Here is a 144179-nt window from a genome sequence, read left to right on the forward strand (position 1 = left end):
ATTTAAAAAAATATCAAATACTTTTATTTTATTAATTTTTTCTGCCCGGGGTACTCCAGTACCCCGTGGTAGGAATAATTTCATTCCCAGAGTGGTAGGGTTTAAGAGTTAAGCTGGTCACTTAGAGTTACATCGAGCACATCAATAGAAGTGTTGTTGGGGAGATTGCTTCTGAGACTAGATTGTCATTTCGATAGTTTTTAGACGTAATCAGACATGATTCGGTCTTTTAAACATTACATTTGACTAAGTTATTCTTACCTCAAAAGGAAACCCTCTCGAGGTAACCATCTATTATCTGTCTCCAAGTCCGCCGAGGTGTTAGAGTTTTTGTATTCTTGGGGGTTTATTAAACAAAAAACTATCACGGACTGTACTGTCATCCGCGTAACAGTGATTGGTGCATCTGACAAAAAGTCATTGATGTGCAACAAAGAACAAAGTCGGAGACAACCAAACCCTGTAGCCTGTAGGACGACAACATTAAGTGAGTGTGAGGAAGAGGTTAACCATCGGCAAACGTCTTAATCGATCTTTCTCTCAAAAAGTCGGCAATCCACGCACACAAGGATGCAGGAAGTCCGTAAGAAGGCAGTTTGTTGACAAGTCCTTGGTGCCGAACCCTGTCAAAGGCCTTGGAAATGTACAGTGCAACCGTGTGGGTCTCACCATAACGTTCCAGGCACCCCAACATACGTCACGCATGTAAGAAGATCACCGCACGAGCAGTTCCGCTGGAATTCGTATTTGCAGTCGTTAATAATTTGTTCTTCTCGAGGTATGTGAGCAGTTTGTCATTGATCACACGTTCCATCACCTTGGATAGAATAGATGTGATCGCTATGGGCCAGTAGTTGGCCTGATTGGAGCGGTCACCCTTCTTTGAAATAGGATAAATGACTTTTTTTCCATCCAGAGGGTACAGAGCCAGATTTCATGGATATTTTAAAAAGCTTCGTCAAAATAGAGCTATTTCTGCAGATCACCTCTGCAACACCAGGCAGGTATTCCATCAAGCTAGTTTTACCAAGTGCCCGTAAGACCTAGATTACCTCCCGATGCCAGATCCTCAGCTTTTTCATACAGAAATCGCAGTGAAGAACCAACAGCGAGACAGCACCCGATCATAGAGTGTCGAATTATCCGCAAAAAATTTACCTAATAAGTTGACCTTTTCAGTGGCGATGTTTGCTAGGGTGCCGTCAGGTCAGGTAAGAGGTAGACTGGATTTGCAGAAATTGTAACCTCAATAGGTGAGCTAGCAAGCGACCAAAACGCTCTGCTGCCTTGCGGGCAGGCAGCCAGCTTTTTGCCAATCTGCAGGTCGTGCTAGAATTTTTACCTTTTCTTTTCCTTTGCTATATACCAAATACAAGTATTATCATCGATGCTCTAAGGATAAAATCTAATTTTTAAAAGGGTATTTGAAATAACGCACATGACATAGAACATGATTTAAAAAATATTTAATAAAATCAGAGAATTTGATCAAACCCATATATTCAGAATTTGGAATTCCGCAAGGAACACTACTGTGTCTAATTATATTTTATTGAGAAATGAAAACAATGTGTAAACAATCCTGCATTCTTTACAAGAATAAATTGATACCTAGAAAATTTTATTGACTTCTACTAAAATTTATAAACCTTTTATAAATTTCATGTGACAATCCTCCTCTAAAACACAAGCATATTCTAAATTAGAAAAGTTAGTTTTCCCATTATCTGATAATATAAAGTTTACGCGATGAAAATAATATGTTATATTATTCAACCTACGTAAGAACAACGGAACTCGATTGTTTAGAAGATAGGTAATTCTAACTTTTGCACGAATTAAAAATAATTTATTTATTGTTATTAAGTTTAATTTGTAGAACTCCATTTTATTTTTTTATTTTTTATATATACAATAATATTATTATTGGGTTTATAAAAACAGTTTATTTTTAAACAAGTTCTGCTGTGTAATTATTATTACGCGTGACAGCTGTTTCACCCTCTGAAGGCATTATCAAACTGTGGGTAGCCCACTTACAGACGATACATTTATATTATTTCTAGGTAGGTATTTTAATTTCATTTACTGATTTCTTAATTGATTTCTAAGTAAAATATTAAAAATTATTAATGGTTATTACCCCAGCAAAGTTTCCCCAATTAGTGTAATGTTTAAATTTGACTGAATGTCTTTATGTTAGTTATTCCCAAACGATGACTCATAGGGTTATTTTAATAGCATAATTAAGTACTTCATAGTGCACTCATATTTGCATTAGGTTTGAAGATATCTAGTAGGGGTGAACGAATTATATTTGTTTGTTCATTAATTAGAATAGCTTTCGGATTATTAGAGTTTTTGTTAAAATTTAAATTAAAATTTAAATTTAAATTAAAATTTAAATTTAAACATTACACTAATTGGGGAAACTTTGCTGGGGTAATAACCATTAATAATTTTTAATATTTTACTTAGAAATCAATTAAGAAATCAGTAAATGAAATTAAAATACCTACCTAGAAATAATATAAATGTATCGTCTGTAAGTGGGCTACCCACAGTTTGATAATGCCTTCAGAGGGCGAAACAGCTGTCACGCGTAATAATAATTACACAGCAGAACTTGTTTAAAAATAAACTGTTTTTATAAACCCAATAATAATATTATTGTATATATAAAAAATAAAAAAATAAAAATAATTTATTATAAACCATGTCAATAGATACGTACTATTGGCTAGTTGTGTATATCTTTTGGTGACAATGTTGAAAAAATTTTAGATGAATCTTTTAGTAAATATGTGCAGATTTAATTATTTGATAATGTTAACTGGAACTTTGGCGAAATTTTTTACAGGCCGAAAACAGCTTGAAATATAAAATTTATGGGAAAAAATTTTTGCTCTGCCATCATGCTGGGCGTTTAAAGTGTGGTTCAAAATGGCGGGGATCATACATAATTTTTCCCTCTTAAGCAAGACTCAAGATTTTAAGTCTTGCACACATTTCAAAGGTGTCGCGATGTTCTTTATCTTTGAAATTTTTTCTTCATTTTAACCAATGTTGATTTTTGGTAAGTTTTTACTGCTGTCTATAGTAGCTATCCATGGTACAAATAGCTTTTGTAACACATGTCACAGCATAACCAGTCCTACTTCTCACTCGGAAAAAACCTCTCGCAAGAGTTCTCCAAACTATGGCTGTGCTACATTCAGATGATTTGAGGATATTGAGCATTTTTTGGAAATTGTTTACCAAAACATCAACTAATCACAGCCAATGGAACCCAGTCAGCGCTCCACATTGAGCAAATCAATGCTTTTGAAAAAGTTTCGTAACAATTAAAAAAAATTTAATTCAGTTTAATTAAAAATAATAATAATAACAAACCCGTAAAAACTGTTATTTTTACTAACCTCTCGGGCTAATTTGTTCAAATTGTTTTTGCGAACAAACAGATTTTTCCCCGTAGAGTCAGTTTGTTCGCTTTAAGGTTTGGGGTTCGTATGGTATCATAGAAATCGTTGTATCTCCCTTTTATCGTAGTGAGAAATATGAACCTAATAGTGATAGAAAGAAACAAACCCGATTTATATTCAAATCCAGAAGTTAACCACAGAAGAATTAAAATGTACCTACCTCTATTGATCCAGTTCCTACCGCAATTTGAAAAAAAAGATTTGGTTTTATTCATTATTTTTATATGGAACGCCGAAATGTTAGGTGGCATTTTTCTAGTTCTAAGAGCGGATAAATAGCCCCAAAAAAGTCAGGTTTTATACCCTATAAAGTATAACAACTGACAAATTGTGACACGGCGTTCTCACCTCAAAGATTATGGTCAAGAATTAAACTTATAATAAAAAAACGTGCACTAACCTAATAGAGATTCCTTTAGACAATAGTAAGTGGTTTTTTTAACAAAGTTTTTTTTTTCTACATAAAAGAAAATTACATTTTCACTTATTTAAGTAGAAATAGTTAACACATTACACATAAATACATTACATAAAAAAATTATTCACTTTCAGTGTTTTGTTGATTGAGCATAAAAGCGAGCAGATTTTTTGGACAGAAAATTGATAGAAATTTAAAAATTCCTAAAACTACCGTTTTTAATCCTAAATAATTAATTTAACCCAGGACCTTCGCCTTGTGGTGCCCCGGCATTTTTTAGTTTTCGGACACATTCACAAATATTTCATTTATTTAGATTTATTTTTCGAAACGGAAATACACACAAAATTCTCTGATTTTTTTACTTCGTCTTCTGGAAATATATCAGTCAAAGAGCCAAGGAGGTGGAGGACATAAATAAATAAAAAATGTGTTCCAAAATTATTAAACACAAACAAGATATTGAAAAACTTTTTGTGATGCTTGAAAATAAAAATGCCGGCAAGTATATAATAGGCTGCGCGTATTTCCCGCCCTCCTCTGCTTCATAGCAATATATGAATCATGTTGAAGATGTGGAAACTTTAAGATTTAATTATCCTAGCGCCAAACTTACCGTCATTGGTGACTACAACTTACCAAATGTATCTTGGAACCACGAGGCCCTGAATTATCTGCAAATCCTAGTGAGATGAAGATACTTATCAATCCCACAATTAAATGCTGTCGCTAACGTAAATAACCGTGTTTTGATTTAGTTTTCTGCAGTACTTCTGCTACGGTATGTAAATCTTTAGAAAAGCTATTACCTGTATGCGCCTATCATCCTCCTTTGGATATAATTATCTCCAATGTTAACAACAATGTTCGTAAAAGTGTCAAGTCATGTTATAACTTCGTTAAAGAAAATCTTCAATAATTTCAGATTATTTCAATTCAAAGTATTGATCGTTTTTGGAAAACATAGATTTTAATAAACAATGTAAATAAATTTTATGATATTCTAAAGGATGCAAATTTTGTGCCCCTCCGACAAAGTATATTTTTTTGATTTTCCAAACTAGTTTAGTCCTGAATTGATCACTTTAACATACAATAAAAAAATGCTCATTAAAATTACAAGCAATCCAGACTGTCAAGTGATTATAATGAATTTCAATTGTTAAGAAAGGAGTTTTGTAAAATATAGAAAATGTTTTATAAAAATAACATTGATAAAATTGAAAATGATATTCATGTAAATGTAAAACAATTTTGGAACTGCACTAATTCTCAAAAAAATACTAATTCGGGTATTCCAACTTCTGTGAATTTCAATGGAAAAGTTGAAAAGGATGTAATGCAGAAAATATTTTAATTTTATTCCCTGATTATTTTAAGTCTGTCTATGAAAAGGATATACCTAATAACGAAATTCCAAAATTCTCATCGAATCTCAGTCTAAACATATCTGAAATAAACATTGAAATTAATGAAATTAAAAAGCAAGTAAATTTGTTAGATGCTAGAAAAAGTGTTGGACCTGACAACATTCTACCTGTGTTAATTAAAGAATTTCTAAACAGCCTATCTGTTCCTCTTTTTCTAATTTTCAACCAATCTTTAAGGACGGGATGTTTCCCTAATATATGGAAACGTAGTTTTCTTGCACCTATCTTTAAAAAGGGAGACAAAATGTATGTTACAAATTACAGACCAATATGTATCCAATCATCGATACCTAAACTTTTTGTAAAAATAGTACGCGATAAAATAACTACAAAGATAAAAAATATAACACCCTTCCAACAAGGTTTCTGTTCAAATAAATCTACATTAAGTTATTTAATATTTTACGAAAATTTTAAATCTAAATCCTTAGCAAACAGATGCCAGGTAGACTCAGTATACACTGACTTCAGCAAGGCATTTGACAAGGTATGTCACAAAATATTAATCAATAAATTAGCTAAACTTGGAATTAAGGGTAATTTACTAAATTGGTTTGCTAGTTATTTGTTTAAAAAAAGTCTTTGTGTGAGAATAAATAGCAAAAATTCATAAGAATTTCTGGCGACAAGTGGAGTGCTGCAAGACTCTCATCTAGGGCCCATTTTGTTTATAGTATTCATAAACGACATTGTTGATGTATTTACTGACATAGACGTTCTTCTGTTTGCCGATTACATAAAACTATTCAAAGAGATTAACAACATTAATGATTGTATTACACTTTAAACTAACTTGAGATATCTTTTTGAATGGTGCTCAATCAACAAATTAGCATGAAACATAAATAAATGTCAGTTCATTCATTTTTCCAAAATAAATAATCCTAAATTTTTTCAGTATTCATTAAATGATGAATATTTAAATTGTGTTGGAAAAATTATTGATTAGACATTATGTTCGACAATAAACTCACCTTTGCATGTCATATTAATAATATTATCAACAAGGTCCCAAAGACTCTTAGCTTTGTTTTGAGAGCTGCAAAAGATTTCAATAATTTAGGAACATTTATTATTTTATATAAAACTCTTGTCAGATGCTAATTTAAGTATAACTCTAAGTTATGGTCTCCATTTTTCAATATTTATTCAGATTACATTGAAAAGATTCAACGGAAATTTCTTAGGTTAAAAAACTATAAATTGCATATTTCTATACAAAACATTGATTACAATCACCTCCTGGATAAAATTTTCTCCATTGAAACTTTCAGAAAGAAGAATAAGCACTGATTTAATACTGTTAATAAGAATACTACATTGTGAAATTGACTGTCCCGAATTACTTCAATTTATCAATATCCATTTTCCCAAAAAATCATACCGACATTTCTGACCTTTTTACTTCAATAACACCAGGACACTAGCTTACCAAAAATCTCCCATTCCGAGACTTCACAGTCTCGGAAACAAATATTCTGATCTGGGTGATATATTTCATCTTAAAACTGATCAGTATAAATGTTGTATATTCTATCACTTTTATTCTTCTGGACACAAATAGACCCATTGGCTTCTACTACTTTGTTTGGTTGAATCTTTTTAAATTCAATTATATGCGTGAGGATTCTTGGTTCCTGTTCACATTTTTAACTTTGACTTTAGTTCTGTTTTTCTTGTTACCTTTTTTGTCATTATTCTGTTGTGTTTTTCATTTTTCATGTGTATTTTGTTCTCTGTTTTTTTTGCAACCTTATTTGTCATTATCTTTACAATTTTCTTTACTGTATCAATTTTTGAGTGTTTACTTTGATTCAAATAGCTTGTAATTTTTTTAAGAAAAGTCCACTAGGGATATATATAAATAAATAAATATGCCAGAGGCCTTAGGTGTTAAATAAAAATATCTATAAAACTTTTGATGAAAATTGAGTAGGTACTGCAAATTAAACTTAAGAACAATAAATAAATTGACTCTCTGTTTAGTGTTAACAGCACTTTCACGCTAATTTTCCTTTCTTGTTAATTACATATACTAAATTTCCAAACGCCTCTACCCCAACTCATAACAGCGTGTTTAAAAATTAAATCAGAACGATTGTACGTCACGAATGCCGAAGTAAACCTTTAAAGAAAAACCTCACCCACTTTCGTTACCCTATCATCAACAGTGATTAATTGAGCTACATATTTTAACCTTATTTTGAGCTCAGTTTTAAACAGTAAAACCGTTTCACCTAGATTGCGTGCGCTTAACTATATTTACCGCGTATTACATTTCTAGACCCTGTATTGCCTAGCTTTTGACATCGTTATTACATGATTGAAAACACCGCGCTGTATGTCTTTGTCTGCCAAACATTAAGAAGCAGTTCTGAATCGGGTATTTCGGAAATTCTCAGACAAAAGATTTATCTCTAGTAAACTAATTCTCTGAATAAGCATTTTTGGTTGGAAATATGTGAGATTCGTCCTGGTGGTTTTCCATGTTCAAGAGTAGGCAGTAGAGTTTAAAATTTGTTCCACAACTTCTAAAATCCGAAATATGGTGCTTTCACTTTTTTTTTAATTCTCGAAAAAAGTTACGGTATTTTTGTTTTCTTTTTACGTCGACTAATAAATTATCTACAACCACTTAAAAGGCCCCGTTTTCATTTTGCCATTTTTCGATTTTAGTTTTTTATTTGTTAATACGGCGGCGCTGCCATTAGCGTTTCTATGTTATAATGATGTTGTAATCAGTTGGAACTTTTTCGGAATTAAAATATTTAAATTACATATTTTTAGTGATGATAGGTAATTTTTTCGAAATTGATTTAGCTAAATCAATTGTTTGAATGGCTTTTCTTCGACATACATATTTTTGGAAGTCTCAATTCTTAGGCTGACTTTGCACTCATAATTAAAATTTACGATTTACGTAAGTTTTTGATAAGTTACTCACACAAGCGTTTACATATGCATCCATTTATCGTAATTAATGATCTCGGAAGTTGTTCGTAAGTTTAACTTACGTAAGTGCTCACAGCGACCACTATACCAGTAATTTTATTTACGGTAAGATGGATTCCTGTAAACAACAATTTGACGTTGTCGAATTTTCGCGATTTTGTCAATATAGACGAAAAAGCCCAAATAAAGTGCTGAAATATGAGTTAGCTTGAGAGAAACAATTCTCATCGCGGTTGTGTTCCTTTTACGGCAGAATTGAATGCAGCAACCGACTTCAAATACGTAATGTTATAAACAGAAACGTTAAGATTAGGAAGAATTGAACCGATAATTAAAAAGAATGATGTTTATTTATAGAAAGCTTTTACCACCTAAAAAATAAAAAATATATCTTCGCTTTATTTAATCAGAAAATTTTATTTTCGTTTACATTCGTTTTCGTAGTGCTTATTTGAGTTATATCAAGTGTTATATTTCACACAGTTTTCGGGAGTTGTTAATGTGTTTATTCACTTTTAGTTGATGCAGTAAAAATACTAGTTTTTATATGATAAAAACCCTACGAAAAGCTGTCTATAATTTTTGACATCTCGCATTGGCGCGTTTTGGTAGCAATTCTTACGGTTAGCGTCTCATCTGATTTCATAAGCTGTGAGAAGTCTGTAAGTTTGCTCACGCGGTTAGACCTATCAAAAACTTATGTCTCTTACGACTTCTGTAACTTGCTATAAATTGGTAGAGACTTACATTGGTACTCACTTTTCCAGGAAACTAATATTTTTCTAATTTCTTCAATTAGTTCTTCAAAATATAAAATGGAAATGAAACCATCGAATTCAATCATTAATATTTATTAAATACACCAAAATTACATTTTGTTTTACAATATTAACATTATTATGAAAAAACTTTTCTAAATAGATTAAATTTTAAAATTGTTGCTCACAATCTTCAACATTACGTATTTGGGTTTTGTGTTATTACAATGTGATATTTGATATAATAATTCTATTTTAAGTCTCTTACATCGATTAAAAGTTTTCTATTTTGGTAGAATATTTTCTTATGAATATTATAATTATTTGTCTTTTTGCAAGATAAAACTAAATTTAATATTCTATGTGTGTTCATGTTACGTTGACAGCTTTTAAAAACACTTTTGTCTTATCACATATTCTATGAATAAACCAACAACTTATAAAGTTTGTTTAAAACAATTTTATGTTTATACATTAGCACGAGGTTGGTATTAATATTTTGACTGTGTTTCCTTGTACTTTTTGGGCTATATATAACCCGGCGTCTATATGCAAATTATAACATTATTGCTACCTTTATTAGGTGCATAAATACGTGACTCTTTCGTAGTTACAAAGAGAAATATTGATTTTTTTCAGTTGGTCTCAAATGTGCTCAAAATTTTCTAACTCCAATTAACAAAACTTTTTTTTTTCATTGTATTATTGAGATAAAAACTGAAATGACATAGGAAAGAAATACTTAGTACGCGTTTTATTCGCACGAGTGATCAAAATCACAATACTGAAAACAGGAAACACATTATGTAATTTATCTAGAAAGGCTAGCAATATATCAAGCAGATTGATTTAATGTATTATGGAAAATATGTTTGTCATAAGCATATTGTGTAATTATACCACTCCGTTTGTACGTTGACAAACTACCACTAACCGTAGTGGCGCACATGCCCCGTGGCACGGGAATATAAATATGTTTCATTCCCAACTTGAAGCAGAAGATTCATTGCCAGAAGCTGTAGTAGTTGGTTAGTTAGTTAGTTAGTTCCCTCACAAGGTTGGTTGGAGTGGCAACTGGTAACATCATTTGAGATGAACGGTTCTGCTTGATTTATCCATTAACAATTAACTCTTCAGGTTAATTTGTTCTGTTTTGGGAACAAACAGATAATACCCATTTAATCAATTTGTTCGTTTTTCAGAACAGCTCATATATGGTCTTATAGAAATATTTGCTCCCTCGCTACACCGCCTTAGTTAGAAATATAAACTAAACGGTGTTAGAAAGAGATAACACAAAGCTTTATATTCAAATATAAAAATCAAGCACAGAATAATTTAAATTATATTAAAACACAAATAACTTTGTTTACATCACTTTAATATATGAAACCTCTACATGTTTCATGCCCAAAGTTCACCTCATCAGGAGTAAGTATATAATAAAGTCAAAAATTAAATATAGATTAAAATTGAACAGAGGAAGGAGTGGGAAGGGGTAAGAGTGGGCGGAGTTTTTCAGAATTAGGAATTACAATATTGTTAGACGGGAATTCCACTATTCAATTGTAATGTTTGTTTATTTTTTTACTTTAGAATATACGAGTACTTACTCCTGATGAGGTGAACTTTGTTCATGAAACATGTAGAGGTTATATATCTTAAAAGTTGATGTAAACAAAGTTATTTGTGTTTTAATATAATAAATAATGTCATCACAAAGTAATAAGCTTTCAGAAGAAATTTTCTTAGAAAAATTAATAATTTAAATGTACACCCTTATGATATCAAAGGTTCCGATAGCAATTAAGAAAAAGTGTGAAATTTTGAACCAATTATTTTTGTATGAAATTCCAAAACATCACGTGACACTTATGTTTGTAATACATTTTTATAATAAAACATGCATTATTTTGTCATTTTCAGTAATTTTACATTAGTTTTTAGACGAAAAAATATATAGTAAGACATTTTAAAAAAAAATATGTACGTTTTCAATATTATAATATTTCAAAAATTAAAAAAATTAAAAATTAAGGTGTATTTTAACACATTTCAAAAATGGTTTTTAATTTTTAATTTATTGTTATTAAGTATATTTATATAAGTATATTTGTATATTTAATATATTTTTGTATGAAATTCCAAAACATCACGTGACACTTATGTTTGTAATACATTTTTATAATAAAACATGCATTATTTTGTCATTTTCAGTAATTTTACATTAGTTTTTAGACGAAAAAATATATAGTAAGACATTTAAAAAAAAAATATGTATGTTTTCAATATTATAATATTTCAAAAATTAAAAAAATTAAAAATTAAGGTGTATTTTAACACATTTCAAAAATGGTTTTTAATTTTTAATTTATTGTTATTAAGTATAATTTGTAACAGCTGTCACGCGTAATAATAATTACACAGCAGAATTTTTTTTAAATAAACTGTTTTTATAAACCCAATAACAATATTATTGAATATATAAAAAATAAAAATTATTTTTTTATGTCCAAAAATATTCAATTTATTTGGAATTTATTGAGAAGCAGAAATACACATAAATTCTCTTACTTTACAACGTCTTTAATAAATATAACGTTTAATATGCCTGAGAGGTTAATGATAGCAGTTTAATAGAACCATTAAACTTCTATCATTAACCCTTCAGGCATAGTAATCCTTCAATATACCTGAAGGGTTAGTGACAGTAGTTTAATAGACCTATTAAACTGCTATAATTAACACTTCAGGCGTATAAATCTTTCAATATGATCGAAGGGTTAATGATAGCAGTTTAATAGAACCATTAAACTCCTATCATTAACCCTTCATGACAGTAGTTTAATAGAACCATTAAACTGCTATCATTAACCCTTCAGGAATATTAACCCTTTAATATGCCTCAATGATAGCATTTTAATAGAACCACTGCATGAAATAATATGCTCAATATTTCTATATTTACTAATCCAATATAACAATACAATTAAATCAACAAACTGGCAAGACTAAGAAGATGACATTTTAAAACTATCGCCAACTATTCACCATAATAAAACTACTAGAATCCGTCTGAAACAATAGTCGAAGAATCTAGATACAAATAATGATGGATGATAATTAGTTTTCGATATTTTCTTTCAGTTTGCCTACTGTTATTCCAACTCATATTATTTCAACAAACATTCGTATAAATTGGGAATTAAACATTGTGTACGCCCCTTGCACAATGTATAATCTAAAATAATATTATCCAATTTTTTTTATAAATTACTATTAATTATCACAGTCGTAAGGTATTTTCAGTTTATCTTCTCACATAATAATTCTTCATCTTCACGCAGAGTATGGTAGCCACCAGATAGAAATAAAACAACATTTAATACAACACTGTATGATGGTTAACTTCTATTTGGTTTCTTCATATAAATACATTAGCTACCTGTTTGCGAACATTAATTATCCACTTTTACACGAGATATTTCAAATGCTCTTAAAGCGATGCACCACGTCGTATAACATTTCCAATCGGACCGCTAACAATAACAGTCCTTATGTAGATGGCGATAATGTTTAAATTCCCGCTTAGCCGCCTGTCATGACTTGTGCAAGAAAAAAACATTGCCAAAAGTGTTTTATTTTACTATGCGAAGTTCAGGAAAATATTTAAATGTTTTAAGATAATTTTCTAAAGATCTGAAATCTTCACATTATACAATAAAACAATAGCCAAAAAAGTGTTTTTTAAGTGGGAGATTTTGAAATATAAAGCAGTTTTTAGGCCTGATACTTTCTAGGCTTATAAAAATGCTCATTTTAACGGCCAAGATCTGTTCTACTCGTAGTGTTTAATTAAAGTATTTAAAATATTTCTAAGCGTACAAACGTTCAAACCAAAAACACATGATTTTGCATTACTTCGTACTTCGTAGTGCTTCACCTTAACATATTTTTTTCAAGCCTATAATTTACATAATTAAATATAACTATTATACTTTTACATGAATTCACTTATTTTACATTTTCGAAATTATTTCACATTAATTAACATTTTTAAACCTAAAATTGATGTAAAACGCTCTCCAGAGTTGATATTAATATTACAACGACAAATTACCCATCATAAGTAACCCTATTTAAATTAAAGCTTACTATAAAATCTCCAATCATGATAACAAGCACTTTCTTAACCGTGTTAGATGGTGTGGAGACCTTAATTCAATATAAAAAAATGGGTGTGTCAAGCCTACGCAAGACAGAAGTGAAACTTCTAGTATTCTTCTCTCTCTCTCTTTTCATTTCATTCTCTCTTTTTTTCTGTCTATTGACATATTTATAAGTAGCATGTGATAAAAAAAATTAAAAGTTATAAAAAAAGAAAAAAAAAATTAGTTAAAGCGGGGATCGAACCTCGGTTCTTCACGACCACAGTCGTGCGCTCTGCCTGTAGACAGCGAAGATGAGTTAGGAGAGTGAGTTAAACTAGGTATATAATATTAGCTAGGCTCCTATAGCGAAATGATCCCGTTTTTTCGTCACGGTCATGAGTCGGTTTTACTCCGGTCCTCGAAATTGCATGACGCGCGTAAAGAAGTTTCACTTCAAAAAATTCCTGCAAAGTTATGGATGTAATTACGATCTTTTTCAAGCGCGTATGTAATGATTATTTTTATCAACGTCGCATACACCTTGCTAATGTTTTCAGTATTATTAGGGCTTTTTTATACTAATTTTCATATATTTATTGGCAGGTAGAGTAGAAATTAATATTGTTTAGCGTTTGCCAACGACCATACCATGTTGAACACACCGGTTCTCGTCCGATCACCGAAGTTAAGCAACATTGGGCGCGGTCAGTACTTGGATGGGTGACCGCTTGGGAACACCGCGTGCCGTTGGCCCATTTTTTATGGTAATTTCATGTTTTTTTTTATTTTTTTATCGTTACTATCATTAATAATATCATAAAATTCTTTAACTTTTCAAGTATGCTACAGGCCTAAAATATTACTTAGTGGATTGATATTATGGTCAACCATTGAAAAAAAAAATTCCTGCAAAGTTATGGATGTAATTACGATCTTTTTCAAGCGCGTATGTAATGATTATTTTTATCAACGTCGCACACACCTTGCTAATGTTTTCAGTATTATTAGGGCTTTTTTATACTAATTTTCATATATTTATTGGCAGGTAGAATAGAAATTAATATTGTTTAGCGTTTGCCAACGACCATACCATGTTGAACACACCGGTTCTCGTCCGATCACCGAAGTTAAGCAACATTGGGCGCGGTCAGTACTTGGATGGGTGACCGCTTGGGAACACCGCGTGCCGTTGGCCCATTTTTTATGGTAATTTCATGTTTTTTTTTATTTTTTTATCGTTACTATCATTAATAATATCATAAAATTCTTTAACTTTTCAAGTATGCTACAGGCCTAAAATATTACTTAGTGGATTGATATTATGGTCAACCATTGAAAAAAAAAATTCCTGCAAAGTTATGGATGTAATTACGATCTTTTTCAAGCGCGTATGTAATGATTATTTTTATCAACGTCGCACACACCTTGCTAATGTTTTCAGTATTATTAGGGCTTTTTTATACTAATTTTCATATATTTATTGGCAGGTAGAATAGAAATTAATATTGTTTAGCGTTTGCCAACGACCATACCATGTTGAACACACCGGTTCTCGTCCGATCACCGAAGTTAAGCAACATTGGGCGCGGTCAGTACTTGGATGGGTGACCGCTTGGGAACACCGCGTGCCGTTGGCCCATTTTTTATGGTAATTTCATGTTTTTTTTTATTTTTTTATCGTTACTATCATTAATAATATCATAAAATTCTTTAACTTTTCAAGTATGCTACAGGCCTAAAATATTACTTAGTGGATTGATATTATGGTCAACCATTGAAAAAAAAAATTCCTGCAAAGTTATGGATGTAATTACGATCTTTTTCAAGCGCGTATGTAATGATTATTTTTATCAACGTCGCACACACCTTGCTAATGTTTTCAGTATTATTAGGGCTTTTTTATACTAATTTTCATATATTTATTGGCAGGTAGAATAGAAATTAATATTGTTTAGCGTTTGCCAACGACCATACCATGTTGAACACACCGGTTCTCGTCCGATCACCGAAGTTAAGCAACATTGGGCGCGGTCAGTACTTGGATGGGTGACCGCTTGGGAACACCGCGTGCCGTTGGCCCATTTTTTATGGTAATTTTATGTTTTTTTTTATTTTTTTATCGTTAACATCATAAAAAATTTTATATCATTCTTTAACTTTTCAAGTATGCTACAGGCCTAAAATATTACTTAGTGGATTGATATTATGGTCAACCATTGAAAAAAAAAAAGGCGTTAAAAACAAAAAAATAATGTGCGATGGCCGAGAATCGAACTCGGATCAACTGCTTGGAAAGCAACTACGCTGACCATTACACCACCAACGCCAGTTGTCGAGATGAGCTAAGAAGCATTTATATTTTACTTCAAAACTTTGACTAGATCAAATGAACTTTAATCGGTCCCGCATTTTCGTTTCGGTCATGAGTTGGTTTTACTCCGGTACTCGAAATTGCATGACGCGGGTAAAGAAGTTTCACTTCAAAAAAGGCGTTAAAAACAAAAAAATAATGTGCGATGGCCGAGAATCGAACTCGGATCAACTGCTTGGAAAGCAACTACGCTGACCATTACACCACCAACGCCAGTTGTCGAGATGAGCTAAGAAGCATTTATATTTTACTTCAAAACTTTGACTAGATCAAATGAACTTTAATCGGTCCCGCATTTTCGTTTCGGTCATGAGTTGGTTTTACTCCGGTACTCGAAATTGCATGACGCGGGTAAAGAAGTTTCACTTCAATAACATTTTGAAAGAATTTAGCTAAAGTAATAATGTCACTTCATTTTCCGAAAAGCCTTTTGATTGATAATACCTACAAATCAAGATCTCTTTCTCCTTCTCCTTATCCAGGCAACGCGAAGATTAAGTACTCGATAGAAAAAATAGAGATCTCCTTAATGGTGATTGTTTTTAGTTACATTTTTAGAAATATAAAGTTCACAAAATGTCTACGAAGGCTGTTTTTTATTGTGATTCGTACGAAAAGGTTTTGTTTATCATTTATATTATAGCCACCGGCAGTGGATATGGGAAAATAGATAGAGTGAAATTGTAAATAAAGTCTGGAAAAAACGGGCCTCTTAACGTTTGACAGCGTTTCACATTAAATGGAAACGGCTTGAATACGTTAACGGAGCTGTTATGCGAGGGAAAGGTAGATATCTTTTTTGCAAATTTATAGTCATTTCCAACTCCCCATTACTTGTTCCAGTGCGTAGCCCATTTCCTGAGCGCTTAGACTTACTGCTATTCTCGTTACTTCAGCACTGAAGTTAGACGTCTGGTTCGGTGTAATGAATTGTTGCATAGATCACAAGGAGCCGCACATCGATCAGGCCTTATTGATATGTATTATTGATGCTTAAGATTGCTTAACTTTACGTTATGTCTTTTCATCGAAGCAGTGCTAGAGAAATGTAGGTTAAATTAGTCGTGTTAATTTATATCTTTGTTCTCTAAACGATTTTTTTTTCAGCGCTATTCCATTGTTGACAATGTGTTTTGTTCATTATACCAACAGAATAGTTCCCAGGAACATGGTGTCTGGAGGTAAAGTGCAGTAACTTTGATGATTATCTCATTGATGGTAGAAGTAAAAAATAAACTTTTTTTAAATTTCATTTTTCCCATAGAAAATATTTTTCAATACCAACAATTCAATTGATTAAAATAAAAACTACCACTCAACGTTGAAATTTCTAAAGCTTGTTTTTATTTATGTTATAATATATTGCAAAATAAAAACAATAAGATGAATAATATTCCCAATAAGTTTAACTAACTCTTTTCGAAAAATCCAACATTATACTTGAAGGAAATTATTTTTACATTATAATACGATTATAAAAGGAAATTCAATGAAAAAGTATTGACAACGTTATTTCTGAGTAGTACAAAACTCAGTTTGATTGTAAGTAAAATATATATGCTGAGAAAAAACTGTTTTAAATAAAATCAATATAATAAATAATAAAATCTCTCCAGTTTGATCATTCGTTAGTTTAACTAATCTATATTTTTGGCTTCTTTTTAATTTTTTGGGCTTAATTTAACGTATCTAGGTTGAATTGTGCAAACGGTGTAATACTTTTGTATATTATCAGGTACTCGTAATTCAAACTATAATATTATCTTCTAGCTATGATTAGTGTTACCTGAAAACCTGAAGATTAATCAAATAAACAACTACATGCTCGTAAAGATTCCTGAATTTTTTTTTCTAACCAACTGCTGATATGATTTAAAGTTGATTAAAACAGTAATGCATTTGCAACTACCATGTAACTAATTATTTGTGATATTCATGCCACTTGCTTTTCAAATAAGCCATTTTCTCCGCTTTAATACCATAATTATTAGCATTATAAAAATTCTTGTCACATAAAAATTATGCCGCTTATTATTTGTGTTCCTTCAAATAAACATAACACTAAAAATAATTAAGCACTAATAATTTCCTTAAAGGTACTTAGATATTTCCATTCTCATGTACGAACCTTTGTAGCGTAAATAATTATAAGCAAAAGACTTACGGGCCACAGACAGTTGCGCACGGCTACGTTTCACTCGCGACTTTAGCTTCGCTCACTATTAGCTGCCATACATATCCACAAATACCGGCTACGCATGGCTTCGTGGATATGTGACGTCAGAGACACGCGCGTGGGTCGCAGCCGATGTGCCGGCCAAGCGGAGCTTGCGGAACCCACGGCGGCCACGGCTGCCACGGCGGTCACCGCGGCCACGGCGGTCACTGCGGCCACGGCAGGCATGCTTCTCCCCCCCCCGCAATGTGTCAATGTCAAATATATTGTATCAAACCACGTAGCTTACGTTTAAATCGTGGCCGTGGACTTCGTGCGCAGCTGTCTGTGACCCGCCATTCTATTTAACCTGGCTATGTTATGCTCGGATCGGCATCCCGGAATGGCAATAAGTTCACTCCGTTTTGACCTCGGGGTGAAGCTCCGTCATCTCAATAGTACAGACCGGGGCCTTGTGAATTTTAATTAACTTTCAGGAGTCATTTCCGCTGGTTTGCAAAGTGGCCGTACTGCATGGGGCGCGTGTTGACCGCGTGGAACTCCTTCTCAGCAAGAATTGCTGTTGGTTAGCGCACTGTTGATTCAGTTGCAGCTGCTGTTTCTTCTTGTGCGCCTTAGCACAGCTGCAGAACAGCAGCTCCTTCATGCCTTTCCTGAAGTTCCTCGAGAGGAAGGCGTAAAGGAAAGGGTTGATGCCGGAGTTGAAGTAGGTGACGAGGAATGTGAGTGGCGTGAAGAGCGCGCTGAAGTCGCTGCCGCCCTGGTAGCTCGGGGACCAGTACTGCCACATCTTGCGCGCGTGGAAGGGCAGGTTGCACAGCGCAAAGGTCAGCACCACGATGATCAGCATGCGGATGACCCCGCGGCGCGCGCGAAGCACGTTCTGCGACAGGTGGCTGAGCTGACGGCCTCTCGAGCGGCTACGGCGTGTACGCCACGTACTCACCACGGCGGGCACGGGGGCTGGCACTACCGCGGGCACAGTCACCTTGGGAAATAAGAATCACAGACGTATTACTAATATTCTGTACATAAAAACAATAGCGAAAAACTTCTCTTATCTCTGACAAAATCATGGGTTGTATTTTTCACATTTCCGGGTGAACATTTTTATTTATTTTGCTGAACGTTAATATGATTTCGAAGTTTTACGGAGAGCGAAAAGAGATTAAATAAGTGAGTTATCAGTTGTGGAGGCAATAGCTTTATTTATAAAATGGCGCATTTTCCGAATGACTGATGTCATTTCGGTGGACAGGGAATGATGGATAGCGAGATGAGAATTGTTGTTTTGTTTGAAAAACGTGTATATTGCTGTGACGAATGTGGTGTCACCTGTACGTTCAATCCGATTGTTATTTTTTTCATTCAAAATATATCAAGTTCCGTGGTTTGAAAATCCTGGAAAATTATTTAATGAATTTGTGTTCCCAAAGATTTTTTTTGTTAAAATCTTACTGCTTAACAATCCCGGTGAGTTATAAATCTCATTTTGGCAAGGGAGGAGTTTTTTTTATTAGTAAGAGGTATTTCAAGAGAAATCAATTACAAACTTATTTTTAAACCCGTATGCAATAGTGTTAGCAAAAATGAGTTCTATCCGAATATCACATTACAAATTGTTTGAATTAAATTTCCACCACTGTCAAACACTCTGTACTTTGCTTCCATTACTCGCTTAATTACTTAGACCTTGACTAATTATTGTGTATGGTGGGTGATTAATGCTGAAATCGGGAACATGAGGTCCAAAAGGGGACACTGAATTAATTACGTGAAATGGACTCAAAAATCTTTGCATTTTGCATGACACATAATGTTATCCTCGGGAGCTACAAATCAAACGACTAATGGCTTCTATAAATTTGCTTTCTGACTAAGTAAGGTTTATAGAAGTAAGTGGTTGGAGTATTATTTTTAAGGCTCAAAGGCTGAAAGGGGTATCGCGTGCTTTTTTAAATAACGTTCCTTGTTTCTATTGAATTTACATTATTTTAAATCTGTCTTTTACCTCGGGACGAATCACATTTAGGAAAGTAAATTCTGATCAAAACCTTGTATTGTAGTACCGCCCAGCATAAAATTTGCTTTCTTTTCCTAAACACGCTCATCAAAGAACATAAATATATATTATTAAAATAAATACCGGAAAGTCCAATTATATCCAATTTTCCAATTATGTCCTAAGTTCTGTATCTAAATTTCGCTAATAAACGATTAGTTAATGTTAATTAAGTGTTAATTCCAAGTATGATACTTTGTATTATCTCTATACATAGTTAGTAATAACATAGGTAGATCATTGCAGAAATGTATTTTATATTTTTACAGCGCCTTTGAGGTAGTTTTGCACAAAAACGGCGCTATACAAACCATCCAACTATTATTATTATTCTAGGTACACTCACTTTGGATAATATACGAGTTCAAAGAAATTCGCACAGAACTATTTTTCAGAAAGCCATACCTTACCACTTTCCTGAAAAGGCTCCCACGAATGCATAGACACTAACATCTGAGATTAACTTGCTCTAGAAAAAACTGACCAAATAAAATTTCTAGGAATCATAATAGATAATAATTTCAAATTGACACATCATATTAAACACAGCACAAACAAACTCCTCAAAACAATACATATTTTCCTGAACATAAACATATTTACACTAAAACAAATTAAAACAATATATTATGCACTTTACCAATCCATTATAGAATACGGTATAATTGCTTGGGGAGGAGCAACAAACTCAGCTATGGTCATATGGAAATTACACAGAAATCTGTCACAAAGATAATACATAAAAACATAGAATGACTGACAGTGACCAAATACTCAACATATTTGACGTACTAGGTATCCGCCAAATATACATAAAAATACTACCAAAGTACATTTTTGAGCAAAAAACTAAATTTCAACAAACACGAACTAGCACTAATATACCAATTAAACGAGCGTAGATACAAAACATAAAAAAAACTCCGTTAATAAGCACAAGCTTTGGACAAAGACACAAAAAATACCAGCAATAAAAGCATTTGAAAATCTCCTGACACAAAAAATTAGGAAGAAAAAAACTGTTCGCGAACACCAACAAAACTAAGAAATGGATTAAAGAACATAAAAGCACATGCATAATAAAAAAAAATCTAAGAGAATTAAAAAAATTATCTACATAGTACATTTATCATACACAACCGCGGTATAGATAGCGCCCTACGTGGTAGCGTCCTCGCGTCTTCTAACCGCTTTGTGTTTTTTTTTGTGTTTTCAAGGGAAATGAGGCAACATACCTTTGAAATTATTTTTAAAATCAGTCAATCAACATTTTAGATAAACTAAATAACCATTAATCAGAAATTTATAGTAATGTGATTAGAGTGCAGTGTGTTAATATTGAATAATCGAAAATTCTGCTAAAAAATATTCGAAATTCGCTGAACTTAAACTTGGGACAAGGATCGGTAACTGTAGGTACGTCAGATGTTTTCAACGGAATTCTCGGAAACTCTAAAAGCCCTAACAAGTGTTTCGCTAAGCCCAGGGTAATTTATTATCCCGACCATCGCTTTTTATTTCGGGCACAATGCACCACTAATACAATCACCAGGAACAAGATTACATGGATATGAATGATGGACTCGCCTAACGTCACAGCGGTGCTGCCAAGGTCTTTTATCTATGCAAGGATACTGTGTCAGCGCTTAATTAACAGCAGACACGTACCTGGACGGATAATGAACCTCGTGCTGGCACTGTTGGTGGACGCGGTGGACTCTCTCGCTGCAGCAGCTGGTCCAGTTTCTTCACCACATAGGATTCTTGCTGCAGAGTCTCCATGTTCTATTTTCGTGTCACTTGTTATACTTCATTTTATTTAACTTAATTTCACTTTATTTTTGTAATATTTATATTTTTTGTAATACCTGCATCAACTGTAATGCGCCCCTGAGGTGATATCTCACAAAAGCGGCGCTGTACAAATTATCCAATAAATAAATAACCGGACTAATAATTACAAACATATTTTTTAGTTTTTAAAACTACACCATATATTTTTATTTCTTTGATGTGATACTACAAATATAGAAAAGGTTCCCCACCCCCGATCTAGATCAATATCTAGGATCTAGAAATTTACGTTTGATGTACATATTAACGATGTTAAGAGTAAATCAATGAAAATCCTGGGAGTCATTCACAGAATATCAAAGCCAATCAAAAACCCCTATTCAAATGGTAACCTTATTCAATTCATTAGTCAGAAGTTAATTATAATATGGGAGTGTTATATGGAACCCACATTACATGAAATATGTAAATTCTATTGAATCTGTACAACAAAATTCCTATTATCTTTCAAATGTAGATTAAACGCCTTACTCCAATCTTATGAAGAAGGATTACGATACTTTAATTTTCTTACATTAGAAAAAGAAGACAATTTACTTAATATGTTTCTACAAAAATATTCACAGCTTGAAACTACTCATTTTCTAATTAATATTCACATTAAAGTTCCTAGTAACTTTACTTGAGGAGTTATAAAACATTTCATCTTGAGTTATTTAATAACAAAATCGCTGATTTCAATCCAATGTCTCAAATTTCTAGATTGTATAATACCGTATAATATGACGATATAGACATCAATATTTTAGAAACTAGTGGAAAAAAGTTTTAAAACCTCGCCGAATTTAAGAATAAAAACGAAAACAAAAATGATTTAGAAAACATGTGCTAGTTTTATTATCTACAAGCTAAAAACTGTGTACTTGCTTTATTACTGTTTATTTTATTTCTCTCTTTCTTTTCTCTGTACTGTGTACTTGCAGTGTTTTGTATTTTATTTTTCTAATTATGATTTGTTATTTTGCTGTGAAAACTTTTAACAGGAATGTTGATATATATTATGCACATTTCAATGGAAATCTAGTTACTATAGTAATTGTTAACACTGTAAATGTTCCAAAAAATAAATAAATACTAATACTTTGTAAACATGAGACGTTACATAATCTTTAAATGAGAATAAATCATTGTGGGTTATTTTTCACTATCTACATGACTGACTTGGAAACTCGAGTAGTATTAAAATGAAAACGCGTCTGTTTGCCGAAGAATCCGTTCATTAACGGGTTTCGTTAGTGGTTATGTTTATAAAGAGAATTTGTAAGTGGAGGTAGTGAAACATAACATGGCAGCAATTATATGAATTCTATTTAAGGTTAAACGTGACGTTCGTTATAATCTGCGTGTTCATAGATGTCGTTAAATTAATTATTTAAAAAAAAAATGGGTGTGTCAAGCCTACGCAAGACAGAAGTGAAACTTCTAGTATTCTTCTCTCTCTCTCTTTTCATTTCATTCTCTCTTTTTTTCTGTCTATTGACATATTTATAAGTAGCATGTGATAAAAAAAATTAAAAGTTATAAAAAAAGAAAAAAAAAATTAGTTAAAGCGGGGATCGAACCTCGGTTCTTCACGACCACAGTCGTGCGCTCTGCCTGTAGACAGCGAAGATGAGTTAGGAGAGTGAGTTAAACTAGGTATATAATATTAGCTAGGCTCCTATAGCGAAATGATCCCGTTTTTTCGTCACGGTCATGAGTCGGTTTTACTCCGGTCCTCGAAATTGCATGACGCGCGTAAAGAAGTTTCACTTCAAAAAATTCCTGCAAAGTTATGGATGTAATTACGATCTTTTTCAAGCGCGTATGTAATGATTATTTTTATCAACGTCGCATACACCTTGCTAATGTTTTCAGTATTATTAGGGCTTTTTTATACTAATTTTCATATATTTATTGGCAGGTAGAGTAGAAATTAATATTGTTTAGCGTTTGCCAACGACCATACCATGTTGAACACACCGGTTCTCGTCCGATCACCGAAGTTAAGCAACATTGGGCGCGGTCAGTACTTGGATGGGTGACCGCTTGGGAACACCGCGTGCCGTTGGCCCATTTTTTATGGTAATTTCATGTTTTTTTTTATTTTTTTATCGTTACTATCATTAATAATATCATAAAATTCTTTAACTTTTCAAGTATGCTACAGGCCTAAAATATTACTTAGTGGATTGATATTATGGTCAACCATTGAAAAAAAAAATTCCTGCAAAGTTATGGATGTAATTACGATCTTTTTCAAGCGCGTATGTAATGATTATTTTTATCAACGTCGCACACACCTTGCTAATGTTTTCAGTATTATTAGGGCTTTTTTATACTAATTTTCATATATTTATTGGCAGGTAGAATAGAAATTAATATTGTTTAGCGTTTGCCAACGACCATACCATGTTGAACACACCGGTTCTCGTCCGATCACCGAAGTTAAGCAACATTGGGCGCGGTCAGTACTTGGATGGGTGACCGCTTGGGAACACCGCGTGCCGTTGGCCCATTTTTTATGGTAATTTCATGTTTTTTTTTATTTTTTTATCGTTACTATCATTAATAATATCATAAAATTCTTTAACTTTTCAAGTATGCTACAGGCCTAAAATATTACTTAGTGGATTGATATTATGGTCAACCATTGAAAAAAAAAATTCCTGCAAAGTTATGGATGTAATTACGATCTTTTTCAAGCGCGTATGTAATGATTATTTTTATCAACGTCGCACACACCTTGCTAATGTTTTCAGTATTATTAGGGCTTTTTTATACTAATTTTCATATATTTATTGGCAGGTAGAATAGAAATTAATATTGTTTAGCGTTTGCCAACGACCATACCATGTTGAACACACCGGTTCTCGTCCGATCACCGAAGTTAAGCAACATTGGGCGCGGTCAGTACTTGGATGGGTGACCGCTTGGGAACACCGCGTGCCGTTGGCCCATTTTTTATGGTAATTTCATGTTTTTTTTTATTTTTTTATCGTTACTATCATTAATAATATCATAAAATTCTTTAACTTTTCAAGTATGCTACAGGCCTAAAATATTACTTAGTGGATTGATATTATGGTCAACCATTGAAAAAAAAAATTCCTGCAAAGTTATGGATGTAATTACGATCTTTTTCAAGCGCGTATGTAATGATTATTTTTATCAACGTCGCACACACCTTGCTAATGTTTTCAGTATTATTAGGGCTTTTTTATACTAATTTTCATATATTTATTGGCAGGTAGAATAGAAATTAATATTGTTTAGCGTTTGCCAACGACCATACCATGTTGAACACACCGGTTCTCGTCCGATCACCGAAGTTAAGCAACATTGGGCGCGGTCAGTACTTGGATGGGTGACCGCTTGGGAACACCGCGTGCCGTTGGCCCATTTTTTATGGTAATTTTATGTTTTTTTTTATTTTTTTATCGTTAACATCATAAAAAATTTTATATCATTCTTTAACTTTTCAAGTATGCTACAGGCCTAAAATATTACTTAGTGGATTGATATTATGGTCAACCATTGAAAAAAAAAAAGGCGTTAAAAACAAAAAAATAATGTGCGATGGCCGAGAATCGAACTCGGATCAACTGCTTGGAAAGCAACTACGCTGACCATTACACCACCAACGCCAGTTGTCGAGATGAGCTAAGAAGCATTTATATTTTACTTCAAAACTTTGACTAGATCAAATGAACTTTAATCGGTCCCGCATTTTCGTTTCGGTCATGAGTTGGTTTTACTCCGGTACTCGAAATTGCATGACGCGGGTAAAGAAGTTTCACTTCAAAAAAGGCGTTAAAAACAAAAAAATAATGTGCGATGGCCGAGAATCGAACTCGGATCAACTGCTTGGAAAGCAACTACGCTGACCATTACACCACCAACGCCAGTTGTCGAGATGAGCTAAGAAGCATTTATATTTTACTTCAAAACTTTGACTAGATCAAATGAACTTTAATCGGTCCCGCATTTTCGTTTCGGTCATGAGTTGGTTTTACTCCGGTACTCGAAATTGCATGACGCGGGTAAAGAAGTTTCACTTCAAAAAAACACTTTTTCAAGTTATGCTTTACATTACTATATTAAGATGAATTATTTGTTTGCGCTCGTACACGTACGCAATATAAATGTGTATAAATAGTTTGATCTGTATAAACATTCAATTCCTTCAAGAAAGGAATACAAGTAAAATATTTTACCGATTATTCAATCGAAAATTGTATTTGTTTGCCTTTCTTGAACGAACGGAGTATTTACACGAACAAGACTATTTATTCATATTTATATTGCATATTTACGGGCACAAACAAATAATTATTCTTAATATTGTTTATTTATTTATTTATTCATTTTCGGGAAATCGACAGTTTACATTTAATCAGTTTGTATATAAGTATTATATAGTAAAATAAAACCAATTATGGATTTCCTCCTTGTGACTTTAACTGAGACAGTATAATATGGAATAAGTTATTTCAATTTGTGAGAAAGGAATATGAATTAAAAAATTTATACAAAATAAAAGATTATACAAAACGACACATTTATAGCCATGGAGAGAGGTTTAGGTATAAATCAAATCATAATAGAGATATAAGCACTAGAGACATAAAAAATATTCACAAACCATCAGAGAAATATTCTTTTATGGACCTCTTATATTTGGTAAGTTCGCAACTGAAAATATCAACCTTGGATAATACGCTATTGTAATTATTAATAATACGCTATTGCTATTGTATTGTAAAGCAATACCTTGCACAAAGCGTATTTTAATAAAATAATTCAATTAACGCCATGTATGAACACGAAGAGTACAACGAACGTCGTGTTTAACCTTCCGACTCGTTATTCTACCCTACGCTGTTTGACCATTAACATCCATCTTTGCATAGTAACCATTGAGGTTCAAGCGCCTTACACAGCCACCTTCCCACCTCCTCCTGCCTTTATATATAAATGTGTAACATATTGATTTCCGTCCGTTCCAAATTTGCTCAATTGCACTTTGGATCTGAGGAAATAACGGGTTTCTTTCTTTCCTACCTAGCCTCCCCTGCCTGAACCAAATGTTGCATGCATAGTTACCCTTTAGGGCACGTGAGGAATAAAGGCAAATCAAAAAAAACCGTTAGAGCACTTTGGAGAGCTTTCCTTTTCTTAGTTTTAAACCGTTTTTGAACATACTAGATAGTGGATTATTCTAGAATTCCTGAAAATATAATAATATCGTTTTAACTTGGTGTATTTAACTAGATGAAAGACTTTGCTTTCGAAAAAAAAAACACTTTTCTACATCGAAATTGCTCGAAATTAATACATTCTTTTTATATTTCATTTTAAACGGTACAAGCAATGTCTATATGTTTTTAAATTTTCACTGCGTTTCGTATTAACGTAAAAATTTACTGTCAAATACGTGTAATTTAGCGGAAAATATTATTCAAAGAAAAGATGCGGCTAACTCAATTCTCATAAAGAACAACAAAATTATAAAAACACACAGACGTAGCTACTCCCTTTGAAAACATATTTTGGTTTTTAAATTACAATTTCGTGAAAGTTTCGATATAGAAAAGTGTTTTGCTTCGCGAGCCTTCTCAGCGAGATTACTGTATGTAAATTAGTAAGTTTGCTGCGGTTGTCCCTTTCGCCCATTTTACGGGTCGACGCATGGAGAGGGACAGAGATAATCAGGGTAAAATACCGCTCCGCGTTTTACGTAAAGTCTAGCCTCTTAAACTGTGAAATTAACATTTAAGGAACTAAAGAAATTGAGGTTTAGTCAAAAAAACTTCGGAATTGCACATTATTAATTTTACTCATTATTTCCTCTTGGTAAATCCTCAGATACGCGGGAAGATAGTTAAGCCGACAATACATTATGAAGATCAGAACATTCCGATTTCTGGGAAACGCTAAGCCCGGCGCACAATTAGTCTGTATTCATGTGTGGTCACGGACATCCTACAGCAATTAAATATTTTACTAGATTAATCAGTAAGCTCATGTATGTAAAATTTATGTATGTATAATGGTACGTATACATTTGTGAACCGAAACGCGAACCGAGCCACGAATTACGAGAAAGGAACAAAGCATCTGCAAGCGGCGTTTCGCGCCATTTGTACTCTTTTATCTTTCCCGTAAGTTCAGGTTCAGTTTGGCCGTTCGGCTCGCGTATTTATACGTAGCATTAAGTGCTTCTGAATTGAAAACGGTATGGAAATAAAGATCTATCTTTATTATACTGTGCGAATTACACATATCTTTGTTATTATAGTTTATTGTCTTTCCCTTGCGAGCTTCTTTGTCGCCTGTCTTTCTTTTACATCATCTGTCGTTAATGAGAAATGAGATATATGTAATGGAGCTATCAGCACCCAAAACATGCGTTTACTTAATTTCATATTTATTTGTTATACCCTTTCTATGAACAAAAGCAATCCAGAATGTAAACACAAAATAATCTGCATAAATATTAGATGGGACCCAAAATTAACAGGAAATCTCTTCTGAAGGGCAGGCCATTTCTAGTACAAACTTTAAATCATTAGATTTTCTTTTGTATCAGCATACCAGCAGATTTTGTTGTGAAAGTCTACGTTTGAACTCATTATTTATTATCGTGAAACGCGCTGACCGATTTTTTGAGAAAAACTTGCGGCAAAGTAATATTGCCTCCCGTTGTGAGATTAGTGATTTCCACAATATTAACGGAAAAAAATATCGAATTGATAGCATGTCAATTTTCTGATAAATTATTAGTCATTCAGAATGTATCAAGAGCACGTGTTCTTTTCCGCTGTGCTCATAAAACATTCGCTTTTAAGTGATACTTTATTAGAAACTCTGTCAATTCATTCGTTAAAGGCCTGCAGTCCCTTTTTGACTGGAAATTTTTAATAAATTAACAGTATTTTATCTCAGTAAGTTTTCTCAGTGCGATCTGAAACTATTTCAAAAAGAAAGTGGTCTTTCTCTCGGAAATAAATCGAATAATCCAAAGACATGGAAAAGCTATTGAGTAATTCTGCACTAAAAACAAACTGCCGGGTGTTTTCATGGCCCATCGTATATAGCTAGATAAGTTAGGAGACAACAATGAACAAGAACAATGGCTAGCCGCTATGACCCTCCATAGATTATCAAAGGGTATTCCTCTATAACTTTATAGGCTCTTCCAAATAACAGTTACCATTGTTTAATGCTTAAAACGAATTGTAAGTTATCCCTGCTTATTTTTATTTCAATATCTATATATAACAATAGTCAAAAATATTTGCTACCATTGTTTTAATATCATTTTACTGGCGATTTCACCATTTTCACAATAATAGATAATAACATATTATTATTTGTTTAGCGCATTTTTGTGTTATTTCGCTTCAAGTGCGCTTTACTATAATACATTAAAAAATAATAAAAAATTAACCCCACACGCTGGTATTATTCCTAAGGGTTCATAGTGAGCGTTTAAAAAGAAGAAGAAGATGGTTTGAAAGGGAGATATGTAAATAAGAATGTTAGAGGGGGCTCGCCATATTGAAAAAACTTCAAAATCAAACATCTTCGAAAATTGTGAAAATATTTAATAAAACACGTCTCTTTTAAAAAAGACCAAATATCTCTCGACAAATGTTTGAAGTAGCATTTAAAGATACCTAAAACATGTTAAATAACAGAAAAAACGTTCTTTTGATAATTTTCGAAGCAAATTTGGCATTTTTTTGCCTTAATATAAATACTATTTCTTCCAGGCAAATGTAAAGATGTTAAATATGAATAGCATCATAAAATGTACAGTATATATACATAACCAAAACTATAAGAAGAGAACAAATTTCCAATATTTACAATACAATAAGAAAAGAGCAAATTAAAAATAGCAAAGTACAAACTATCAACATGAAAATAGCAGTCAGTGTGTTCATGAATAAGAACATTACACGTTAAAAAGCGTAACAAAGAAGAAACCGACACTTAAAGTTTAAAAATAAAATTCTATGGAAATAAATCACTTTGAAAAAATCACAGGTTCTTCGTCGGGAAAAATATATAAACACATATTAAAATGTTTAACCTGACGAAGAAACCATCACAACAAAACAAGTCGATTATTTTCTTTAAATAATGGTTTATACAAAGTGATTTTTTATTTCCATTAAATTAAAATGACTCCTCAAAGTGAATTCGCAATTATTGAAGACGTTAACAATTAAAATTTCTTAAGTCAATATTGTTTTCCGGAATGTGGATAGGTTACTGCTATGTACATCTGATGAAATATATATATATATACACAAATTTCAAGTAGAATAAAAAAAATACTAGAAACTAGTAAACATAACAATATATATAAATACTTACAAGTTATGTTGAATTCCAAATTAACATTTAACAAGTTTGCTCAGAATACACAAAATAAACCTAACATTTAACAAGCATGCTGGGTACACACAAAATAAAATCGGAAAGAATATTTTTATTCTGGGAAGATTTGAATCGTTTTTTACAACTCCATTATTTCTCCACTTTTTAACGATCGCTCAACGATGATTTTCTTATGTCATGACAGGAAAAAAATAAATTTAAAATCCTCTAAAATAAAGCAAAGAGATTAATGCATAGTGGCAGCGATTCATTTAGTAGTATTTACATTACCAATTCAGTGGGTAAACAAGACATTTTTTTTCCCATTCAGAACCCTTTACTTAAACGTACAAGGACAATCGCCCCCAGTAAATGGAAGCAATCCTTCATTGCGGGCGGACTAGTAAATAGTAGCTAGTACAGTGTGATAACATAATGTAAAAAATTTCACTAAAAATAAATTAAATGAAATACCGAATAACAGAAACTTCTAGAGTCTCTTCCACAAAGTTTTATTTTGATTTGAACATCTTCGAAACATTCACACCATTAAATATTATTTTTAACACGTGTAATAATCTCGTTTACTAAGTTCTAAAAATAACAAGTTATATAAACGTCTTCAATACATTATTTTCTTCTCCTTTCGTAAATCGTCACTAAATTCTGAACATTGTGTATATGCACAATATTGTGAGTGCCTTAGTGCTTTTTTAAAGATACATGCTTTTAGCTTTACCTTTTTAACCATCTTGGTGTTTTCCATTTGACACAGTAAATTTTTTTGCGGCACCTTATTTTTGAAGTTTTTTTTTCTTTTTGTGATTTTTTAATACGAGGAAAAGTGATAAAATGCTCTCGTGCTGCGACTTTTAGATATTTTGACTATATGATATTTTGGTCAAAATATAGCTTACGAATCGAGCCGGTAGAGTCGCTCGGTATTTTGATTAATTATTTTTATTTTGAATCATTAAAATTACTAATCAAGGCCGAAAAGGCGACTCATTACCCTCGCAGACGTGCGTGACAAGTTTTTTTAGTAAAAAACACAGCCGTAAGTGGGTTTTTCAAAATTTAGAAATGTTTTTCAAATTCAGACTCCATACGGGTATGAGACTGTTAAAACACGATAGATCTTTTCCAAAACGGACAAATATACGAAAATATTTTGAAAAACGACAGATATAACTTCACACTGCCGATATATCTTCGATTCGACCCTATATAAAGCGTTAACGAGACATTATGTGATATTATTCATTTGCCGTGTTTGAAAACGAAAATTTGCGAAGGACAAGGGGGGGACGAGGGGAAAGTCAATTGAGGAGTACACGTTGTATACGCGGTTCTCGTCGCGCGAGATACCTCTCCACGCGGTCTAGAGGCAGAGCGTTCGTCACTCGTTATGCAGGACCCGGGTTCGAATCCCATATTTTTATAATTTTTAATTTTTTTTTATCACATGCTACTTATAAATATGTCAATAGACAGAAAAAAGGAGAGAATGAAATAAAAAGAGAGAGAGAAGAATACTAAAAGTTTCACTTCCGTCGTGCGTAGGCTTGCCACACACTGTATTTTTTTCAGTAATCGTTTGTCAGACTGTACGTTAGGATGGTTGGTATATCAGGGTGACTTATACGTTGGCCTGTCTAGTACGTTAGGGTGGCTGGTAGGTTAGTTCTGGTGTGGGCGGTACTCACGTGGCTATCTTCCTCCCCCGGGTGCTGCGAATGGGGCACGGGGCCTGCGGGGGCGCGTGAGATGCGGCGCTCCATGCTGCGGGCGCTACGCCACAGGCCCATGGCGATTCTTGTGTACAGGACCTGCATAACAACAAGCAATACATCGTAAGTATTATGTTGTATTCTGCGACTGGAGAATTGATTACTCTCCTAACTACACGTAGTGTTAAGAGACGTACCTGACTTACGTCAGTGATACTTGGACTTATTTGGATTAAAACATGTAAATTAAATTTTAGTCTTTCGCCTTGATGCCATGGCAGTACCTATCAAAATTTCAGCACATCTACCAATTTCGGCAAAACTGTACCGATATTCGTAGGAAATCTACCGATATTCGTAGGAAATCTACCTAAATTTGAGAAAATCTATCGAAAATCTTGAAAATCTACCTAAATTTTGAAAAACCACCGAATTTTTTTTAAATCTCTCTCAAAATGCCCGACGAACGGTTTCTGACTATGGGAACCCTGAATCCAATTAAAACCTAACAATATAACCTGAGTGATGAATTCTCGGTATCGTGGAGTTAGCATAAAGATTTATTTAATCATGCAGATACAATATTAATTAGGTTTGATTAATAAAAACACTGAGATGTCTTCAAATCAAAGAGCATACACTATTAATCTGAAAGCATTACACCTTTTACGTTAGGTACTGGACGTAAAAGGTTTTGATTAACGTTAGGTACTAAGTTTCATTAATAAAACCCTAGCTTAATGCAGAAAATAGCTTTCCAATTACTCGCGTCATCACAATATATACCCACTACAAAAAATTGCTACACGGCTTGGACATTTTTCAGAATTCGGCCAACAAACAACACTAATTTACTATTTTTTGGCACGAAATAAATTATTTAAAATATTTTTTTTTAAACTTTTTAACAGGAAATTATATTTGGGAGGGTAAAATAAATGATTAATTTTTTAAATTCTCTTCATCTCTCTACACTCTTTCTTCCAATTTATTTGTTTTGTTATTATTACTCATATCATAATACAATATGCTGTGCATGTTAAATAAATTAATAAGCAATGTATGTATTATGTGTGCATAAAAAGATGATTGAAAGGTTTCCTTGTGGCGCCATTACTTCTCCGCCATCCCTATTCAGGTTTGAACCAAAAATTACATCCCTGGGAATAGAAAAGAGAAAACTATTTCAATGCTAATGCTCGTTTTTACACTTACACACAATTACGCTTTAATGTAAACAAGAAATTTGTTCTTTCTGTTTCATCATATTCAAAAAGTTTTGGAAGCTTTTAGTAAAATGGCTTCAGACTTGTGATTTTCAAATCATAGCTTTCAAAACTTGATTCAAGATTAGTAGCATTCCTGTGCCATTGAAAACCTTTACCAAAGCGAAACTGTTGGTGACATATACCATCAAAACTTTTCTTTGGAATTTTTTGTGAACCCTTTCAGCCCAGCTTTGTCAAATACTAGTCAAAAAATATCTCTGAAAAAATATTAGAACTGAGTTCATAAAATGCAAGCCTTATAATGTCAAGACTTTTCATTAATAATTGTTTGTTTCCTAAATAACATACATAAAAATTCTCGTACATGAAGGTTATAGAATCCGGACATGAAATACCAAGGAATATTTAATTTGCATGTTGATGTTTTCAACATTCAATATCATATCTTATTTGTAGAAAATATTATGTGAAAGAAGTAGCAAATGATTTTTTAGTACCTCCTGACTTGGACTGTAATAACGGGAAGAACTCTAATCTTCCTTTCCTTCAACGAGCAACAGAACCCGTTCGTGATTTGCATAATAAAGTCGTATGTATACTTCTAAATAAAGGGTTAAGAGGAGATTTAAAAGCAGCGTTGATCTGAATATAACATGTTTAAAACATTCAGCATTGTTTTTTTCTTTACCCATATCTGCTTGAAGAAATATTAATTCATATTTTACAAGGCTCGTCGCTCCGTTCGGGCGTCCCAGAAATTCAAAAGCCTTCATTGTCTTTGTGCGCTATACGTGGAACTTTTTTAAACAATGAAGAAGTCGAGAGGAAAGTTTCCCGTTTCCCGACCGAACTAAGTTTCACCGGATACCTGCAGATCTTCTTTGAATGCAACGTGTTCCTTTTGCAATCAGCACGAGCACTTACACCATATGAGTGGTGTGAGTACAAAGAAAATATTTTCATATTATGGAAAAATCTAAATATTGCTGCAACGTCCGTTTAATATCATATTACATTATTTGCTTGTGGATTGGTGTTTAGTATTGAAACAGTTTGGGATAATACCTACCATCATTTCCCATCATATACTATCATACCTACTTTCCATTTCCTTCCTTAAAAAACAGCCTTACCCACATTGGAAAGAAGAAGATGATTTTTTGCTGCACTGTTAATTGTCGCAAGTCAGTGTATATTCACAGTCGTGTCGTCGTGGCAAGCAGTTGCAATCGTTGTTTTGTCGTCAATTGGAGTCGTATATTCACATGCTTTGTGCTCTGTTTGCAAAATATCATCTCGTTTTGGAGTAAATTTTCGTCAAGAGCCATACTGCAGGGATTCATGGGAATTCAAGGTAGGCTGTTTCCATCATTCCACATTTCCCGTGATTTTAGAACCCAATTGAATGTGCTTTATATTTTCGCATCCTTGTTGATTTGGTTTACAGTCCATTCCGTTTAAAAGAACATGGTACAATTGGGATGCCGAAGTATTGGTCAGAATAAGTGTAATTGATTCAATTTATTATTTCGAGTGACAGATTATGAAGAAGAGACGTTAGACTAGCGTTCACACTTTTTTTATTTTTTCTTCTCGCTCTTTATTGCCGTCTCTTTTGTACTGGACGACAGTCACACGGTCGTTATACCTGGTATTCACTATTCCATCTACAAGCAATATCATGTTATAAGACAGAGAAAGATTTATCACTTTTTTGACTACTCAATGCGATAGCGTGTTCTTGCTAGCTAAAAAGATGGAAAAGGAATCGGTCGATAATGTTCAATGTTCTGCAAATCCCTCAAACGTGACTATCATCAGTGGAAAGGCCCATCGTCGTGAATAGTCTCTTGTGAGGTACTTGAAATGAAGATATGACTGAAAAAATAAACGATTGCTATGCTCTGTGGTTGGAACCTTTGGCTATTGACTTAAAAGCGTGGGTCGTAACATTTGTTAAATGTCAACATTTTCGTGAGAATTGAGTCATAAAAATAAAAGAATATTATAGAAGTAGGTGCAACTTTACAGCGTGTTAATTTTTTTCCTAAAACAAATAAACTATCTTATAAAACAATTTAATTTGGTTGATTAACGAACTAAGGGTTTATTTGGTCTCTAATTAGTAGGTATACGAAGGTGTGAGTCAGATTACGTAAGACGTTTATGCTAAACCTAACCTAACCCTTCTTCATCATGCTCATTTAGAATAAAGTTTCTATAAACATAAAGAATTTCATATTTTTTTAAATAATTAGCATCTTATTGTAGAGATAATTTCTTAATGTTTAAAATCATAATTTAAAATGATTAATATAATTGAAAGCCATTCTTCACAAATAAAACTAATGAAATAGTTGAACGATACTCGTCTTCTAAAGTCATCAAATCGGTAAATTAAAGTACTTTTGGTAGCGTAGACTTGCATCTGCTCTTTTATTTGTTTAACATCCTAGGCTTCAGCGCGGGAAAACAAAATCACCGTTGCTGAAGAAGGTTCTATAAATCATCCGCAAACACAGCGTCAAAGAGTTTTATTGCAATTCATTAATTACTGCCACAAGTCAGAAGTTTCTTCAACAAACATCCAAAATTCTAATTTAGGTTACGGCTCTTTAGCATTATGTAATGAACTAATAGGTTTGGTTTGTATTGTACGCAGTGGAGCAACCCGCTGAAGTCACCGCTTTTCTACCAAACGTGGGAAGAAGTTTTCTCGTCGTTTTCCGCCTATCTTATGCCTTGTAATCCTACGTTTTACTCATGAACAAAAGCGAACGCCTGTTTTATGATTGTAATTGTACTCTTCCTTTTGACATCAAACGCCAAAATTCTAAAACTCAACAAGATTTTTTTTATACCCCTGTATAATAGTCGCAATTGTATGTTATTTTACAGAAAGTTTAACAAATACGTGTATCTGTGTGTCCCAGTGGGCGTGTACATTATGTATTGAACAATGCACTTATTTTTTTTATTATTAATACCCCAAACTAGGCAAATGCCCGTATTATATAAAAAAACATATAAAATATTATATAAAAACAATTATACAATGTTGTACATATATCATTATACAAATGGTAAAACCAAAAAATAATAAATATATATATATACGATAATATGGATAAAGTCGGAATGAATTCACTTAATGGTCTTTCTTCAGTCAGACAATAATTTATTTCAGGAAGCTTTCCGATTTCATTCTGCCACTTTCTTCGAGCCATACGGTAATTTTCTATTGAAGAGGGCCTGTTTTAACCTTATTTCATTGCTGCTTGAACCCATTATACACCTTAGGAGCCAGAAATATATGGAAACGTTGTCCAAACGATGTGTTCATTTTTGGTACTATCATCCTTTGTTCTGATCTTAGTCTTGTTGTGTAACTGTGATCAACAAGACTATGAAGCTTGGGGAAAAAAATCAATAAATACTTTACTATGTGTTGCGTACCGACTATTAGTACCTTTGAATGTACTGTAAGTCACTACGAGATAGAAAGTATCGATCGATTGTGTCTATGTATCACAAGGAAAATTAAGAGTGGGGAAAAGGAGGCCTTGACCTTGCGAATGATGTTTGTTTCGTTTGGAAGTTCTGGTGTTTTCTGGAAGGTTCCGTCGGCACTATTAATAGTTTATAGATGACGTCTGGCACCGTTGTTTCCAAAACATGAACTATTTTGTGATCATCATTGTATTTTCACTTGGGAATTATAATTTTTACTCTTTTACAAACTTTTCATGAGAATACTTATTACGGACGGCGAAAAAATATGAGTAATCTAACATAAAAAATGACACTCGCTATGGGTGTTTTTTTACAAATCTGATTTCTTGCATTCTTCTAAGGTAAGATCTTTAGGAATGGAACAAATCAAGGGATAGGGCAATTTGGGTAGGAACTGGAATGTTGGGATAATCATTGAACTGTTACAACATTAAATACGATGAATATTGTACTAGATTAAAATAGCAGCGTTCGTAAACTTTAAGAAAGTAAATGAATAATTCGGATTGAAAGATTATCTATTTTCAGTGTGATAAAAAAAAATTCTGTGACAATTTTAACCAACATTCAAGATTAAAATTTAGAATACTTGGAAGAAGCTTTCATTTGATAAATAAGTTACTGTTAATTAACTGTTGAAAATAGAGAAGCTTCATTTAAGTTTTAAATTAGGCCATATTATTTTTTATTCTCATTTATCAAACTAATCCTTATCACTGACCTTGTAAAATGATCTAATTACGGAACGGACAAGACCTCAATTCTAAAACCAAGAATATTTGTTTTCTTCCTCACGTCTATTTAAAGCTAATCATTATTTGAATAGTTTCGTGTCATTTAACCACACGAACGATTTTTTGAAATACTAGGCCAAGATGGCAAAAACCGCATGTGCCGAATTTATAGAACCTAAAAACGTGGATAAACAGTGAAATCTAAGTGTATTCATTGACTTTATATCGCAGTAAGCAGTTTCGTATGTTTCTGTATTAATATTTTGAGGAAAGGTATTAATTACAGAATATGATAAATGTATAAATATGACACCAATCACTCGAGTGGATCCTTCAGTTCGAACCCTAATCACTTTGTTTGAGTTCATTTGCTGATTCGTAAGTTCCGGCATTCCAACAATTTAACCCTTAATCAATAATTATCGAATTGAATGAACACTGAATCATAATCGCCAAATGAATCAATCAGAACGGTAGACATTATAAAGGAAAAAGTTTTGGGTAGTTCGTCCAAACTTTTAACGAAAACTTGAAAGCGCTGCTTCATACTTCATTTTCCCAAATCTGAATACAATTTTCAATTAATTCTTTCAAAGGGTTGCTATATTATTTACTAACACCTTTTTAGTTGACCTTCTCCTAAAAAAAAATTAAAAATTTTCTTAATATAAATTATTTAATTTATTGTCCATTATGAATCTAATTACACTTTACAAAAATTTAAATTAATTACATTACATTTAATACATCACTTCAGAAGTAACATTAACGTTTGAATAATAATAATAAAGGTGATAAGCGATTAATCAAATATTTCGGGACTTCCCAAAATTGGAGGGCTTACGGCAGGATTAAATTTATTTTTGATGTAAAATAATTCGTATAATTTTGAATGTATTTTAATCTTTCCTTCTAATATTTTCATTTTAATTTTCTTTGTAGTCTTTCTATTATTCCGTTTAATCTTTAATTTTATTTCTATTGTGGTGTGTGTAATGAAAATTAATTTAGTTTTTTTTCCATAATATATCGTTTTCCGTTGTGTTTTATTATTTGTTTATAGAAAATTTTATTTTCCTACGTCTTACATTATATTCTAAATCATGTACGACTACCATAATACGGGTATGAGCCTACTCGTATTACGTTAGTTGAAAAAAACATAAAAACTGAAATTTATAAATTATTTAAAAGAATGAAGAGGCGAGGGATATACGCGTAGAAAATTGGCATCTCTAAAGAAATAATTTTTTTTTGTTTGTGGTATGTTTATTTTAATAAATAGCTAATTTCAACTCTGAAATAATTTCAATATTTTAACTATCCAATAAGTGGGCGAAAGAAATATTTTTGAACGGAGGACAAACTAATAAACTTGGGAAACTCTAAAAAATATAAATAATCTTATATTTTCGTTTTTCTGGAGCGAATTTATAAAAATCGATAACCATGAAGACCGATGTCTGATTTTTTAATATTTCACTTATTTTTTATTATTATACATTCGAGGCAGAAAAAATATAAGTGACATATTAAGCTAAATATGGGATAATCCGTTCGAACTTGGAGAGACTAAATTCATTTGAAACGACACTTGTTTCATATTTCTCGTATTACGGTTAAAGATCTCACTATCCAATTAAATCAGTCGTGAATAAAGACCTCATTAAATACGGATCGTTTCACAAAATTTTAAAAATTCATCAAATTTGATGAATTTGATGAATCGTTCAAATTCTGTGAACCTAACTAATTAATTCCCCTTTTAATGCCAAAAGTAAATACCGACTGCCAATTCACATTTAGGTTAGTATTTGAAATCAAAATTCTCAATTTATTTTTACGTAAATGTATCACGTTTGATGATTCTGAATATATCAATGATTCAAATGATATTTGATGATTCTGAATATACCAGTATACCTATATCAATAACTTTACGATTTCGGATCGATTGCCGATTTTATAGCAATTTAGCTAGCATGGTCGAACTATTGATACGCCAACCGATATCGGCGAACGATATATGATATAATCGATATACGCTGGCAATACTGGAAGCTGGCAAATGAATTAACGTCAGACGGCTACGTAAAAGTAAAGAAATACTAATAAATTGATAAAGTTATCGATTTAACTGTGCTAGACATTAGTGGTCAACATTAGTTTCCAAGTGGCAGCTTGTTCTGAGAAACGATTCATGACATTAATTTTTGTTGTTTTATACGTAATATCAAATTGTAATTTTAAAATATATATGATTTATATAAATTTATTTGTAATTTTGACGGCTCCCGTGGTCCAGGGGTAAAGCTCTCGACTAGCTAGCGGAAGGTCGCGGGTTTCTATCCCAGCGTGCGTAAATAAATTTTAATTGATTAATTTGTGTTATTTCACAAACTACTCATTTAAAAATGATATACCAGTATATGATTTTTTTTTAATGTTAACCATGAAGTGTGTCAATATTTTTTTTATAACCCTACCCCAGTTATTCCCAGAAACAGATTGTTGTTGTGTTATTAAGACATAAAATATATTAAGTATACACAAATTTTCAATATTCACACGGAAAGTATATTGTTTTGGAGCGGGACAGATATTTCACCCAACGAATGAAGGGGAATAGATATATAAATATGGAAAAATTAAAGACAAAATTTTTCTCGCCCTAAATAAAAAAAAAATCATTTAGGGCTGGACAGATATTTCGCCTAACGAATACATCGGGAAATTTGGTAGAGCCACTGACAAACGGTGAATTTATAGAATGTTTTTAAAACACACATAATCAAAAAAATACGGTCAAATTGTCATTTCCCTTTAAGTTCGGATCTCGCGGGTCCCTGCGTGCACAAGAAAATTTTATTTGCAGAATTTCACAATGTATTAATTTAAAAATAATAAGTATATTTGCGGCACGTTTCAAAGTGGAAGATACTCTCAGTATCGCCCTGGTGTAAGACCGCAATACAAAATTGAAACGTTGCTTTTTAATGGCTTTGACCGTGTTTGTTGACCAGATCTGAATTGCCAGGTACTTCCTAACATTCGTTTTCGCCATCGCCTTCCCCTCCTCTCTCTCTTCAGCATCTTCAAAACATACCCCAATAAGGATGCCATAGTCTCATTGGCTCCAGACGGTTGGGAGCGGGTGGGACTCTTGCGCGGTGTCACGTAAAAAAATACTCGGTTGGTACAGAAAATGAAAGGAAATGCGAATATTTCAGGAGTACCTACCCACACCTCGTGGACCTATGAATGTTACCAACTTACTAATTTGTCAAAGTTTTAGACCAGTCATACTCAACCTTTTTCACATCCGGCCCATGTTTGCAATGTTACGCGGGCTACTATCTTCATTCTCACAACATAGTCTTATTGGGAATGGCATAGTCTCACTGACTCTAGACGTTTGGGAGCAGTTGGGACTCTTTCGGTTTCACATTAAAAAAAGCAATAATAATTTACTAAAGGCGAATAGGTATAGATATAAATATGGAAAAAATAGAAAATACGGAATTATTAAAGGGGAATATAGAACTTGGCGCTCGTAATAAGTTCATGATTGTATTACTGAATGTACGTATATACGTATTATTGAATGTATTATTTTCCGTTTTAAGGTAGAAAACCTTTTCCCAATTTAAGACCCTTCAATGCCTTAAATCCAAACACAATGGTAACATGAAACTTTCCATAAAGGGCCTTTATCAAACTTCCGTTCCTTGTTTTCACGTTTGAATGTTAACTAATTAGGTTTTCTTTTGATTGTATCATGTTTTAATATGCGTAAAATCATTTCTTTCCAGTGGAACCTCTTTGTTAACCCAAATTCAAGAATTTTGATGTTTTGCAAAATTCGGCGTTCTTTGATTGTAAATCATAATCGCCTATTACTTATTTACATTTAAAATCAAGCAAGTCTCATTAAAACTTAACAATGACGAACGAGTTTTTGTTGACTTATTTTTATCCGTAAGTAAAATACAACTGAGGAGGCAGATAAACATATATTATTTTTAATTAGATGATGTGTAAACAAATTAAACGATCATCATTTATTTACCTCTGATATATGACAGTGAAGCATGGAAGAGGCAGATGAAGGATGAAATTAGACTGAATGCTGTAGAAATGAGATCCTTGAGGTGTATGCGTGGTAAAACCATGTCTAATCATGTGAGGAATGTGGAGATCCACAAAGAATGCCAGGCTGATGTAAGCGTAATGAGTAAGATTAAGAAAGGGACGGTTTGGACATGTAGAGCAAATAAACGAAGAAAGGAGCGTAAGGAGAATATACGACGTAAATGTGAACTCATGTGTTCAATTTATCGGCTGGTTCAGTCCGCCATCACAATACAAGCAACATTTTCCGTTTACTATGGTGGTAGTAAGAGATTTTCAAATATTGTCAGGTTATTCGTAACCTGGAAATGTTTGTCTTTCTTTAAAAAAAAATTTACAGTCGGATTTCATTAAGTAAATTAATAGTTAAGTATCTTCTTTCATTGCGAATATTAAACACATAGTCTAAAAATCAATAAACTCACTTTTGCGTCATATTTTCCACTGGTACTCTTATCTCCGTTCATCCTCTTCTTATATCCAAATCATATTATTTACAAACATAAATATTATGTAATAGACACTTTTATTTTTAACAAAGATATTTTGAAAATTTTCAATTAACAAACTTGACATTATTGATCGTGGAAGACATATTATTTTTATTTTTTTTTTAAATTCAATTAATTTGATATCCCATATATTTCTTTAATAATATCACTATGAAGTCGGGCGCTGGTACATGAGGGGTTTCTGTGTGATTGATTTTTTTCCTATTGGCAATCTAATTTGTTTGCTTCTTAGCGTCCGGCATCTGGCGTCCCTTTCTTCCGCATAGCATTCTTTCTGGATGTCCACATTCATCGCCTCAGGGTTCGCAATTCTACCGTTATCAGTCTACAATCAACTACGTATCTTACTATTCATTTAAGACTCCATTTAAAGTCTTTTCTAAAATTAATTAGGATAATTAGTCCATAATACTTGAGGAAATATTTTTTAGTCCTCTGTCGATCATGAACTACCCAATCAATGTAACGCGTTCACAAACCACCAATTAGCGGACGGGTTGCTTTTTTATAAAAAAAGATTCGATCGTCAGCAACCGTGTCGCGGTGTGGTGAGCGACCACAGATATTATGAAATTTGATACCTAAAATCTAAAATAGACCATCATTTACCTACTACCTACCTATGTCAAATGAAAGTACACGATCAAAGATCGATTTTCTCTACTCTACGGCATTTTTCGATGTGTAAAGTACCAGATTCAAAGAGCGGGTAGTCTTGAACCGATCAGTGACCCGGGTCTTGAAATATGATCAATCATCCCAACGCAATAATATACTTACAGTCATCACGAGCAGTGGCGTAACGTATAGCAGCCCAAAGTTGATCATGTCAAACAGTGCAGAGTCGAACATCTTCCTCTTGGGGTAGCAGATGATCTCTTCCTGCCCATCTTCTAGCTTGTTAGTTAGGGTGTGGATGAATATGAACTTGGGGGCGCTGTAGATGGCGCTTGTAATCCACACCCCCACTATCACGTACTGGAACAAACATCCACATATTAACATTACGTATTCCCTAATCGTTTGCATTTGGCACTGTTATTGTGGAACAATGAATTAAACTGGAATCATACAATGGAATAATTGCAGATATTAGACAAGTCTGCACGTAGTTACAATTCGCTACATATGTTTCGTTCTTTTCGTTCATAGCCCATTGTTAAAAAGATTTTTTCAGCATTATTAAATTAGGTCTACAAAAATTCTAAAATAACGTTTCAAAGATATAGAAGAGTACAGAGCTTCATAAAAAGCTTTATTATTTTTGTAATTGGTGCGAAACGTGTTTTATTATTATTACTAGAGTGACAGTGCGCTGAGACCGGATTCGGTAGTTGCCGGTCGTTCGGCGTTAGAGCGTTGGATATCAAATTGAACTAATCGGGGGTAAAAAGATGGAACATCTAAATATAATGCATCAATGGGGATTTTTTGTTGTATTAGCTCCACACAGAGGTAAATAATTTACCATAGGGCCTACGGCATCTTTGGATATACTGTGTGGTGTATTTTTTTAAGGAAAGGAAAGAGAGGAATTGAATTCAAATTGAATGGCTGTATGGGACCTAGGAGTTAAAATATTCACTCACAAATTCAAAAATTCACTCAAATTTACATCAGTTGTCTTTCAGATCCGAATGTATCATACTTCTAGGAATTACCTTTTCAGTGGGTAGAAACATTCAATAGGTTAGTTAAAACATCATTGATCAATTCTATAGCTTGTTCTACAAACAATGTCCCAAGTTAATATGTGACTTGTTTCACGGAGAAACTTACTGACATAAAATATTGCAAATTTATTAAAAATCTCTTCAAATTATTCGTTATCATGTTAAAAGGGGAACTGCAGGCCCTAAACGAATGAATTGATGGATATTATGTTAAACTTTTAGTAAAAATGGAATCTATTAACGCGACGTGGGAACACGTATTATTAAAAATTCATTATATATTCACAGGGCAGATGCAACTTTGTGAGTACGTGTTCCGGTACTAAAATTTTCTTAGAAAACGGCCTGCTGTGCCGTTTTAAACAGGATTTTAATAAATCAGCAACATTAATTTTATCTGTAAATTGGCAAACGGAGTACCTACCGGTCCAATTAAATCTTCAATTTCGAAATTCTTGGGAATTATGATGGGATTTTTATTTCAGAAATTTGTTATTGTTTTGAGAAAAGGATACATTCTAAATTTCGGGAATTGCTTGTATAACAACTAACAAGAATGTAGGTATTAAAATTACAACAGGCTTACCCTCAATCTGGTCGGAGTCAGGATTTGTTTACAGGTTATTGGGTGAATAATCGCTAGGTATCTTTCCATACAAATCACAACTAGAATGAATATGGAGGCCGTGTAGCTCAGACAGTGGGTGAACTGATACATCTTGCACAGGAAGTCGCCAAATACCCAGCTGCAAACACACAATACATTATATACAGGGTTTTCCAATAAGAGGTGTTATTATGATATTCAATCGTAAAAGATCAATGGTTTCGTTGCTTGTGTGGCACGTAGCACCGTTTTATTGAAAATAAACGCTGTCCAGATAAATACCATCCAATTCCGGCCATAAAAAATCATTAATCATCTTTCAATAGCGCAATCCGATCACCGTAACTGTTGCTCCAGTCTCATTTTCGAAAAAGTAAGGACCAATAACTCCGCCGGACCATAAACCGCACCAACAGTGCTATTGAAAGTACGTTGCATTGCGTACGTTGAGTATAGAGAGGCTTTTCTGTTTCAGTTTCAGTTTCAGTTTCAGTGCCGGCAACCCGGGCGTTTATTTAAGTTTGGTTCTGTACAGATGTTTTTTTTTTTCATTACCCTCCTCGCTAGACAAAGTAGTAATGTAATAATAAGTAGCTGGTAATTAACAATTTATATATAAACCAAATGTTTAGTAAAAAATAGTAAAATAAAAATAATAAGAAAAAATAGTAGTAAAAAAATAAGTAGTATAAAAATAGAAAAATAAATGTATGTATAAAAATATGAAATGAGTATTTCGTATTATAATTAATTGTAAAATTTTGTAATTTTGATAGAATTTGTGTGCAGTTTGTTATGTAAAATGCATTAGATGTTTAGAATATTTCTAATATCTGTTCTTTCTTTTACCATCAATCAGTTTACAAATCTTTTGAACACCCAATTCAAATTATTTGGTAAGACGTAAGTTTTAGTTTGGGTTAGGAACATGTTGAATATGTGAGGAGCCAGGTAAGATTCATGTCTTTTAGCGAAATTTGATTTGATATACGGTACTTTTAATTGTTTGTGTGTAATTGCTCTCGTGTTTTGCGAGTGAGTTATGTGATGTGGTAATTTTTTTATGCAGTTTATGTAGATAATCTTCTTTATGAACAGTTTATTTATGTCTAATAAGTTATTTTCAATCATTAGCTGTTCTGTCGGATGTTGATAAGGCTTTCTAAACATAATTCGAATTATTGATTTATGATTAATTTTCAGGGATTTGAGATAAGTGTCAACTGCTACTCATACATGCCGAAATACCATACATTAGAATACTTTGACAAAGTGCAAAGTATATATTTTTTAGCTGATTTAATGACATAATGTTTCGTATTGTTTTGATGATGTATGATTGTTTCCAGATTTTTTTTTTGTTATTAGGTTAATTTGGAGATCCCATTTTAGATTATGGGCAACAGTTAAGCCGAGATATTTGATATTATCGGCATAATCTATTTTGTCACAAGTTTGGCGTGTGTTATTTGTGGAAGTATTGGTGCAGGGGTGAAGATGTAATTGTGTGCGACTATCTGGCTGACAAGCTTTTGTTTTACTAAAAGTCAAGTATTTTGTTTTAGAAATGTTCAGTGTAAGAAGATTATTCATTAGCCATTTATTCATTTCAGTCATCCCTGCTTCTATGTTTTTGTAGCCCTTTTCCCATGATTGTGCTTTGAATAAAATTACAGTGTCATCTGCGTAACTGATTACTTTGTACTCTATTTTTCCAAGGTTTATCTCAGTTAGACTATTTATGTAGATGAGAAAAAGTATGGGACCCAAGACGCTGCCTTGCGGTACTCCATACCTGTTACCTACCTTGTCACTTTCGTGTTTATTGATTTTTACTATTTGTTGTCTACTTTCAATGTAGTTGATGAACCATTTTAGTGGTGGACCGGTTATGCCGATATTTTTGAGTTTTTGTTGTATTAATTTATGTGAGATGGTGTCGAAAGCTTTTGCTAGGTCTAAGAAAGCCACTACCACCTTTGACCCGCCATCTAAGTTTTTGACCATGTAAGTAGTTAGTTCCGATAAGGCGTCTTCTGTTCCCATTTTCGCTCGAAACCCGATTTGGCTGTTTGAGATCAGTTTGTATTTATCAAGGTATGCGAGCAATCTTTTTTTCATAGTTTTTTCTAGTAGTTTGGATAGTGAATTTAGCAAAGTGACAGGTCTGTAATTTAAAATCATAGTTTTGTCTCCCGATTTGTGTATTGGAGTAATACAACCTATTTTTAGGTGATCGGGGACAATGCCGAGGCTAAAACTTTGGTTGAAAATATGTTGAAGAGGTATAAGTATGTATTCTCGCAGATTAATCCGTATATGATTGGAAAGGTTGTCTAGTTCCACCGCGCAATTTGGTTTGAGAGAAATAATGAAATCCGAGATTTCCTTAGTACTTACTTTATGCACATTAAACGTATGATTTGGTTGTATGGTAGAGTATAGTTTGGCTAGAGAGTCTTCTGATGTGCCGTTTTTTAGAAGGATTTTTTCAGCCAGGGTAGAGCCAACTTTTGCAAATTGTGAGTTAATGAAATTTGCTATTTTACTAGGTTCATTCTTTGCTACGGTTTTTTTTCCATTTATTGACAGTTCTTTGATGTTTGAGCTTTTTTCGGATTGGGGTAAGTAATATCTTTTACGATTTTCCAGATTTTTTTGGGATCATTTTTGGCGGATTTCATTTCTTTTTTGTAATATTTGTATTTGGCTTGTTTAATTAAAGTATTACATAGGTTTCTATAATATAGGTAGGTAGTAATTTTTTTGTTTGTTATCATTTGGGTATTTGCGCACTTGCATGTGCATCGTGTCTCTTTTATGAATACTGTTGACTAATCTTTTCGTGATCCATGGGGTTATCTTAATCTCTTTGTGTGTGTAGATTTTGGGGGGATTTTTTGTTGTGTGTATAGTTATGTAGGTTTCAAGCGTATTCATAAATGTATTCAGGGCATTGTTTGGGTCTAGTTCATTTATAACATTTGACCAAGATTCATTTTGTATGTCCGCTATTAGGGACTTAAAATTTGTTTCGTTCTGCTCGGTGTTGTTTTTTTCTTCTTTTTGTTTCTTGTTGTGATGTATGCTTAGTGTAGTTGTGAAATGCTCTGTGACTGTTGAGCGAATAATGGATAAAGATGTTTTTTTTTTCGTTTTAACAAATATATGATCTATGCAGGATTCAGTGTGTGACGTAATTCTTGTTGGTGAGTTAATTGTCGATTTAAGTCCGTAGTGAGTAAATAGACTTAAGTATTCCGTGGTTTTTGGTTGTAGGTTTAGTGTGTTTATATTCATATCACCTGCAATAATTATTTGTTGTGTTTTTTTTATTTTTTTCAAGAAGTTTATTTAAGGAGGTAAAGAAAGGGGAGAGATTGTAATAACATGGAGGTCTGTAAATGGCAAAAATGGAGAGGTCTGGTCCAATGGAGATTTGGATACAGTTTGCTTCTGTTATGTAGATTTCTGTTATGGAGGAGTTTAGTGAATCTTGGGCGAAAATCACTATACCGTCATTTTATATAAGATGTCTTGTGGTATGGAAAGTTGTATAGTTTTTTAAAGTTTAAGTTTGAGTAGGAATCATCTAACCAGCATTCGTTCAAGATAATAATATCGAAACTTATGTCTATTTCGTTTAATAGGACAGAGAAATTATCAAAGTTCTTTTGAATACTTCTAATATTTTGGGATAATATGTTTAAATTGTGTTTTTCTGAGAAGAGAAATTTGCATTCAGTCGCTTTATCAAAAATGTGCTCTGTGTTGTTTAGTGTTTCTGTATCAATATTAAGTGCAGTTATTATTTTAACTAGAAAGAACAATTTTGTTTGGAAACCCTAATTTTAAACTTTTAGGTAATTTTTATTAAATCATCTACATGTCTAATATAGATAATTTTTTCGTTTGTGGTTCGCCTTGTCATAATTTTACCTTCTCTATACCAGACATAAGAATAGTTTTTTTCTTTGGCACATTTTTTTGTTTGCCATATTAGATCTTTGTGATATTGAGTCAGTTCTTCCCCAATATATATGGTATCATGTAAGAGATCCTTGATGGAGAGTTGATATTTCTATTAGGTTGTCTCTGGTTGTTATGTTCGAAAAGTGAACTAGCAGTTTGGGCGGGACATCGGTTCTTCTGTCCGGTACTCTTTTTACTTCAGTTATATCACTATCGTTTATCTCCAGGCCGGCCGCAGCAGCAACTACAATAACTCTTGGATTTTCCGAGCCTTTGCTTGTTGACGAAGCCACCGAGGTGGAAATGGGCCTCATCACTTAAGATGATTTGCATTTGATTCACTCAAGTGAATTTTAATAATTTCAATGTGTTGTTGAAGCGTTTATCGTTCCATTTTTATTGATGAAGTAGTTTCTACTTGTCAAATGTTAAAAGATGACAGCTTCAAAAGTAACATCTACCGAAATAGCGGGCTATTCAAAATAACACCTCTTATTGGAAAACCCTGTAGATGGGGGAGATCTTGTGTAGTGCTGTCGGACTGTTTACGTTCTTCACGTGACCTTAATACGGGAATTATAATAGCATGACAAACATGGATGGACTCTTTAGCTGACAGGGTGAGAAGGAGTGGAAAGAAGAATACTACTGAGTTTAGGCGATATCCTATTATAGAGTAAATACTTTGTGGAATATGGTGCTTTCTTTTTTCAATGTTCAGCTTCAAACTCAAATAAGAGTTAGATCTAAAAAATTGCGTACAATTTTTTTTTGTTAATTTCTGATACAAGCAATACTACAAAAAAGATTTATCTGTGAATTCAAAACCGTAATGTAATATTTTTTAAATGAAACTTGCTTACTCTGTACACCTAGGTGTATTTTGTGGGTTAGCACTAAATGTTTGAAAAATTTGTTATACAAATTACTTTAAGAATTTTGCTCACGGGAAACTTCAGACATTTTTCGAACTATTCGTACAGAATTTAAATATGAATCATTTGTAGTTTTGTTGGTATTAAAGATTTAGAAAGTGATATTAGATGCTATTTTACTTAAACAAAAATGTTCTCAAAACATTGCAAGATATCAATAGAATTTTAACCGCACAACTTAACACAATGACAGTTCAACATAACTTTAAAAAGAGAAACAAAGTCATCAAAAGTGATGAAACAAAAACTAAGTTAAATGGATTAGGTAGGTTAGATTTAAAGGTTAGTTTTTTAAATGTGGGGTTGACTTTTCATTGTTTTGAGTTATCATGAAACAAAATAGAACAAGCAAGTTTATTTTAAATACAGTAATTTTACGGTACACTTGATAAGAACGATAAAGTTGTTTATAACTGACCTAGGTCTGATGTAGATGGAGAGATTTTGGAAGACGCAGAAGATGCCCACGCAGAGGTCCGCCAGGGCGAGGTTTGCCAGGAAGAAATTGGTGATTGATCGCAGCCTCCTGGATAGGGTCACCACTATTATCACCAGTAAGTTACCTGAAAACCAATCAATTACTTAGCCCACAGCCGGAAGCTTATTTATAATACAATTTTTTTTTATTAATTTTATTTCATTTATTTGTACATTTAACTTTACAAAATATTCTATTTTTTCTTGTTTATTGTGGTTCTTACAATATTTTATGAATGTACTAACTGGTGTTATAATATTTCATCCCTTTTTAGAGAAAAATGTTATTTGTATTAGCTTTGTCCTTTATTGGTAGTCTGATTTCATTGCATGTCCTTGAGTTATGTTATATCTTACATTCCAAGAAACAATACTTCCGTGAGTGGGCAAACCTTTATAATCCTAAGATTAATCCAATTTTCAAGTGTCATATAATACATTTTCATTTATGTAAACCGATTTGTAATTTTCACCTGCTGATATCTCTGATGGGTTGACAGTTAACCGATTATAGCGGTATATGTAACATTATACCGATTTTCAATTTCTATGCCATTCCCTTTATGCCATTCAACAAATAAATTGAATTGGGAATTTCAAACGGCATTCTATTTTGAATAATGGGAGTGGCGTGCCTTGGCTTTCACAGAATGCTATTGAAATTATTTTCTTTGCAGTAAAAACTTAAACCGAAAATCATTCGTTCGAGAAAATCGCCGCTATTTCGCAGATCCAAAGAACAATGATAAGTCCTCAGAATAGATGAAAACTAATATAATAACCCATTCCAATAACAGTGCTCTTCATTATATTAAGGCGACAGGGGACTCTAATATCGGTCGCTTACATTTTTATTATTTCTGATGAACGTATTACTAAATTCTCAAATGTTTCTAAAGTGTGAAAATTTTTAAAACGGGTTTCAACTACTATAAAATTAGCGTTAAACACATATTTTATTTTTCTAAACGATGAATTAGTAAATTTTGTAAGGATCCCTCTAGAAACCTTTGAGATTTTAGTAATATGCACAACAGAAATAATTAAAATAAACCACACGGAAAGATCGATTTTCCAGGCCTGCTAGGGCAACGTTCACTGTAGGTACGTCCATTAGGTCGGGCTGCGATTATTGTTTTAACACGACTTATGTGATTAAGATTTGCACTTTATTTTAGAGATTTGACAAGGTAAATTCAACCGCAGGTCTGTCCAATACACAAGGGTCGCGCGGCGCATATTTTTATGCACGGCTGTTTCACTTACGTCGTTTAGATTGTGGCTTTATTATAGGTAGAGACATCCATTCATAGCATTAACGATATTTTCACGAATTAAAGCGATACATGGTGTTTTTAGCGATAATAAAAAAGAATTTTTAGTCGCTCTTGTAATAATAATCTTGTATTGACATATCGTGGAACGAACATGACACACTCTACTGTAGAAACATGTGGCATGTTGAGTTTCAATCAATAATACAATAAACATGTTTCAAGTGATTTTGCTAATTTAATTATTGTTTTTCCCTTCTTGCCACTCCCATTCCTTGTCGTTATCCTATTTATCTATAAATGCTATGAAAACGCAAAATTAAAGCTATTTTTTCATCAATCAATGCTACATTTCATAAAAATTAAAGCTATGAATGGGTGTCTAATTATAGGGTATTGTCTCGTCTTAAGTCTCCAACTTTCTTTCTTTTGAGGGCCACCCATCGTCTCCATCCTACGTGACTTATAGAAGAAAATAGTCATCTTCAAATAATCCTTTCTCGTGAAGCACTTCATCTTGGCAAATAATTTTATGCGGGCACTCCAATGTTAAATTAATTAAATCGGCGTTGGTTGCAGTTTTCCAGTAATTGTGCAGGGCGAACGAATGAACAATAAAATGAATATTGTATTTGACACCTCAACTTTTAAACATACAGTTTTTATTGAATAATGAATGCGAATATGAAACTATTAAAAGTACTGTAAATTGTGACTGTAAATTTAAAGTAATTTTAATTTTAAAAAAGTGTTTTAGGTAATTAAAAGATATTGCTAATGGGTTAAGTTATAAAACAGAATTTTAAGTATACGGTTAAAAACACCAACAAAGTAAAGTATATACATACTACAACCAAATCAATATCAACTTTTCTATCTATCATAGCTTCGCTTTGGATTTTTATGTACAGGGTATCCGGGGGTAAAGTGCGCTAACTCCGGAGGTGATTCTACATGGCGGTAGAAGTAAAAAAGATATAACTTTTTTAGAAATTCCATCGTTCATTTTCCCATGCAAAAATATTTTTTTATAAAGGAATATTTATTTTCCCATACAAAAAAAATATCTTTTTAACTAAAAAATGCCTTAAAAGATTAGAATTTCGAAAAAAGTGATTAAAGTTTTTTTTACTTCTAAAATCATGTAGAATCACCCCCCGAAGTTAGCGCACTTTACCCCCAACACCCTGTGTATTATGTAAATTTGTTTATTAAAAAAACAGGAAATCACCGGACGATAAAATATATACTATGCGCACTGTGAACAGTTTTTCTCTGATTTCATCAAACAAAACCAAAATGTCCAATTAGTTCATCAGATTTGAATGTAGGTATTTAAATATCTATTCACTTAATTGTAAACAATATTTTAACTTTAAAATTCAAAGTCACCATCTCAATGACAATTATTTTTTCGAACTTTCTTCAAACAGGTATTGAATACCCTTGTATTGAGAAAATACAAAAATAAAGTCCTAATAAATTTTAAAAAAGAATCTTTTCTGAAGCATTAAAACGGCTACCATCTTAACGGAAACGGAACGTACAAACAAATTTACAGACTGACGAATTGCAAAACAGTCCAGTTAAAACAAGGCAATTATATCGTTGGTTGTAATAGAACTATTTTAACTGGATAGAAATTATGCATGTGCTCAATTTGTAATTTTCGTAATGTTTCTGAACCACATACAAGAACGGTAAATGCAGCAGAAATGCCAAGTGGGATTACTGTAAGTGAGTGAATAGTGACATTATGAGTGTTGTTCATTCCGATGCGACGCGCAACTAAACACCCACGTCTTCCGCTCTGCTAATCACGTAAAGTGCAATAATGCAACTGTAATTGAGTCAATCTGTGGCTCATGTCATTTCAAACGATCGTATATTTCAAATACTGAACAAACAATATTGGCTTATTTTTGATGTTCATTCCGATGCGACGCGCAACTAAACACCCACGTCTTCCGCTCTGCTAATCACGTAAAGTGCAATAATGCAACTGTAATTGAGTCAATCTGTGGCTCATGTCATTTCAAACGATCGTATATTTCAAATACTGAACAAACAATATTGGCTTATTTTTGACGGCGTGCTCAAGTAAATTTTATATGATGAATTTGTTTTTATCACAATTTAAACATTTAAAACAATATATAGTATTATAATTGTGGCACGTTCCAGAGTGGAAGGTATCGCTCTAGTGTATGTACTTGTGGCACGTTCTAGAGTGGAAGGTATCGCTCTGATATAAATATATAATATATGTACTTGTGGCACATTCCAGAGTGGAAGGTATCGCCCTGGTGTAAATATATAGTATATGTACTTGTGGCACGTTTCAGATTGGAAGGTATCGCCCTGGTGTAAATATATAATATTTGTTCTTGTGGCACATTTCAGAGTGGAAGGTATCGCCCTGGTGTAAATACATAGTATATGTACTTGTGGCACGTTCTAGAGTGGAAGGTATCGCTCTGATATAAATATATATTATATGTACTTGTATCGAACGTGAAAACAAAATTTACTGCTTTGACTCAATTGCGACTAAGGTTGAACACCTGGCAAGTTTGATGACCCCTTTTTCTGATAAATATTGTTTACGAGTTGAAAATGCACCACAATTATCGGTTACTAAGCAAATCGAGCCGGAGAAAAATCAAAATATTGACAAACCAGTCGCTGTGCGAAATTATTATTCTCACCTAAAAACACCTGCGTCTGAAACGAAAACAAGTTGTGGAAAAGATATTGACGTCACAAGAGGGCTTGCCAGAGAAATTATAAATAGCTAAAAACACTATAATATTGGGCAGTCAAATTTCAAAAATTAACACGATTGGACGGAACACCTTAAACAGTTAAAACGCGATCTGTTAAATTATAATTATAAATTCCTGAGTGTTAACTGAAATCTGTAGTCGCTTCTGTTCCTCCATCACGGCACAATCATTTTAAAGATTACAACTATTTCTAACGAGCTGTTTACGGCCGCACTTTATCAGCTGAGTCAGACGCATCAGTCATCATTACAAGAATGGGGCGTCTCCGTGTGCCGGCTCTTATAATCAAACGACTGAACTGCCCACTGCCGGTGATCACCTAGAGGCTGGCCAATCCCTGCTGCATTGATGCTGACAACCTAAAGGCTGACAAATACCTGCTGGCTACCGACTGAACTGCCCACTGCCGGTGATTACCTAGAGGCTGGCCAATCCCTGCTGCATTGATGCTGACAACCTAAAGGCTGACAAATACCTGCTGGCTATCAACTGAACTGCCCACTGCCGGTGATCACCTAGAGGCTGGCCAATCCCTGCTCCATTGATGCTGACAACCTAGAAGCCGGCCAATTCCTCCTGGCTACCAACTGAATTGGCCATTGATGCTGATAACCTAGAGGCTGAACAATTCTTCCTGGCTACCAACTAAATTGGCCATTGATGCTGAAAACCTAGAAGCCGGCCAATTCTTCCTGGCTACCAACTGAATTAGCCATTGGTGATGAAACCCTAGAAGCCGGCCAATTCTTCCTGGCTACCAACTGAATTAGCCATTGGTGATGAAACCCTAGAAGCCGGCCAATTCTTCCTGGCTACCAACTGAATTAGCCATTGATGCTGAACACCTAGAGGCTGGCCAATTCTTCCTGGCTACTGACTAAATTAGCCATTGATGCTGACAACCTAGAAGCTGGCCGATTCCTGCTGGCTACCAATTGAACTGGCTACTGCTGCAGCAGTCGCCCACGCCATTTACTGTATCGTAAAGGCGCGGTGATGCACAATGTGCCCCAATCTGAAATTATCGCTGAAAGGATTCCGGTTGTATCAGTTTTCTATCTGTGTTTTAAATCCCAGTTGTATTGAAATACATATAACTATTTCTTGTGAATTGGGCTGGCTGTAAAAAATAGGAAGTACTTATAAGCTACACCCCTTTGTACGTTCTGTATACCAATACAATACTTGTAATTAAACTGTGAATTTTGATTCGAATCGTCTTTCTTTTATGATGGTTTGGATAGAAAACCTCACGGTGTTTTACTTAAATCATTACCCAGGTTGAGGACTGATGTGTGCCGGTGCTTATTATTTACAGTCTTTTCTTGTGCAGGCAAACACGTCCCGTACATGTACTTGTGGCACATTCCAGAGTGGAATGTATCGCCCTGGTGTAAATATATAGTATATGTACTTGTGGCACGTTTCAGATTAGAAGGTATCGCCCTGGTGTAAATATATAATATTTGTTCTTGTGGCACATTCCAGAGTGGAAGGTTTCGCCCTGGTGTAAATACATAGTATATGTACTTGTGGCACGTTCAAGAGTGGAACGTATCGCCCTGGTGTAAATACATAGTATATGTACTTGTGGTACGTTCAAGAGTGGAAGGTATCGCCCTGGTGTAAGACCACCATTCAGAATTGAAATGATGCTTGTGTTTGGTGACCAGATCTGAATATCAAGGTGCTCTTTCACCTTCCTCTTCCTCATCTCTTTCTCCTTCCCACTACCTTCAGCCACACAACATACCCCAAATGGATATGCCATAGTATCACTGCCTCCAGACGGTTTGGAAAAAATGAGACTCTTGTGCGTTATTCACAGAAAGCAAAAAGCTTTCAGGTAAAAGAATATTCTGATAAAATTTAATCATCCCGAAATCAAATTAATCTACCGTGCAAAAGGTTCCACACTAATATTTATAATAGCCTTTCAGGAATCTTCTAAAAAAAGTTTTCTAAGAAGCTTAAATGTCAAATAAAATTATTTTTATAAGCTTAGATCAAATAAAAGAACAAATTTAAGGCAAAATTATTGTTTATTCCCTTGATGAATTTTTTACACGTAAATAACCTTTAAATAGTATCCATTTATGACTTTATAGTTTCAATTATAGAATGTAAACTTTTATATTTCTGACATTTTCTGTACCTTTAAAAATATATGTTTTTTTACATTAGTTCCACAGAGGATAGGACGCCCGGAGAAAAAAAAACAGAACCTATGTCATCTTTGGGGACGCTGTGTGGAGGGTCTATTTAGGGAAACGAAGGAGAGGAAGTTCTAGGAAGGAAAATGGTATGAGGGGTGGGTAGGAATCTGAATCCTTCCCTCCCATTTCGTTGTGTCGAGAGCGTCCGGCTGGATAGGTTAAAATGTCTTCCTCAACCAGTCTCTCCTGATCCGACCTGCCACGCAGTAGGTGTAAAGCCGCTGCCAAGACCTAGACAAACCTCACCCCATGAACCCTGGCACCCCTGCTAAGTCATATTAAACATAGCAAACATGGCATCTTGGGGTGACCTATGGCAGTGGTGTTGGTTTTCCAATAATTGGTTCCCGTGGCGGCGTATCCATACCCGCCTCCGAAATTGATGATTGGTCGTTTTACTTCTTCTCTTCGTGTATTTATGTCTACTTCTAAGAAAAATAAATCACTCTCTATATAACATTCCCCCGCCTTTTTGAATGGTGAGCTTCTGAAAACAGTAGGAACCACAAAATATCTAGGACATGTCATCAACAATAAGTTGACGGATGATGAAGATATTGTCAAGCATAGTCCTCTATGGAGTATAAAATGTAAAATCCTCAGTAGAAGATTTCGGCTCTGTAGTCCACGAGTGAAAAGGACGCTCTTCATAGCTTTTTGGACCACCCTGTACACATGCGAGCTTTGGGCAAACTTAAAAAAAAAGAACAATGGAAAGGTTTCGGGAGCAACGCTTACCGATTGATTTTCGGACTCCCCAGGCACTGCAGCGCCTCTTCAATGTTTACAGAAGGGTGAGTTCCAGGATTTACAGCTCTATTAAGAACCAGGATTGCAGGACTGAGGGGAAGGATAAACCATTCCAGAAATATTCTTATCATGGAATCCCGTCGACTTCAGAATCGAGCATTGAAGACCATCGGAGAAAGATACTTGCTCCCACAATCTTAGATCCGATGGATTACTTTAATCTCATTTTTAACTTTTAATTTTTATTTTTTTATCTATTTTCTTTACTATCCTATTATGTAAATATTGTCTGTACTTATACCCTCTACTCTATGGGATGTGTGGGATTGCACTCACCTCCCCACATCCTGGAATAAAGAATTTATTATTATTATTATTTTATTATAAGCTATATAAACAATTTGTACTTAAAAACATTTTTTTCTTTCTTTGATCAGTGAATTCAAAGTAATTTTAATCGCGATTGCTGTTATATTCGGTTTAAGGAAAGATATATTTTACGAGTTCTGCAAGCTCCACAACAAGTTAAGGTGTGACGGAAGCAACACTCGCACAGTGCTTTTACGTACGATGCAGTACATCATATTTAAAAAAATAAAGATTACGTAGCATATAAGAGCTTACAAAATATAGGTTTACTAAAATATAAAAAAAGTTTCTTTAAACTAGATAATTTGCCAATATTTTCCAAATCAAACCATAACAATATATAAATAAATATTTTTAAAAAATATATAAAATTGTTGTTAACGATAGTTATTAGTAGATAGTATTAGTTTGCACAAACGACGTTTTAAGTTTGCGAAGTTCAAATTATTTTCAAATACATCCATATTTATCAAATGCAGGAGTTCACAACAATCGATTTTAGAGTTAAACAATTTTAATAAAATTGTAGGTCGTTTATTTTTCGTCTGTTCTCTAAAGTCGGAATATTAAAATATTTCACAAACGACGGGTAATTTATGTGCTCTAAAATTCTTTTGGATTCTTTGTACATTGAGTCATGCTTTATTAGGCTTCTGACTAGGGATATATAATAACAATAGTTTTAAGATGTGTTAACTTTCAAAGTTGTTAATTTTTCTTCACATAAACTTGAACAACTTACTGTAGAATTGTCGTAATCGGCAATTTGAGGACATTTAGAGCATTTTTGCTGTTTTGAGCACAGCTTGCAAGTCATCTCTAAGTATCATCCATTCGGTAAATGTACCATCCATAAAGAAGCCACGGAAATTTATCGCGGGCGCCTGGGATCAGGTATAATATCAGCTTCCGCGGTATTGGAGCGGGTCCAAACAGCGGCCCCTCACCCCCTACATTCGCACCCATTCACAAGCAACCAACCCTAGGGAATGTTCAGCCATTTCACGAAGATCAAAAAGGTCATATCTTTCACGTTAGAGAACGTAAACCCCCAATTGCTTTGAACGCAAACCTCCGTGGTAATTGTCCGATCCTAGTTTTCACATTAAATCCGAATAGTTCAGAACAGGTATCAAATTTCTTAGGCTTTCTTTGTGTTGCACAATATTGGATAAACCTATATTATTTGACCTTTCTAGGAAATCTTAACAGTATTTACCGGTCATACAAACCTTCTGACACAATTCAAACAATGTACCATGTAACTTTTTAAATCTTTCAAGTCTCACGAAAATCATTGCTCATCCAACAACCTAGCACAAAATCACAGCTTCCGTAACCAGTACATTATATATATATATATAGAAATTACCTAAATATTTTAATTAAAAATTCCATCAGTACTATTCTGAACAGCTTTAAAAGCACACAATGACCCACACAAAACATGGACTATTATAAACATATTACATGCAATGTCTAAAATTTATTTACATATGTCCTTACAATTTCACAAAAAGGATAACCGCTCTGTCCAAAAACATGGCACGTGTATTTGCAGTACCTCATTGCAAAATCTGAACAGCCCAAAAGCATATTGATTTTATTTCCCCTAAAATGTACAACACACTAATTACAACTTTTGATTAGACATTGTTAGCACACATTACATCACAACATTACCTATTGTAAAAAACACATTAAATCTGGCCTAAAATACATCGAAATATATTTGTTTTCTTTTAAGTCAACAGTAATTTGTAGTAGTGGCTATTTACATCAGTTTTTTTACCATACAAATAGCACAATTTTTACATACTTTAATATAAATTCTTCTTTTTGAAAAACATCAGTAGGTACTTTATTTTTAACAACATCCACTGATAATGTCAAATTTTGCGTTTTTTTTGTTGTTTTCATTCATCTATTGTTTGTCCTTTTAGAACTTAATTGTATATTATTTATCATCTAAGAAGATGAACACCTTAATATTATATTTTATTCTTGCCATTGTGAAAATAATTACAAAAATAATACCCACGCACAAGCCTTACCTTTGTGCTACACAATACGTTGTAATTTTATTTGTATATCTGTTAATTAGACCAAATATTCAACAGCTGTGACGTACTAGATATACGCCAATTATACGTTAAAACACTACTAAACAACATTTTGACAAAAAAAAAAATTTTCAACATACACAAAATAACACTAACAGACCAGTTAGACAAGCAAAGAAAACATAAAAACTCCAACAGTAAATTCAAGTTTTGGACAAAGACACTACCAATACCATGCTATAAAAGCTTTCAACAGTCTAAAAATTGAAATTAAAATTGAGGAAAATAAAAATAAATTCACACACAAAATTACAAAATGGATTAAACAACAAAAAAGACAATATTACCAAAATGTCATAGCATAAAATAAAAATAAAAACTACTCGTAACACACAAAACCAATATAAACACACATCACTCACAAACACACAAGATTATATATTAAATGTATTATTTTATCTTATATTGTAGATTGTACTTAGATTATATTTTCATATTATAAAATGAAGGCCTCAGCACGGGCAAGCCACCCAGTGAGGCCAACATTACTGGAAAACTTTGAAATGTAAAAAATATTTTACCAAACAAAAAAAAAAAAAAAAAAATATTATGTTAATATGTATCAAAACTATCCAAAAAAAAGTGAATTACAATGTGGCCGAAACATAGAGACATATTGCCCGTGTAAAGGTCACTAGGCGCCTATAAACGGTAAATCCCTATTCTAAAAAGACCCCCAAGCGAGGGGTTAATTATTCTAAAACGATCTCGTGCAATTACCTAACAATGGCGTTCCACCTGTGTCTGGCCCAGGTGCCACGAGAACATGTTCATTGTTTATGCATATATATATTATATATACTATGCATATACCTACCTTATACCTAACACTCTTGCGTAGGTTTCCCCAGCTCTTCATTCTTTTCACACACGTAACGCTGCCATTACTCTATCTATCTATATTGTGTGAAGAAGTTATAGATACAGTCTTATTATTTATTTACTATTTTTACACACCCATAGGAATTATACATTAAAATTTGTACAATTTTGTTCATAAGGGTTATAAACAATAGATGGAAAATAATAATTTCTTCATTACATTTGTTTACAATTGTAATTATCGAATTCGTTGCATTAAAATTGTCGATATCATTGGTATACTCATTTGCTTAACCATGTAGGCGAAGAATTGACGAGTTGGCTAGATAATTTTTTTGTCAATGGTGGCATTAAAGTCGATCCTTATACCTAGTTTATCGAGTAGTTACTCTTAAATTGACCAGGCTCAGAAGTTTGAAACAGTCGAGCTCTAAATTTAATATTTTGAAAAATGGTTTCTTATCCTACGCTGATTCTCAACTGTACGTGTTTTAATTCATTTTCTTTAATTTTAAAACATCGTAGTTATTTTCTTTTCAAGGGATGTTTAAAATTTTCCTTAAGTTTTTCAACATATTTAATGGACTTTGATGGTGAGGTGACCAACTAACAGAATTATGCTCTAATTAGCTAAGTAAGGAAACAAATAAAAAATACAGTTTTTAATGATGTCAGCAAAAATTCTTATGTATTCATACTAATGTTTATAATAATAATTAATATGACCTATGTACAAATTCTATTTTCCAATCAAATATAACTCCAAGATCTTTTTAATTATTTGATTAAATCAAGATTATTTTAGTTTTCTCCAGTTAGTTGGATAAATATGATCAATTGCATAGTTGAATATAATTGGAGATTTGTTTCGACAGAAAGGTATTGATTTACATTTGTAAAAATGATAAACAGTAGTATTCTTAAAAATACTATACAGTACTATTCTGAATAGCTCAAAAAAACACACAATGACTCACAATAAACATGGAATATCATAAACTTATTACATGCAATTTCTAAATTTATTTGAATATGTCCTAATTATAACAATCGCTCTAGCGATAGTCATGGCACGTGTATTTGCAGTACCCGTTGTAAAATCAGAATAGCCCAAAAGCATATTGACCCTAAAATTTACAAAACCCTTATAACAACTTTTGATTAGACATTGTTTTATCATAACGTTACGTATTTAGAAAATAATATTTAAAAATAGTTTGGGCTAGAATTGGATTAAATTCACTCGGACCATTTTATCTCACTATAAAATAGAATTGAACTGAATGCGAAGGAATTTTCATCCGAATCAAGAACAGTTGGTAAAAAGCCTCACGCCTTTTTTATCAGAAAATAGTCACAAACGATTCCATCCCTGGTCGTCATTGTTCCAAAGACAGTTGATCCCTTTAAACATAATATGTGGCGAAATGATATCCCAAATTATGTGTTTCATTTAACAATACCTGTCACCGTTATGTGAAAAAGTTTTAGTTTTTTTTTTAATAATCAAACTTTATGTGATATCTAATTTTTCAGAATAAATAGCTGGTAGAAAAGAAATTTTGGTCAAATTGTTTATATATAGCTCTATCGTAATATAGACCGATATGATATAGACCTCTAGCGTAAAATTAATTTTAAGAACAAAACCATTTTCTCAAAGCTAACAATGATTTTACGCCCTTAAGTGTGAAATTTAGAAAATATATTCTTAAACTTAAATCTTTCTTTAATCTAAAAATGATCGAAAATATTCATGAATTTAAACTTAAATTGAAAAAGTACTTAAAACTACTATTTGAATTTTAACAATTCATAAAGTTTCGAAGTAAAATTTTCAATTTCTATGAATGTTCAATTCAAGCTCTGTTTTTGTATAATAATTTTGGGTCATTTGGGCTTCACAGAACTGAAATAAGAGCAGAACTTGAATATAACTTTGAAAGAACTCGATTAATTCCGGGAAACAACCTGTTCTACGAGTCCATATCTGTTTTAATAAAAAAAATGGGTGTGTCAAGCCTACGCAAGACAGAAGTGAAACTTCTAGTATTCTTCTCTCTCTCTCTTTTCATTTCATTCTCTCTTTTTTTCTGTCTATTGACATATTTATAAGTAGCATGTGATAAAAAAAATTAAAAGTTATAAAAAAAGAAAAAAAAAATTAGTTAAAGCGGGGATCGAACCTCGGTTCTTCACGACCACAGTCGTGCGCTCTGCCTGTAGACAGCGAAGATGAGTTAGGAGAGTGAGTTAAACTAGGTATATAATATTAGCTAGGCTCCTATAGCGAAATGATCCCGTTTTTTCGTCACGGTCATGAGTCGGTTTTACTCCGGTCCTCGAAATTGCATGACGCGCGTAAAGAAGTTTCACTTCAAAAAATTCCTGCAAAGTTATGGATGTAATTACGATCTTTTTCAAGCGCGTATGTAATGATTATTTTTATCAACGTCGCATACACCTTGCTAATGTTTTCAGTATTATTAGGGCTTTTTTATACTAATTTTCATATATTTATTGGCAGGTAGAGTAGAAATTAATATTGTTTAGCGTTTGCCAACGACCATACCATGTTGAACACACCGGTTCTCGTCCGATCACCGAAGTTAAGCAACATTGGGCGCGGTCAGTACTTGGATGGGTGACCGCTTGGGAACACCGCGTGCCGTTGGCCCATTTTTTATGGTAATTTCATGTTTTTTTTTATTTTTTTATCGTTACTATCATTAATAATATCATAAAATTCTTTAACTTTTCAAGTATGCTACAGGCCTAAAATATTACTTAGTGGATTGATATTATGGTCAACCATTGAAAAAAAAAATTCCTGCAAAGTTATGGATGTAATTACGATCTTTTTCAAGCGCGTATGTAATGATTATTTTTATCAACGTCGCACACACCTTGCTAATGTTTTCAGTATTATTAGGGCTTTTTTATACTAATTTTCATATATTTATTGGCAGGTAGAATAGAAATTAATATTGTTTAGCGTTTGCCAACGACCATACCATGTTGAACACACCGGTTCTCGTCCGATCACCGAAGTTAAGCAACATTGGGCGCGGTCAGTACTTGGATGGGTGACCGCTTGGGAACACCGCGTGCCGTTGGCCCATTTTTTATGGTAATTTCATGTTTTTTTTTATTTTTTTATCGTTACTATCATTAATAATATCATAAAATTCTTTAACTTTTCAAGTATGCTACAGGCCTAAAATATTACTTAGTGGATTGATATTATGGTCAACCATTGAAAAAAAAAATTCCTGCAAAGTTATGGATGTAATTACGATCTTTTTCAAGCGCGTATGTAATGATTATTTTTATCAACGTCGCACACACCTTGCTAATGTTTTCAGTATTATTAGGGCTTTTTTATACTAATTTTCATATATTTATTGGCAGGTAGAATAGAAATTAATATTGTTTAGCGTTTGCCAACGACCATACCATGTTGAACACACCGGTTCTCGTCCGATCACCGAAGTTAAGCAACATTGGGCGCGGTCAGTACTTGGATGGGTGACCGCTTGGGAACACCGCGTGCCGTTGGCCCATTTTTTATGGTAATTTCATGTTTTTTTTTATTTTTTTATCGTTACTATCATTAATAATATCATAAAATTCTTTAACTTTTCAAGTATGCTACAGGCCTAAAATATTACTTAGTGGATTGATATTATGGTCAACCATTGAAAAAAAAAATTCCTGCAAAGTTATGGATGTAATTACGATCTTTTTCAAGCGCGTATGTAATGATTATTTTTATCAACGTCGCACACACCTTGCTAATGTTTTCAGTATTATTAGGGCTTTTTTATACTAATTTTCATATATTTATTGGCAGGTAGAATAGAAATTAATATTGTTTAGCGTTTGCCAACGACCATACCATGTTGAACACACCGGTTCTCGTCCGATCACCGAAGTTAAGCAACATTGGGCGCGGTCAGTACTTGGATGGGTGACCGCTTGGGAACACCGCGTGCCGTTGGCCCATTTTTTATGGTAATTTTATGTTTTTTTTTATTTTTTTATCGTTAACATCATAAAAAATTTTATATCATTCTTTAACTTTTCAAGTATGCTACAGGCCTAAAATATTACTTAGTGGATTGATATTATGGTCAACCATTGAAAAAAAAAAAGGCGTTAAAAACAAAAAAATAATGTGCGATGGCCGAGAATCGAACTCGGATCAACTGCTTGGAAAGCAACTACGCTGACCATTACACCACCAACGCCAGTTGTCGAGATGAGCTAAGAAGCATTTATATTTTACTTCAAAACTTTGACTAGATCAAATGAACTTTAATCGGTCCCGCATTTTCGTTTCGGTCATGAGTTGGTTTTACTCCGGTACTCGAAATTGCATGACGCGGGTAAAGAAGTTTCACTTCAAAAATAAAGAAAATTATCGATAAATCTTGCGTTTTTTTAATATTGTGTTATTATTTTCAACTTGAATTCCCTCACCAAACACAAGAGCTTTGCCTCTTTGTAGTAATGAAAAGCTATTATTATTTTCCTTGGCAGGAGGTGGAGGCCATTTCTTAGGTTGCGAAAAATGTTACTCTTTTTTAACAAAAGGTAAAATATAATAGAATTTTATTCGCTCTCGTTAAAAATAAAAACCATTTTGCTAAGCGTGTTTTTTAATAGATGCCTCGGCAACATGTCATCCCCGGCACGGTTTATCTACGAAAATATTTACAACAAAATACAAGAAGTTCTAACCGCTTACATGACAAAATTACACATGCTTGAATTTCACTACCAACATTATACTGCTACAATTACATAGGACGGAATTCAGTACCGTTCAGTGAATTGAATTATGTTGTGTTCATTTTCATACAAAAGTAACAATAATATTAGTAGATACCATCTATAACTTGATATAACTTGTTCTGAGATACGTGACAGGAATGGAAAGTGAAGTTTTTTCTACTGTAATACATCTACTTTTATTTAAAGACGTATTTAAGAACATATATTTTTGGTTTCACTAAGGATTGAACCTTCCTCCCCAGGGACTCTTTCTTAAATTCTGTGAACTTTTAAAATATCTTTTAAAACAACATTAATTAATTGGTTTCAATGAGAATTGAACCTTCCTTTCCAGGGACTGGAGTTAACCTCGCTAACAACTGAACCAAATCCCGACTGTGTAGGATGGATAACTATCTCGTATATTAACTGATGTAATGGCATTCAAATTCAAAGGAATGGGTTTACGTTCACGTGTGTATGAGTGATTGCCACTAAGTTGATAAATTATCATCGACAACGAGTCTATTTTCCGAGTTTCAGCCCGATCAGACGTCAGGAAGTGGTTTAATTCCCACTTCCAAGATTTGTATTCATTTATATTCTAAAACAAAAATGTATTTCAAATAGAAAAATTTAAAAATATGTTTTATTGAAATGCTATTGACAGATTTAGGAAGTGTTAAATTTAGATAAATATATCTAGGCGAAGAATTATTAAAGTGTTAAAGAGGAATATAAAAAGTACATAACGATATTCTCTCTCTCTGGTTTCAATCCTGGGATTGGTTTGCAGCAATTTTATCTAATCTCCTCTTCCATTCTTCCCTGTATTGTGCGGCTCTTTTGACTTCTGCATATGATGAGCAGCGCACGTCCACCAGCAGGTCCTCCAGGTACTCTCGGCGTGGGCGTCCCTTAGAGTTGGTCCCCTCGGTCATACCCTCTATTATGACATGCAAGAGGCCTTCTTGTCGTATAACATGGCCGATCCATCTTGCACGCCTTTCGGACAAGGTCCTGAGCAGGTGCCTTCCTCCTTCGATTCTTTGGAGAACCTCCTCATTTGTAACATGGTCTCTCCAGGAAATTCCTAACAGTCTTCTATAGGACCACATCTCAAAAGCCTCTAGTCTCCGTTTATCTCTTTCGGATAGGCACCATGTTTCGCAGCCGTACATCAAGATACTCCATACATAGGTCTTATGAGGAGTATTCTCAGTTTTAGGTCTATATTATTGGATTCTATTATTTTCGACCTTTTATTGAATGCAAGCCTAGCCTGATGTATACGGCTGTCGACCTCGCTCTTAGACCGACCGTCCCATGTTATTTTGCTCCCGAGGTAGACAAACTCCTTGGTGTTCTTTAGTGGAACTCCTGCCATCTCTACTCTCATCTGATGTTGCATTCGGCCTACAGTCAGCAGCTTTGTTTTGTCTTTATTTATCTTCATGTTTTAGTTGTTTTGAAGAATGCTTTTCATGGTTGTTAAGGCCTCTTGCAGTTCTTCTTCGCTTTCAGCAACCAAAGCAATATCGTCAGCAAACCTTATCATATCCACCTTTTGCCCGTGTATCTTTACACTTTTTCTGTGACTCATTCTCTCTCTCAAGTCATCAATATTACGATATTAGATAATACATTTAGAAATTAAATTAAATAATTTAAAGTGAAAATGTAAGATAGTACTATTATCAATGCACAAATAACGTCAAGTACTATTTCATAAGGTCTTCAATTTATTTATTATCTTTTCTCAGTTCAGTGATGTTTTTGTTAAAATAATACATATATGTTAATGTTCTATTGTGACAGTTTTTTAAGCTGTATACATACATATTATGTTGTCTTTGAACAAAGATTTTCGTATATTTTGATACCAAAAGTCTCCATTGTGTTTTTACTAGTATGTCATTACTATACATTACACACAGATGATATAACATATTGAGACAATTATAATATTACTTAATTTACACCTACTGGAATTACACATGTCAACAAAAACTAGCACAGGCTAACCTCACCTAATTTTTTGTTAATTAATTATTGTTTTTGCAACTTAATTTATTTAGCACACACTTAACCCTCTAAAATGTATGCCAATTAAAAACAGATTATTTTAGGTAGGAGCAATTCCGTCCGTGTGATATTCCGTTAATGTAATTTCGCTAACCACACAAATAAATATAATATTATAAAATACAGACTACCAAAAAAATTTAGTTGCCAACCATTATATTACGAAATTACATCATCAATCTAAAGATTGATTTTAAAATGTAAGCCCTAGAGGATTTGTTACGGACTTAAGTCTTATATATCTATTCCAGCAACCTATTAGTTTTGGGATAAAATTTTGGGAAAAATGAGTAATGCTGATTCATTTATATATCTTCAAATTGTTGGCAATCCTGTTAAAAACTGGAAAATGACCACTTCCTGATAAAATCTTATTTAATTCTTAATAATGCCAGAACACGTATTCACACACCTGCGTTTGTTTTAATAATACATCATGACGAAATGCAAAAATGATATGATTTTTATGAAAACGTGTTCGGACATCATTGCAAAACATTGGTACACCTATCAATTCATTCGTTAGTGGCCCACAATCCCTTTTTTAACACGAATACGAATAATTTGAAGAGATTCTTAATAAATTAGCAACATTTTTTATCTTGAAGTTTTCTCCGTGCAAAATTTATGGACCAACTTTTTATCTAAATCTGTTTTATTGATGGTTGTGATTATTTATCCTTACTAATCTTGGCTCCTGCATATGTCACCCGGGAATTTCTGAACAAAATCACACCTGGATTCAAATAACACGGATGTGCGAGGACTTTATTCCCAATTTACTACGTTCTTTATTCATTACTTTTAATAAATAAAAAAGCCGTCGGAGAGTTTTTTTTAAAGTTAGGACTTAATAAATTATTATCATTTTCCTAAAGTAGTAGGTACTCTCCAGAGCGTTTCGTTTGAGGGATTTAGTGAAAAAAAAACCCTCGCAAAAGTGCCGCACTCCTGTGAGAAAATATCAAATGCCGTATTTTAATGTAAATGACTGGCATTTATCAACGTAATAGAAATCCTCGAGAGTCTTAAAACGCCCCAACCTATTATTAACTATTCAGATAATAAACTAATTTGGGAGGCGGGTATGGGTACCGCCGCCCCGGAAACGATTTTTTGGATTACCAACACCTCTGCCATAGGCCACCCCGAATTGTTCGCTACGTTTGGTGACTTAGGAGGGGTACTCGGGTTCATGGGTTTTTCCGGGTTTCTGTTTCCCTACTGTGTTGCGGGCCAGATCGAGAAAGACTCGTTGAGGGAGATCTTTTGACCTATCCAACAGGTTTTTCTTGGGAGTGATGAATTCATCCGTTTGTCACTTCTGGACACACTGACCCTCAAATTCCTACCCACTCCTCGTTCCTTTTTCCTTCTCAGAACTTTCTCTCCTTAATTTCCTAAAAAAGATCTTCCACACAGCATCCCATTCTGTGTGTAAAAAATATACACACATATATAAGATTCTCTCCATTTTAAACCAATATTTCGGTGGCTTCCTTCTCAAAAGGCTAATACAGCTTTTTTGTATTTCATATTGCTCTTTTTAGCAAATTTAATTTTCAGTAAAATGCGATTTTCTACTGTTAAATTGGCTCCCGATAATCAAAAAGTCAAATGGAAAGGTTCTTTTGAATTCGGAAGAAAATCCAAGTTTAAATAACACACGTCGAAAAACTGACGTTAACCTTTTTAAAGGAGTGAGCCACAGATTTGTTGGCACTATTTTGAACCATTTTAGAATTTAATAATTTGCGGATAGATTGATTATTATTCAAATATTTAATAAGCATATTTGCGTTATTGAATATTTTGTAACATTGAATATTAATGAGTATCCCCTCCATTTGATTCATTGGCTTCATTGGGTACATTTTAACATAAAAATTTTATTTTTTTTACAGGTTGGTACTAAATCACTTTTTGATGACAAAACTATTGGATCGCAAAAGGCTATATTTTAACACTGAGAAAATATCACACCATAGTTTTTTTTTACATTAGCACCACACAGGAGGTACTAAGGAAAAAATTCCCAGGGCCCAAGTCATCTTTGGGGATAAGATTTAAGTCACCAAACGTAGCGAACCAAGAGGGGTGACCTATGGCAGGGGTGTTGGTATAATAAATGGCTCCCGTGGTGGCGGTACACATATCCGCCTCCCAAATTGAAGAGTACCAAGTATTATCAATTGTATTAATTGAATTCTAATTAAAGTTCCCAATTTCAAATATCTATTTGTCGGTGGTATTTTGAATAGGTACCTACAAAGTTTTCCATGTCCTAGTACAATTCTTATATATGTATTTTTTTAGAATAAATCAAGCACATATTTTTGTATTTAAAGGTTAAATTTGTTTACTTTTTCTTGTGTTTCTCCTTTTTCTTGTAATCATTTGTTTCATTAATCCATCATTGGCTAAGAACAGAAAGTTAAACAATAAATATATTTATTTTATATTAACTTTGCAAATTTTGTGGATAACTTAAAAGATTTATTCCAACACTTTTCCTAAATAGAAGTCGTATTTTTGTAAATCATTCAAATCGCTGTATTTTTTTAATTTATGTTCTTGTTCTTTTTCTTGTTTTTTATTTATTTTTGTTACTTGTATGTATTTTAAACGTATTTTTATTTTTTCTTTCATATGTTTCAAAATCATCTGTCATCAAAATTGTACCACCTACATGTAAAAGCCCTCTGGGCGCTAAATAGACAAATAAAATAAAAATAAATAAAATAAACTGTTGTTTTGATATTAAAATATTTAAAAAAACACTTAAGAGTGCTTAACAATAATGACTACTGAAACAGCACGATGTAATTTCTTTTTAAATACCCATGTAGTTAACGATATCGCGCTGCCCAAATCGTTGGCAATAAATCAAGACCCAAATTAATAAGAACTTACATACTAAATAAACCATTGTAACCATGTGATTATTCCAATAATAATTATATTAATAGAAAAATCTATGTATACTTGCTCTGTCATGACAAATGTTTTACTTATGCTTCTCCGGGTTTTAAACACGAGAACCCCAACTTCTGAGTCAAGGATAGCAACGAAAGTCGTCAAATGAAATAGATGGTCGCCAAATAGGTCGGAAATAGAAACATGGTGAGATTTCCCGGAGACAGTAAATTCAAGACAGAGTTATATAATATATAGCACTCATCCATTGTAAACCCACAATCTTGCTCACATTATTTAATTTTAATTTAATTTTTTATTAAAGAAAGACAAACATTCCCAGGTTACGAATAACCCAACAATGTTTTAAAATCTCCTACTACCACCACAGAAAGCCGAAAATGTTGCTTGTGTTGTGATGGAGGACTTAGCCTGCCGAGGAATCGAACACGCGACGCTCGGGTGAGACCCAAGCGCTATGCCCACTCAACCACTGACCGGTCAACTATAACAATTATATCTTATAACAATGGTTATTTAATTTGTTCGTCTATTCATAACGTAGCAGTTTTGCAAAAATTTAAATTATCCAAAATGCTTATGCAATGAAATTATATAAGCAACTACTTAGCGTATGTAGTTTCTATTTTTAATGACACGTTTACCATCACGATCTTTTCAAGCAAAAAAGTCTTTAAATTTGTTTGTAGGTTCCGTTTCAAGATTGTGACCATCATAATGGTTCAGTAAATATGTATTATATTTCAAATGTGAAAATAAAGTGTTTATTTTTACTTTTTCGTTAGAATTTATTTAATTTTATTGTACCTGAAGAATTATTACTAAAGCCTGAAGAGAGTGTAAAAAATTGTCATTGAGATACTGACGTTTTTTTGTACAAATTGTATAATTCCTCAATTGATTTTTTTTTTAAATCACAATATATGTGGTTTATAAATAATAAAACAGGTAGGTATTGGAGTACCTACTTACAAATCCTATGATTGCAAAGGAAATTTAAAAAAAAATTTTACCTGACAAAAAACTATTGTTTCAGTTTAGAGTTATTTTAATCTCATTTGCATTAGTAACTATTAAATCACCTTATATTCTTAAGCCTTTCTGAAGTTACTTTTGAACATTTCACAGAAATTAGCAGAACGTCTCTCGTTTATCTCAGTAGCAACATGACAAGAATTAAAGTCTACTTATTCAGTTATCACAGAAACCCGACAATCTTTAAGGTGTTAATCCTGAAAAGATTCCTTGCGGGCTGACTTCATTTCCCTGGTGACACCTTGTTAGCTGTTCAGAGCTTTATTCTCTCGCTCAAGTTTTATGAAAGTTAAGAAACAATTTTCAAAGTAATATGATTATGAAAAAAAAAATAAGAGGATACCTATCATACATAAAAAACATTACCAGACCTAATCATCCAAACGATACATGTCTTGACCATATATTTATAAAAACACATAAAAATGTCCAACATAAATCCGCTACATTAAAAATCGACATAACTGACCACTATCCCACCTTTTACGGCCATCATACACCAAAGTTATCCATCTCTGTTGAACCGAAAAACAAAGCAATGATTAAAATCAACTATTCAACTTTAAATAACTTACTGAACGAAGAATCGTGGATCGCTGTCCTATCTAATGACAACCCAAATTTAGCTTTAAATACCTTCTTTGAAATACTTCAAAATTATATTTTAAAAAGTCAAGAAACAATAGCACCGCCAAAAAGTAAGCACAAACTCATAAAACCGTGGATTACGCGCGGACTAATAATCTCAATACAACACAGAAACAAACTTTTTAAGATCTATAAAAATCACGAAAAATATTGCACATACAAAAACGAAGCACAGAACCACACCAAACGGAACGAATACATTTTATTTAGAAACTACCTAAACTCAATCATAAAAAAAACAAAAACAACAATACTACTCTACACAACTACATAATGCTCACAACGACTCCAAAAAAACATGGTACGTCATAAACGAAATCTCAAACAGGAACCAAAAAGTTCATAAAATTCCTCAAAAAATCATTACTGACAATAACACAACCATCAAAGACGCTGAGAGCATTGCAAACAATTTCAATCTCTTCTTTACAAACATCGCCTCAACCCTCATAGATGATAATCCCAGTCTTAGCATTCACTCGAATCAAATTCCTCCCGGCCTTTCAGATCCTAATGTCACTACATATGAACTATCTACATTCAAAGAAATAACAGAACTTGAAATCTCAAAACAAATTGACAACCCTAAAGAGAAGTCTGCAAATGGCCCAGATAACATTAGCAATACCACAATTAAATCAATTAAAAAGCATATAATCATTCCAATACATCATATTTTCAACAACTGCATCAGACATAGCATTTACCCTAATGATTTCAAACTCTCCCACATCATTCCAATACATAAATCCGGATCTCAATTCAAAACAGACAACTACAGACCAATAACTTTAACTTCTCAATTATCCAAAATCTTCGAAAAGTGTTTAAAACGACAAATTATGAACTTTCTAGAATCTAATGCAATCCTCTCAGCTAATCAATACGGCTTTAAAACCAAACTGTGCACCGATGACGCTATCTTTAGCTTAACCAAAAACATATACTCTAACCTTGAAAAAAGTCATCCCCTAAAAATAATCTTAATCTGAAGTTCCACAACCCTAATTGTAACTTTGCGACATGCTCAAATTGCGAAGACGTGAAATTCGGACAATATATCAAGTATTTAGGTGTAACTATAGACTGCCAACTCAAATGGACTTACCATATAGAAAAGACGGTCAATAAACTGAGATACCTAAGTTACATATTCAAACGAATGAGCAACATTTTCAATATAAGAACCATGAAACTTGTTTATGACGCATTAGTGCTTTCATCTATTTCCTATGGAATAATTTCCAGAGGAGGAACTTACAATAACCACGTAAAACCCTTAGAAATTGCTCAGAAGTTCATCATTAAAATAATGTACCAAAGGACCAAGACATATCCCACCAACCAGTTATTTCAAGAAACTGAAATTATGGAACTAAGACAGATCTATTGTATTCAATGTCTCAAATTTATAACAATAATGATCATTTTGTATGTCTTTATATTCAAATTCGCAAATATGATTTTTTATGTGACACCTATCACAAGAGCGCCCCTGTCTTTACACTCTAAATACAGAGAAACTATGTCGCCACCCAGTTGGGCAGCGTTATAAGGCGGGTTAAGGTAGGGGCTGTAGGGATGAATTTATTAATGCGGATCTGAAAGAGGCGCGAATTATATGGAGGAGTAAAAACAGATGCTGATAGCTCGTTCCACATGCGAGCCGACTTACGGTAAAACGAGTCGGAGAAACGACCCGTTCATATATAGATAACATCAACTTTACTGTGAACCTGTGTTCCGCTCGTGTCCGCCAAGTATCAAACAGGTGCACGGTATTATATGCAGGAAAAAACACACACACGAGCGGACTTACGCAAAAACGATTTGTAAAAACGACCCGTTCTCATAAAGACAACATCAACTTTATTGTGAACGTGCGTTCCGCTCGTGACCGCCGAGTATCACGCACGTGCACCGGGGATCAATGCTGCTAGCTCCTTTAACAGGCTCTAATAAAATACCTGTAGAATAGATTTCGTCATACATGATTTTACCGCACATATGCCTCAGGGATCTCATTTCTACAGTATTCAGTGTACTTTCAGCCTTCTTCTGCCAGTTCCATGCCTCACTTCCATATATTAGGGTAGGTACCAGCACTCCATCGTGGAGTTTCGCTTCTTTGGACAGTTTTTTGCTATCTCCAACCGCGTTCAATCATCCATTGATTACCCATTTTAAATAATTACCCATTATAATCAAGAACCCGGCCACCCCTACTAAGTCACGAAGCGTAATCAGGAGAGGTGGCAAGAAGTTCAAAATATACCATATAACATTATTCCTTTTGCCGCCATTTTAGATTTTTATGGCCAAAAGGTATCCCTCAACCAGTCTCTTTCGATCCGGCAAGTCCACAATGGAGTGCTGGTACCTACCCTAATATATGGAAATGAGCATGAAACTGGCAGAAGAAGGCTGAAAGTAGACTGAATACTGTAGAAATGAGATCCCTGAGGCATATGTGCGGTAAAATCATGTATGACGAAATGTGCGTATGCTGCGTCTATTCTAGTATTTTATTAGAGCCTGTTTATATATGAACGGGTCGTTTCTCCAACTCGTTTTATCGTAAGTCGGCTCGCATGTGGAACGAGCTATCGGCATCTGTTTTTCCTCCTCCATATAATCCGGGCCTCTTTAAGACCCGCATTAATAAATTCATTCCTACAGACCCTACCTTAACCCGCCCCATAACGCTGCCCAACTAGGTGGCGACATAGTTTCTCTGTATTTAACGTGTAAAGACAGGGGCGCTCTAGTGAGATGTGTCACATAAAAAAGTCATACCTCCGAATTTGAATATGGAGACATACAAAATGATCTATATTATAAGTTATAACCAATGAATTCACCCAATTTTTATCGATTATCACTTTTTATTAGGATTTAAAAAAAATCGTAAACTTTATAATCACATAACTCTTGAAAAGAAAGTCCCAATGATTGGCATAAATCATTCAAATCGAATAAACATTATTTTTTAAATATTAATATTCTGTATAAATTATTGTCACATCTTACCGGAAATCGTTATATTTTAAAGTTCTCTAAATAAAATTAAATCTTCTTATTTAAAAGAATTATCTCACATTTAATATTATTTAAACAATATGACCGGAAGTCGGCATCTTTCAGTGAAAAAACACCACAAGGTGGTTACAAATGCAATTATATTTAATCAATTTTTTCGATTATATTTTATGTGAAGAATTTTTCACAGAGGCCCAATGAATATTATACAATGAAATCACTTGCTTCATCGGTAGAGGAGACCAAAGCCAATTGAACCAATTTGACTTTAACATTTTCTACGTCTTGCATATAAAGTTTACGATAAAAATACTTATAATCAACGTCAGACAATTTAACTGCCCACCAAATTCGTGTACGATTTTTTTTCAATCCCATATAAATTAAGCTATATACTCATAAACCAATTGAGTGAAATGCTGCAATGACCCCGACCCCGGGTTCATTGCAGCATTAACGGAATGTTGATTGAAATGTAGAATTTAGGCACATAGTTGTCCAATTTCAATAACTTCGATGACGAAAAGCAGTTTTTATAATTAGTTTAAACTTACTCTTCAAAATTTCAATTATTTTTAACGTAATACACTATATATCCTCAAGAAAATCTGTTTAATCACGAACCGTAACTACTTGATGTAATAAAAAAAGAAAAACAAATATATTTTAATATCATAGTTTGCTTTAATCTCGATAAAAACAGAAGAAGAAAAAGTTTTTTTTATGAATGAGATAAAACTTTACCCCAAACAACGTGTAAATATATTAATTAAAATCAAAATATAAACTTCACATTAGGAAAGAGGACAACGAACAAATAAGTACATTGACTAAGTGTTACGGACGGACATGCACTTGAGCAAGACTTGGGAGCTGTACTCACAGAAACTTAAAAAAAACTTGGGTTTATTTGTAGTACGGGGTCAATTATTATTATTATTATTATTATGTAATGAGCAGGCAGCATTCTGCTGATGCGCTCATATCTGATTTCACAACAAGTTTGACAGTAATTGAGTTGTACTGGTATAATTATCCCCCGAAAACATTAAAACGGAAACAATATAAACTACTTTTTTAAAAGAAAGACATACATTCCCGGGTTTTGAATAACCTGGCAATATTTGAAAATCTCCTACTACCACCACAGTCAGCTGAAAATGTTGCTTGTGTTGTGATGGAGGACTTAGCCAGCCCAGGAATTGAACACACTACGCCGCGCCTGGGTGGGACCCAAACGCGATGTCAACTCGGCCACCGACCGGTCTAAAATATGACAGAGATCGCTCGAGTGGATAAGTAATAAAACGTAGTTTATAGGCAGTTTATAAAAAAAAAATTGTCTAAAGAAACAGATACATTTTTAAAACAGTAATAAATAAAGTACATTCTGGAATCGTTAATAAGTCGTTTTGAAATATTTAGCCGTGTTAAGTAATCAATAGTAAACGGAAACGCGGTGGCAAAACGTGGAATTCCATAGCCGTTTTTAATTTATTAAAAATATTTATAAAATCAAAGACAAAACAATTAAATGTATTCTAATCAGGGTGTTGTTATAACAAAAGAACGCCGGCCGGGATATATCCGCTTGCGGCCACGCAGCTGCATTATCTTAACAACGAAGTTTAGGTCTGGTAAGTTTTTAGATTCTCACGGCCAAAAGCATTTTTGTTGTTTGTTTTTGGGGTGTTATGCCGTGTTGCGCTAACTCCTTCTTTAGCCGACGTTTCGGACAGCGTTGCAGTGTCCATCATCAGGGCAGATCCGGTAGATCCGAAGATGTGTGGATCTTAAAAAAATTTTTTTGAATACCACACCAGAGTCCCAACTGCTCCCGTCTGGAGCCAGTGAGACTATGGCATCCCCAATTGGGGTTGTTGTGAGACTGAAGGTATTGTGGACCTCGAAGGAGATGACGTAGAGGAAGGTGGGAAAGTACCTGGCTATTCAGATCTGGTTACCAAACACTAATTGTAAAATAGTACAAATTAATTTTAGTAAAATTTATTTGAGCCCGCGACCTTCGGATTGCTAGTCGATAGCCTTACCCCTCGATAACGGAGGCCGTCATTTAGGTACGTTTTAAATTATGTTTTACATTTGAAAGTAGAAGTTTATCACAATTTGGGAGGAGGGTATGTGTACCGCCGCCCCGGGAACCATTTATTTGATAACCCACACTTCTGCCATAGGTCTCCCCAAGTTGTTTGATATGTTTGGTGACTTATCAGGTGTGCCCGAGTTTATGGGGTGAGGTATGTGAAGGGCTTGGCGGCGGATGCGCCTGCCTAATAACTGCGTGGTGGGCCGGATCGATTAGTCCTCTTTCAACGCATCGCCTTGCAACGCAGTAGGAGACTTAGATTCTTATGTATATCACTCGAACACACTGAACCCCAGATTACTACCCACCCATCAAACCTATTTACTTCCCAGAACTCACTCTCCTTCCTTTCCTTCAAAATTCCCCCAGCACAGCATTCACAAAGATGACATAGGCCCTGAGGGTTACGATTTTCCTCAGGGCCTCCTGTGTGGATATGATGTAAAAAATATAAGAAATAAACAAAAATCTTGCTAAACGTTGGCGGTGACCTATGGTAGGGGTGTTGGTTATCTAATAAATGGTTCCCGGGGCGGCGGTACACATAATTGTAATAGTTCTCGAGGGCTCTGATGTACAGACATTATGGCTCCTGTTGATTGACGAACATATACTAAAATATCGTTGGTTGGAATCGTAGCTTGAAATGACTTTAGCAATGTTTAGTAATAAACAAATTAGAATAAATTTTTTAGCAATCATAATTTAAAATTTGAAAAATTTAATTCTCACCAATCTAATCGCCGCAATTTTAATAGGCACATATTATGGATATTACGCTTTGTTTCAACTTAATCATTACAAGAAACTTACGTCGGGAGAGATGGTAAAATATACATTAAAATAAAATTTTATTCAATCAATGTTCAAAATTTCTCTTATAAAATGACTTAGACAAATCTCACCCCATGAACCCGGGCGCCCCTGCTAAGTCACGAAACGTAGTAAATGATGCATTAAAGTTACATTTTTGTTTAATAAAGTTCAAAAGATTTTGTTGATCTCATATATATTGATCTATTCCCGTAGTATGTTGATCCAGGTAAGAAGTTATTAGACAAAGTTGATCTGTGTCCCTATATATGGTTTTACTAAATGAACCAATCAAGGGGGCAATCGGTGGACTGTTCATCACAAGGTTTTATGTGATTCCGTAATCTTTTGTGATATTGAACTCAAAGTATTAGTCTCTAGAGTCGAATATCGCATGAAATGACTGTGAGATGGTACCGTTTCAAATCAAAATGACGTGTGTTGCTTGAATTGTTTATAAGAAATGTATGCGTATTTAGATTGAAACGAAAATTTCGCAAAAACAAATCCATAAAAAAATTATAACTTAGCAGGGGTACACGGGTGCATAGGGTGAGGTTTGTCTAAGTCCTGGCGGCGGATGCGTTTGCCCATCTACTGCGTGGCGGGCCGGATCGAAAGAAACTGGTTGAAGGATACCTTTCGACCATAAAAATCCAAAATGGCGGCAAAAGGAATAATGTTATGTAGGAAATTTTGAACCTGTATCTTTTACCATCTCTCCTGATTACGCTTCGTGACTTAGTAGGGGAGGCCGGGTTCTTGATTATAATGGGTAATTAATGGATGATTGGACGCGGTTGGAGCTAACTAAAAACTGTCCAAAGAAGCGAAGCTAGCAGTCCACAATGTAGTGCTGGTACCTACCCTAATATATGGAAATGAGGCATGGAATTGGCAGAAGAAGGCTGAAAGTAGACAGAATACTGTAGAAATGAAATCCCTGAGGCATATGTGCAGTAAAATCATGTATGACGAAATGTGCGTATGCTGTGTCTATTCTACAGGTATTTTATAAGAGCCTGTTAAAAGAAGCTAGCAGCATTGATCCCCGGTGCACCGTGCACGTGCTTGATACTCGACGGACCGAGCGGAACACAGGTTCACAGTAAAGTTGATGTTATATATGTATGAACGGGTCGTTTCTCCGACTCGTTTTACCGTAAGTCGGCTCGCATGTGGAACGAGCTGTCAGCATCTGTTTTTACTCCTCCATATAATTCGCGCCTCTTTAAGACCAGCATTAATAAATTCATTCCTACAGCCCCTACCTTAACCCGCCTCATAACGCTGCCCAACCGGTTGGCGACATAGTTTCTATGTATTTAACGTGTAAAGACAGGGGCGTTCTAGTGAGAGGTGTCACATAAAAAAATCATACAGCCGAATTTGAATATGAAGACTTACAAAAACTTCCGTCTGGAGCCAGTGAGACTATGGCATCCTCAAAGGAGACCTCAAAGGAGATGGCGAGGAGAAAGGTGGGAGAGTACCTGGCTATTCAGATAAAACCAAACACTAATTGTAAAATAGTGCAAATTAATTTTAATAAAATTTATTTGAACCCGCGACCTTCGGATTGCTAGTCGAGAGCCACCTCAAGTAGTTTGATATGTTTGGTGACTTAGCAGGAGTGCCCGGGTTTATGGGGTGAGGTTTGTTCGGTTCTTGGCGGCGGATGCGCTTGCCTACCAAATGCGTGGTGGGCCGGATCGATTAATCCTCTTTCAACGCATCGCCTTGCAACGCAGTAGGAGAGTTGGATTCTTATGTTTATCACTCGTACACACTGACCCCCAGATTACTACCCACCAATCCATACCTATTTCCTTCCCAGAACTCACTGTCCTTCCTTTCTTTCAAAATACCCCCAACACAGCATTCACAAAGATGACTTAGGCCTTGAGGGTTACGATTTTCCTTAGGGCCTCCTGTGTGGAGACGATGTAAAAAAATACAAAAAATAAACAACTATCTCGCTAAATCGTTGGCGGTGAGTAATGGTAGGGGTATTGGTTATCTAATAAATGGCTCCCGGGGCGGCGGTACACATAATTGTAATAATTCTCGAGGGCTCTGATGTACCTACAGACATTATGGCTCCTGTTGATTGACGAACATATACTAAAACATCGTTGGTTGGAATCGGTGCTTGAAATGACTTTAGCCATGTTTAGTAAAAAACAAATTGGAATAAATTTTTCAGCAATTTCAATTTAAAATTTGAAAAATTAAATTCTCACCAATCTAATCGCCGCAATTTTAATAGGCACATATTATGGATATTACGCTTTGTTTCAACTTAATCATTACAAGAAACTTACGTCGGGAGAGATGGTAAAAGATACATTAAAGTAAATTTTATTCAATCAATGTTCAAAATCTCTCTTATAAAATGACTTAGACAAATCTCACCCCATGAACCCGGGCACCCCTGCTAAGTCACGAAACGTAGTAAATGATGCATTAAAGTTACATTTTGTTTAATCAAGTTCAAAAGATTTTTTAAGCATGGATTTGACGTTTGCGAAAGTTCCATTTCCATATAAATACGCGTGAGGCAGTCTATCCTCTTTAAGTACAAAGTCATTTTCATAGAATATGGATGTTCTAACAGAATCTAAAAAGTACCACGACGCGCGCGGAATCGGCGGTTTTCAATTTACAACGCATGCAAGCCGTCAAGTTTGACAGAAATATATAGATCAACAAAATAAATCGTGTAAAATGTATATGCGACCGAAAAATGGGCGTGGCTTACAGCAAAATCTCGATGACACAAGTTGATCAGAACGGATTTACATATGTATGCCAGCTTGGGTAGTGGATCAACATATCCGGGGTGGATCAACAAATGTAAACGGATCAACATATACCTGGCGTACCGTCGCGCGAGATCAACATAGTACGAGAGGGGATAAATATATATATATATATATATATATATATATATATATATATATATATATATATATATATATATATATATATATATTAGGGTGTCCCAAAAAAATTAAAGTTGTTATTTTTGAACGCATACCCTCTAATTTTTTTTTTAATAATGACAAAACACTTATATAAAAAAATTCGTTTACTTTGGACAACTGCAACCCGTGCCGACTTGCATCGAAAGATGTCAGTACTTGTACACTAAGACGCCAGCGAGCAAACGTGTTGATGAGCTTGTAGTAATTTGATATTTTGTTAGTAAACGAAAATCACTCGTTCAGGCAAGATATTGTTAGATTTACGCACTTCTAAAAAGAGTATATTTTAAGAGGAGTCGTAAAACACCAAATATCGGGTTCTAAACTGCCATTTAATGGACAAGTTCTTGAAGTTTTGTTCTACAATATCCGGAAAGTGAATTTAACTGTCAATATATACCAAATATAGCCATAGTTGGTATTAAAAGCTATGTTTGAAGTAAAAATCAGTCAAGTGACCACAAGCCCTGACATACCACTCTTCAAAAAGTTTCGAGATAACTGTAAAAATGTTGATCCCGATAAAATTCAGTGCTACAGAGAAAATCTCACATTGCACCTAACCGCTTCCGAAATCGATGGTTTGATTGACTTTTACCGTACTGCACTGACAACAAAAATACTTGGAAATGACTATTGATAGTTTTTAGAGCTCTGTGTGATAGTTTTAGGAGGAGATACAGCGAGAAAATTTAAGATTCGGCCTCCAGGTGCTCGATGGATGGCAAAGGCGCTTTATTCCTTGAAAATATCAATAATTTGTGCGCAATTTAAAATTACCGGTAAGGATAAGGCGGCACTTTTAGACGTTTGCCTGTTCATAGTAACATCCTACGTCAAGCCATGGCTACAATGTATTATAGCAGTTAAAGCACCTTACCAGGACTTGTGCTTTTTGAAATCGATGAAGGCTTAAGAAAAAATTGATGAAAACATCTCAATGGCAGCTTTATTTCTGTTCAGTAAGCAGTTATGGTATTTGACCGATGAAGGATCTATTTTATAGCTGTTTGACGACGCTGTGGATCAAACAACTAAAATAAAAATGCTCGAAATATCAAAAAAAAATAATATATCAACCCATGACAAACGTTACATCCCATCGAAGGAAGATCTTGATGGTAAATTGTATGGTAAGTTTATTAAGTAGTTTAAATTATGTTTTGTATTGAGGTTTTTGTTCATATCATAATTTAGTGACTTTTGTTTCAGAGAAAAATATTTACGACTTCATTTCAGTCAAGAGCAAGTATTTGTTTGATCGTCTGAAAACAGATGCCAGTTTTCTTAACGAATTACCTACGATGTGGTCAAATAATGCTTCGTATCAAGAAGTCAGAAAGAAGGTGTCGCCGCTGAGGGTAGTGAATGATACAGCTGAAAGAACTGTTAAGTTAATGCAAGATTTTCATTGATTAATCTCACGGTCGAAGAGGAACAAAAATAATTTTTGTTACGATGCGTTCAGGAACACCGGAAGATTTATCCTGACTGTAAAAAACAAACTATGAAGAAAAAATTTAATCAATAAACCATTTTTAAATATGAAATACTACATAATTGAACACTTGTGCATTTTTAAATTTTATTTATCCGTCAAAAATGAAAGTTGAAAATCCTTCCATATTAACTCTGTGCCATATGGTTGGCATCAAGTCGGCACGGGTTGCCGGTGTTTAATCAAAATAATATTTATTATATGAGTTATTGGGATCAAATGGAATAAAATAAGAGGGTATGCATATTTAAATTCATGAAAAAAAAATTCTTCCTTATGTCCTGGGACACCCTAATATATATATATTTGCTAACTTTATGAATATGTTATATATTTATATTACGCACAAGTAATCGTGATATTCAAGAACTATAAGTCAGCTGAATAATTTGAAATGTTATATTCGCTTAGTTCATCGTTACATTCAGTTTGGGTATTAAGTTTGAATTAATTTCCACAAATGTGATCGTGAACACATCTCTATAAGTTATTTCACTACGACACGCTTTAGTAACGTGACCATCACTTATCAGTGGTGCAATTAGTCCCGACATGACATCGGTCTGAACTGTTTATGAAGTTTAAATTGACTAGAATAGCGAATACATGTTTGAAACAAATGTCATGAATATCATGGGATATTTTTGGAACGTTACGGACACATGATAATATGTGTTACTACCCTATGGTTACTACCCTTCCCCTCGCTTATATAATTTGTAACACGATAATTAATTTGATGAAATAACAAGATATATCGTTCGTGGAAAATGAGATAAGAAGTATAATTATATTTCTGTCATCTTGCCGCCAAATATGACACAATAATGATATAGATCCCTAGCCCTGAGGGATTTCACAATATCCGTTCGGGTATACCGCTGGAGTGATTTTCTGGCATATATTTCAATATTAAAAACTTTTTGAGAGATCGCTTGTACGCCATATTTATATAACCTAAAAATATGTTATAAATGGAAAAATATAGGCAAATTCGCTGGCTTTAATCTGCAGTAAGCAGTTTCATATATTTTTTTATTAATATTTTGAAGAATGGTGTTAATTAAATAATACGGTAAATGTATACATATGACGCCAAGCACTTGAGTATAGCACTTGAGTATAGCACTTGATATAGGATCTAAATCTTGGTAAAGGTTGGGTTAGGTTAGTTTATGTTAGATCCCTTGCTCTGTAAGATTCCGCAATATCCGTTCAGGTCTCTAAAGGACCTAAAGCTTGGAAAAGGTAACATAACATATTTAAGAACTAAGGCCGAGTGAAAAGGCTCTGTTGTATTCGGAGCGCAAGTCAAAAATCATCGCTTCAGGGAGTCATATCCATAAATAGGTAATGGATTAGAAAATTGGATTAGTTTTCAATATCTGGTCCGTAATAAGTACTTACCTGAATTATGAAGAGGGTGTAAATTAGAAACTTCATTACCTAAAAATCATTTTATCGTTTTAGCTGTTCGGAAGTCTTAGTGTAAGCCTTCTAAATTTACAAATGGACATTTTCAATAACTATTAATTTGGTTAAACCATGGCTTAAAGATGAAGCAACCCAGCCTAAGAGTTTTTACGTAACTTGCAGAAATGTTCTAGTTTTTCAAAGCACTTCTCTTTTTCTATTCCTGTTATTATTCAGTCACCTTGGACATAAATTAACGATGATAAACTTCTTAAATAAAGAAAATTTAAGATGTTTTATGGCTCCCAACGAGTATGAATTTAAGTGTAAGCATTTTTAATGAAAATCGAACAAAACTCTGAAGTCTCAGTAACTATAAGTCGCCAGAGAAAACTGTTAATTAAGTTTATACGCGCCGTTAAACTTAATACGCTTTTAGTGAAAACATATTCGCGAAAGTTTTTAGGCTCGCGTGACAAATAGCTACTTTATGGAGAATTTCGTTTTAAAAATCATGAATAAAATTACTATTTTGCAACAAGAAATAATAATTTGTTCCCAGATATTATATTATATCGTCACCTCGTAAGTATATTTAAAAAAAACACGAGGAAACTTGAAAACGAAAAAAAATGTCTGCCAATGTTTTGACCTTATTCTTTTTTTTGACTACATAACTCCAGGCAGAAGGTTGGAGTATTTCCGCTTTGCAATAAAATCTAAATAAATGGAACATTTTTTAATGTGTCCGAAAATATGATGAAATATGCTTTCAAATTATATTGTTCGAGTTCGAAACATATAATTTTCAAGTTTTAAAAATGGCTTATGTTATGTTTTTTTTAACTAAAATTACCAAAAAAATAAAAGCAGATTCATATTTTATTTGTATATGTGTAATTTTTTGCCGCTTCATGTAAAAATTCACCTTTTTTTTCTCAAATCGCGGTCGAAACTTTGGTTTCATTTAAGTGCACATTTTAACTATTATTTAGATTTGAATAATATGCGTGGTGTATTCACTTTCTAAAGATCATATTTCTCACCATGACAGTTAGGGAGACAACGATTTCTACAAGACTTATTTGAGCTGTTCCCAAAAGCGAACAAATTAGCCTTGAGGGGTTAGTGATCGAAAGCTTTATATCTTATTTGGTATATTTATATAACAGAAAAATGTATTTTATTTTAATAATTGGTAATATATACTTGATAAGAACAAAAGGAAATGAGATAATCTCATCTGTATTTTTTTCTTGGAAAGTAAAACGTATCGTTTATTTATGACAGCCAGCAAAGTAATATTACCTGCCTAATATTGAATTTCTTCCGAAAGGTATGTGTTGGCAAAAAAATACGTCTTCCTCTCTTCTCGTATTAAGATGACATAAGACAATTCCGACCAATCTGTAACGATAGTATAAATGTATATATTTTGGAGCGAATCTTATAAATCTAAGTTTTTTGTATTTAAGATTACCATTATAATATTTAATGTAAAATGGTTTGAAAATTTAATAAAACGTTTTATAACTATAAAATTAGCGGTAAGCACCAGTTTTTCTTATTATTAATTAATAATTAGTAATTTTATCAGAAATAATTAAAATTAACCCCAGGAAAATTTTTCTAGGCCTGAATTTTGTTTTTATACGACTTCATTACTTACTTCGTTTAAATTCTCACTTTACTTTAGAGATTTGCCAGGACAAATTCAATCGTAGGTCTGTCCAACACACCAGGGCCGCGCGTCACATATTTGTGTGCATGGCTGCTTCACTTACGTTGTTAAAATTCCGAATTTATATTAGTAGTCCAGTCAGTTGGGGATAAAAAAGGGCTCCACCTTGCAAAAGGTTAGGTAGTAGCGATTTTCACATATGTTGTTAAGATTGGGACTCTAAAGAAAAAAAAAAGTTTTCGACCTTGGGAAGGTCGAGCTCGACCCGCCATCTTGGATTGAAGGTGCCAAAATTTGTTTTTTTCAAAATAATTGTGAATTGGTCGTTTTTACAACCAAATTGTTGAAGGCAAACTTAAAGACAACTAAATTACCTACATTTTTTGTAGAAAGTTTTTTTTGTAAGTCTAATAGGTAACGAGTTACAGCGGTTGAAAGAAGAAAATTTTGACAAAAAATTGTAAAACTCCAGTTTTCTTGATAAGCAATTTATACAGGATGATTTTACAGTTAAGCAGGCTGAAGAAGATGCTGATGAATTGATTGTCAATACTGCGATTTCCTTGTGTTCATCATATGACGCTGTTTTCATTATTGGCGAAGATGTTGATCTCCTAGATCTGCTGACAGCATTAACACCACCCAAAAGTAGTATATATCTTCGCAAACCCGGGAGAGGCAAAACTTTTGAAAGACTGTATTTCGCGAATAGTGTGAAATACAAAGAGGCGGCTGAGAATATTCTGTTTCTTCATGCCTTTAGCGGCTGAGATACAAAATCGTCCTTCTTCAACCAAGGAAAAACTAAATTTTGTTCGCTTGTGCAAAACGACACAAGACTCAATGCCATGATAGGAATCTTCAAAAAACATGATGCAACACCAGAAGACATAGCAGTTGCAGGAACACGCTTTCTTGTTGCTTTGTACGGGGGTGACATGGATAAGGAAACCTTGGAAGAAGTCCGCTACAAACGTTTTGCAAAGTCGACAACAAAAAGCAAATTCAATCTTGCCTCTTTGCCACCAACGAACGACGCTGCACGGTACCATGCATTTAGAACGTACCATCAAGTCCAAAAATGGTATGGAATCCAAAAAAATTTAGAAAACTGGGGCTGAAACGTGACACCAACGGGCTTGTTCCAGTAAGAATGACAAAGAAACCAGCACCCGAGACTTTATCAAAATTTATTTCATGCAATAGTTGTAAAAAAGGATGCGGCGTTGCATGTAGCTGCAGGAAAGCTGGATTGAAGTGTTCTATTGTATGTGGGTGCTGTAATGGTCAAACATGCCGAAATTCGCCAGAGGTTCACATCGATGTCGAGGACGAAGAAGAAGAGATTTTGTCAATGGAAGCCCAGAATCTCAGTATCACAGGCAATGAGTTAGATGATGACATTGATGACGAAGACTGTTATTACGTAACATAATTTATAGTAACATAATTCATAGTAATGTAACATAATTTCGAAATCTACCATCGCTGGTATATCTGTTGAGTAGACCTACTGAGGATACAACAGTAAGAAAAAATGCGCCATGTTCTCTACCTCATGGTGGTGTGGAAATGAGTTCACAAAATTATTATAATTATGTAATGAATAACCCGAAAAAATTACAAAGTTGGGAATTTCATCATTTTTTAGAAAAATATTCACATTTCCGCCACTGTAACTCGTTACCTATTAGACTTACAAAAAAAAACATTTTACAAAAAATGTAGGTAATTTAGTTGTTTTTAAGGTTGTCTTCAACAATTTGGTTGTAAAAACGACCACTACACAATTATTTTGAAAAAAACAAATTTTGGCACCTTCAATCCAAGATGGCGGGTCGAGCTCGACCCTCCCAAGGTCGAAAACTTTTTTTTTTCTTTAGAGTCTCAATCTTAACAACATATATCAAAATCGCTACTACCTAACCTTTTGCAAGGTAAAACTCCCCACTGACTGGACTATAGGGTGTAGTCTGGTCTTAACAGCGCCGCGCGTCGGTCGTGTAACACGCGTGAAGTGTGCACCTCATTTGCTAAAGAAGATACTACATCAATGGTGCTCCTACATAAAACACAGAAGGTCAGTCGTCAGAACCTTTTTTTTAATTTTAATACCTCATATTTCTTAAAATTTGCACTTTTAGATACTAAAAATAAAAATATGTTTTAAACGTATAAAACAAATTACTAAAATACAAAAAGGTCTCCCTCAACCAGACACGCAGTAGGTGGGCGAACGCGTCCACCACGAAGACCTATACAAACCTCACCCCCTTGAACCTGGGCACCCTGCTAAGTCACCAAACGTAGCGAATTACTCGGGTTTACTGTGTCAGGAGTGTTGGATATACATTAAATGGGTACAGAGGCGGCGGTACTCATACCCTCCATACAAATTGAAAGCAACAATTAAATTTTAAGCAAATTTGAGTTCATTTAACGTGAATAATTTCACGCATGAATATGAATAACTGACGCACATCATCACAGACAACCGAAATTATAAGCTTGATGATTATGATGTATTTTTAATTATTATAAATTTTTATTGCAGCCGGCGTGGCGCGGCGATTCGAGATTAAGATTAATACCATGAAACATATTTGGAAAAGCTATTGTTAACGACACTCGAGTCATAAACTGCTGAAAGTTGAAAGCTATGTAATAAATATATTTATACATTTTTTGCAAAATCCCTATAAATGTCGAATGAGCAAACCTTGTTGGAGAACAAAGTACGCCATAGAATCTAAAAACCAGGAATGGGGATATAATAAAAAGAGTTGTACCTACGCAACTTGTATAACTGACGACCCACCCTGGTACACAGGTGTGTGGTCTGTTGTAGATATGTGAGATTATAGATACGCACCAAAAAAACCTTTTCGTGTTTTCCGGTTCGCCTCCTCATAGCGCGTAAAGGCAGCCCTGTACACTTACAAAAATAAATTTTACGATATTTATAAATTGTTGTTTTTGCAGCACCTGTTTTCTCGCACACTTTATAACATTTTGATACAACCACAGGCTCACATTTCATACAAGAGATCCAAAGTACATTCCACAGAACGACAATAAATTCTACAGAACAACAGTAAATCCCTGAGAACATCCTACCGAATGAATGAGCATTCCACAGAACTACAACTAGAGTGCATTCCAACCATAACCCTTCATGCATTTACCATGTAAAATATGATTAAAAGATAAAAAGTTATGAAGAAATAAGCACATATAAAATAATAAACTTAAATTAGTCAACGTAATTGCTGCTTATCGTATAATACTGTTCCAAAATAGTTGGAGAGTATAATAAGCGCAATAGTCAGGAATTAGTCAGGTTTGTGACCAGAGATATGTGTTTAAGACCATGACGTGGGGGAGTTAAATCAAATAATCATTTCCAATATTATGCTGTTTAACTGCAATGTATCCACACCCAACAGAAGTTTCTTCGAGGTCAGCAGAACTTTCTAGGTCAAATAGAGTCATTTAATGTTCATGATTTCCGTGTAACTGGTCCGCTCATCTGAATTAAACTGCTTTCAATTGTTACTAATATTCAGAACTTAAACGAGTCTGGAAACCAAAATCAGCTTTTTTATATCCTGTTATTCACACTTACTTATTTCAAATAATTACTACACGCTATATTTTTAAGTGGCCTCAGTAAATTGTTTAATATCGGTTAAACTTCTTTTTTTTTCAAGTAAGACAAATATTCCCAGGTTGCAAATAACCTTACAATATTTGAAAATCTCTTACTACCACCATAATAAGCGGAAAGTGGAGTAAGCGGAAGACACAGTCAGCCGAGCGAGAAATCGAACTCACGGCACCTGGGAGGAACCAGATGGGATGACAGTTCAACTAGTGACCGGTCGATAATAATATGATTATTTTACTATTTCTTAATAATATCGTTCCCTAACTGCCTAATCAGAAGCTTTTCATGATTTGATTGCTGTGTGTACATAACTGTCTCTTGTTTTTTTTTGAGCTCTTAGTTTGTAATTTTATTTATTTTTTAGATATCCTATTTGTTTTGTGTATTTAGCAGTACGCTGTTTTTTTCAAATGCTTCTATTCACTAAAGGTTTTTTTTTAAATAAAATCAAACATTCCCGGGTTACGAACAACCTGACTATATTTGAAAATCTCCTACTACCACCACAGTAAGCGGAAAATGTTGCTTTTGTTGTGATGGAGGACTTAGCCAGCCGGGGAATTGAATACACTCCGTCTAGACGGCACTCAAATACGATACCAACTCAGCCACTGACCGGTGTTTATAGCCTTTGATACCGTGGTGCTTCATGAGCATTTACAAATTGTAATCCGTCGACATATATATACATGCTTACATCTGTTATATGTTGTAACAATATCTTAGCAGTAAGTCGGGTTTATTTTAATTTAATTATTATAACGGAGCTCTTTGGGAGTAATTTCCAAGAACATTACCTAGCTCCGAATGAGGGTTACAGAATCATTATTATTTTAAGTAGGTACCTAAAGATATTTAATGTAAAACGCATTTTGGTGAAACACCACAAAACTGCTCCAAATAAATTAATTATTATTTTTAAGAAAATATACGAATTTCACCTTCTAGTAAATGTGTATACATTTTCAAATCGGCTTATTGTTATACTAAATTGGTAGTACATTATTTATGCCTGTCAAATACAGACCTTCGAGATTAAAGGGTAAATCCGGTTTCGCGTGTGAACGTTCCGTAGAAAAATGATTAACCTTCTGGAATCGAAAGTTTATTTATCTTATTTTATTTAAAAAAACACACTGGACAAAAATATTTTGATGCTTCTGGCAAGATTATTTTTGATTAAATGAAATCTGATTCATCAATTGTTATGTGATATTCTTTAACATTGCCTAACATACCTAATTTAATTTCACTTTTCATGAGATTTTTGGCAAAATACAAAAAAGAGGTCCACATTACTTCTACGTATTATTTAATTGAGGTTGCAAAGATATTCGTAATATTTTTCGATATTAATGTTTTTGATACAGGAATTGTGAGAAATTAGAAACTCAACAATAAATTGACGTTTTTCCGATTTATTTTTTCATTAATTCCACACAGGAGGCCCTGAGGAAAATATTTTCCCTGAGGGCCTATGTCATCTTTGGGGGTGCTGTGGGGAGGGTCTATTTGAAGAGAGGAATGGGTGAACACGGGTCTTGAAGAGACCCATGTTGTAGTTCTCGTTGAACTCAAAAACGAGTCGTAGAAGCGACCCGTTCTCATGTGACAAATGTAAACCGCACACATACGTTGGGCGTGCATTTGGCGTGCTTCCCAACAATGCATTGGTGCGAAAGGGATCGATGACGCTATTTCCTTGGAGTATCTTCCATTTTAATACCGTTAGAACAGGGACATCATACATACTTGATGCCTGTGCTCTAAGGATTGCAATCGGTTTATTAGAGAGAGGGGAATCTATCAAACAGACCGTCCGTTTCGCACTGAGTCAACATTTTTTTCAAGTATTTTGGAGCTACAGACCAGAGGTGGCTGACAAACTTCACAGTGGGGCACACATGCGACTGCGCAATGAAACGAAAGAACCTAGAGTATCTTGCCGTCGGATATTATTTTTAAAAATGTATATTAATTTGTCTTCTCGTTAATGATACTGAAAAATTGTAGTAAAATAAAATAAATACTGAAAATTAATGCGACGTAGGATTAGATTGGTCCTTCAATTTATTAATATATTATTGGTTCTAAGTATCAACAATAATAAAATATCACAACAGAAATTTTCGTGATTTTATTGTTTCATTAATATTGCTGTTTTTTTTATCTTACACGTGTGGGTTCAATGAATAATTCTCCTTTGCCAACAAATAAACAATATATTTATACTCTTTACCCGACCGTTAGGGTAGTTCTAAGGTTGACACTAAAGGGTTTATAGCGGGTACACCGGGCAAGGTTGTCGCGGGGGTTGGTTATTACGCTGTTAATAGTTCCGTTACATTATTAATTATTACTTACAATGTTTCCGAAATATCACAAACCTTGACAACTTTACTGTTTTATGATACCTTACAAGTTTTAGAAATACCTGGAGACAATAAATTATTTTTGCGAAGCTGAATTTAAGTAATGAAATGAATAAGTTCATGAATACTGCACCAATCCAGCAAAACAAACGCCAATTCAAATGATTATCCTCGCATGCATGAAATTGATATCTCTAAAACCCTCTTATGATTAAACTGCCGACTTTATTGTTGTATTTTATTTTAATTCATCTCAATTATATTTTATTTCAATTTTTTTATTGAATATTATTAAATTGAAAAATAGGGTCCTCAACACGGGTAAATCACCCAGTGAGGCCCAATTTATCATGTAATGTTTTAAAATATGTAAAGTTCTTGTGTCTAATATTTAAAAAAAGGTAAGCTCGACATTTCTACCAAGCCGAGTTTAAAACCAACTGATATACCGTCCCAACCGTCTGGATCCAATGAGACTATGGCTCCCCAATTTGGGTATGTTGTGAGGCTGAAGGTAGTGTAGAAGGGAAGGACATACGGAAGATGAAGGTGGGAGAGAACCTGGCTATTCAGATCTGGTCACCAAACACGGCTAAAGCCATTTTAAACAAACGTTCATTTTAAACCAGGGCGATACTGAGAGTATCTTCCACTCTGGAACGTGCCGAAAGTATATCTACTGTATATTATTTCAACTAAATAAATTGTGAAATAATACAAATTAACCCTAATAGGGGTATATTGTGAGGCTTAAGGTTGTAGGGAGGGGAAGGAGATGGAGAGGAGGAAGGTGGGGGAGTAGCTGGCTGTTCAGATCTGGTCACCAAACACAGCTAAAGCCATGTCTTACACCAGGGCGATACTGAGATTATCTTCCACTGTGAAATAAATCAAATTCATCAAATAAAATTAACTTGCGCACGCCGGGATTTGAAAGCCTGACTCCTCGACCCCAGAATCAGTCATCTCTCACTAAACTGAGTATGTGTCTTTTGTTCTGGAACAAAGTAAAAGAATATCTCAAGTTTTTCAATCTAATAAATTCTACTTGTGATGAAACGAAATGAAACTTTTTTTAACCAATGGTCCTGGGCCGTAAACCAATATTTATGCTAAGCTTCTCCAAAGATCTTCAAAATAAAAATCGTGATTGTTGTACGCGTTGTGTGCTTTTTATATTATATAATTCTATTTACTTACTCATCAATTAGAAGTATTTTTGTTTTTGCCTTCTAATATAAAAACATCTACGATTCGTATGAATATATGGGAGACTTTTAGAAAGGCGCTGAGAGAAATTTAATTTCCACAGGGTCTGCTGTCATCTTTCGAGATTCTTTGTGGGTAGTTGGAAACGTAGAGGGACTTAATTTATTTAATCCACATATTTGTGATTTAACTATTATCATATAAACATGACAATCATCCCAATTCCCCTGGCGTAAAAATGCTAGTATGTGAGCTTATTATTTTAATATTTATTTTACTAAAAAAGAGCAACCAACGAAATCACACCATGCACCCCAAACCGATAGTAAAATCAGTTATTTATCATATTTTAACGATATATACACACTTAATGATTTATATTTTAATGAAAACAAATGTGCCGTAATTTCATTTACAAAGATCATTAATAAATGCTCAAAGACATATCACATTAGCAATATCCCTTTACTAAACACAACTTCAGTCAAAAACTTAGGCGAGTCCTTTGACTCCTCACTTAGCTTCAATAAACATGTAGATACAATTTCAAAACGTGCATCACAAGTATTAGGATTAACGCTAAGAATCACAAATTGTTTTAAAATTACAGAATTAACTTTAGCATTATATAAATCAATTGTTCAAAATATTCTCGAATACGCATCAACAATTTGGTCTCCCAATTATGAGATTCATAATTATACGATTGAATCCATACAAAGGAAAGTAACCCGTGTAATTGCTTATCGTGAAGGTTTATCTGGTCAATTCGCAACATATAATGACCGAATTTTGCACTATAAACTATACTCTCTGACGGTCAGACGTAAACTTTCTGACGTACTGCTTCTACACAAAATTATACATGCATCAGTTGATACCACCAAACATTTTATCCCAAATTAACATCAATATACCATCAAGAAAATCAACAAGGAGGATGATAGATATTTTCTTTATTAAAGCCTACCACAAAAATACAGGATATTTTTCCCCTGTACCGTGAACATTAAGAAATTATAACATAATATATGGCTCTAATAATGAAATGGACATTTTTAATGACCAATTAAAACACTTCATATTTGTCATTTACTTCTGAATATTTAGCTTATTCATTTTGTTACTATTTTTGTTATGATTATTTTTTATTATTATGTATTTAAACATCAATGTATGTAAATTTTGGGGCACCATGCCTGTTTTATGTACTTAAATAAAAATAAATAAATAAGTATTGGACTGGAGACATTTGTTCAAAACCATCTGTTACAATGAAAACTAGTCGGTTTTAAAACTGTCAATAGTTTTTTGAATTTTTAGATTTTTTATGGTGACTATTGTTTCTTCTTCTCTTATAAAATAAAAAGTTATCTATCATCATTTTCCTCACAATTGTAAAAGGAAGCTAACACTTTCTAGCTAAAAGCCAAACGAAATATCGTTTCAATTAAGTGTTATAATTATACGAGCGAGTTCATGCCGTAATAACTGGTAGCTTTATTATTTATCACTTAGATTGAAATATTTAATGCGATAAGTTTGTTTATTTATTAGATTTTCGGAGGATGTTATGGTTTAAAATTGTATACCAAAACCTATTGAAGGATTCCATGTATAATGAAAATTAGATCACACACACACACAAGACTTAGTCAAAACAAAGGTATGTCCATTCCAAAAAGTGCTAATAATAAAATGCATTTAATAAAATGCTAATCACTAAACTAAAAAAAAAAAAAAGTTTAAAAATCAATATTTACGCATTGATATATTTTATATATATCTATTTGACAATACATTGGTATCTCTAAATAGTAAAAAAAAACACTATCACTATCAGCGTCTGTCTGTTTCTGTCTAGTTCTTTCAACTATGCAACAGAATTCGATAAGTTTTTCACTATCATTTAGATATTTCTTTTTTTCCGGAAGATTTATATAAATACTATTTGGATATTATATTTATTGAAAGTAGAGAAAAGTCGAGCAACGCGGGTACACTTCAGATAGTAAAAAAATAAATATATAGCGATGCTACTAGAATATTCTAGATTGTTCGCCCATATAAACGCATCGTAGCTAGAATTCTCTAGATACGCTTCACGCGCCTAGTCCCTGTGACACCTTTGCCGGTCTGCGTCTTGGCCCCGCAGCGCGTCGCCGGCCTGCATCTCCCGCCTATCTGCCGACCAGGTCCATCACACCTTCGGCTACCCTGTTTCACACTGGAGTACCCGGAGAGACTCCATGTCATCGACGAGCTATGACTGCCGGCACTCCGACAGTTAAGCCGGACACATCCCTATCAAGACATTACAATAGTGGGGCGTCTCTATGTGCCAGCCCTTATAATCAAATGACAATTCCGCCGCTGACGTCCTGGAACTACCGACTGCTGGCCACCGCTGCTGGCCACCTACTACTGGCCATCTGGTGTACCGTATGAAAGCATTTCGATTGCCTCAATTTCTATTCGTATATTAAAACACATTAAAGTAAAGAAATAGAAAGTACCTATAAGCTACACCCCTTTGTAATTCTGTATACCAGTACAATACATGTAATTAAAATGTGAATTTTGATTTGATCGTCTTTAATTTCATGATTATTTGGATAGAACATTTCACCGTGTTTTACTTAAATCATTTTTTTTAATTTTTTATAGTGAATACCTCACAAGAGTCCCAACTGCTCCCGTCTGGAGCCAGTGAGACTATGGCATCCCCAATTGGGGGATGTTGTGAGGCTGAAGGTTAAGAAGGTTGAGGTTGAAGGCTAAAGCCATTTGGAGCAATGTTTCAATTCTGAATGGTGGTCTTACACCAGGGCGATACTGATAGTATCTTCCACTCTGGAACGTGCCGCAAATATACTCTATATTATTTTAATTAATTAATTGTGAAATAACACAAATTAATCAAATAAAATTTATTTGCGCACGCCGGGTTCGAACCCGCGACCTTCGGAATGGCAGTCCAATGCGTTACCACTGGACTATGCCGGCCGTCAACTTCAAAGTGTACGAACACAAAGAACGCGTGTTTCGGCTTTCAGATTACCAGCACTCAGTGCCTGAGTCCGCCGAAAAAGATAGGCGCCGAGTTGTGGACACATAGAACGCCGGTTAAATCCGCGCCATTTGCACGGTAGCCTGATAGCAGCTGTCAGTTTTAACAAAATTTCAAGCTCGTCGGAAGAAGATTTTTTACTTTTGTAGAATTCTTTCTTGAAATTAAGAAATAAAACAATTGGTATTCATCCAATTAATAGTAGTAGAAAAAGACATGGTGAATTTATGAATTTTATTTATTAATGAAAGATTTTTTAAATTTACCTTATTTCACTTGTGACATTTGAGGTTATTTTAAAAATTTCTTAGTTCGTACTTTTGTTCATACCGTTTTCATTCATATCCTTTTTTCCAGCACTTGTCGACAACATTTCTGTTGCTATGTAAACTTCTTTTATCCCAGATCGGCGATTTGTTAAAAACAGCAGCAATTAGAAAGTCGCTCATTTTGACAGGACTTGTTTATGTTGTGACACTAGCTTCCAAAACAAGCTTCACTAACCGGCCGCCCCGGCGAGCCGGAATTAAGAATTCATTCCGGTAAAGCTTCTCTGCGGGCCAGCGCGCGGACATTAATCTGAACCTGCCTTCACTATGTGCGTTCTCACACAAACATTCTTGTCGGCGCGCCTGCGCCAGTCGGCTGCTTACTCGCCGGCTAATCTGAAAGCCGAAACACACGTTCTTTGTGTTCGTACACAAAGACTGATGTCTGCCGGTGCTTATTATTTACAGTTTTTTTATGTAAAGGCAAACACGTCCCGTAAATTAAGGATTACGTTATTTTAAAATTCGAAAGGTGTTCCACCCAGGGGTCGAGTACCATCTGAGTGCGCCTTCCGGCGGCCATGATTATTTTCGTTGTTTGGGTTTTTTGTTTCTGAGATTTTCGCAAGTGACAGGTCGTGATTGTTTTGGAAGGGGAATAGAATTTTGTTTATATTGTTAGATTTTTTCCAACAGCCAGGTGATGGATTTAAATTTCCAGTAAAGTGTAATTTAAGATCTCTCTGGAATCCAGAAGCTGACATGACAGATTCCCAGAAAGGTGTCCTTTGAATTTGACGCTAACAGTGCTAACTATTAATTAGGTTCGTAATTTTTCTAAATAAATTGTAAAACTTGCTTTACTGTCCAAAAATTATTTGTCAATTTTGTAGATATCTAATCTTGTCGCTGACCCTTCAATATCTATATCCGAGAACCTAACAATGCTTTCGTTAAATGCGCCTACAAGTCTTCAGATATATTATTTTTTGACTTACAATAAATATTATTCACTAAGAAAATCAATAAAATGTGTCCTTGACCGCACATAACATAACAGTATATTATTACCGTTAGAAAAATCCCCACCCTGTGTGACAATTGGGGATGGTTCTACGATATTTAAATAGGTTATATTGTTTGATTCTTTTAAAAATGAGGGCTTTTAATGATATTTGATAAAGTACATACTTAAAAATTTATCTAATTTGAACTCTCTGAATTTTTTTAATGAAGTGTGTCAATATTTTTTTTACCACCCTACCTCCGCTGTTTATAATTGTATACCTAGAAAGAGATTGTTGTTGTGGTTTTTAGAAATAAATATATACGTTTGCATAACTTTTCAATATTCACACGTTACGGATATTGTTTTAGGGTGGGGCAGATATTTCACCTAACGAATACATCGGGAAAATCGGTAAAGCCACTGACAAACGATGAATTATACATATTTTTAAAGAAAAGGCCTTATGAAATAATGAAGATCATTTGTTTGCTAGATTTATCTCCAATTCCCCTAATTACGAAGAATTCGTCATTTTCTTTTAAGTTTCCCAATTAACGTGTTTACAATGACGGCCTCCGTGATCGAGGGGTAAGGCTCTCGACTAGCAATCCGAAGGTCGCAGGTTCAAATCCCTGGGTGCGCAAGTAAATTTTTGACGAATTTGTGTTATTTCACAGTATATTAATTTAAATAATAAGTAAACTTGCGGCACTTTTAGAGTAGAAGATACTTTCATTATCGCCCTGGTCTAAGACCACCATTCAGAATTGAAACGTTGCTTTAAATGGCTTTAGCCGAGTTTGGTGACCAAATCTTAATAGCCAGGTACTTCTCCAACTTCCTCTTCCCCATCTCCTCCCCCTTCTCACTCTCTTCAGCCTCACGACAGACCAAAATTCGGGATGCCGTAGTCTCACTGGCTTCAGACGCTTGGGAGCAGTCGGGATTCTTATGCGGTAGTCACATAAAAAATATAATATATATTATCAAAAAGTCATAATCATAAAAGACATGGATAATTTTTTAATTATTTTATTCTGGAAAAAATGTTTTGAATCTTGTATTGCGATACGTAACATTGTTTTTCATCTTTATTTTAATTAGTTAAAAGACTGGTGAAAAAATTATATTTTTTTGTTGTTCAAAAAGTGTTTAAAATTTTTTATTTATCGTCTGCCTTTCTTTTTGTGACATCGACCTAGGTATAAAATTTTTCTATTTTATCCGCATAAGGGTCCGAACTGTCCGGAGCCAATGAGACCATGGCATCGCAACTTGGTGAATATTGTATCGCTGAAGGAAGTGGAAGGGGAATGAGACAGTAAAAGGAAGGTTGGATCACTATATATATATAATATTTTTCTATATATATATACATAATAATTTTCTATAATACATATTAATTTTATATAAAATAATTTGAAAATTATTTTTGAAAAATAATTTGAAAATTATTTTTGTATAGGTGACACTATATTAATGTTATTTGTTTTCGGGTTGTTGTGCCGTGTTGTGCTAACTCCTTCTTTAGCCAACGTTTCGGACAACGATACAGTGTTCATCATCAGGGCAGACGTGTAATTGATAGTGGCGAAAAGTACGTCTGTGCGATACCGTGTTGCCAGCTCAATACCCTACGAGCTGGTTTTACAGTAGAATTTTTAAATCATATATGACACTAGATTCAAATAACGGGGATATGCTCGAGGCTAACATTTTAATTCATTCTGACAAATTTGTAACTATAGTATCTATTTTTCTTAGACCGCTACCCACTACCCACGGATGAAAACTATTTCTATTTAAGATTAATAATAACATTACCTTACCATTAAAATGTTTTTTGTTAAACGGTGCGATAAATTTATTTAATGTTTTTCATCTACAAAATTACCGGTAAGCACCAAATTTTATTTTTCTAGACGATGAATTACTTACTACCCTGGGGATTTAATTAGAAGTATCTAAATTTTACTAATATTTTATCAGAATTATTTAGAATATCACTTTTTCATGCCTGCTGGGACAAATTTGACCGTAGGTCCGTCCAATATACCGGACCGCTCTCTGAATATTTGTATACACGGCTTTTGCTCTTTTAAAAAGTTACACTTTATTTTAGTACTTGCTACGGCAAATTCGACTGTAGGTCCGTCCAACATGCCGGTGCCGTGTGTCACATATTTTTTACACGCTTTCTTCACTTACGTCTTTATATTCCGACTTAATTTTAGTGTGTTGTATCGTCTTGAAAAACACATTATTTATGAATTCAAACAAATTTACTAGTCACGCTAGATTTCGAAAATGCAACCTCTGGATTCTTAGCCGAGGATACCATTCGACCACGAAGGTACTTAAAAGCACATTAAATAAATTACTGTATAATACTGGCAATATATGCTGTAAATTCACTTATTACAATCAAAATAAATTAAATGTATCTTTCTTATTCTACCAACATTTTAAAACTCTCCATCAGCCCCAAGGCTTGAATTTTTCATGGTAGGTACGTAATTTTCTTTAATGCATAAACAACATGTTTGTGGGGTATTATATTGGCTTCCAAAAATGCCATTAGCCGCACCAGGTGTGATCAGAGACCAGAGTGGTATTAACCGCATTGCATTGCCCTGATTTCAGGTAAAGTAACTTTCTTGAAATTTACTCGTAATTAAGCTGTTATTCCATCAGAATCAAACTGTGATGGTGCCCAAAATTCCACTATCGCGATTAATTTGTCGTGTTTGAATTTATATCCCAATATTTATAATTCTTCCTTTGGAGTATACGATTTCACATCTACTTTTTTTCCCTCGGCTAACCTTTCTTTTAAAAATAAATCATTCAACGGTGTATTTTTGGAGCGTATTTGATTTTTGCGCCGTGTAAATTTAGTTCAGGCCGAAAGAAATATGTCACACGTTTTCCAACAAATAAATCAGTTTGAGTTGATTTATCGATGGTTATGTTGCATTGTTTTGCCTCGCCTTTACTCTAATAATACGATCTGTGTGTTCTGAATCAGATGTTCCCAACTTGTGTTGTGACAAGTCTTTATTTATGTATTTGGTAAAAGAGATTAATAATCCAAAACAACCACAAAAATACATTGCTTACTATCATAGCGCAGTAAATGGTGAAATTAAATAAATCTTCTGCTGTAAATGTCCAGATATAATTTATTTTGTTACGTTTCATCACATGAATTTGTTAGTCTCAGTTATGATGATTTTTATGCATTTTCTTTTATTTCCATATGTATATTTCTTTTTGGAAAGGAAAATTGCGAGTTTTAACGGAGAAAAATGTGTTTTGCTAATTAATTAAGATTCTCTTCAAATTATTGGTAATCCGATTGGTTGCGGGATTGCAGGCCTTAACGAATGAATCAACAGGTTTCTTGTTAAAGTTACGAATATTTTATCACTATGTTGGAACACGGGTTCAAGAAAATCTGAATATTTTTGCATTTCGTCATGATGAATTTTCAAGGCATGTGCACTTATATCATATATCATGAGAAAATGCGAAAATATTCGGAATTTCATGAACAATTTCAACATGTGATAGTATATTCGCAATTTACTATTTTTTTTCAGAAAACCTGTTAAGTAATTCGTTAAGGCCTACAATCCCGTTTTTAATCAGATTACCAATAATTTTAAGAAGCTCTTAATAGAATAGCAATTCTCAATTTTCTTCGTGTGCATAAACAAAAATTGCATTTCAAAAATTCCGTTTAATGATTCATAACATGCCTATTTCACTAACGCAATCATGTCCATTAAAACTGGTTGCAAAGCTTGGGAGCCATTGGTCTAGATGATATTACACCTCTGGAAGCTGTTTTCCCCATTCGAGCTAAAAGCTCTCGCGTAATACAGCTTGAGCCTCGCGGCAGAACATCTGAAACAAATGGCAAACAAACATCAAAGACATGTGAAAAACTTACCGAAAAAGCAACAACAGAAGACGACCGTGTAGAGGGAGATGAATATAGCTCTGACATCGGTCCTGTCAAATATGTATTCTTTCTCTGCGGGGTAGGAGAAGTTTGTGGCCGCTACTCCGTCCTCGAGGACCTCGCTGCCGTTCAAGTGCATCACGGTGCTGCGAGGAATAATCCGCCCTTTGTGACCTGCCTGCACTCTGCCGAAGTGGGCAGTGCGCCCCTTTTTTCTACTCACTTTTCACTTAACAAACGCTCGCACGATTTGACTCTCATGGTCAGGGCTCAGAGTTCAGAGCTGTTCCCGTGGCACTTGTGCTCTGACTTTGTTGAAATTCAATATGACATTGTTCTGTTCGAATAAAGATCTTTTTTCCAGCACTTAACATAAAATTTAACTGGTCTGTCCAAACTTTGTTCAAATGTCTTTTTCACAACTTGAAATAATTTCAACATAAAATGAAACTGGTTGGTCTGAAGCTTCCTAAAATTATTTAAAATACAATAAACACCGTAAATTATTATACTCACTATTCGTGATATTTTAATGTAGGTATTCCTTATAGGATAGCACTTCATATTATTTAAAAGCTTTTTAGTTATTTTTGATGTCGGTTAAACCGCGATTACCATGTTACAATAATTGTGGGATCAGTAATAAAACCCTTTTTGAGTTCGAACAAATTAATTTCCATTAGTTTTCTACCACCTTATGTAAAAATAGACTATTTGTTCGAAAATTTACTTAATTTATTTAAAATATAACAAACCATCAAAATGATTTTAATCTTTCTAAATAAAATGAATTTACATATTTGTATGGTGGGCAAAGTAAGTACTTCGTATTATTTTGAAACCTTAAATTAATAACGTTATGATGAATGAAAACTTGTAAAGACATTTTACATTCTAGGAAATGAGTGAGAGGGTTCTATGAATCTTTTTGTCACACTCGTAATTATAATTTGTCAGAACTCGCTGCCAGGAAAAAATAATGGAATTACTTTTATGTATGTGTGGGGGTGCGTTGGTTTTATTACCACATATTTGGCTCTACGCTTGTTAGCTACCCGCTGATATGTGGGTGCTTGATTTGTGTACTTTCTTTATGCCCCCTAGAACGAAAATAAATTAATTAATACTCTATAAGAATTTGAAGTGGGCGAAAGAAAAATATAAGCCTTAGGACGGTCGTAACTTTATAGCGTTTGATTTTCGGACCTCATTCATTAATTTATTTTTGTAACTTTTTGCTTCTCACACAAGCAATCACAAAAGGAATCAATTTCATAAAAGGTATAAAGGAAAATTACTTAGAGAAATCATAAAAGGTCTACAAAAAGAAGTCGTAAAGTCTATTGATTTCCCAGAAAGAACTGAAGAAGAAATATAAAATGGCTACTAAATTTAATAAGCATTTTATTTCGAGCATAGTTGGAAATATTCAATAACAATGAGACAAGTCTATGGGCTTTTTTGAGGGTTTCCGTGGTCGAGGGGTAAGGCTCCGAATAGCAAGCCTGAAGTCGCGGGTTCATATCCCGGCGTGCGCAAGTAAATTTTTTTTTTTTTTTTTATTATTGTGTTTATTTCTTGCTAGAGCAATCCCGATGAGTAACAGAACTCATTTTAGGACAGGAGGAACTTACAATTCATATGTAGGAGGTAGTAGGAACAATTTTACAACGGTATTTTGATATCAAATATAAGTTTCACATTCAATACAGCATAAAAATTAAAAATTAAAATAATGACACGTTAAATAGAACAAACAACAATAGAAAACAAGTACAGAAAGAAAAAAAAAACATGGCTAAGATACAACAAGAAATGACAACACAGTTACATATTTTCATTTTTAAATGTAGTTAAAAAATATTCTTTTAAAGCATTGCTTTGCAATTTTTTATTGTGGTGGATGTGTTTGCACATATCTGAGAGCTCGGTTTTGAGCCACCTGCAGGTCAGCTATCAATTTCTTTGAGGCAAAACCCCAGATACAGCAGAGATAGGAAAGGTGTGAATGTACCATGGCATAGTATACTGAAGTTAGTAAAGGAATGGGTAGTAACCCTTGAAGCCTATATAGTACACCAGTTATAGGGGTAATTTTCTCTTTTATATGATTTATATGGAGATCCCACGTGAGTTGGGAATCTACGATCAGACCCAAATATTTTGTGTTCATTTTTTTTAAATATATTATTTCACAATGTATTCATTTATGAATTTAAAATAATATTCAGTATAAGTATTTGCGGCACGTTCCAGAGTGGAAGATACTCTCAGTATCGCCCTGGTGTAAGACCGCCATTCAGAATTGAAGCTTTGCTTGGAATGGCTTTAGCCGTGGTTGGAGACCAGATCTGAATAGCCAGATACTTTCCGCCTTCCTCTTCCAATCTCCTTCCCGCCCCTATTACTTTTAGCCTCACAACATACTTCAATTCAGGATGCCATAGCCTGTTGCATCAGATAATATGCACCCATGAAGAGTTTTAGTATTAAAATTTTTTAAAAGTATTGACCGACCGATGACTCAGTTGAGATCGCGTTTGGGTCCCACCCAGGCGTAGTGTGTTCAATTCCTCGGCTGGCTAAGTCCTCCATCACAACGTAAGCAATATTTTCCACTTACTGTGGGTGGTAGTAGGAGATTTTCAAATATTGTCAGGTATAGCGGTCGGTAGCTGGCGCAGTGCGTACAAATCCTCGGTTAGCTAAGTGCTCCATCACAACACAAGTAACATTTTCCGCATACTGTGGTATTAGTAGGAGATTTTCAGATATTGTTAGGTTATTCGTAACCCGGGAATGTTTGTCATCTTTAAAAAAAAAAATTTTTCAATATTTAAAAAGGGTGTTAAGTAATATGAAATCGAAGGAATCTCCAGTTAGTATTAGAATAAAAATAATCAAAGACACTGTTGATATTACTGGCGAATCAATTATCAAAATTATCAATGAATCTCCGAATATAGGAGTATCTCCCAAAACTTGAAAGACATCTGTAATAGGAGTAACTTCCGAAAAATCGACTCGAAAATAACTGACGACTTTAGACCGATAAATTGCTTACCCAAATACGAACAAATATTTGAATAAATTATAAAGAGTATAATATATATTAAATACAATATATCAGTTCGAAAACAATCATGTTTCAGAAAATAAATTAAGATTTAAGAGAAAAAAATTGAAAATAAAAACAGCAGTATTTTAAGGCTTAAAATGGACATTTGATACAATTAATTGAAACTGATTAATCAAACAATCCAATTAACGGTAAAAGAAAAAAAGAGGTTTGTTGATTTTGTTGTTTGAAAGATCACGAGTTACAAAATATAGTGGTATAACAATTAGATTTTTTTTAAAGAAAGACAAATATTCCCGGGTTACTAATAACCTAAAAATATCTGAAAATCTCCTACTACTACCACAGTATACGGAAAATGTTACTTGTGTTGTGATGGAGCACTTAGCTAACCGAGGATTTGTACACACTGCGCCAGCCACCGACCGGTCCACTGTTGTTCATTATATATATGAATGATATTGTTAAGGTTTTAAGAGGAAGCTACAAGGCAAAAATGTGTATATTCTTGGTATATCTTATATCGTAGGTAATAGGCATTAAAATCGCTTGACAAACGGAGTCTAGAAACGTTCGATTTCAAGCACAAAACTGGTTTTTACTTATTTTGTAAATAATTTTATTAGAAAGCAAAAAAGTTAATCAAGTGAAACTATTACATATAACCTTAGCTATAAAACTGTATTTTTATATTTATAAAGTTGTTTCCTTTATGCGTTCATTAATTTCTATTGAAAATATATTTTTTGTAGTACTTTACATTTATATTTTTTATTGATGGATTTATTTTTTTTATTTGTATTCTACTCAAGCGAAGCGATAGGAAAATCTTCAATTTAACTAAAGCATATTTTTTTGGTTTACTTAATGTACACCAATTCATTATAAAGATTAATCAAAATAGTGATTTGGCATTAAGCTTCTCCTTAAAGCATTTTTTCATTAAATTATTTCTAAATTATTACGGTTTTATAAGTTAAAATGTGCAGGATGATATTGAAAAAATACAAATTGCACTAAATTATATAACGCTTTCGCTGAACCAAAATAAACTATTATTGAATATTATGAAAACAATTTTTCTGATCATGGTGGAAACGAGCAGGCAATACCAAAAATTTTAAAATTTTGCATATATCTAAATAAAGAATTAAAAAAAAACCTAAAAACACTCAAATTTAACACAATGACCGGTAGGAGTTCCTGAAGTATTTTTAAAAATCTCTATGGTTGAATATGACATAGAGAAGGTAACCCCTTAAAATTTAACAAAAGTGTTTTATCTAAAGATCTCTACAGGAATTCAATAATTTAGGTAGCGATACTTATTATTTAATATATAAATTATTATAAAACACATTTCCATAATATATCTAAAAAATTTACGCCTTTTCACATCAGTCCCCCTAGAACCCATTAATTGCGTTCGCAGTTTTACATTCAGTTGACACCCATTTTTGCTATACGTCATCCTCTACCCACAATCAAAACTTCTAATCAGTGACTGATGTGAAAAGGCGTCAAATTTTTAGGTATATTATGGAAATGTGTTTTTTAATAATTTATATATCCACTTACGATTAAATAATAAGTATCGCTACCTAAATTATTGAATTCCTGTAGAGATCTTTTGATGATTATGCCTTTATTTTATTTAGCATTACATTACTTAGGACGGGTTTTTGAACAATTCATCAAATTTCAACGTTCATTTTCGGGTTCTGTGAAAGTCCTATTTAAGTTCTGTTCCACATTTAGATTATTGCTCTACTATGTTGTATTTGGCCAATGAAGGAAACTTGAACAAGCTAGATGTTATACAGAATAGAGCTATGAGATGTATACTAGGAAAAGGAAAATACGCAAGCATAGATCAAATGAGAGAACAGCTAAATTGGATTTCTATAAAAAAGAGACTATTATTTAATGTGTTAATTTTTGTACATAAAATCATGAACAACCAAATGCCAAAATATTTTAAGGATGAAATTGTTTTTAATAGAAATGTTCATAATTACGAAACCAGAAATGTAAATAGGATTAGATTGCCACATATGAAAAAAACAAAATCACAGAACTGCCTAATGTACAAAGGACTAAAAATGTATGATGAAATGCCTGAAAGTCTGAAGAATGAAGGAAGAATGAATGTATTTAAAAAGAAATGTTATATTTATTGTAAAAATATGTAAAATTACAAAATGAAATATGATCTTGTTTATATTAGTTTATATTCAAATGTATAAACTAACTCAATAAATAATAAAAAAATAAAAAAACTATATCATTGTAGGCTAGTTGCTTGACAAAACTGAAATAAATACAGAACTCAAAAAAATCTTTCACAGAACTTGAAAATGAACGTTGAAGTTTGATGAATTGTTCAAATTCTCCGAAACAACCCGTCCTTAGATGGGAAGGACAGGCAAATAATTTTAAAGAACGAAAGTTTGAATGTATTTTTACACACCGATAGTATTCAAACAGTACATCAAACTAGTTCGAACAAATTCAAAACACTCGTCCGCAGTCCCACCGTAGTCTTATGATACAGTAACACCACCAAACAAGCAAGATTCTATTTTTACATAGTATATTTAAAAACCAATTTTGACTGGCAATTTTTTTTATTTTTTTTTTAGCCGTCACCGCCCGCAATTGCCCATGAAGCCATCTTTTTGTCGTATGCTTCTGTTATTATTAATTTTACGATGATAAAATTTCCATATTCCTGATTAACTCCCCACCCACCCCTTCAACGGCAGCAGGGATGATATTTCGCCCACTTTGGGAATCCCTGTTCTCTCTGATAAAACAGTTACGTAACTTAGTTAAAAATTTTAACGGATATGCGAATTTGTGTATGAGTTTTTATAGTAATGTAAACTTATGAGGAAATTTCAATACACAATTTAATTAGTATGTTGCAAAAAGGACACATTGAAACCATTTAGACTAATGAAACAGCACATTCATATAAATTTATTTATAAAAATCACCAAAATAATAAAATATATTGCACTTTGTTCTATTAACTTGGATGATTTATCTAAAAAGAGTTACATTTTATCATGTTGATATAAATTTGCCCAGACGCTCCATGAAATGATACGTCTATTGGAATTCTTTTCTTTTAACTTTATTATAACATAACTAGCTATTACTTCGAAAACCACTGGAAACCTTTTATTAAAGAAATTCAATTTTGAAATCCTTACTTTTTTCAATATTAAATTGTTAACTTGAAATTATGATTCCTTTTAAAATACAGGAAAACAATGGCAAACCTTTTACTTGTGAAACGGATATTCAATTATTAAAACCATTAATTTTCTGACATCATTTAAATTTGTGAATTATCTTATTATAAGTATAAAATTGCCATGGTGTTGTTTTAATCATGGTTAAAAAGTCTGGTTTATTTGACTTTGAAGTAAGAAAAGGGAATTAGAAAAATAGAAAGGCAGATTATTCAACATTAGATACGCAGACATGACAAATTATAAGCATTTTCCACATAAGAAAATGCTCATAATTGTTGGCGTGTCGACCGTCCTAAAAATTTTAAATTTACAATGTTAGCGCTACAACATTCAATAATATGCCCTTGCGGACTGAAATCGACAGTTTGAGGCACGAAATGGTTACGGAAATGGGGTAAGCCGGTGAATTGAGGTAGCGAGCGCACTGAGGCTCGGTTAATAAAGATACCTACGAAACGATCTTGAAATTTCCACTACAATAAAGTTGAAATTGCTGCAAGTCCTTTTATTCAACATCCTAAATATTAGATAAAAGATTTTCACGGCCAAAATTATTTTTGTTATTTGTTTTTGTGGTGTTATGCCATGTTGCGCTAATTTTTGTGGTGTTATGCCCTGTTGCGCTAACTCCTTCTTTAGCCAACGATTCGGACAACCTCATTTAGTCTATCATTAGGGCAGATGTGTGATGGACACTGTAACGTTAACACCCCACAAACAAATAACAAAAACCCTAAATGTGGTATAAAATGAGTATAAATATGGAATCCTCAGCCTACTTCCAAAGAGAAAATTGAATTGAATCGTAAAACTTTGCTAACGGTCTTTTGCGAAACCTCTCTCGCAAGTGCCGAATAGAAGCCCAAACTCTCAGATCTTAAATCAAATTATTTAATCACACATGGACTGAAGAAGCTCATCGTAGCAGAAAAAGATCACAAAGGAAAATACCATTTCTTCTTACATTCCTGGAGAAGATGAACATACGAGATACCACAAAGAGATACTAAAATATAGTATCATTTTTATTGTTTTACAAGTTATGTAAGTGCATATAATTATAGAAACATGTTGTAAAAATTGTTAAAAATTACTTTGTTTTTAATACAAAAACTTATTTTATTCTAATTATTATAATTAAGTATATCAACAAAGTGTTTGCCAAACTGATTTTTTTTTAATTTATTAATAGAACTATTTTGTATTTCGTTGACTACATTGTGAATTTGAGACACTGCTTATTTAAGGGATGAGGTTTTTCAAATATATTACATCTGAAAATTTTATTATAAGAAGAATGTCGAATATTTGAGGGCCAACTACACCAGACTTTGAAGAGATTGCAAGGGTTGGGATTTAATTTAAAAGAATCACAAAAATATCACCGATTTATTTCGGTATTTGTAATTGAGGTATGCCGTGGGGCTAAAATTATTAGAGAGGGGAATGAGATGAGTAATAGGAAGGTGGGGCAGTACCTGACTATTCAGATCTGGTCACCAAACACAGCTTAAGCCAATTCAAGCAGCAACGTTTCGATTCTGAATGGTGGTATTTCACCAGAGCGATACTGAAAAAATCTACCTCTCTTTACTTGCGCAAGCCAGAATTAGATCCCGAAAACTCCGGATGCATAGACAAAGAAATTGTTAGATACGAACAAAAAATGCTTTTTTACTAATACTAATAAATTCTAATACTCAAAATTCATATTCAATTTAAATTAAAAAAGAAAAAGTTGTCCCTAAAAAAATGCTTTGCTAAAAACATCCTAAAGTCCTGTCCATTCTTAGATTGGTTACATTTACTTATTGAAAGGAGATTGTTATATTCCCTTGTTGTATGGTGTATGAATCCTTTAATAGACTACCACTATTGGTGGAATTAATTAGTTTCTAAAGGAGCTTATGGGTGTTTTTTTGTATTTTCTCTGCAAACAATTATAAATCCCCGCCAGCAGCTTCTCCTTGTTCTCCCTGAAAGCCTTTAATATCGCTCGCATAATACTCCTACATCTTTACAGACCAGGACTGTCGAGAGCTTTTATGTACTGTCATTTGAAAGTAAGGTCGTTCGCGAAAGCTCAGAAAACATTAATTATTGCATCGTTCTTTCTTTAAAAAAAAAGTTTTAAACCTACTAACATTATGTGCATAGAGACTCGATACAAACTTATACGTAACTTTAGTTTATGTTTGAACTTCTCGTAGATCATAAGGATAAGATTATAGAACGGTCAGTGGCTGATCTGAAGCTCGTCTTGGTTCCACCTAAATGATATGTTTTTATTCGTGAATTATAATTTAACGATGATGAACGACAATTATCTGCGTTGACGTCACGCCGCGCCACGTTGGTGATAGCATCTTACCAGACATTGGCGTTTTCTGTGTCATAATGAAGTTGTAGCCAGTTGGAACCGTCTAGGAAGATGCGGTTTTAGATCGTTATTCAATTCAATAATTTTTATTTTTTTAATTAAATGGTGTCCTACAAATTAAACACAAAAAAAATTAAAAAATATAAATATAAATTGACATATTATAACGGTATTCATAATTTGTGAAAATAACGCATTCCGATGATATTTATTTATTATTTTTTGTATTAAAAACAGTGATTCCGGTAATTGTTACAATATATTTACGAGTTCATTAATCAATTATATACATTAATCATATCAGTTTATGCAGCTTTTTTTCAAAAAAAATACTTATTCCAATTTTGAATTCTGAGGTTGGTCTGAAAGGCGTCTATCTCAGAAAAAAGGTGGTTTAATATCGTACACGGAGAAAAATAAATAAACTAACATAAAAAATATTGCGAATTTATTAAGAATCTCTTTAAATTATTCTTCTTCCTGTTAAAAAGGGGTGATACTCTTTAAGTAATACTTATTCTAATCTAAAATTCACTGAGCTTGGACTAAAAGACATCTATCTCAGAAGAAAGGTGATTTAATATCATACACGGAGAAAACTGACTAAACTAACATAAAAAATATTGAGAATTTATTAAGAATCTCTTCAAATTATTCGTCTTCCTTAAAAAAGGGGTGATACTCTTTAAGTAAAATACAAATGTTTTTTCAAGACGTCCGAACACGTGTTCATAAAAATCCAATTTTTTGCATTTCGTCTTCCAATATCTGAACATGTTTTCCAATATCATTATGAATTTACACATTAAATCAGGAAGCGGCTTACAGTCCTGTTTTCAACAGGATTACAAATAATTTGAAGAGATTTTTCTCCGTGGTTGGTTCTGCTTCTGGTGGTGCGGACTATCTCTGGTGAATTTATAGGGGACATAAAACCTGATACGTTCCAGAACATCAGGATATAGCAAATATGTCAATTAACATCATGGTATTGTAATCATTCTACTATGGTTAGTATGTATTCAGTTTCGATAACAGCAACATAAAATAGTAAAGAAACTGGAATATTACTACATATAAGACAAATCGCGAAAACTACATTACCAACTCTTCTATAATTTGTTGGATTCAACAAATTAATAGTATAGATTACACCTAGTTCTATAAATGGAGTCAGTAAATATATCAATAGTACCCCTAAACTTATTACCCAAATCATACATCCTATTGTATATTGGGTGTGTCTGAAAGTTGGTTGTGTATGTATTGCAGAAGAAGGTTGCATTTATTCTTTTGTTCCTAGTCAGCACATGTAATTAATTGGATAGATATAAATCTTAAGAAAAGTTTCAAAGCTTTATAGTGAATTAAATGACTTAGGAGGTACAACGTGTGTCCTTAAACTACAACATGAACGCTCCTTCAAACCCACTTACTGTAAAGTGTATAGACGGTCCCATAAAACACAAAACTACTAACTTTTGCCACGTGTGCTTTATTCTCTTATGGAGCTAAACACGCTACGTAGATACATACATATACTCCATGTTTCATCGCGGTACCGTGAAACTCCAGAATGTGATTATTCAATACATTCTAAGAAGAAAAAAAGTTTTTCAAACTTTGTGTTTTCATAAATAAAAAAAGTTTTAAGTTGTCCAAAGCTTGTATTGAGCTCACAACTTTAAAATTCCAGCTTAAAGTATCCGCTCATTCTCGTAGGTAGGTATTTTATAATGTTTTTCATTTCATATACGCCCATGGTGGCTCTATTATTAATAAGTTGGAAACAATTACTTTCATTTCAATGTAAGATTATATGCTCGTGAAAATCACCGGATAGTATAATTAGTCAAAAAAAATTAATGAATTTTCTGTTTAAATATTATATTAATAAGTAGGTACTCAATGGTTTATTTGAATTTTTTTCACAATCTGTTCCAATTCTAAAAATAACAAATCAATTCTTTTTTCAAATTTTGTTTTTGTACATCGTTTTTTTAAATGCTTCTCAATTACCACACTAAACACATACCCAATACCCGTTTTATTTATTATTTTGAGAATCGAAATTTTGTGTTAATAATTATTAAATAAAATTAAAAAATCTTTAATTTCTCAATTAAATGCAAATGCTTTTCATAAATTAAAATACATTGTAATGAATAAATAACTTCACTTGTTCAAAGAATGAAAATATAGATAAGAAAGGAAACTTTTTAGATACGGAATCAAGAAAAAAATATATATTAAAGCAATTCAACTTGTTTTTGATGTGATTATTAAAAATTCATTATCACTTTCCTTTATAAATAACCAATTCTGAGGACTTATGGTATAAAGATTATCAGCAAATTTAAGTTCATTGAATCATATATCACGCAAGACTAACTAACACACAGACAGACAACCGAAATTTATTATTATATTATTTATCTATATGGAACATGTGGGATTGCACTAACCTCCCCACATCCTGGAATAAAAATTAAAATAGAAAAAAATTATAATTATAGAAATTGTTATGTTGGATGATTAAGAAGGTAGATAAAATCCTAAAATCATCAGGCATGATTTTAGAATATTAGAATGTTAAAAATTGTTCAGTTGTGTTTCAAAAATTGAAGATGCCCTGTTCAAAATATCGTTGAGCGTAGCCAAACAGTTGTTAGATTACGGTCGGTCAAACAGATGTCGTATTTACCGATGTTATGAAAATAACATATGATTATTACACTAAGTAGGAACCTGTCAAATCTGTGATTTATCTTGTCTATTGTTTATGCTCTGGCAACAAGGAACTTTAACAGGAAGTGAGAAAAAATTCAAGATGGCTTCACTTCCCGGCCGGTCAGACAAGAGAGAGGGTGTCCGGTCGGGGGGTCAATTATTATTTCTGGGGCTTTGAGGATCTGATCGAAAGATATTTCATGGATTCGTGATTAATACCGAAATGTTCAGTTTGTGATTCAAGTTTAGAAGTCTAATAATATTTCCCGCGAGTGGAATTCGCCCCGGGTGGCGTGGATAATGAAAACGTATTTTCGCCATGTGTGGCCATGGGGGTAATCAGAATTTATCCAAGCGATCCGTGATTATTTCTGCCGATAAACTGTTTTCGCCGTGTGCATTTTGATTCAGAGCATTATTAAGTTCCACCTTGCCTCGTGGAAGGGCAACTTACGGATTAACCGTCTACTCATGGCTGGACCACACTGGGCCGTTGGCCAGCCACATTCTGATGCCGTCTACTCCTCTTGGCTGGACCACACTGGGCCGTTGGCCAGCCACATTCTGATGCCGTCTACTCCTCTTGGCTGGACCACACTGGGCCGTTGGCCAGCCACATTCTGATGCCGTCTACTCCTACTGGCTGGACCACACTGGGCCGTCGGCCAGCCACATCCTGATGCTGCCATCCTCTAGCTACATGGCTGATTCATCTACTCCGCCATTCGCGGCACTCAGTGTTCGTTCCTCATAACTACGTGCGTTCATATTATTTTAGACAGGGTAGATAGATTCTACGTTCTGGTCGATGGGGGTAAGTTTTCACCTTTTGTATTTCTCTGTGAAATTTATCAAATATAACTTGTTACGGCCAGTCCAAAGTTTATCCAGATTACTTTCATTCTACAACCTTGCAACTTCCTTTCAAACATCATGTAGATGGGATATATTTTTCCTCGCCCTGAATGGAGAATTATGCTCTACCGTCGGTAGGTCGGTTTGGCGAGCTCTTTTCCAGTTCAACCACTGGAAGGGACTCTGGCGCGTTGGCCTTCAAAGACCAACAAAGTCAAACTTGGCCACCCACTATTCAATCATAATAACAGTCAATAATGTACTTAGAAAAACCACACACAATAACAGCCTATTAACACATCTATGGGCTAAGTAAGTATCGTAACATTGTGACAACTTTGTATTCATAACATGGCGTACCAACGTGGTTGGTTCGTATTTGTTCTTATTATTTGATTTTGAATCGAAGTTGCAAGCATTTTAGTAATCATGTGTATTTGTTTTGTTTCGACGTATCTCACATAAAACATAACCTATGAATGTCATTAGGTGCCTAAATGTTAACAATGCGAGCTTATCAAAAGGCCATCAGTGCAACCAACATATTAATATCGAATTGTACACATTATTATAATTTATTTTATCTTACGGGCAACACAAATACTATGTGTCAACTTGACAGCTAGGAATGTCAAGCGTAAACAAACATCGTGATTTTGACAGCAACTGTCATAAAAATTATACACTTTGAAAGTTTCGATAATTGTGTTAGGCAACCAATACTATACAGTGCTTATAACTGCATCTAATTATATATTTGCCCCACGGGAGTGCAATATTTTCATAGCTATCGTCATTAGCTAATTTATTATCATTTTGTATTCAATACTTGCGTTTTCATAATTAAACTTTTCAAGATGTCGACCATAATAGATAACATCAATGGTAAAACGAAGGAGGAATTGTCTTCGGACCTTTTATCCAGAAATATTACACCGGACAGTACATTAGAGGAAATGCGAACTCAGGCCAGAAGGCATAACAAAAATATTAAGATTTCAAAAGTTTTAGAGCATCACGAGGGGAATGTTAACCCAGACAATGACAACGAATTTGGGACAAATTACATAAAATATACTAAAGTAATATATAACGAATCACATCCTTCCTCTTCTTCATCCTTAAGTACTATTAATGATTGGAAGATTAAATTTGATGGAAATAGTTGCGTAAGGGACTTTATAATTCAAATAGAAGAAAAATGTAGAACTAGGAACGTCAGTCATGTTGACTTAGTAAGATGTTTTCCTGATATTTTAGAGGGTTTGGCCTTATTATGGTTTAGGTCCATCTATACTCCCGAATTAACTTGGATTGAATTATCTACATTACTTATAAAACAATTCGAAACAAATATTAAACAAATAGAATTAAAGTCACAACTTTTCTCTATGAAACAACCTGCCGGTATGTCTGCTCTCGAATTTACGTTGAGAATGCAGAAGCATAACAACATGCTTGATGCCAAATTACCTACCTCTGAACTATTACAATTACGTATGAGGGCATTATTACCTACTTATATCAACCTTCTTGCGTCTCGGGACTTCAATTCTTTTTCAGAATTAACCGAAGCTACAAATAAGTTGGAGTCTTATTCAATGTCTAATTTAAGGGAAAATAAATCTTCTTCTTCTTTTTACAATACTCAACTTAAAGATAATACAAAAAAATATTATACCAATTCACGGGGTAATAATAATTTCAATTTTAATCATAACCCTTCTTATCGTGGTACCCACACTAATCGTTCAACGGATTATAATTATAAACAAAATAATAATAATAATAAACAATATAATGCCAATTATTCTAATAACAATAATAATTCTCGGGTTTTTTATAACCATCATTCGAAAAAACCAACTTCCAATGACAATAGAGAAAAGGAGATGTGTCATACTGAATCAAATTCCTCAGGGAACAATATTTATTGTTCTTTTTGTAAATTAAGGGGGGCATCTACTATCGGAATGTAGGAAGAAGAGTCACAACAACTCTAAACCTAGGGTTGCTTCTTTAAAAAATAGAGAATCAAAAAACTAAATGTGAGTCGCTCTGTTCACACGCCTTCCTTTGCGCAGAGGAAATGCGAGTGGCAGAGTTGGCTCCGTTTGGTTAGACAGTTTCTTTCGGGCTCGAGTTCTGAGGTGGAGGTACCGCCGCCGAAGAAAAACAGAAAATTTAATTTTACTCCAGTTGATTACTCGAGTATAATTTCTCATTAAAATAATAAGTTAAAATTTGGTAGATTTTAAAATATATATACAAATGTGAGATGCTTCGAAACACAAATACATTTATATTTCTGGTTACGATCAGCTTAACTTAGCTCATATTTATTTTTAAGTTTATTTTTATGTCAACTTGGATTATACGACGATATGAACCCGCATATCCTCTTGTATTCTAAGCTTAATATCAAATGAACTGTGTTCATATACCTTTATATTGTATTACTTTAAGTAAGAACATATGGAGTTATTTGCCCAGTATTTCAAGATGTTCCGAGTTTAAATATATTGTGCTTACATAGGTCTCATTGCCCATTTGTCTATGTAAGTATCTTTACTATTACAAAAAAATTCTTGTTAAGTTTCTATAAACAAGTTACTACTGAACTAATATTAATAAATTTATATAATATTAAAACTTCATCATTTGAAAAATGTAAATCAATCCTAAAAATAAATTAGTGATTGATTGGTTCCTGTGAGAACCTCGGTAATTAGTTACACTAATACTACAATTTACAAATTGAACCCTCGGGGACAAAAGACGAATACTTAATTGATTGGCACCATTTTTAACGATGGTTGTAGACTATTTATAGCACCATTTATTTACGATGGTCGCTAACAATTCTATTGGCACCATTTTTAACGATGGTTGTTTATAATGTGGCATCATTTTTGCGATGATTGTAAGACTATTCATAACACCATTCATTTACAATGGTTGGTTATATCCTGTATTTCATATACCAATGGTAAAATAAACTTATATGTTGTTTTCTATTGTATAACTGTCAGAAAAACTAAACCCACGAGACCAGTTTAGGGAGTTAGATAGGAATACTCTTCTATAGAGGAACTCTTCTTTTCCAAAATGGATTTAGAATCAGTGATAAAGTGCAGATGGTACACCATCTACGAGTGTTGCCTACTTTGGCTTATTTAAAAAAGTGAATCTGAACAGTGATGCTTTGTGCATATTTAATGTTTTGATGTATATTGATGTCATGCTTTAATGATAATATTTGTATACTAATTTTAAGTTCTATTCTGTTATAGATGCTACGTCTACGGTAGTCCCAGACGAGAGTCAGAATACATCACCCAGCGTCGTACATGCTGCGGGTGATTACGGGCCCCGTCCACGTATCTTCTTACTGCTAATTGTGTACAATTTAAGGTCTTTATTTCTAAGTTCTGATTTTGTTATATCTAATACTCTGAACTTCAATTGGATGCGCCGCAGACTCATCCATCATGTCTTACGCATGATGGGCGCGACTGATTTTGTGACACACCCATTTGCAAGCATACTATTACTTTTAGTACATTTCTGCTATATAACTCATTTATTTATTATATCATGTATGTTTTAGGAACCCATCAGACCAAGTTAGGGTATCTCTTAGCTCAGGCTTTTATTTTGTTCACCTTGTGTTTGAGGGCAAACACGTTGGGGGCGACCGGGGTAATGTTATGAAAATAACATATGATTATTACACCAAGTAGGAACCTGTCAAATCTGTGATTTATCTTGTCTATTGTTTATGCTCTGGCAACAAGGAACTTTAACAGGAAGTGAGAAAAAATTCAAGATGGCTTCACTTCCCGGCCGGTCAGACAAGAGAGAGGGTGTCCGGTCGGGGGGTCAATTATTATTTCTGGGGCTCTGAGGATCTGATCGAAAGATATTTCATGGATTCGTGATTAATACCGAAATGTTCAGTTTGTGATTCAAGTTTAGAAGTCTAATAATATTTCCCGCGAGTGGAATTCGCCCCGGGTGGCGTGGATAATGAAAACGTATTTTCGCCATGTGTGGCCATGGGGGTAATCAGAATTTATCCAAGCGATCCGTGATTATTTCTGCCGATAAACTGTTTTCGCCGTGTGCATTTTGATTCAGAGCATTATTAAGTTCCACCTTGCCTCGTGGAAGGGCAACTTACGGATTAACCGTCTACTCATGGCTGGACCACACTGGGCCGTTGGCCAGCCACATTCTGATGCCGTCTACTCCTCTTGGCTGGACCACACTGGGCCGTTGGCCAGCCACATTCTGATGCCGTCTACTCCTCTTGGCTGGACCACACTGGACCGTTGGCCAGCCACATTCTGATGCCGTCTACTCCTCTTGGCTGGACCACACTGGGCCGTTGGCCAGCCACATTCTGATGCCGTCTACTCCTACTGGCTGGACCACACTGGGCCGTCGGCCAGCCACATCCTGACGCTGCCATCCTCTAGCTACATGGCTGATTCATCTACTCCGCCATTCGCGGCACTCAGTGTTCGTTCCTCATAACTACGTGCGTTCATATTATTTTAGACAGGGTAGATAGATTCTACGTTCTGGTCGATGGGGGTAAGTTTTCACCTTTTGTATTTCTCTGTGAAATTTATCAAATATAACTTGTTACGGCCAGTCCAAAGTTTATCCAGATTACTTTTATTCTACAACCTTGTAACTTACTTTCAAACATCATGTAGATGGGATATATTTTTCCCCGCCCTGAATGGAGAATTATGCTCTACCGTCGGTAGGTCGGTTTGGCGAGCTCTTTTCCAGTTCAACCACTGGAAGGGACTCTGGCGCGTTGGCCTTCAAAGACCAACAAAGTCAAACTTGGCCACCCACTATTCAATCATAATAACAGTCAATAATGTACTTAGAAAAACCACACACAATAACAGCCTATTAACACATCTATGGGCTAAGCAAGTATCGTAACATTGTGACAACTATACTTTAATATACATAACACCGACTTAATGGCGGTATGTAATGAGCGGGACAATTTTATCTACAACGGATCCTTTTGGTACACAAACACTTAATTTACCAAAAATATAACTTGTCGTAACTTTATTAGTTGGGCCTAAAAATATTAAGATTTTCATGAATATTTTCTCCACGGAGCATCGCGGTTCAACTCTTCCACGGTGTATCATGCAAGTTACCGTTTCCACAAAATATCACAAAAAAAGTTTATTTCAAAGCAAAAATATCGGTAGTATTCCTAGTGAAAATATTATATAACGTCTACGTGATCCGCATTTTCTGATCCTACCGTTCGATGGATTAGGTCCCCTCTACAGCGCGGAAACCTTCATCAATGGGATCCTATAGAGCTGGATTATACCAATCACGGTGAACGAGAGACGGTCGATTTTTCTCAATCTAAAGGAAAGCAATTTATATCTTAGTCTTCCAAGAATCATTTTAACTTTAACCGAGAAGTCTTACTACGGTCGAGTCCCGCACAAAGAAAACTTACCGATATAAAATATTGCTAATTTATTGAAAATGTAGTAAAGTTATACTTATACCCGTTGAAATCGAGGAATCGAGGAATGAAAAAAACTATTAGTGAAACAAGATTTTTTTTTCTGCATTTCGTTTTAATATTTATTAGGATAAGCGCAGCTGCAAAAACATTATTTTTCGATATATTCTGATTTTAGGAATTTTTTTAGAAATAGTGTGCCATCACGTTTTTAACAGGATTTTATTAAATCAGCCGTGCTTATTTTTCTCCATGCGGGGTAATTATACTCGAGGAAATCTTTTCTTTGCTGTAGGATAAAACATTAAAACCGCTTTATCTTTATGGTTAGGTCTCCTAATAGAGACTATTAATGTGGTGATTCGAAAACAATGCAAGTATTTTGATTAATAGGGTACGCATAGATGGTTCGGATATATACAGCAGATGGCCGGAGAAATGAGATCGAGGCAAAGCAGATTTTACAATAGGATGGTAAAAAACGTTTTTTCCCATACCAAGCCACTTAGACTATTAAATTAATAATTAGGAGAATAGAGACGACACTAGAAAAAATAAGCTGTAACAGAGAAACCACCCGTCATGACTTCGATCTATCGAACCGATCTTCGACTGGTGAAGGAGCCTGGCTATTCTGATCGCTACAAACACATCTAAACCCATTAAAGTGATGTCTCTTAATATGTTCTCTTACTAGGACGATACTAAGAGATCATCTCCCTGAAAGTAGTTACACTGCGTTTTACGTAAGAGAAGTCGATGCGTACGCGATTGCGACGCGGTTTGAAGCTATATAAAGCAAAACGATTCGAAAAAACGCAATCCGACCGCTCCCCTCCACAATTTTCAACAACATTTTGAATAAAGATTAACGGTGATTTTGAGGTAGGCGATTAACAACAAAATGTATTATATTTTACTAAATTAAAAGTACTAAAACTTTTAAAAAATTTAAATGCATATCTAGTATAATACTTCACGCGAATATCAAACATGGGACACTTCCAAGTAGCGGTGTCCGTTTGATATTTTCGGGCCGCGTCGCGTTAGCATCCATTTCATGTCATACAACATAAGTTTTGTCTTATTAAAGCTATTCGTGAAATTGCTAACATAAATTAATTAAAGTATTATTTGCCTTACAGGTTTTGGAAACCGCGACAAAGGCCAAATAACTTTCCGCCGTGACACGGTTGCTATCAAATGTTTAGTTAGTTTCTTTTCACAACGAAATGCCGCCAACATGATTCGACTTTTTTGTATTCTTCTCCCCTACAATCAATCACGACTATGGATCAAGTCAACCTGTGTGACGAGATATTTTTACCAGTCATGTAGCTGCGGCCACAACTGACTGTAGAATGTTCTCAAATCATTGATTGCAAAACTTTTTTCGCAATTATTTTCCCTTTCCTATTGTATTTTTTTTCCATTTCGACCATACATATTCATTTGGAATTTGCTTACCAGATTCCAGGACCCTTTAATCTGGTTAGTTAGTCCCCTGTGGTGTGTCCTAATAAATATTTACAAACTAAGCATAGTTTACTAGTGCTATCGTAATTGAGTACCGTTTTCTACTAAGAAAGCTACTATAATATACTAGCGCAGACTCGTCAAAAATCACGGAATTTTGTAATTGTAAGATTCGTAAATCTGAAAGTATTTGGTATGGTAGCAGAAGTCGGGGACGCCCGAGGAAGACGTGGCACGATTTGTGAATCAGATACTTGAGTCGGGCCATTTCAAGAGTCTCTGTTGTAGAAAAGTATGTATGAGACTAGGTATGAATGTAAATGAGACAAGGAGTGTGTGCCAAGACTGAATTGTTTGGCGGGAAACGGCGTTATGGTTAGTTAGTTACCTAGTTATCAAAACTATTGTAATATAGTCACAAAATCTCGTGGAACATTTGCTAATAGGTAACAGGTAATATTATTTTGTCTGGTGATCGACCGGTGCTGCGGAGAAACGGCTTGTTGGTTAGTTAGTGAACGTATCTGTACATTTGCTTCAGGGTCGTTGCCTATCAAAAACAAATATTTTTATTTAGCTCTATAATATAATGATATTTTTGTTGACGAATAATAAGTAGAGATACTCTAAGAATTACCTTTCAATTGAACACCATTAGTAAGCTTTAAAAATCATTAGTGATTCAGATCTGACAATTTTTGACAGATTTATACATTATGTATAATTCTACAATTTAAACAAAAGAAATAAAATAGTGATTTATTTTTGGGATCCGGTTTTAGATCCGTGTCATTCTCACATTCTCACGTGTCATTGTCACTCCCTTCTTTAGCCAACGTTTCGGGCAGCATTACAGCGATCAGTATCAGGACAGAAGTGTGTTTATGTATGTATATGCGATACCGCGTTGCCAGCTCAAATGTAAAAAAAATATGCATTTCAAATATAAAAATTATTATTATTAAAAATAAAATATTTTTGGTGCCTACTTTATCGCTTGACTTGACTTGACTTGTTCAGTTCCAATTTTCAACATCATTTCACAGGAACATTATTTCACATCAGGCAATTACAACCAAAATTGGTATGTTTGTTTATTTATAATATAGAACAAAACATCCCTTGAGAACATTTATCATACATTTTACATAAATCATGTATTTTCAAAACATGATTTGACAATCTGATATTGATTGTGTTAGAATTTTTTATTCTAAATTGTATTCCAGGGGGAATGGGTGCGTGGCCTTTTTCACATAAAACTAAATTTTGGATTTGGAGGCCAAAATACCCAACCAAACTAAATACATTTTTTTAATCGAAAGGTGGATGGCATCTTTTTTATTAATTTTTCTTTTGAATCATAAAACATTGGTCATTGAAGAATTTTATTTTTAAATACTGAAGACAATATTAGTGATTTTTTCAAACGAAAATCTGAAAAAAAAAATCAGAAAAGGAAACGGTCACATCTGGGACATAATAAATAAATATTTAAATATTATAATTTGAGGTTTTACTCAATAAGTTATTCCGAAAAATAATAATTTTATTTTTCATGATTTTAGAATAGCTTTAGCAATTATATGTGAGTTATTGATAATTATTTAAAAATATAGTTTTATCTACTATTCTGTAAATTCCTTAATGTCCCGTGTTTTATAATTTAAATATTAATAAATAAAAAAAGCTCTCCCCCATGCCTACTATACACTATGCTTTATCTTTTGATTTAAGTTGGTTGAGTATTTTGGTAAGTATTATTTCCAAAATTTCCGAGCTTATTCACCTCCGAGAAAAATATCGATTGGCGATTGAAAAATTACTGATATCAAGATCTCTTCAAATTATTTGTATTCTGGTTAAAAACGGGACTGCAGGCCTTTAACGAATGAATTTACAGGTTTCCTTATAAATTATAAGTAAAACACGAATGTGTTATAGCGTAATCGAAACACGTGTTCATAAAAAATTTAATATTTTCGCATTTTGTCATTGTATACTATCAGGATAAACGCTAGTGCATGAACACGTGTTCCGATGTATTTTGAATGTACCAAAAGTTTATTAGAAAACGGCATGCAATCCCGTTTGTAAGTTGGATTTTAATAAATCATCAATACTATTTTTTCTCTGTGACACCGCTGAGTAACGATAGTCTTCAAGTAAATTTCTATTTTTTACAGAAATATTAATCCTACGATTAAAGTTACTTGACGAGTAGTTACTCTAACTATTTATTCAAATGTGTTGAGGTACCCTAAATACAGAAATTATAACTGATATTGCAGAAAAAATTCAACTCTTTTTTTAATAAAATAAGAAAAAATATCGTTAATGTATCAAGATACAAGAAATGAGAAAAATTATTTTCACGAATCCTGCACGTCAAAGTCTGGAAAGCAAATATATCTATCTTTCAAGGAACAAACTGTTCATGACGTATTGACATTTGCAGTCGTAACGAGGAATTGAAAAAAAAATTATTAATAAGACTTTGTTTCAAAGGGAAATGCTATTTTTATGTAAAGAAAATAAAAAATAAGGAGTTTTTTCTGTTATAAAGTATATCATGCCTATCACAACTAATACAGAGGAAGGAAAGTTCTCAAAAGCTCTATTGTTATAATTTATAATTAAATGTGAAGGAAACTTGATAAGGGAGTCAATTACCTGATAAAGTTTCAATTATTTTTAGTGATGCTGGGGTTTTACACAATCTGAACCATGAAAGCGCGAATTTAAATAATGTGTTATATTCAAATGCGGTTTATTTGTGAAATTGAAAAATTCAATCGATTTTGTATATCTTAAAAATACAGAACTTTAAATGGGTACAGTTTGGCGGTATTAAGTACTAACCGACCCAAAAATAGAGAACATTGAATGCGTATAGTTTGGCGGTATTAAGTATTAACCGATCCAAAAATACAGAACTTCGAAGGCGTACAGTTTAGCGGTATTAAGTATTAACCGACTAAAAAATACAGAACTTAAGGCGTACAGTTTGGCGGTATTAAGTATTAACCAATCCTTAAATACAGAACATCGAAGGCGTACAGTTTCTCGGTATTAAGTACTAACCGATCCTAAAATACAGAATTTCGAAGGCGTACAGTTTGGCGGTATTAAGTATTAACCGACCCAAAAATAGAGAACATTGAATTTGTATAGTTTGGCGGTTTTAAGTACTAACCCACCCAAAAAAATTGCGATTAGTAATGTTTTTTTTTAAATAATCTCTCCATAAAATATTTTCACCATATCAGTGAAATGAATGACTTTAAGTTGATAAAGTATAATAAACTTTCCTGTTAAATATTAAACGAAGAATTCTGCGACTTTTGGTAAAATGGTATCCAATCCTTTGTTCCCCGTGTGGTAGAGAAGAGGTGGAAAGTTGTAAATGTGACTAAGGTGGCGTAAGACCATCTACTTCATCATTGTCTCGCCTACAGACATGTGATGGTATTAGTATCTCAATGCTTCAAAACATTTCCAAACTATCAAAAAGATTTGTTTTATGAAAATTTCCGGCCAAATAATAAATAATTTCCGGCCTTTTTTTTTTAATTTTCCGGAAGAATTTTAATTAAAATTTTAAAATAAAAACTTCACAACATTGATATAATCGAAATTTACATAATTATAAAAAATATAATGTTTTTATAAACATTTGTAACATGAAAAATTCCCAACCTCACATATTATCAAAAAGATAAATGTTTTTATAAAAATTTACCTACCCATTTTCCGAGCTTAATTTTCCACGTACAATTCCAATCTTCACGTTATATCAAAAAGGTGACTTTCAAAAATTTTCAAATCTATTTTTCGACCATTTTTTTCATAAATATTTTTTCATAAAAATAAAGTGTTCCAAGATCAAAAACATGAAAACTTTACAAATGTCAAAAATACGTTTAGAAAAGAAAAACTTTTATCCAACTTCATATACGACGATATTCATGTCACGGTTTTTTGTCCCGATGAGTTTGCTGCCATTGGATCGCCCGATATTATTCGTCTAAGGACTCGGCTATTTTTGGAATCAGTTTCTTTCAGCTTTTGATAAAAAAAAATGTATCCAAAATTATATTTCATATGTGAATTATAATATTGTAATTTTAAAGCTCTCAAACTGGTTTGGTTAAAAATTGTTGTCAAAATGCACAATTTCGACAAGCGATTAGTGAGACACTGCGCATAACGAACTTAATTTTATGCGCAGGATCTTGCAGCTCTAGGTTTATGTCGATTGCTTACCGACCCGTGGGATAACGGGTTTAGTAGAAATTATTTTCATTTGTCCATTGAGTTTCAAATTAACGAAGTTATACAACTTACGTATATTACGGAGGCATTCACGAATGTTTTTATTTAGATAAAAAAATTAATAGGTACCTATGTGACTAGTAATTTTTTGCACACATTCTAATAATTGCTGTAGGAACATGACTAAATTGGGCAAAGCCCATCAAAATAATTTCGACGAGATGGAGGCAAACCACGTAACCATATTTTTGGCACCAGGAGAAATCGATAATGCTTTGAATTATCTATGAAATCGTCGTATTTTTACCACCGAAGAGCACACATTGAAATAATCAGACCATGTGCAGAAAAGTAAAGTTCGCTAAAATAACGCAAAGGCTTACACCACTGTCCAATGTGGAACTTTTCTGTGCCGGTTCTTAATGTTCGTTCAATGAATCGTCTGGCGTAGCCACGCTGAAATTGAGTGAGGTGGGTAAATTACAACACACCTGTAAAAGTGCCCAAATATTAAATTTTACAATCAAACCCGAACTTTTGTTTACCCAAGGAAGTAGTTGGTTTTTTCAAGCAATTTGCATGCCATTGTAAAAAGAACTCATAGTTCGTGGGCAGATTTAGTTTTCGAAGACTAAATGATAATATATTTTTTTTAATTTAAAGTTTTGATGCAGCATTAAAATAGTTATAAAAATACCTGTACAAGGGTAGGAGGTTATAAGATTTCGATGGTTTAACTACAAAGAGTAATATAAGTGGGCATTTTATTTCAACATAAAAGAATTGAAATGATGTTATCAATAAACTAAACGATATATGAAATGTAAATAAAAATAACACGAAATGTGACATTTTCAGTGAAGCAAAAAAAATATAGTAACTAAAGTTTTTTTTAAGTAGGTATATAAAAATTATGCAATCTAAAACAATATATAATGTAGTCAAAAACCAAAACAAAGTCATGAATGTATTGCATTGTACAACGATGTAAGTATAAATAAAGAAGACTTATAAGTAGAGAAATATATATGATTGATGTATAAGTAATTGATTAAAAATGTATGTGTTTCGGTGTATTTTAGTCAAGTTTAATGTGTTTTTTTTTTATAATAGTTAATGTTTTGACGTAACAATGTCTCATCAAATGTCTTATTAGTGTGTGGTATATATTAAAAGTAATAAAATTAATATGCCTTTGGGCTAATCTAAGCGACAATTACAATGCGATTTGCCTGTATATTGTTTGATTCATTTATTGACAAATCACCGAAAGTAGGGCGGTCACGCCGCCTCCCGCGCTTTGCACTAATTGGTTTTTTCACGTTTCCCTAATTGTTTCGTCTATTAATTTGGATGTCTATGGTCTCGCCGAAATATGCAAACCAGGAGAATAGACAAAAAAAAACATGAAATAGCAAATTAAAGATTGGGAATTATCAGATATTTGCGTTACATTACGAGGTATTCCCGCAATTCAATTACATTACGTGGCCAGACTGCACTTCATTCCAAGAATTTATATTTTTCGATGATGGATTCCAAATCCTAGATGAGATTCAAATTACACCAATTTTAACCAAATTGAAATGGCCAAAAAAAAAACATAAAACCATTAGTTTCCATTGCTTTTGAAAATTTATTCTTGTTTTTATTGTTCACGATAATTCCTATAATAACCGTTTATTACTAACGATGTTGAATCGATCCACAATATTTGGCGACTACATGCAATTCTATTCGTCAAATTATTGACAGTGTTTTTTATCTATCATATTTATATGAATCTAACATGAAAGCAGTAATTGAGAGCACCCCTAAACTTCATTTACTAAGAACACACGAGTCCTATCCGTCTGGAGATCTGCCAAACACGGCTAAAGTCATTTCAAGCAAAAATTCATTTCTGAATTATGGTATTTCACCAAGCCGATACAAATAGCATCTTCCACTCTGGAATGTGCCGCCAATATAGAATACATATAACGTTAAATGAATTAATTGTGAAAGATAATATATGACGCTAATGTGAATTGCAGAAGAAGTCGGGAACGCCCGAGGAAGGCAAAGCATCATTCAATTTTTTGATGTTTTTGTTTTCTAATTGTATGTATCTGTATTTAATTGTATGTATCTGTATTTAATTTTTTGTATCTTTATTTAATTGTAGATTTTTGTAATTGTACAATAACTGAGTTTTTATAAGTGGATTGTTCTCACATAAGTGTGATCATCTGTAAAACCCAGTATAAATAAATAAATTAATCATCAAGGGAATGAAAAACTGGCATCATAAGCCGGAAAATGTCAAAAGTCACATTAACAAAGGGAGAGAGATGATGTATGATTGTGAACGAATCAAGAAGTGTGCGTATATAAGGCGGATTTGTTTGGCAGTCCATCCTCTCTGCCTACCGCTGCGGGCAAACGGCGTGATGGTTAGTTATTTTAGTTATGAAGTAACACAAATTAATTACATTTAATTTAAACGAGATCTTTACCCCTTGATCACGAAGGACGTAAAAATTTAAAAATGGTTTTAATTAAAGAAGTCTGTTTGAATGAGACAGAAACGCATTCAAAATGAAGTGAAAGTCAAAAAGTGTTGAGGATACCCCAATGAGAGATCGTACGATCAATTAAATCACTTAAATGAAACAAATAGTAGTTGGGGAGATATTCGATATAATCGTCATTATTATAAACCACAACACAGTATTACAAAATAAATATAGGGTCGTGGCCCCAAATGGGGTCTCGACGGGTTTTCAGTGGTGTCGCGACGGGTTTTCTGTTGGATCGTGACGGGTTTTCAGTGGGAACCGGAAGAATTAAAATAAATTGCTATAATAATATTTATTCAGCGTGTCTTGAAGTTTGAATATCATAACAATTTTTAATCTGATATCCGGATATTATCTGCTATTTACGAAAAGTTATACAATTTACTCTAGCTTAGACAAGCGTAAATAAGATGTGTGGGTGAGAGTGCGTGTAAATTTTCTGATAAAATATTAGTAATTCAAAATATATCAAGAACGCGTGTTCTTTTCATAATAAATATCTTGACGGAATGCGACAATATCAGTATGTCAATATCAGTATCAATAGATACTATTGATACTGCTCAACTTGCTGTCTTTATACGAGGTATTAATAGTAACTTTGAAATATGTGAAGAATTATTGAAGTGCGTTCCATTGACAGGCACCACTACAGCAAATGATATTTATTCTGCTATTGTGCATTTAATAGTAGAATATGAACTCGGCTGGAATAAATTTTGCAGCATAACTACGGATGGCGCTCCTGCCATGGTTGGCAAACATTCGGGTGTTGTAACTAAATTAAAACAGAAAATATCAGAAAATTTTGTGGGAATTCACTGCATCATTCACCAGGAATCACTCGCATCCAAATATTTAAAAATGGACCATGTCATGCAACCGGTAATTAAAATAGTAAATTTTATAAGGAACAGAGGTCTAAATCACAGGCAGTTCAGGCAATTTTTACAAGATTTGGACGAAAAGTATTCCGATGTACCTTATTTCACGGAAGTTCGTTGGCTCAGTCGAGGGGCAGTTTTAGAAAGATTTTTTGAGTTACGTGACCCTATTCAAGCTTTCATGTTAGAAAAAGGCAAGCCAATTGATTATGACAACGACTGGTGGCTTGATTGTGCATTTTTGGTAGATATGACAAAACACATGAATGACCTCAATATAAAGTTACAGGGTAAAGACTTGATCGTCACTCAAATGTATTCGCATTAACAAGCCTTCGAAACAAAATTAAGACTGTGGGAAATTCAATTAAAAAACCAAACACTCGATCATTTCCCTCACGTGAAATCATTTGACACAGTGAACCAGACAAAATTGGATGAGTATTCTCAACTTTTGCTGAATCTGATCACAGAATTTAACAGTCGTTTTAAAGATTTTCGCAAAATGCATAAAATGGAATTCCCACGTTAATGTTACTACATTTTATATACAATATTTCAAGAGTTTGAATAACTATCCAAGTATAAGAAATCATGCGGCACGTATCCTGTGTATGTTTGGTAGTACGTATTTATGCGAGCAGATGTTTTCCGTTATGAAAATAAATAAAAACAAACATCGCTCACGGCTTACGGATGAAAATCTCCAATCGATTCTAAAAGTAACTACGACGAATATGACACCCGACATCAATGAACTTTTCAAAAACAAGAGAAGTCCGGCTCAAGATAATTTACCTTGTTACCCTTCTTTTTAACTTACTGAATTTATAGTAAATAGGTTTCTAACTAAATAAAGATTTCAACAATTAAGTATGGGTTTTATTTTTTAAATATTGAGTCCGGCCCGCTTACACACGCCAAATGTTATAAACGGCCCTTAAGAATATCCAGTTTGACACCCCTGATCTAATGTAATGAAATATTGTTATATGTGTTATCTTAGGTTATACACCTTTAATAAATTCCATTTATTATTTCATTAACTATTTTATCTTAACTTTTCCATACACATTTATAATATTGCTATCCCTGTAGGATAACCTACACTTTATATTATGTCTTCACGGTTTAAAATAATAATAATAATACATTTATTTCACATAAAAATCATACAATAAAACATGCGGAAACTTTGACTAGCCAACTAGGAATGGATCCTGTTTTAGGCCAGTCAAATTGACAAGTTTAGTTCATATCATAATTTAGCACTTAATATAAAACAAAACCGGTAGAGTAAATAACAGCCAGATAGTAGTAATAAAAAGACAGATCACCACAGAAGTTGTAAGGTAGAAAAATGGGAAGAGTAGTTTATAAGTTTATAATATAGTTGGGTGATTAGAAAATAATCGATAGCATTGATAAATAAAGTATAGATTAATACAGAGTAGACAATTGTGTTCAGAGGTGATAAATATGTGTTTTTGTATTTTATGGACTTTAAAAAATTATGTATCAGTGTTTTGACAATAATGTACATATATATTTTTTTTATTTTTTTATAATGAGATTATCTATTGATCAACATATCTTCACTTTTTACCCTCCCTAAATCAAGGAGCCAGTCGTTGACATTTAAATTTTTTCAAGCATTAGGAATGATATTAAATAATGTAGATCCTAAGTACGAGAATTGCCGTTGCCCAAGGGACGTCGTGGTTTTTATTGTGACTATTGGATTATTCCTTGAAAGTCGGGTGTCGTGAAGGTGGTCGATGGAAGGGAAGTGCTGACGTTGTTTTTGTGCAAGTAATATAATCTTTCTAATATACAGTTTTCTAACATCGAGAACTTTTATTTCCGTGAATAATGATCACTGGGGTACCTGAATGTATATAACTTTATATTTTAGCTATAGTTATGCATGTATCAAATAATATGTGAATTCTCATCTATGTATCCAATAGGTCTGTCTCGACACAGGTATATCCTAGTGAGACAGATATAGTAAAACACCTGTAAAACAAATTTACAGGTAGATAAAATTTAAAAAAAAATAGTCTTACGGCTCTAGACGGTTGGGAGCAGTTGGGACTCTGTTTAACAATTGTTTTTTGTGTGTTTATATTTTATTATTAATTATATATTTTTCCATCGATAGTTTCATGGAAGCGTATAAAATATTGCAGTATTTGTTAGTTAGCGGACAACATTTGAATCCAAGCCCCAGATCCCCATCCAATAACTTGCCACGTTTTACATTTGTACTTTTGCACCTGCATCTGCAGACCACTTGGCCACGTGCCAGTTATTCATGGAATAAATATGAATATATCGCATGCTTTTATTTTCCATTATCAACTTATAACTAAGGCACGGCAAAACTGTGGCAAAAATAAGAATTCCAGAGCCACACATTATTAAAGGCAAAACAATTAAATTATCAATATTCATTGGGTTAAATTCGTTTTAATCACAATGTAGTGCTTGTAGGTGGCTATTGTAAACAACGATAGGTCTGGTATGAACAAATTCTCAATAAACTATTAGTTTTCATTGCGGAAATACCTAAATGAACTCTTTGTACATAAAAATATATCGGCTTTTCAGTCTAGAGGTTGTATGATATCAATTATATATTTTTTTATGAAAAATAATGCCAAACATCAAAAAATGTCAAGTTATTTTTTTTTTAAATAATAAAAGATATACTAGTTGTTTTCGCGGTCGTATTATATTCATCAGATGGCCATCTAGCGTGATACAACTGTAACATATAAAAGTTGAGTTTTAATGATAAGGCTAAAATCATTCTTACTAAAATAATCTAATTTCTTATAACTCCTCTTTACACTTTTTGTACTAAAAATAATTATGCTGCAGCTCTTCCCTTTCCAAACGGACCAATCGTTTCTGCACAGAGTCACGAATATAATGGGGCTCCAGACCAGAGGTGGCTACCAAATTCAACTGTGGAGAGTACTTGTGATTTATGCAGGGTCCACATTTTTTTATGTAAATACCACACAAGAGTCCTAGCTACTCCAACCGTCTAGAGCCAGTGAGACTATGGCATCCCCAATTGGGGTGTGTTGTAAGGCTGAAGATAATGGGGAGGGGATTTAGATTAGGAAAAGGGAGATGTGGGAGCACTTGGCAATTTAGATCTGGTCACCACACAGGGCTAAAGCCATTTCAAGCGACGTGTCATTTCTGAATGGTGGTCTCACCCCAGGCCGATACTTATAGTATCTTCCACTCTGAAACGTGCCGCAGTTTATACTGTATATTATTTTTAATGTTTTAATTGCAAAATAACGCAAATACATCAAATATAATTTACTTGGGCACGCCGGAATTTGAACCCACGACCTTATATAATAAGTCAAAACTTTTATTGTTGACAACATGATCTGCTGCTCGCAAGCTAAAACCGGGAAGCTATCTAAAAATAAGTGTTAAGTGCTAGTTAAAATATTTAGTTATTTTACCCTAGAGTACGGCACTGTTTTCGCCCCAGATTTGCCGTATCCTAACTAAAACTATGATTTGTTGTCCTTAATAGCAGTATTTCATTTCGATAATGAATTCGGTTGTAGAATTATTTCACGTCTTCATTATGTAAATATTGCAGTTCATATATGAGCTAGGGTCGATGTGAGGGTTAGGGCGGTTACTCGGCTAAGCAACCAATGACGGCATGTGAAAGAATTTTTTCAATTTTGAATTTACAAAAAAATATATGGAAAAAAGTCACCGGAGACCAAAATTTCGTCAACAAGTTTTACTCGAAATACTGTCAGGAATCATGGGTATGTCAAGTATGTCAAGTACGTCAAGTCGTCAAGTATGTCAAGTACGTCAAGGTACGTCAAGTACGTCCTTTAACACCCTGTATTATAGTGATTATTGTTTTATACTATTCTTTTATGGTAATATGAACCTCTAGTATAAAAAAATCCTGTCGACTATATCAAGTTTTTTTTATTTTTTTTTAAAGCTAGATTGTTTATTTGGTGTTTTAATTAATACCGGACAAATATTATATAAGTAGTATTTATTGATCAGTACCCCCAATACCCTTTCAATACCAGAGTTCTTCCTCAGGAACAAAAAATTCTCAGGAAGGAAAAACATTTATATCTCTTGATTTTGTGAACCAAATCGCACCGTATTTTGAATGTAGCTTGTAAAGGTTATTTATCATGTCGTTTATTGTTTTCAGCACGATTTCAATCTTTATTCCGGCGACAAATTCAGTAAATATAAAAACAAATCTTTTTTTAAAGTTTCGGCTATTTTGCTTCGACTGGGCTTCATTATTATTTATTTTTTTATTTTATCTTTATTTTTATGTATTTTATTATGTAATTAATTATTTTACTAAACACTATTTTTTTATAGGTTTTTTCTTCCTTTTATATAAATAATAACCCTTTGAGGACTAAAAAGAATAATAATTTAATTTATTCAAATCTTAATTAGTTAGCAAAAAAACAACTTAATATTCTATATTTGGAATCAAAAATTCGGTGCTGAAAGTGTTATTAGTAGATGAGAGGCATGGTTGTTATGAATACTTTTTTGTCTAGCTAATTTTTTACTGAAACAGAATGCGAACTCAAGTTTCAATACTTAAATACTGTTAATCACAAGTAAGCAGAAAAGCGTTTTTTAACAAATCATTGTCAAAAATCGGTTTTAACAAAAGTATATTCGGTGTAATTTGAGGCAGATTGCAAAAACACTGCCCTCCTGCACGAGTGCAAGGTTTTTTTTTAGAAATAATCTCATTGCTATTTTACGTAACACGGAAAAATTTCCATATAGGAGACATACACATATTTTCGCTAGTTCAACCGATCCGTAGAATGCCAAAGCCTTGCAGGTACCACACCACTAACAAAACTAAAACAGAATTTCCTAAATACAAAATGCAATTGCCGACCTGTGCTAAAAATATGTTCTGTCCGAAATCGATTGAATCTCGTTTAGTAGAAAGTAATTGATTTTGAAATATGTGACAAATTGTTGTTGCTCGGAGCAATGTCAAATTTTGAAATCGCACCACTACAATCAGGCGGCTTTGTTTTTCGTAATCGGGTAAACGTAGTGAAAAAAACTCTTTTTTTTTGTTTTTTTTATTTGCATACTACACTGGGGGAGTTAATTAACTTCCCCTACACTACCCATAAGCGATGAATATTGAAATATTGTTGGACGGACTTTCATACGGAAAGCAGTATCAATATTATTCGAATAAGTTTCAGTAAATATTTGCATTAGATTCAAGCGTGTTGCGGACTCGGTGGTTGGGTTTATTTTTAGTTTATGAATATTCATACGCATCCTAATCGGTTTTGCAAATTTGCGGTTTTTTAGAACTAGTAGTTAAATTGACTTATGTTTTTTTTTCAACCTGTACTAACAAACTAATCAACCATCACAGATAAAGCAATGCGAATAATACTCAAGCGCAACATATACACACGGATAAGAGACGTGTTAAATGGGCTAAATTTTATGACGGTAAAACAAAATATATATTTTAATGTAATTGAGAAGATGGTTGATTTTAAAGAGGAATTTCGGAAACATATTTTGCTCAAATATTGTTTTTTTTTCTTTTTTGTGGCATATAATAAAAACTTAAATTTAAATATTAAAAGTTCCATTGTTTGCCAATAACTGTCATTTTTATATGTTTCTAAAACTATTAGCACACACGACGATGTGAGCTAACTTAAGATTATAAAATAAAATAAAATCACGCAGTTTCTCTACAGGGGTCTTGGCACACACTCTTCGCTTCATTCATATTCCTACATCGTTTCATGCATACTCTTGCATTCTTCTGACTCTCGACGCGACCTTGCTAATAATTTTGATTATTTTGTTCGCGCCATTTCTTTCTAGAACGATCTATACTACTATTTGCTTACGCGTCATATATTATTCTTACCAGTGCACAGTGGTCCCTCGGTAGGTCATAGCCATAAAATATTGATGACCTAATTATAAGGTCTTTATTGTACGTAAGTCTTGCCTAATTACCAAACTAACTGCAAGTATAAATACAATCCCAGTTTGCCAAAGATTTCATTAGTATTTCGGCTTCGAAAGTGATCTGGAAGTGCTAAATTACTATTATCAGAGCCCTTATTAGTCACCGTGTTTACCGTTGCTATTTTTTTTATTTGTGAGTGTTGTTTTACAATGGAATTTTAAGTTGAAGGTATGTTAAATTATTTTTATATTTTTTTAAATTTATAAATAGATAGGTTTTTGAATTGTACGCCTGCTACGCGCGTATAAATTTCTTGGTTATATTTAAATTTGTATTTGTGTTTCCATAAACTTTTAACTACTTTACCAAACGATTCCACTAGTGTTATTTAATGAAAAATTTTCTTTAGAATTAGCAGTTTATGAGATACTCTTTTTTTACCGCACATTCATGCTCTGTTCTTAATTATGGGTCATCGACGCCGTTCGTAAATTGTCGTAGAAGTTACGGTCTACGAAAAAAAAAAGTATGGTTGGTAATCGGTTTATGTACGCATCATCGTACGGGACTTTATTGTGATTATGTAATACATTTAAATAAAAAGCCCTAAAATATACACATAATTATATTATTAGCATTCACCAACCATTCAAAATATATAAACTCTTTATAAAATCAACCACAATCAATTTTACACACATTTTATAGTTTTAAATAATTAATAAAGCCATATTTGTATATATAGTTAACAAACTAATTGTTTTTATTTATTATATTTCAACACTTACAAATTATTATTGGCTTCAGATATTTTTTTTTATTTTCTTAAAAGTTCCTCCTATAGTGAAGAAACTTATTTTGGATAGATTTTTAAGTTAAATTTGGTCAAATAAAGGTATTTGAAGATTGACAAGTAGAATAATTACGCGAAAGAACATCAGTTTCACGCGCTTTCATTGTTAAATTTGACTCGACGTCAATCAGATAATGAATCTGATTCACAATTCATTCATGTACTAATTGAATGCGTTACCATGAAAAACTGACTAACTTTTTACAAAGTCGACAAAATGAAAAATGGAAAACAAATTCATTTTAAAAATTTGTGTGGTATTTTGAGCGGCTGGAGCTGTTATCGAGACTGGTTATTAAGGTATTTATAATTTTAATTTTTTACGTATTCTCATGCTTTGTAATGAACAATTTAACTTCAAATGCTACATGATAAAGGAATGCAAATATTACTATGTCTGTGCAACGCGTGGGTAATAAAGTAAACTATCAAAGGTGCTGAATGAACTGAAAAATTGAATAACGCGATCAGAATGAGATAATAAAGTATTAATTTCCTACCGGAAAAATAAAAAAAATAATTTTAAAGTGATGACCTGTTTTCTCTCTGATTTTCCACTTTCTTTTAGATAACTATATTTTTGTACGTTTTTCCCTATTAAAGGTTACAAATGGCGTTACAGTATGACCATTTTCCAAATTCCTGTTGCACAAAGGGGTCGGTTTACAAACGAACGAGTCGAAAAAAACGGAACTGCCTACATCCAGCCTGTTCTAAATATGTTTTTTTAATGACCTGACAAAGTCAAAGTCGGGGATTTCAGCATATTATTTATAAAAAATGTGTTCATCGATTAAGTTTTTCAAAAAAACTGCGATGTGAGTAAAATTATTTTTTAACTGTGTCAAAAGTATAAACATACTATGTAATATAGATAAATAACTGAATTATTGGTAAACTGGACCCCAATCGTAACCAAAAGGGTTCCATGATAACTCAACGCATTGATAATTCAACACACTTTTATGGTATATTGTAAGTATTTATCAACAAAACGCATTTTAAAATACAATAGCATATGATTTCAATGTTTATCACAACGTCAACATGCTATAACCCCCCACCCTTGAGCGCTGGCCCACTGTGCAGTGGCGGCTCTTCTATGGAGGTCTTTTGGTCAATGACCTCCCAAAACGTGCTACAATTGTATTAATATAAAAAAAGAATGTCCCCAAGCTATCTCCTTTCTTTATCTTTGCTATCCAGACAAAGGAGGTAAATACTATCATGTTTGACGTATGTCTAGTATCATACAAAATTTATTTTAAAGACGTTTTCGGACATGACCGCGGTGAGATAGAGATATCTACGACCTAAGATCATTAGGGTATTAGAAGGAGATGTTAAAAAAATGTCAGTCAAAAGTTTATTGTGTGATAAATGATAGCCATCTTAAACTTGCGTACATCAACTTTCATTATTTGCGGATCTCTACATTTGTATCACGGTCAATAATTTTACCACACATAGACCTTCAGAATCTTGATCTTAGATTTGATTCTTTACGCTTGTAGATTTCAATGCAATGCCTAAAAGAATTTCAAGTGCTTCGATAATCGATCACATATCAAAACACATCGCAAGTTGCACAAATATAAGTATTCACCGAAAAAACGATCCTCCCTTCAATGAGGCCATCTCATGCGCATGATGAAAGTTAAACTCTATGTCGTTATATTTAGAGGAACAAAACATAAATTTGGTATTGAGGCCAAAATACTTAACAAAACTGATTTTTTTTAATATACCTACGTGTGAAGCAAATGTCTAGTACGGGTGTGCGTGTGTATATATTCAATGCGACGCTTTAATAAAATTGTGGATTGAATTGAATCAATTATTAACCCTTGGAAGAAAAGGTCGAATTTACCATTTCTTGTGAAATTGATCATCCTTTTCAATTGAAGATATTCCTTCTTGAACAGATAAAAAGGTCTGACATGAATTGGCGAAATCAGCTTTTGTATAAATCTTTAATTTTCACACATCGATTCGTAACCTTTTCTATCGTAGGTAAATGGAGTATTATATTTTTATAATTGGGAGGATATCTTAAGGTGCCAATACTAACACGAAAATCAACCGTATTTTTAAAAATTCCCACTGCTGAAACTTAATTTTTTTATTTAAAACATATGCTAACTTTCCTTTACAATAACTTTAATTCATTTAACACTTCACAAAATATTCACAATACTAGAAGACATGCACACCAACTACAAATACTTAAAACAAACCTATCCTTGGACAAAAACACTACAGATAACAGGCTATAAAACTACACAATTCACTTCGAAAACCATTTAAAACAACTACATTTTCACAATAAGAAAAACATATGAACTGATAGCAATCTTCAGTTACGAGTCTAATCAAGTTATAATATTGATACCTCACTATAAGATAAATTTATTTTGTTAAAACTGCCAATTTATGTTTTAAATTATAGGTTATTTTCTTATCTCTAAATAATAATAAAATAAAGTCTCTATTGGCGTCTGTCTGTTTGTGCGCTTAGTTCTTCTAAACTACGCAACGGATTTTTATAGGGTTCTCACTGTTATTTTAAAAAATTTCTCTGGAAGGTTTATATATATTACACATGCATACTATATTTATAAAAAGTAGAGAAAAGTCGATGTTTATCCTAGAAATCACTTTTCTCCAAATCATTCACGACCCCGAGCAACGCCGGGTATACATCAGCTAGTATATTAAAACTAAGTCCAGCTTTATTATTAAGGGGGTATTTCACTATGTCGGGCTAAATATCTGACTAGCTATCCGTTGGCTGGCTTTAAAGATCAGAATAACTTCGTTATTCAACGGCGACCGTTTCACCATTGTTTCCGAGCTTCCGGATAGATAACACTCGAAATAGTCTGGCAACATCGCAAAATGTTTGCAGTTACTCCATCTACTGCCACGGCTGTCATGCGTCACAGTCCGCACACCGCGAAGTGTGCATTTTTTTGGTTATGTTATGTTGATTATCAGGTCATTTTAGATAGATTCGTTTCGAATTAATACAATGTTTCTTATTTTGAACACAATCAAATAATTCAGGATGGATCATACAAACATTCAAATTCATTCAACAAAATTCGACTCACTTCTCCGCTGTCAAACTCGGAATGTTTTGACGCCATCTTTGATTCGAGGAATAGCGCCTAAAGTCTGGTTCGAGCACTGATTAGTCAAATCGAACTTTAACCCGAGCATTAGCGTTATTCAGATATAGTGAAAACGAAAAAATGACTAATCCGCGGATTGGTGCTTAGTCAGAACATAATCAGAGATAGTGAAATACCCCCAAGTCATTTAGCACTTTAAAAGTCCTCCACAACTCCTAACGTTGAGGATAATACATAAATTGTATAATATACTGTATTATTAAAATGTTAAAAATAATAAATAAATAAATCTTCCATACGCAAACAAGAGTTTTAATTTGAAATGAACCCGGTAGATTTTTATAATATTGGTACCTCATTTCCTGTTCCTCTTACGCTCAATTGATGTACTCGTATTTACGATTCAGAGAACACGCTTAAACATATTTGTGTGAGCCTTTAGAATATAATAGGATTTAGGGAAGTATTGTGAAGATGTCTGGATAAATAATAAAGACCAATACTATTATTCGTGTATTTTAGAATTGCGCTTACCTCAGCATAACCGAACTTAGCATAACCTCAGCATCAGCTATGACATCCACAAACTAACTCTCTTCTATCATACGATAGTACTAATTATCTGTTGTACTAATGAAAACCAATATCTTACCTCTCTTGTACTCCCGATAATCCGCTCAAATAATATTTTAAACATATGTTGAAATTCTTTCGTAAGAAAACCGATTTTAAAAACTTAAGGATCAATCAATTATTTAAAAAAGACTAAATAAATAAAAAAATAATAAAAAAATCAAAAGAGGTGGAAGAGATGGCTCGGTCAGTGGCTGAATTGACATCGCGTTTGGGTCCCACCCAGGCGTAGTGTGTTCAATTCCTCGGCTGTCTAAGTCCTCCATCACAAAACAAGCAACATTTTCCGCTTACTATTGTGGTAGTAGGAGATTTTCAAATATTGTCAGGTTATTCGTGACCCGGGAATATTTTTCTTTCTTTAAAAAAATAAATAAAAAGATACCTTCATATACTTGTTCGTGTTGTAGCTATATACGAGGAATAGTGTAATATAAAATACGTCCTAAGAGATCACCACTAGAGACAAGTTAGGTACTCGTACATTTCTAACCTAGAAACAAGTTCTGGCTACAAGAAGAGAACGACATGTCTCTAGCAAACGGCTCATCGGGGATTTGACATTCTAACCGTCGACTCTTATTTCAAAGGAGAGTTTTTGATGGAAATATGGTGCACTTACCAATGAACATCTTACATGCATTTTTCTTGGATAGTTGTTTCTACTAAAAAAATAGATTCTACTTTTTAAATGACATTTTTATATTTTCTTAATTTACTAACAACGGGTTGTTTCGGAGAATTTGAACAATTCATCAAATTTCAACGTTCATTTCCGGGTTCTTTGAAAGTCTTATTCAAGTTCTGTTATTACATCATTATAGGCTAGTTGTTTGACAAAACAAAATAAAAAACAGAACTTGAATAAGACTTTCACAGAACCCGGAAATGAACGTTGAAATTTGATGAATTGTTCAAAATCTCCGAAACAACCCGTCCTTAAAGTTTTTCAGAAAACCTGTTAATTCATTCGTTAAATATTCTGCAGACAAGTGGGGGAGTAGGTAGTGCCCAAAATTACTATCCTCCTTATATTAACTGAAATATTTAATTTTTATATTTTGATAATTTTTTTATATTTTACTTATTTCTGCACAAATACATAAGTTACCACTAATAATCAACTAAATCATTGTGATTTCTATAGTTTAAGAGCCCATAAGACAGAAAAAGCATGGGGTCGTCGGAAGACCCAATTAACGTTTTGTTTTGCATCTTGGCCTGTCAAGAGTTAAGGCCTGCAATCTCGTTTTTAACCCTCAGGATCCGACCAACTACAGTTCTGTGAAATCATGACTTCCTTCAGGTGCACTGCAGTGTGCAGTGTGCAGAACTAGGTTTTAGAAGTTTTGAACGCATTTTGATACTGTCCATGAAAATTCCTAAATAGAATATTGATATTGTAGATGTCTGTCAATTATTTCATATATAATTTTCAATATTATATTTGTCTTTGAGATATTTACAAAATATTACCCGGCTTCTAAGGGTCTGATCTGATTTTAAGAGATTCTTAATAAATTAGCAATTATCATTTTTCTCCTTGTGACAGCTTTTGCACGAAGTTAAGTGTTTATTATTTTTTTATAAATTACTTAATATTATTTATTTTGAGGATCGTTAACACTATGATATTTATTAAAACACGTGTTCAAAGGATACTCTATTTATTTAATCAAGTAGGTAGGTATATCGACATCAAAAAAGAGCTTGACCGTGCGGGCTCCTCTCTGTTAATGTTTTGTTTGCAATAGTCAGTAAAGTCTGTTTTTTGTGGTTTACCTTCGAATGCACAAAAAATAAGTTTTCTGATTTTTTTAAGTGATTAGAAATTTTTTATTTTTTCAATGCCTTCGCAATCCGTCCAGAATTGATCAAAATCATCATGCAAGTGGCTCATAAGGCTTTTAAAGTTACGAAAAAAAATTAGATACACAATATGTAAGCCTTAGAATTCTCGTAGTCATGGTAAAAGGGATTCAAAAATTATTGTCAGAATATATTCCCTTTTACAAAGTGCTGGCGGGCATAATCGTATAATACTTAGAATTTCCTGTGTAGAGTACAGTATTTTACAAGGCTCGTACGGAACATGAGAACGTCCTGTCTGACAAAAGGACATTCCATTAAAACTATGCATACCACAAATCAGAATTGATTTGGAACATTCGCTATCCATTCTACAACGGTGTGATTAAGCAGTCTTTAAAATTAAGGAATTTATTAAATTTAGATTTTGGTCTTTAAACTTTACACTAAATTCATTTGCAAAAATTTTAAGTTTTATAGGTTGACGAGTTTTCGTTGATTTTTGAAGGAACGTTTTCAGAGACGGTGAAAAAAGTGACGCATATACAGGTGCGTCAAGAAAAACTGTTTTCTAATTGTCTTATAACTCCGCCATTTTTAAATACTTCCGTATTTTTCTATTAACATACCTTTAATACGTACATGACATACGGCGCTATTTCACACGCTCAATTACAAAATAAATGCAGCTTGTAATTCCTTAATTAACCGTGTTCTTTACACTTTCAAAAATATTTGTCTTAACTCTAACATCGACATTTTTTCAGATTCACTGCCCAAATTTAAAAGTGGAATCATATCAATAATATTATAAATTATCCAATGCGCATACATATACACACACTCATACATACACACACACACCTATACACTACACACGTCACTCGGTATTTACTGAACATAAGTATCACACATGAGACATTCTAAGGAAACATATCATAGGTACCTTAAAATATTTTTTTTTTAAATTGTTTCATCACTGTAACCAATATACTGTTTGTTTATATAAAATAAAATAAATTGCATTTAGTTGAAAACTTAAGTAAACTGTGTATTTTAAACTATTCCAATTGCCTCACTTTCTTTTTTTACCACGTGTAAACGTACCTCGAAAAATCCACAAAGTCGTGTTTATAGTTTGGGTACTTACATATTTGAATATAATTTACTGTAAAACATTACATATCTCGATTTAATCTTGATCAAATATGAGAAAAGCAGAGTCGCAGGACTGCTCTATAAAGGACTTACACTGTATGGTGAGTGATGAGATGCCTGAAAATAATGGAAAAATAAGAGGAAAGAATGTTTTTTAATAAAATGTTACCGCACTAGAGTCCCTACTGCTCCCAACCGTCTGGAGGAGTGGACTATGGCATCCCCAATTGGGGTATGTTGTGAGGCTGAAGTTAGTGGTAAGGTAAATTAGATGGGGTAGACAAAGGTGGGGAAACACATGGCTGTTCAGGTCTGGTCACTGAACATGGCCGAAGCCGTTTCAAGCAACGTTTCAATTCTTAAGAGTGGTCTTCTACCAGGGTGATACTGAAAGTATCTTCCACTCTGGAAAGTGCCGCAAATATACAATACATTATTTTTGTATATTTGCGGCACTTTCCAGAGTGGAAGATACTCTCAAAATGCAATTTATTTTATATTATAGAAACTAACCGTTTATTGGTTTGTTGGGAGTATCTTCCACTCTGAAAAGTGCCGCAAATATACAATACATTATTTTTGTATATTTGCGGCACTTTCCAGAGTGGAAGATACTCTCAAAATGCAATTTATTTTATATTATAGAAACTAACCGTTTATTGGTTTGTTGGGAGTATCTTCCACTCTGGAAAGTGCCGCAAAAATACAATACATTGTTTTTGTATATTTGCGTCACTTTCCAGAGTGGAAGATACTCTCAATATGCAATTTATTTTATATTATAGAAACAAACAGTATATTGGTTTGTTGGGAGTATCTTCCACTCTGGAAAGTGCCGCAAATATACAATACATTATTTTTGTATATTTGCGGCACTTTCCAGAGTGGAAGATACTCTCAAAATGCAATTTATTTTATATTATAGAAACAAACAGTATATTGGTTTGTTGGGAGTATCTTCCACTCTGGAAAGTGCCGCAAATATACAATACATTATTTTTAATGAGTTAATGGTATTTGAACCCGTGACTTCCAGCTTGCTAATCGAGAGCCTTTTTCCTCGACCACAGAGGCCGTCAAAAGTGACAATGTACATGTTAGTTTATATATCAAACTAACTCAATAGATAATTTTTCAATGAAAATCTGAATTATGTTTGGTAAGTATATTTTGGACAAAGAAATAATCGATAATGTCTAATTTATTCAAGTTTGTTAATCACAGTAAGTTGTAAGGCTTAATCGAGCGGGGATGAAGTCGAGAAGTAGGTAACTGACTATACAGATCAGTATTCTACTCATTGTGTTCTACCCTTCATCATCTACTCGTCTTGTCTGCGGGGGACTGTAACTCCCTAACTGTGTACATCAACCGATTTAAATTACACTAATAATGTCTACGTCTTTATTAATTGCGAGGCTATTCTGCCCAGTACAATGGCTCCTTCTGCCTACGTGCTATATATTTTAAATTAATTATTCCCAAATATCCTTCTTCGTCCCATTTGCCATTTTCCGACCCATCCGACTGTTCGTTCCGACTCTCATAACACGTGCTCAACTTTTCAATCCCATCATACTGTCAATGTCAATAAAAATGGTCTGTTCGTTGTCCCGAATTCCCAAATTTGATTAAATCGAATATTTCATTAAAATACTTACGATTTCGCTTGAACGTACCTCCCCAATGCGGAAAATTCCGATTTTTATTAAATTTATTGAATAAACCGTCCGCTGACCGATTTATTTCTGAACTGTACCTTATTCATCGAGAATGTTTTTTTTTCTGGAAAAAGTCCTTTACAGCTGATAATAATAGTAATAAATTTCACTCGTAAAATAAAAGTGATAAATATCTCTAAATAGTATAAAATAAAGTCGCTATCCGCGTCTGTCTGTTTGAGCGTTTAGTTCTTCTAAACTACTCACCGGATTTTGATAAAGTTCTCACCATCATTTTTTCTGGAAGATTTACATATATAAAACGTTGGTATTATATTCATATAAAGTAGAGAAAAGTCAATATTTTATAATAAAGTCATAAAATGTTCTGGCACTACATTGATAAAGCTGTCTAAACCTTATAAGATACGATAAAATACATAAATAATAATCCGTCGATAGTCAAATCGAACCCAAAAAACTAAATTCTAAAATAAAAATATTTTATCAAAACGTACGTGGACTAAGAACAAAATTACAGGACCTGAAATCAACCTTACCTACTCTGGATTACGATTCTTACGCTTTCACTGAGACATGGCTGAACAAAAACATTGATACTACGGAATTGGGTTTCTTTGAACACACAGTGTACAGACAAGATAGAAGCAATAGCAATAAAACTAGAGGAGGTGGTGTGTTAATATCGGTAAATAAGAAATTCAACTCAAGAAAACTCAAATGCATCTACACTCATCTGGAACAACTATTCATCATGGTGTCTACCAATAAGGAAAAAATTATTGTTGGCTGCTTATATAAACCCCCTTCTTCTGATGCTCAATTATACAAAGACCATTACCTCGAAGCTGAAACAATACGAAGAAAATTTCCAGATGCCACTTTGATATTAACAGGAGACTACAATCTACCTAATGTAACGTGGGACACAGAAAACAATAAAACTTCATGCACGGACAACATCAGTCATGGTTCCCATGATATAATCGAGATGTCAAATTTTTTAAGTCTCCGGCAGTTAAACTATGTCTACAATGTTAACGCTCGTCTTCTCGATCTAGTGTTTTCCAATTCTTCTTCTGTAAAAGTATCCGCATCTGCTGAAGATATTCTCCCAATCGACAAGTATCACCCTCCTTTAACGATCGAATGCTACAGTTCAAAAATAGAAAAAAATCCATCTCCAATAACAAAATTAAACTTTTTCAAAGCTGATTTTAAGCAAATCACAAATTTTCTATTGTCTACTGACTGGAACTTTCTTGACTTTGAAGAAAACCTAAATGTAATGGTAGACAAATTTTACTCAATTTTAAATAATGCAATTGAATTGTTTGTACCCGTCACTAAAATCACTGTGCACAACTACCCAAAATGGTTTAGCAACGACCTTATTAAAATAATTAGAGACAAAAAA

General features: G+C 33.5%; 1 protein-coding gene and 12 non-coding genes across 13 annotated transcripts; 12 read left to right on the top strand and 1 right to left on the bottom strand.

Annotated features, from left to right (window-relative positions):
- Positions 1–13825: 13825 nt before the first annotated feature.
- On the top strand, positions 13826–13944 carry LOC149424638 (5S ribosomal RNA). Its single transcript, XR_016302179.1, has one exon. It is a non-coding gene; the product is annotated as a 5S ribosomal RNA (ribosomal RNA).
- Positions 13945–14267: 323 nt separating this feature from the next.
- LOC149424639 (5S ribosomal RNA) lies at positions 14268–14386 on the top strand. The gene has a single exon (XR_016302180.1). It is a non-coding gene; the product is annotated as a 5S ribosomal RNA (ribosomal RNA).
- A 323-nt stretch (positions 14387–14709) lies between these two features.
- LOC149424640 (5S ribosomal RNA) lies at positions 14710–14828 on the top strand. The gene has a single exon (XR_016302181.1). It is a non-coding gene; the product is annotated as a 5S ribosomal RNA (ribosomal RNA).
- Positions 14829–15151: 323 nt separating this feature from the next.
- On the top strand, positions 15152–15270 carry LOC149424641 (5S ribosomal RNA). Its single transcript, XR_016302182.1, has one exon. It is a non-coding gene; the product is annotated as a 5S ribosomal RNA (ribosomal RNA).
- Positions 15271–18210: 2940 nt separating this feature from the next.
- LOC149424642 (trissin receptor-like) lies at positions 18211–110136 on the bottom strand. Its single transcript, XM_089631085.1, has 9 exons — positions 110008–110136; positions 108672–108696; positions 108480–108500; positions 100448–100558; positions 49479–49623; positions 44133–44292; positions 42654–42851; positions 31731–31853; positions 18211–18726 (listed from the first exon to the last, which is right to left on the bottom strand). Exons 1-9 carry the CDS (start codon positions 110134–110136, stop codon positions 18211–18213), a joined length of 1428 nt encoding a protein of 475 aa, XP_089487211.1.
- Positions 23589–23707, top strand: LOC149424643 (5S ribosomal RNA). The gene has a single exon (XR_016302184.1). It is a non-coding gene; the product is annotated as a 5S ribosomal RNA (ribosomal RNA).
- Positions 24031–24149, top strand: LOC149424644 (5S ribosomal RNA). The gene has a single exon (XR_016302185.1). It is a non-coding gene; the product is annotated as a 5S ribosomal RNA (ribosomal RNA).
- On the top strand, positions 24473–24591 carry LOC149424645 (5S ribosomal RNA). Its single transcript, XR_016302186.1, has one exon. It is a non-coding gene; the product is annotated as a 5S ribosomal RNA (ribosomal RNA).
- Positions 24915–25033, top strand: LOC149424646 (5S ribosomal RNA). The gene has a single exon (XR_016302187.1). It is a non-coding gene; the product is annotated as a 5S ribosomal RNA (ribosomal RNA).
- On the top strand, positions 62436–62554 carry LOC149424647 (5S ribosomal RNA). The gene has a single exon (XR_016302188.1). It is a non-coding gene; the product is annotated as a 5S ribosomal RNA (ribosomal RNA).
- On the top strand, positions 62878–62996 carry LOC149424648 (5S ribosomal RNA). Its single transcript, XR_016302189.1, has one exon. It is a non-coding gene; the product is annotated as a 5S ribosomal RNA (ribosomal RNA).
- LOC149424649 (5S ribosomal RNA) lies at positions 63320–63438 on the top strand. The gene has a single exon (XR_016302190.1). It is a non-coding gene; the product is annotated as a 5S ribosomal RNA (ribosomal RNA).
- LOC149424650 (5S ribosomal RNA) lies at positions 63762–63880 on the top strand. The gene has a single exon (XR_016302191.1). It is a non-coding gene; the product is annotated as a 5S ribosomal RNA (ribosomal RNA).
- Positions 110137–144179: the final 34043 nt, after the last annotated feature.

Source organism: Hesperophylax consimilis, chromosome 4, assembly GCF_061612785.1.
Source record: "Hesperophylax consimilis isolate HC1 chromosome 4, BYU_Hcon_1.0, whole genome shotgun sequence".
NCBI lineage: Eukaryota > Metazoa > Arthropoda > Insecta > Trichoptera > Limnephilidae > Hesperophylax > Hesperophylax consimilis.

Coding starts and splice junctions, on each gene's coding strand:
- LOC149424642 (XM_089631085.1), bottom strand. CDS start 110,136: ATGTTCTGGAACGTATCAGGTTTTATGTCCCCTATAAATTCACCAGAG. Junction 108,501..108,671: donor AATTAATTCCACCAATAGTG/GTAGTCTATTAA, acceptor ATGAATTTTGAG/TATTAGAATTTATTAGTATT. Junction 49,624..100,447: donor CTTCTGTTGTTGCTTTTTCG/GTAAGTTTTTCA, acceptor ATTGGTTTTCAG/GTAACTTACTGGTGATAATA.